General features: G+C 49.9%; 7 protein-coding genes across 16 annotated transcripts; 3 read left to right on the forward strand and 4 right to left on the reverse strand.

Annotated features, from left to right (window-relative positions):
• The first annotated feature begins 12645 nt into the window (after positions 1 to 12645).
• LOC148774320 (orphan sodium- and chloride-dependent neurotransmitter transporter NTT5-like) lies at positions 12646 to 21563 on the forward strand. Its single transcript, XM_088830057.1, is given in 11 exon segments — positions 12646 to 12900; positions 13056 to 13213; positions 13321 to 13447; positions 13596 to 13774; positions 15193 to 15303; positions 15503 to 15741; positions 19103 to 19289; positions 19696 to 20008; positions 20011 to 20200; positions 20685 to 20850; positions 21066 to 21563. Coding segments are annotated over 11 exon segments (2391 nt in total). The 5' UTR covers positions 12646 to 12677.
• Positions 21564 to 41217: 19654 nt separating this feature from the next.
• TRPM4 (transient receptor potential cation channel subfamily M member 4) lies at positions 41218 to 83041 on the reverse strand. Of its 4 annotated transcripts, XM_055411631.2 has the most exons (25): positions 81857 to 82822; positions 81479 to 81546; positions 76170 to 76344; positions 75781 to 75961; positions 75435 to 75598; positions 75086 to 75269; positions 68679 to 68740; positions 68353 to 68544; positions 67923 to 68022; positions 65163 to 65275; positions 64535 to 64867; positions 64233 to 64364; positions 58526 to 58655; positions 58204 to 58349; positions 56517 to 56629; positions 56080 to 56157; positions 51455 to 51886; positions 45709 to 45841; positions 45354 to 45528; positions 44958 to 45135; positions 42709 to 42902; positions 42291 to 42423; positions 42024 to 42096; positions 41826 to 41931; positions 41218 to 41588 (listed from the first exon to the last, which is right to left on the reverse strand). In XM_055411631.2, the coding sequence occupies exons 1-25, from the start codon at positions 81878 to 81880 to the stop codon at positions 41584 to 41586; spliced, it is 3624 nt and encodes a 1207-aa protein (XP_055267606.2). In that variant the 5' UTR covers positions 81881 to 82822; the 3' UTR covers positions 41218 to 41583. The 4 variants fall into 4 exon arrangements, 3 of the variants coding, with proteins under 3 accessions (XP_055267606.2, XP_055267608.2, XP_055267609.2); XM_055411633.2 differs by lacking the exons at positions 75781 to 75961; positions 76170 to 76344 and having other exon boundaries at positions 81857 to 81873; XM_055411634.2 differs by lacking the exons at positions 75781 to 75961; positions 81479 to 81546; positions 81857 to 82822 and having other exon boundaries at positions 76170 to 76304.
• A 48-nt stretch (positions 83042 to 83089) lies between these two features.
• Positions 83090 to 87118, forward strand: HRC (histidine rich calcium binding protein). Its single transcript, XM_055411635.2, has 6 exons — positions 83090 to 85180; positions 85256 to 85326; positions 85840 to 85908; positions 86135 to 86189; positions 86655 to 86691; positions 86875 to 87118. Exons 1-6 carry the CDS (start codon positions 83269 to 83271, stop codon positions 86909 to 86911), a joined length of 2181 nt encoding a protein of 726 aa, XP_055267610.2. The 5' UTR covers positions 83090 to 83268; the 3' UTR covers positions 86912 to 87118.
• On the reverse strand, positions 87114 to 109409 carry PPFIA3 (PPFI scaffold protein A3). 4 transcript variants are annotated; one of them, XM_088830241.1, is made up of 27 exons: positions 109222 to 109409; positions 104288 to 104542; positions 103930 to 104031; positions 103389 to 103553; positions 102958 to 103032; positions 102422 to 102496; positions 101889 to 102110; positions 100494 to 100640; positions 100272 to 100406; positions 99633 to 99716; positions 99377 to 99508; positions 98887 to 98949; positions 98673 to 98752; positions 98272 to 98416; positions 97356 to 97543; positions 96001 to 96223; positions 94527 to 94690; positions 94281 to 94408; positions 93313 to 93406; positions 92892 to 92973; positions 92075 to 92275; positions 91357 to 91419; positions 89929 to 90104; positions 89417 to 89514; positions 88887 to 89218; positions 88492 to 88663; positions 87114 to 88047 (listed from the first exon to the last, which is right to left on the reverse strand). In XM_088830241.1, exons 2-27 carry the CDS (start codon positions 104525 to 104527, stop codon positions 87989 to 87991), a joined length of 3645 nt encoding a protein of 1214 aa, XP_088686367.1. In that variant the 5' UTR covers positions 104528 to 104542; positions 109222 to 109409; the 3' UTR covers positions 87114 to 87988. The 4 variants fall into 4 exon arrangements, with proteins under 4 accessions (XP_088686367.1, XP_088686369.1, XP_088686368.1 ...); XM_088830243.1 differs by lacking the exon at positions 109222 to 109409 and having other exon boundaries at positions 87114 to 87843; positions 87976 to 88047; positions 104288 to 105252; XM_088830242.1 differs by lacking the exon at positions 109222 to 109409 and having other exon boundaries at positions 87114 to 87904; positions 87976 to 88047; positions 104288 to 105251.
• Positions 109410 to 109744: 335 nt separating this feature from the next.
• On the forward strand, positions 109745 to 110510 carry C22H19orf73 (chromosome 22 C19orf73 homolog). The gene is given in 3 exon segments (XM_088829962.1): positions 109745 to 109893; positions 109953 to 110013; positions 110015 to 110510. Coding segments are annotated over 3 exon segments (429 nt in total). The 3' UTR covers positions 110234 to 110510.
• On the reverse strand, positions 110465 to 114151 carry LIN7B (lin-7 cell polarity scaffold B). 3 transcript variants are annotated; one of them, XR_008683902.2, is made up of 6 exons: positions 114065 to 114151; positions 113528 to 113646; positions 113171 to 113242; positions 112223 to 112432; positions 110847 to 111076; positions 110465 to 110568 (listed from the first exon to the last, which is right to left on the reverse strand). XR_008683902.2 is itself a non-coding variant. In XM_055411636.2 (6 exons), exons 1-6 carry the CDS (start codon positions 114099 to 114101, stop codon positions 110547 to 110549), a joined length of 624 nt encoding a protein of 207 aa, XP_055267611.1. In that variant the 5' UTR covers positions 114102 to 114151; the 3' UTR covers positions 110465 to 110546. The 3 variants fall into 3 exon arrangements, 1 of the variants encoding a protein (XP_055267611.1); XR_008683901.2 differs by having other exon boundaries at positions 110843 to 111076; XM_055411636.2 differs by having other exon boundaries at positions 110913 to 111076.
• An 8139-nt stretch (positions 114152 to 122290) lies between these two features.
• On the reverse strand, positions 122291 to 136588 carry SNRNP70 (small nuclear ribonucleoprotein U1 subunit 70). 2 transcript variants are annotated; one of them, XM_055411639.2, is made up of 10 exons: positions 136364 to 136588; positions 135471 to 135627; positions 133902 to 133964; positions 133729 to 133783; positions 129585 to 129649; positions 129403 to 129465; positions 128662 to 128743; positions 125414 to 125515; positions 123177 to 123264; positions 122291 to 123070 (listed from the first exon to the last, which is right to left on the reverse strand). In XM_055411639.2, the coding sequence occupies exons 2-10, from the start codon at positions 135615 to 135617 to the stop codon at positions 122449 to 122451; spliced, it is 1287 nt and encodes a 428-aa protein (XP_055267614.2). In that variant the 5' UTR covers positions 135618 to 135627; positions 136364 to 136588; the 3' UTR covers positions 122291 to 122448. The 2 variants fall into 2 exon arrangements, with proteins under 2 accessions (XP_055267614.2, XP_055267613.2); XM_055411638.2 differs by having other exon boundaries at positions 122291 to 123097; positions 136364 to 136586.
• Between the last annotated feature and the right edge of the window lie 2568 nt (positions 136589 to 139156).

A 139156-nucleotide genomic window follows, 5' to 3' on the forward strand; every position in this document is an offset into this window, starting at 1 on the left:
CTTTTTTAAATGCATTATTTTCTTTAATGGTTAAAGCAGATGTACAATGACTCAAAGAGTTTGATCAAGCTTCGGGAGTTGCTGATGGACAGGAAAGCCTGGCATGCTGCAGTTCATGGGATGGCAAAGAGTGGGACACGACTGAGCGACTGAACTAAACTGAACTGAGCCATTTACGTTTGATAGGCCACAGACGGGCTGTTTTGGTTATCATAAAGCTTAAGTTACATCACATATAAGTTAGAATGACTTTCATATACCTCAATATGTGAAAATTTCTTCCATCAAAAGGAACGACAGGACTTCCCTGTTGGTGCAGTGGATAGGAATCCGCCTGCCAATTCACAGGACACAGGTTTGATTCCTGCTCCAGGAAGAAGCCACAACAAGAAGCCATTGCAATGGAACGAAGAGTAGCCCTGCTCTCGGGAACTGGAGAAGGCCCTCCTGCAGCAGCAAAGACCCAATGCAGCCAAAAATAAATAAATAAAATGTACAAAAAGGAATGATAGTCCACAGCTGGTTTCTTATCAACTGCAAGAGAATCCAGGGTACAGCAGAAGAGTATCTGCCAAGAGATGAAAGTAACTGTCAAAAACGTAAATCCAGCAAAAACAATTTCTCCAGAACAAAGTAAAATAGAGATTTTTCAGGGAAGCACAACAGTTTTCCACCCACAAATCTTTGGTAAAGAATATACTTCCAGGAGCACTTCCCTGGTGGTCCAGTGGTTAAGAATCCTCCTGCCAGTGCATAGGACACAGATTCGATCCCTGATCCAAGAAGATTCCATGTGCTGCAGGGCAACTAAGCCTGCGCATGTAACTACTGAAGCCCAAGTGCTGTAGAGTCCATGCTCCACAAGAGAAGCCACTGCAATGAGAAGCCTGTGCACTGCCACTGGAGAGTCGCCCTCGAACATGGTAATGAAGACCCAACGCAGCCAAGAAAATAGTAACTTCTTTAATTAAAAACTTTTTTTTAATTTTAAAAAAGAACATATCTCAAGAAGTAGTAAAATGATCCCAGAAGGCAGGTCTGAGACCTGAGACAGAAGAAATGCTGAGCCAAGAAAATGATGATAATGTGGGTAAATGTAAACACATATTAACTCTTATAAAGCAATAACAGCAACAGTTAATTTGTAAGGTTAAAAAACTGACAAATAGCTAAACTACTGGGCAGCTATATACAATACATAGCTAGAAATGGAGAATGATAAACTCAGCAGAATGATAGACACTGATCTTTAGACTTTGATAAAAATGCATGTTAAAATTTCAAGGGTAACTACTTAAAAAGGAACAAATTATAATTTCTGTATTCAGTTCAGTTCAGTTCATTTCGTTCACTCAGTCATGTCCGATTCTTTGCTACCCCATGAATCGTAGCACGCCAGGCCTCCCTGTCCATCACCAACTCCCGGAGTTCACTCAAACTCATGTCCATCGAGTCGGTGATGCCATCCAGCCATCTCATTCTCTGTCGTCCCCTTCTCCTCCTGCCCCCAATCCCTCCCAGCATCAGGGTCTTTTCCAATGAGTCAGCTCTTCCCATCAAGTGGCCAAAGTAGTGGAGCTTCAGTTTCAGCATGAGGCCTTCCAATGAGTACTCAGGGTTGATTTCCATTAGGACTGACTGGTTTGATCTCCTTGATGTCCAAGGGACTCTCAAGAATCTTCTCCAACACCACAGTTCAATTCTTCGGCGCTCAGCCTCCTTTATTGTCCAACTCTCACATCTATACATGACCACTGGAAAAACCATAGCTTTAACTAGACAGACCTTTGTCAGCAAAGTAATGTCTCTACTTTTTAATATGCTGTCTAGGTTGGTCATAGCTTTTCTTCCAAAAGCAAGTGTCTTTTAATTTCATGGCTGCAGTCACCATCTGCAGTGATTTTGGAGCCCAGAAAAGTAAAGTCTCTCACTGTTTCCATTGTTTCCCCATCTATTTGCCATGAAGTGAGGAGACATGATGCCATGATCTTCGTTGTAGTGGGAATTTCCAATAATGTACTTTCACAGCCTTGAGAAATTTCACAGAAATAGCACCTGGAAAAACAGCATATATTAAGAAACTATGTTAATGATTATCTTTCACATTGTTCTTAAGAATAATCACCTTGTTACAAACCCCAAGGCCAGACCCAAAACCGAGTATGACTGGGATCATGAAAGCAAGGACCTTGGAACACCGGGTCAGCTCCAGGCATTAATGCTGCCTACGCACTTGCTAGTTCCTGAGACTAGCCCAGAAGGTAATGGTCTGGGGTAAACACAAGGAAATCTGGACTGTGTCAGTGTAGTCCATGACATTTAGGAGTACGTGATTAACACAGCATGAGTCTTGAGAAAGATAAAATCTGAGAAAGTCTTGTTGTCTGCAATTAGGAATAAAAGCTGGACTCAGAGTGGACTCTGCACCTCAGTCCAACAGAGGTTGTAGGTCCCCTGACCCCTTGTACCAGATTTCGTGTTCTGTCTTCATTCTTGTTGCTCGCTCCTGGACCAATTAGGGCAACACTTAGATTTTTGAAAGTTGAATTTTAAGCCAGCTTTTTCACTCTCCTCTTTCACTTTCATCAAGAGGCTCTTTAGTTCTTCTTCACTTTCTGCCATAAGGGTGGTGTCATCCGCATATCTGAGGTTATTGATATTTCTCCCGGCAATCTTGATTCCAGCTTGTGCTTCATCCAGTCCGGCGTTTCTCATCATGTACTCTGCATATAAGTTAAATAAGCAGGGTGACAATATACAGCCCTGATGTACTCCTTTCCTGATTTGGAACCAGTCTGTTGTCCCATGTCCAGTTCTAACTGTTGGTTCTTGACCTGCATACAGATTTCTCAGGAGGCAGGTCAGGTGGTCTGGTATTCCCACCTCTTCAAGAATTTTCCACAGTTTGTTGTGATCCACACAGTCAAAGGCTTTGGCTTAGTCAATAAAGCAAAAGTAGATGTTTTTCTGGAACTCTCTTGCTTTTTTGATGATCCAACGGATGTTGGCAATTTGATCTCTGGTTCCTCTGCTTTTTCTAAATCCAGCTTGAACATCTGGAAGTTCACGGTTCAAGTACTGTTGAAGAAGAAGCCAGTTCAAGTACTGGCTTGGAGAATTTTGAGCATGTGAGATGATTGCAATTGTGCGGTCGTTTGAGCATTCTTTGGCATTGCCTTTCTTTGGGATTGGAATGAAAACTGACCTTTTCCAGTCCTGTAACCACTGCTGAGTTCTCCAAATTTGCTGGCATATTGAGTGCAGCACTTTCACAGCATCATCTTTTAGGATTGAAATAGCTCAGCTGAAATTCCATCACCTCCACTAGCTCTGTTCGTAGTGATGCCTCCTAAGTCCCACTTGACTTTGCATTTCAAGATATCTGGCTCTAGTCCAGTGATCACACCATCATGGTTATCTGGGTCATTAAGATCTTTTTTGTACAGTTCTTCTAGGTATTCTTGCCACTTCTTCTTAATCTCTTCTGCTTCTGTTAAGTCCATAGCATTACTGTCCTTTATTGAGCCCATCTTTGCATGAAATGTTCCCTTGGTATCTCTAGTTTTCTGGAAGAGATCTCTAGTCTTTCCCATTCTATTGTTTTCCTCTATTTCTTTTCATTGTTCACTTAGAAAGGCTTTCTTATCTCTCCTTCCTATTCTTTGGAACTCTGCGTTCAAATGGGCGTATCTTTCCTTTTTCCCTTGGCCTTTCGTTTCTCTTCTTTTCTCAGCTATTTGTAAGGCCTCCTCAGACAGCCATTCTGCCTTTTTGCATTTCTTTTTCTTGGGGATGGTCTTGGTCCCTGTCTCCTGTACAGTGTCACAAACCTCTGTCCATAGTTCATCAGGCACTCTGTCTATCGGATCTAATCCCTTGAATCTATTTGTTACTTCCACTGTATAATCATAAGGGATTTGATTTAGGTCATCCCTGAATGGTCTAGTGGTTTTCCCTACTTTCTTCAATTTAAGCCTGAATTTGGCAATAAGGAGTTCACAATCTGAGCCACAGTCAGCTCCAGGTCTTGTTTTTGCTGACTTTATAGAGCTTCTCCATCTTTGGCTGCAAAGGATATAATCAATCTGATTTCAGTATTGGCCATCTGGTGATGTCCATGTGTAGAGTCTTCTCTTGTGTTGTTGGAAGAGGGTGTTTGCTATGACCAGTGCGTTCTCTTGGCAAAACTCTGTTAGCCTTTGACCTGCTTCATTTTATACTCCAAGGCCAAATTTGCCTGTCACTCCAGGTATCTCTTGACTTTCTACTTTTGCATTCTAGTCCCCTATGATGGAAAAGACATCTTTTTTGGGTGTTAGTTCTAGAAGGTCTTGTAGGTCTTCATAGAACCATTCAACTTCAGCTTCTTCAGCATTACTGGTTGGGGCATAGACTTGGATTACTGTGATATTGAATGGTTTGCCTTGGAAATGAACAGAGATCATTCTGTCATTTTTGAGATTGCAACCAAGTACTGCATTTTGGACTCTTGTTGACTATGATCGTTACTCCATTTATTCTAAGGGATTCTTGCCCACAGTAGTAGATACGCCTATTCCAGTCCATTTTAGTTCACTGATTCCTAGATACACCCATTCTAGTCCATTTTAGTTCACTGATTCCTAAAATGTCAATGTTCACTCTTGCTATCTCCTGTCTGACCACTTCCAATTTACCTTGCAGAAACATTACTTTGCTAACAAAAGTCCGTCTTGTCAAGGCTATGGTTTTTCCAGTGGTCACGTATGGATGTGAGAGTTGGACTATGTAGAAAGATGAGTGCCAAAGAATTGATGCTTTTGCACTGTGGTGTTGAAGAAGACTCTTGAGAGTCCCTTGGACTGCAAGGAGATCAAACCAGTCCATCCTAAAGGAAATCAGTCCTGAATATCCATTGGAAGGACTGATGCTGAAGCTCTAATACTTTGGCCACCTGATTCGAAGAACTGACTCATTTGAAAAGACCCTGATGCTGAGAAAGATTGAAGGCAGGAGGAGAAGGGGATGACAGAGGATGAAATGGTTGGATGGCATCACCAACTCAATGGACATGAGTTTGAGTAAACTCCGGGAGTTGGTGATGGACACGGAAGCCTGGCGTGCTGCAGTTCATGGGGTCGCAAAGAGTCAGACACGACTGAGCGACTGAACTGAACTGAATTTACCTTGATTCGTGGACCTAACATTCCAGGTTCTTACGCAATATTGTTCTTCACAGCATTGAACTTTACTTCCATCACCAGTCACATCCACAACTGGGTATTGTTTTAGCTTTGGCTCCATCTCTTCATTCTTTCTGGAGTTATTTCTCCATTCTTCTCCAGTAGCATATTGGGCACCTACCGACCCGGGGAGTTCATCTTTCAGTGTCATATCTTTTTGCCTTTTCATACTGTTCATGGGGTTCTCAAGGCAAGAATACTGAAGTGGTTTGCCATTCCCTTCTCCAGTGGACCACATTTTGTCAGAACTCTCCATCATGACCTGTCCACCTTGGGTGGCCCTACATGGCATAGTTCATGGTTTCATTGAGTTAGACAAGGCTGTGGTCCCTGTGATCAGTTTGATTAGTTTTCTGTGACTGTGGTTTTCATTCTGTCTGCCCTCTGATAAGGATAAGAAGCTTACGGAAGCTTCCTGATAGGAGAGGCTGACTGATGGGGAAACTGGGTCTTGTTCTGATGGGTGGGGCCATACTCAGTAAATCTTTAATCCAATTTTCTGTGGAGGGGCAGGGCTGTATTCCCCTTGCTGTTGTTTGACCTGAGACCAATCTATGGTGGAGGTAATGAAGATAATGGCGATTCCGAGGTAATACACAAATGCTTGCACCTTGATAATTGCACCTTGTGATTTCATGGCTTCAGTCACTGTCCACAGTGATTTTGAAACCCACGAAAATAAAATCTATCACTGCCTCCACTTTTTCCTGTTCTATTTGCCAGGAAGTGATGTGACTAGATGCCATAATCTTAGTTTTTTAGATGTTGAATTTTAAACCAGCTTTTTTGCTCTCCTCTTTCACCCTCATCAAGAGGTTCTTTAGTTCCTCTTCACTTTCTACCATTACAGTGGTATCATCTGCATATCTAAGGTTGTTGATATTTCTCCCGGCAATCTTCATTCCAGGTTGTGGTTCATCCAACGCAGCATTTCGAAGGATTTACTCTGCATATAAATTAAATAAACAGGATGACAATATACAGCCTTGACGTACTCCTTTCCCAATTTTGAACCAGTTTGTTTTTCCGTGTAAGGTTTTAACTGTTGCTTCTTGACCAGCATACAGGTTTCTCAGGAGACAGGTAAAGTGGTCTGGTAGTCCCATCTCTTTAAGAATTTTCCAGTTTTTTTGTGATTCACATAAATCAAAGGCTTTTGTGTAGTCAATGAAGCAGAAGTAGATGTTTTTCTTGAGTTCCCTTGCTTTCTCTATGATCCAACGAATGTTGGCAATTCGATCTCTGGTTCCTCTGCCTTTTTCTTCGTGGATCATACTTTGAGTTATATGATTTAATTGACATTAGAAGCAGCTGCTTTTTAACGGTTAAACAAAACTCAGCGCTGAACCCATCTGGTCCTAGTGCCTGTATCAATGGTAGATCTTTACTCATCTTCTAAATAATTGCTAACTGATTCCTCCCACCCCCAAATTCTTGGATCACTTTTAACAACTTAAACTTGCTAAATAATGTCAGTTGTCCTCTAGGGTTTTAAATTTGTTGACCTAGAATTTCATATAGGATTCCCTTAAAACTCTTAATTTTGGTGACTATGTTGCTTTTCTCATTTTTAATGTTGTCTACTTTTATTTTTACTTTTTAAAAATCAGTCTCACAAAATCAGGCTCGAAACTCAGAAGCAGCATTTGGATTATTTAGATTTTTTAAACTTTTTTCACTTTCTGTTTTATTAATGTCAACTTTTGTTTTATTATACTGTTTCTAGCTTGTTTGGGTGCTGTTCTGATTTCTTAGGGGGAATATTAAGTTCCCTTTATGCTTCATCTTTAGCAATGAATTCACCTATTAAAACCCAGAGATGCAATACCACCAAACTACTATCTGCCTAGCAACAGGTGATCTCAGTCCAGCCACAGCATGGGATCCTCCTCAAAGAATAAACTTGGAGAGAAGGCAGGGATGATGGGGTGAAAGGAGTGGGAAGCACTGAACTATGCGTCACCTAAGCGCGCAGATCCTCGGGTTTCAAAGCACTGGGAACCGTGGGGAATGCGGCTCCCTTCAGAGAGAGAAGTCCAAGACGCCCGCAGCGGTCTACGGACTGTGGGTCCGAAGCCTAGAAGAGTGAGTCCACAGGGGCTGGGTTGGGGGTCTGAAGCGGGCAGGAACCGCAGATGCGAGCACATCTTCAAGGTAGATTGCGAGATGGTAAAATCTCCTCCGGCCCCAGTGGCAGTGGTTCGCACCGACCTTCATACCCCCGTCGCGTGCCCAGGCCGCCCCCACCCCCAAGCGCCCGCAGAAGCGACCGGTCTGGTCCAGGCGCGCGTGTCAGCGGCGGGTAAAGTCGGGGTGGTCCCAGTCCCTGCCCTCGCTGGGAGCCAGGCGTCTGTTCCCCCTTCCCGCACCGCTCCGCCTCTGGACGCAGGCCTCGGAACTTCCCCGCCCTTCTCCCTTTCTCCCCAGGAATATAGGGGTCCAGGATGCCCTGAACCTGGGAGGGCAGGGTCGGCCCCCACGCGGGGCAGCAAAACGCCAGCGGTTAGAGCAGGAGTCCGGCGGCCCATCCGGCCCCCTCGCTGCTCCCCGGCCCGCCTGCCCTCTCCTCCCACTTTCTGTCTTCAGCCAGGCCTCGGATGGGCCCGCCCTGGAGGCGACGACTCCCTCCAGCAGGTGATGGGGGTGAGGCCCTAGGGTTGGGATGTGATAGGCGCGGCCTTCACTGACTCTAGACTCCTGGTACTCTCCCGTCTGAATCAAAGAGCAAGCTGCAGGTGAGAAGCCTTGAAAGGGTGACAAGGGGGTGGCTGCTGTTGGACGCTGGGTGGGCGCTGGGAGTCGGAGCGGGAAGCAGTGGCCTGTTCAGGAAGGGCCCCGGGTGCTAAACTAAACCGGCTGTGAAGCATACTCAGGAAGATTTAAGCAGACCATAGATTTGCTCAGGTTTATATGAGTCCAGAATATTACGTAGTCATTAAAAATCATATTTTAAAAGAATGCCTTATTACCTAGGAAAATACTCATTATATACTCATGATATAATGGAAATGTATATTATATATATCCAATAAATCTCCAATCTGTAAGAAATAACCTACATGTTCATAGAGTATATATTAATGTATATTTATATACTCTGTGTTACATTTGGGGCTTCCCAGGTGGCTCAGTGGTAAAGAATCTGCCTGCAATGCAGGAGACCCTTGGGGTGGGTTCGATCCCTGGGTGGGGAAGATCCCCTGGAGAAGGGAATGGCTACCCACTCCAGTATTCTTGCTTGAAGAATTCCATGAACAGGGGAGCCTGGTGGGCTACAGTCCACAGGGTCCCAAAGAGTCGAACACAGACTGATTGACCAACACTTTCCCTTTCATCTTACATTTAACAGCATTACCCAATATATATGTTCTATAATCGTATCTCATTTGTAAGAAATAGACATATATGTATTAATAATTGTAGTTTTAAATTTTAATAATTTTAGTTTTTAAAATATTTATTTATTTATTTGGCTGCACTGGGTCTTATTTAAGGCACACGGGATCTTCAGTCTTCGTTTTAACCATGTCTGTTTATGAACAGATATACTAAATTCTAATAAAGTCACCTTTACCTATTGTTTTCCTTATGGTTAGCCCTTTCTAAGTTCTGTTTAAGGAATCTTTCTTAACCTCCACATCATGAAGATATTCTCCCATATTAATTTCTTTAGAAACTTCCTGGATTAATTTTTTTATGTTGTGAGATAATAGTCAAATTTTGTTTTTTCAATATGAATATACATTTTTCCCATCATAATTACTTAATTCTGTCATTTCCATGATCTTCTTAGTTGACATAGAATACCTCTCCAGTTACTCAAAACTTTTACTTCTCTCAGTAATCATTTGTAGGTTTTGGTATAAAGGTCTTATCTTTCGTTAGATTAGTTCCTAAACTCTTGAAATATCTTCATGTTATTATAAACATGACCTTTAATTTTTTCATTACCTATCTATTTCTTGTGGTATTAGAAATGCTATTAATAGTATTTCATTAACTCTGTATTCAGCAACCTTGTTATTACTCACTTATTAATCCAATTATGTATTTATGGATTCCTTTTTATTTTTCACATAAATAATGACACTTTTCCTTCTCTTTCAAAACTTTATACTCTAAGAAAATCTTATTCTACTTTCTAGGACCTCATATCAATTATCTATTGCCGTCAAAATGCTCTTTAATACATCACTTCAGAATTCAGTGACTTAAAGCAACAGGAATTTATTACTGTGTCTCAGGAGTCATTAGGCTGGGGTCAGCAAATATCTGTGGGGCTACTGACTGATCTAAGCTAGCTTGAGCTGGGACCTCTGGAATGATTCAGCTCTGGTTAATATGTCTCTGTTTCAGCAGATTAGTCTAGATGCGTCCTCATGGTGGTAGCAAAAGTGTAAGAGAGCAAGCAGTAACAACAAAGGTTTTTGCAGTCTAGTCTCTGAATTGGCACACCAGCCTAGATTCAAGCAATAGGAAAGTAGATTACAGCCTTTCTTAGTGAGAGGATCTTCAGAACATTGTGAAGGGAGTAGATAAAGGAAAAATTGAAGATTTGGGGCCATGGATGCTATTAACCTACCCAAATTTTAAGTTCAGTTTGACTAGAAGGGATGGTAGTGGGCACCTTGTCTTATTACTGATCTCCAAGGGAAGGCTTTCAAAATTTTATCACTAAGTTTGTTATTTGCTGTAAGCTTTTCTGTAAATAATCTCTATGAAATTAAGAATGTTCAATTTTAGTTGTGGTGCATGGGCTTAGTTGCCCCAAGACATGTGGGATCTTAGTTCCCTGACCAAGGGTAGAACCCACCTCCCCTGTGTTGGAAGGAGGATTCAAGGATCTTCATTTTTAGTCCTACTTTCCTAAGAGTTCTTTTTTAATGAATGGTTTTTGCATTTTATCAAAAATTTACACAAATATTGAGATGATCTTATGACTTGTATCCTTTACTGTGTTATCTTGATTTTTTTTAACTTTTAAACTTCCCTGCATTACTGGAATAAACTCAACTCAATTGTAATGTAATGTTGTTTTTATGTGTTGATGCATTTGATTTGCTAGTATTTTGTTTGGAACATTCATTTGCATTAATATTCATGAAAGACATTGGAATGTGATTTTCATTTTTTTTTTTTTTCATAATTCTCTGCCAGGTTTTGGTATTAAGTTTAGGCTGGTCTCGCTACTTTTTCTATTCTGGAAGATTTTTATTCAAGATTAGTAGTATTTATTTCTTTAATGTTTAGTACAATTCATCAGTAAAATCACCAGGTCAGAAGTTTGCTATGGAGGAATATTGCTAATTAAGAAGCAATTTATTTAAAAGTTATAGGACATGTATCTTTTCAAGTTATGATTTTCTCAGGATATATGCCCAGGAATGGGATTGCTGGATCATATGGTAGCTCTATTTTTAGTTTTTTAAGGAACCTCTGTACTGTTCTCCATAGTGGCTGTACCAGTTTACATTCCCACCAACAGTGTAGGAGGGTTCCCTTTTCTCCTCACCCTCTCCAGCATTTAGCAATTTATTGTTTGTAGAATTTTTTGATGATGGCTATTCTGACCAGTGTGAGGTGATACCTCATTGTAGTTTTGATTTACATTTCTCTGAGTGCTTAGTCACTCAGTCCGACTCATTGTGACCCCATGGACTATAGCCTGCCAAGCTCCTCTGTCTGTGGGGATTCTCCAGGCAAGAATACTGGAGTGGGTTGCCATGCTGTCCTTCAGCAGATCTTCCCAACCCAGGGATTGAACCCAGGTCTCCTGCATTGCAGGCAGATTGTTTACTGTCTGAACCACCAGGGAAGCCCGATAATTAGTGATGTTGAGCATCTTTTCATGTGCTTTTTGGCCATCTGTGTGTCTTCTTTGGAGAAACGTCCGTTTAGATCTTCCACCCGCTTTTCTTTGGCCGTGCCATGACCAGTTCCCCAACCAGAGATAGAACCTCCACCCTCTGCAGTGGAAGTGCAGAGTCTTAATCACTGAACCACCAAGGAAATCCCTTTCCTCATTTTTGATTGGGCTGTTTGTGAAGCACTTTTTTGTTTGTTTTTAATTAAGCTGCATGGGCTGTTTATAGATCTTGGAGATTAATTCCTTGTGGTTCTCTTCATTTCAAATATTTTCTCCCATGTTGTGGCTTGTCTTTTCATTTCGCTTGTGGTTTCTTTTGCTGTGCAGAAACTTTTAAGTTTATTTTTATTTTTGTTTTCAGTACTCTAGGAAGTGGATCAAGAAAGATCTTGCTGCGACTTATGTCAGAGAGTGTCCTGATGTTTTCCTCTGGGAGTTTTGTAATACCTGGTCTTCTTTATTTATTTTTGTGTTTGGTGTTAGAGACAGATTTAGGTTTAAATCTACCATCTGATTAGGTGTTTTGTACTTGTCTTATCTATTCTATATTTCTTTTTCTCTTCTTTCTTGCTATTTGTACATTGATTGTTTTCATTAGTCCATTTTTTTTAATCTGATTGCTTAGGAATTATACATTTAAACTATTATTTTAATGATTCCCCCACATGTTAAAGATACATATATTTTATCAAATTATATTTATTTGTATTTTGATTTTAATTACTCTCAATTCTTTTCTGCATGTCTGTCCTTTCTTCTGAGGTAAATTTTCTTCTTCCAGAAGAAACATCTGTATTATTTTTAGTAGTGCCAGGCTTCTGGCAACAAAACTCCATGGTTTTGTCAGTCTGAAAATGTATTTACTTCATCTTCATTCTTGAAGAATGTGTTTTCTAGAAATGGAATTCCAAATTCAAAGTTATTGTCTTTCAGTACTTTAAAGATTTAATTCCACTTCCCACTTGCTATAACAGTTATTAAATATCTTGAAATAGATCTTTTGCTTATAAGATGAGAAAAAAAACTGAGTGTCAGAGAAATGAAATTATTTTCTCAAAGTCAGTTACTCATGAGAAGGGCCAAGATAGAAACTCTGGCCTTCATTGGTCTAAAACCTTCTTTAAAAAATTAGTTTATTTATATTTGACTGTGCTGGGTCTTCTTGGCTGCTAGGGCTTTTCGCTAGTTTCAGAGAGCAGGGGCTACTCTTCATGGCAGTGCTTGAGCTTCTCATTGCAGCGGCTTCTCTTGTTGTGGAGCAAGGGCTCCAGGGCACATGGGGTTCAGTAGTCGCAGCGAGTGGACTCAGTAGTTGTGGCTCCCAGACTGTAGAGCACAGGCTCAATGGTTGTGGCTCATGGGCTTAGTTGCTCGGAGGCATGTGGGATCTTCCCTGACCAGGGATTGAACCTGTGTCTCCTGCATTGGCAGGCAGATTCTTTACCACTGAGCCATCAGGAAAGCCCTCTAAAACTTTTTCTGTCATGGGGTTTTACAGTCTGGTATCTTGAGACATGTTCCTTAAAGTCTGTTCTGCTTGGTGACCCCAAGATTCCCTCAGGAGTTAGTGGGCCTGTGAGAAGAAAGTCATGGAGTCCCTTGAAGAAATATCAGAGGAAGAGTCCCCCAAAGAACGCCACACTTCCTCAACACCGTCCTGGAAGCTCACAGCCAAGGAGATTCTGGCTACCAAGACCCAAAACTACTTTGCCCAGACTAAGAGAGCTGAGAACACTTTGATCCAGGTTGCCTTCTCCATTGGTCTAAGCAGCATATGGCGGTTCCCTTACCTGTGTCATCTGAATGGAGGAGGTAAGGCCAGGGACCTGGGTCCTGAGTTTAAAGACAGAGTTTCAAGGCGGGGCACCTAGGCTCTGAGGATGTGGGGGCAGAGCTAACTGGAGATTAAGAGGAGGAGGGCCAGGACTCCTGGCTGTCTGAGCACAGCTCCTGTCTCTCTTCTTCAGGCAGCTTTATCCTGATGTACTTCTTCTTGCTCCTCTTTTTCGGGGTTCCCCTCATGTACATGGAGATGATCATGGGGAAATGTCTGCGCGTGGACAACATCCGGGTCTGGAAGCAACTTGTCCCTTGGCTGGGCGGCATAGGCTACGCCAACGTACTGGTGAATGAGGGCCCAGCCAGGGGCATCCCAGCCCACCCCCTGTGGCCTCCAGGCCCCCTGTCTCCACCCATCCCGCCCCACCTCAGGCCCGCCGTATCCACCCCTAGGTGTGCATCTTGGTGAGCTTGTACAACAGCATTATCATCACCTGGAGCCTCTCCTACCTAAGCAACTCCTTTCGTTACCCCCTGCCGTGGGACGAGTGCCCACTGGTGAGGAACATCAGTGTCACCGGTGAGGAGAGGGAGGGGGAAGGCCCGCAGAGGCAAGGGAGGCAGGGGCACCAAGCAGCAAGAGCCAGGGAGTGAGAGCCGGCAGGGAGGCAGTGGCACGCGGGGGCGCCCCCGGGTGAGGCAGTGCCTAAGGGACTGGGCTCCCCCAGACCTTTCTTGCCTGCAGACTGTAACCCACCAGCACTTCTGGTACCACACCACCTTGAATGCCTCAAACCACATTGAAGAAGACGTCGAGACCCTCGTCCTGAATCTCACCCTGGGCATCTTCACAGTCTGGTTCCTCCTCTTCTTAATCATGATGGTCGGGCTAAAGATTTCAATGCAGGTTAGCCACTCTGATTGCCGATCTCACCACCCCTTCACCTTTGCCAGGTCCAAAGATCCTCAGGCTCCCTGTCCCCACACCATCCAACACCTTCCTGCTGACTTCTATTTTCCAATCCTCATGACCCACCCCTGACCCCGCACCCGCCCAGAGGGGAAGCTCAGAGGTGACCATGCAGCCACTCCATCAGGGGTCCTAAGGAAGACGCTGTACTTGCCCTCAGCAGTTGTCACTGCTCCTCTCAAAGAGAACCGCTCATCTCTCATCCGTGGCACAGAAGAGCACCTCAGGCTGACCCAGCTCCCTCTTCACCATCTCTCATCTGCATGTCACTGGATGTGGGGACCTGCAGACAGCCTTGTAGATCAGACCACGGCCTCACACCCTGAGCCTGGCATACCCCACCTTCCTGCGTCTTGACAGTGCCCGTTAACCCCTAAAGGAGCTGACTGGCACTGACGTCAAAGTTTCTCATTTAGATTACTTTATTCCAACCCTTATTTCCAACCCACCCCCTTGGCACCTGGATATTCTCCTTCTGTGGAATAGTAATGTCAGATTATCTTGGTTAACATTACCTGTACCTTCTGACCCCTGTATCTATGCAAACAACCAACTTTCATGCCAGGCATCCCTGGAAGCCCAGCTCACCATGTCTTTGCAGCCTTCAAAATAAGCCAGTCACACCAAAGTGGGTTTTATTAAAGGCTTAGTATAGCACACGGTGGCAGGGAGGTGAGTTTCCCTCATCAATCTCTGAGAAAAAAAAATTTTTTTTATTTAATTCCTATTAAGCATATCATTTTCTCACAGAGTCTCTTCTCCATTTCTTCTTTTCCCCTTCACCTGTGAAGGTGTTACATCCAGTCTTCAGCCTCACTGGCTCCTCTCCCCTTTGCAGTTCTTGTCCCTAAGCTCAAAAATGGGCCAGCAAAACCAAAGCCCATGAATTGATAGTATCCAACTGCACCACAGGGCTTCCCCGGTGTGGTAAAGAATCTACTTGCAATGCATCCCTGGGTCAGGAAGATCCCCAGGAGAATGAAATGGCAACCCACTCCAGTATTCTTGCCTGGGAAGTCCCATGGACAGAGGAGCCTGGAGGGTTACAGTCCATGGGGTCACAAGAGAGTTGGACAAGACGTAGCAACTAAACAACAACTGCAGCACCATTTAAAAGCCATCTTTCCCTGGGGCCTCCATGTGATTGGTGGATTTTTTTCCCCTCAAACGACATTGGTGTCTCCTTAGAATAACCCCCCTGGAGCTCCCTCTTGTCACATCCCGGCCCCATGAGCGCTGCTCACCTCACTCTCTCCGCTCCTGCCGGCCCCTGCTAACGCTTGCCTCTCTGTCCTATGCTCCGCTCCTGCACACATCTCCTGACTTCGGCTCTCTGTCCTGACCTCTCTGACCAGACGCTGCTTTTCTCAGTATTCCTTCCCTACATCCTCCTCCTCTGCTTCCTCATCCGAGGTCTCTTCTTGGAAGGTGCAGCCACCAGCCTCAGACGTATGGTGACCACAGAGGTGAGGCTGGGCACTCCAAACCGTCACCCTCCCTCTCCTTCTCTGAGTTTCCTTCCCCTGCGTCTTCTCTCCTCCTGTCCCCTGCGTACCTCTCGTCCCCCCTGTTCCCACTCCAGCCTGCCCCCTCCGCCAGCCCACTGGTGGCTCTGCACTCTGAGCCCATTCCCAAACTCCTCTCGCCCACCGCCGCGATCGACAGCTCTCTGCCTGGGCCTCGCTGGACCTGTGGCGTCAAGCAGGAGGCCACGTGCTCTATTCCCTGAGCCTGGGCATGGGCACCATCATCTTATTCTCCTACAAGGCTGGAGGTGACAACTATGCCCAGGTGACCTCTTTGGTGACCCTGGTCAACCTGGTGACTTCATTGCTGACTACGTCCATCATCTTTATAGTGCTGGGGTTCTGGACCACCACCAGTGGACACGCCTGTGTCAAGCAGTGAGTAGTCGCAGCCTTCCGGATCCAAAAAGAGGTCCCCCTTCCTCTACTGTGGCAGTCCCCCAGCCTCATGGACCTTCAGACTCAAACCTCTCCAATAACAACAACAACAACAATAATAATATCACATTACTCTCAGAGAAAAACAGCTAGAAGGGAATAGACTAATATCCATCCAAAGACTGGGCTTGCCTGGTGGCTTGGACGGTAAAGAATCCGCCTGCCATGCAGGAGACCCAGGTTCAAGCCCTGGGTCAGGTAGATTCCACGACTGTCCAAAGGTTTCTATAAACTGCAAATGGTGTAGAGAAGTTTTCAGAATCAATTGTTTAACTCACAGAGAGAACCATTAGAGCATTCTGAGCCAGAGACAGTGGCTGTGGCCCAGGCTGTACACTGGAATCATTTGGGAAGCCTTAGAAAATGCTTATGTCTGTGTGCCCCGACCCCAGCCCCCCACCTCCCCCTCAACCCTGCAGAAATTCTCATTTACTTGGTCTGGAGTGCATTCAGGCACTGGGATTTTTTTAAACCCTCAAAGTGGAATTTTTCTTCCAGTTAAGATATTGAAGGATGCAAAAGTCCATATTTGTACAGTAACAGCATTTTTTAGTAGATAAAATAAAAATCATACTTTGCTATACAGTTATTGAAGTACAGTGGACCCAAGAATATTTAAAGAACTAAATCTATACCAAGGGACTACTAAAGGAAATTCTTCAGGCTTTAGGGAAATACCCGGTTTGTATTTAGATTTCATAAAAAGTACAGAAAAAATAATTTCACCTATCTAAGCTGTTCTGAACATACTTGCTAGTTTTTCAATAACTGAATAACCTAGCTTCTTTAAATTAATTAAAATTAAATAAAATTTAAAATTCAGTTTCTCAGTTGTATTAGTCATATTTCAAGTACTCAAGCCACATCTCATTAGTGGCTGCTGTAGACAGCACAGCTCTAGCGTAATCATCAAAAACAAAATAATAAGAGACATACGTCAAACCTACTAGATTCCAGATATCAGTGCCCTCCCCGGCTTCAGTTGTAACAACCAAAACTGTCTCCAGACGTTAAATGTTCCTGGGGGAAAAGATGGGCGTATCAGCCCCTGTTGAAAACCATTGTGTTAAGGATATCGAGAACAGAAAAACAGTTACCACCATCCTTTTTTTTTAAATCTATTTATTTCATTTCATTTATGGCTGCACTGGGTTGTCTTTGCTGCACACAAGCCTTCTTTAGTTGTAGTGAGCAGGAGCTACTCTCCAGCTGCGGTGGGCTTCTCATTGCAGTGGCTTCCCCTGTTGCGGAGCGCAGGCTCTAGGGCGCCTGGGCTCGGTAGTGGAGACTCGCAGACTCTACAGTCCAGGCTCAGTAGTCGTGGCGGCATGGGCTCAGCTGTTCTGTGGCCTGTAGAATCCTCCCAGGCCAGGGATCCAACCCACGCCCCCTGATTGACAGGCGGAAACTCAACCACTGCCAGGGAAGTCCATGTCATTCTTAATGGTTAATTATTGAACATTTTCCTCTAATATTAAAAACAAGACAAGGGTATCTCTTTTCATCACATCTCTTCAATATTCTAGTGAAGTTCCTAGCAGTGAAAGGAGGCGAACAAGGCACATAAAAAGAACAGAGCATAGAGAGAACTAAAACTGTCTTTATTCACAAATGGCATAAGTGTACTTAGAAAACCTTTAATCTCAAAAAAAAAATACTAAAATAAGTAAGAGCATTTAGGAAAGTCACAAAAATAAAAGTCACCATACACAAACAAAATTTTCTCCACGCTAACGGCAAACAGCAGTTAAATTAAAATTTAAAGAAGCAAAACCATTTACATTAGCATCAAAACCCACCAAATACTAAGGCTAAACTTAACAGAAGATGTGCAAGATCTCCATACTGAAAATTACAAGGCATTGCTGAGAGAAAGACCTAAATAAGTGAAGAGCTATGTTCATGGATTTGAAGAATCATTCATGTTAGGATATAAGTTCTCCCCAAAGTGAAATGGCAGTTTACATCCTAGCAAACTTTACCATAGAACTGACAAGATCACTCTAAAATGTATATGGAAATGCAAAGGATGTATATTAGTCAAAACGATCTTGAAAAAAAAAACAAGTTGGAGACATACTACTTGGAATGTAAATAAGTATTATGCAGTACAATCCAGCAGTCAGGAGCAATAAACTTGGTGTACATTCCGCAACGTATAGCTATCAGCAAAAGAAAGAAAAAAGAAAAAAGTAGGACACAGAATGCTGTTTATAGCACAACAACACATCAGTGATGACACACAAAACAATGTATTTTTTCCACTAAGTAATATCCATATTTGAACACATGAAAGTGAGTCGCTATAGAAGCAGAGGAAAGAGTGAAATTCAAAAATGAAGGAGGTCCAGTGGTGGTCCACTCTGGTGGTCCAGTGGTTGAGAGTTTGCCTTCCAATGCAGGGGACTCGGGTTTGATCCCGGGTTGGGGAACTAAGATCCCATATGCTGTGGGGCAGCTAAGCCTGTGTGCCTCAATGGAAGGGCCCATGTACGGCAACTAAGACCTGACACAGCCAATAAAATAAAGAGTTTTTTTAAAAAATGAAGGAGGAGAAAGATCTAACACACCACTCCGCTGTGCTGGTTGAGGAAAGCGTATTATGAACGGGCCTGATGAACCCAGCACTCCAAACTTAAGGTCCCAAAAGAGAAAATCCTGAGTGTATTCATTTTCTGGGGCTGCCATAACAAAGTTCCACAAACTGGGTGGCTCAAACAACAGAAATATACTGTCTCACAGCTTTGGAGGCCAGAAGTCCTCGCTCCACCCGCTGGCAGGGCTGTGTTCTCCCTCGGGCTGTAAGGAGCCCCGTGCCTCTTCTGGCGATTTGCTGGCCGTCTTTGGTGTTCTTGTCTTGTAGATCTCACTGGCATTCTCACATGGTGTTCTTCTCCACGTCCGTGTGTGTGTGTGTGTCCAAATTTCCTCTTGTTATAGAAAGACACCAGTCACAATGGATTAGGGCCCCTCACCACGACAATACAACCTCATCTTTAATTACTTCCACACCAGTCTTATTTCTAAATAAGGTCCCTTTCTGAGGTAGCGGAGGATTAGGACTTGCACCGGGTGAATCTGGGAGGCGGGGAAACACAATTCATAACACTGAGGAATTAGCTACCACAAATGTAGCATCTCCTGCCGCTTAGGTGGGACCCCCAGGCCAGCTGGCCCCAAGTCCATGTGGTCAGCGGCCGGTCCCTGCCCTTGTTACTCAGTGGCGCTCATCTTGGGCAGCTCACTTTCCCCTTCAGCCCTTGACATCCCTGGCCTGCAGTCAGCTCTCTCCCCGCTTCAGGAGCGTCTCAAAGCTGATGCAACTGATAGACGAGGGGGTGCTGCCTCAGAACGCCAAGCCCCCAAAAGACATCCTGCTGCTGCCCACCCTGGACTACATAAAATGGATCAACAGTCTCCCGGGCCATCTCCGGCAACAGGTCATCCACCTATCCCCATCCTGCAGCATCAAGGTGCAGAAGGAAATGGTGCGTGTTTGGGAACAGGAGGGGAGTTGGGAGTCCTTAACGGCCCCAGAGGACCTAGGGATCTGCATTTCCTAGGGTCCTTGGCCGGGGTGGGGGGCCACCTAATCATCTTCTGAGGCAAAGTAACCGTTATAATCACTTTCCCACCACCATTTCATATGTGCCAAGGCCTCTGGGGAAACTGTCCCTCACATTGACCTCAGGATCCCCATATATTAGAGGTGGAAACCGAGGCCTCAAGAGGTTAAGCTCACATGGCTCCTGAAACCAAGAAGGGCACTCGGACCATCCATCACCACTCTGGCCTCTTTCTTCCACCCAAGGCAGACATTGTTAATCGATCACTGCACCATTTCCCTCCCCGCATCCAGACCCACCACTGCCTCAGAGCCCTTCTCCCCCACAGTTCATGGAGGGCCCCGGCCTGGCACTTGCAGCCTTCTCCCAAGTCGTCTCGTTGTTCCCTGGCTCCTCTTGCTGGGCCATCCTCTTCTTCATGGCCCTGCTCATCATAGGCTTGAGCAACTTGATGAGGCTCTTGGAAGGCATTATCTTTCCCCTCCAGAACTCCATCTCCATCTTCAGGAATTATCCCAGGATATTCTCAGGTACTGTGGATTCTCACCCCAGTGACAGCCTTGCCTTTGGTCCCTCCTTATCCAGCCACCCCCAGTCTCCAGGGCTTACTTTGACCCCTGAACCCAGCCCTACACATAGACCTCAAGTGTGGCCAAACCTGCCCCTGCCTTAGCGATCGTCTGCTTGGGAGGTTTTCTGGGCAGCCTCGTCTTCACCAGTCGTGCTGGCAGCTACATAATGTACTTGTTTGATGACCTACTGGTCCCACTGACCCTCGTCATCACCGTGGTCTTCCAGAACATGGCCCTGGCCTGGATCTACGGAGCTGGGAGGTGAACGCCCAAGCCCCCAGGGTCTGCCCAGCCAGGGAACCCCACCCCACCCTGGGTCTCTGAGGAGAGCTGGGGCCTGGTCTGGTCCCTCAGTCTTTCCCACAGCAGGGAGGTGTGGCTGAGGGTGCAGGGGTACAGGAGGGAGTGATCTGAGGGAATCTGAGGCTGGGGGGCCCTAATGGAACAAGCAGTCAGGATCCAGGGGACTCAGGGACCCTGCCATTGGCCACATGGGCTATTCTGAAGACAAAAGGCTGGGAGCGATGCATTATCCCAGGATTGGGGGTGGGGAGTGTTTCCCATGGGGAGACTAGATGTAAGAGCCAACCCCAAGGAGGGCCTGGCAGGACTTGGCAGCTCTTAAATGTTGAGAACTTGTGAGAGAACCAGACGCCTGGAAAGCCCACCCTCCTAAGGGCCCCAGGCCCCGGGGGCCAGAGGAGGGCTCCCTTCCAAACGTCCCTTACCATCGCCCCCACCCCAGGTTCAGGGAAGAGATGTTCAGTGAGATGGGCCGCCCTCTGTGGCCCTTCTCCTCATTCCTGTGGTGCTACGTGACCTTGCCAGGGCTGCTGGCCCTCCTCACCATCTGCCTCATGCAGCTCTACAAGGGGACACACCTCTACTACACTGCCTGGAATACCAGTGGGGTGAGACCGCCCCGCCCGGGCCTCCCACTCCCACCTTGGGGACCCCTTGTCAGAGGACACCCTGCAGGACCCCAAGTCTGGGTTCCTATGGTCCCCAGGGACCCTTTGACCAGCCTGCCAGCCCCTGGGAAATCTGACCCCCAGCATCACGTGGACTGAGACCTCACCGCCGCTGCCTCTCCCTCCCACCCTGGTCTCTCTCTCTCTGCCCCCAGAGCCAGGAAGTAAAACATCTCTACCCGCAGAACAGCCTGGGCTGGGTCATCTTCCTCAGCATCCTCACCTTCCTGCCGATTCCAGTCCACCCACTCCACCAGTGGTGGTCCCTCCAGGACTACGTTGCCCCGGATCCCTTTGAAAAGCTAATGTCTAAAAAGACACCCATGAGCTCCTCCGTGTCCTCACAGAGGCCGAAGCACCACTCTGTGAAGTCCCAGGAGAAAACCAGCAACACCTCAACTGGAAGGTTAAGTGTGTCCTTACTCAGGACGCTGAAACCTGAGCCAGGGCACCTCAGCCAGGACTCGGGCAAGTATGAGAGCTCTTCCTGGTTCAGCCTGCCTCTACTGACCTCCCTGTCATCTTCCTTGACCATGAGGAGTGCCAGCTTCCGTGTCTCAAGGCAGGTGAGCCCAATCTCGACAACCACAGACATCAGCGACAAGGGAAGGGAGACCGAGGAAGAAAGCCCCCCAAAGAAATCTGTTCAGTAACTCGCAACACCACCCACCTTTTCCGAGGCAGAAAATCTGTCCGATGACTGGCGGCATTTGTGAACATTTTGCTACAGAAATAGTTGGTTTTGCCGAAAAGGAGGGGAAGGGGCACATGGATAACTTGCCTAGCAATCGGTGACAACACTCATCTGGCCTTGGAAGGAAATGGACAACCCAGAAGCTCTTTCTTCCCTTCCACCACTTCTGCTAAGTGGAACACTCTGCTTTGGGCTTGGGGAACTCAGAAGAAGTCACCTCCATTGCTGCACCAAGCAGGCATGATGGCATGGGCATCACAGCACTTCCCAGGACCCAACTCCCAGTTACCATGGAGACAGACAACGTGCTCTCCAACCCCCCTGCCTCTGCCACCAGACTGGACTGGTGGGGTGGCTGACCTCTCGGGGGCTGCTCTCTCAGGATGAGGCTGAGACAACAATGTTGTGAGTTAATAAATGGGTCCACTTGGACCCCCCCACCCCCATGCACAGGCCTCAGGCATAGTGTTCTTTGGGTAAACAGCCCAGATGTCAGCCTCCGCCTACAAATACACCCTCCAAACTGCCAACCTCTGGCAAACTGAGCATCCAGTCTGGTGACCCCAGTTTCCCCCTGCCTTTGAGACCCTTCTGTGTCCTGGAGTTGAGCCAAATTGTGTGGGGAACTTTGCAGCAATCAGTGTCACTCAATCCAGAACGTATGTTAATCCCTAAAGCTAACTTGGTAATTGGCGCCCATACTGAATCTATCCCATAATTCTCCTCTCACTACTCCCACCAAGAGGGAAGTATGCCTAGAACATTCCAATCCTTGCTAGCTGGCTGTTATACTTCATTCTTACTTGGGATAGAGGCCTTCACCTGTAGGAGGTGGGTCACCTGGTTTCCGTGAGATCAGAACAGGGAAGCATAGAGAATTTGGGCCTTATTAGGGTTTTCTGTGGGAGCTAGATAACACTGCCCTGTCTCCTGAATGGGCTTTTCTGGTGGCTCAGACGGTAAAGAATCTACCTTCAATGCGGGAGACCTGGGCTCAATCCCTGGGTTGGGAAGATCCCCTGGAGAAGGACATGGCAACCCACTCCAGTATTCTTGCCTGTAGAATCTGCATGGACATTGGAGCCTGTCGGGCTACAGTCCATGGGGTCGCAAAGAGTGGGACATGACTGAGAATCTAAGCACAGCACAACCTCTCTGAATGTCACATGGAGTTAAGGCAGCTGGTGGGGAGGGGTGGAGGACCTAGGCCCTTTCTGGAAGCCACACCCCTTAGTGACTTCCTGGGCAAAAACCCTTCTCTCCCACTGCCTACCCCCCAAAGGTCATGACCTTGAGAATCAATGCCAGCTCCCATCATCCCCAACTCTGGCTCCCAATCACTTCTCAAATCTTCATGTGCACCTTTTATTTACCTCAAACATGTCTAAACATCTATGACACTCCTTTATCAGGGCCCACTTTCTGAGAAACATCCCCAACCTAGGTAGAAAATGTACCTATGAACTCCCATTATTCTATATACCTGATGTCAGTTAAGTTTCATTTGTTTTGCTCACTGGTTTAAAAAAAGTAGATGTAAGTAGAAATTCTAAATTTTTCTTCCTGCATTCCCAATGTAATGGCTTCTCCAACCCTGTTTGAAGAGCCCTGAAAGAGGCAGAGGCCCCCAGGCCCTTCCTGCCCCGAGACTCCCCTCATGACCGCCTGCGTCCTCCCTTACCCAGCTCCGGGAGCTGGAGGTGAGTGGTGTGGGTCTGGTCCCCCTTCCACCCTCACCGTCCCCTCTGTGTCTCTCCTCCCCTGTCAGAGTCAGGAAGGGCCACCATGAATCAGTATTGCCAAGCATCCGGGCGGGGGGGAGGGTAAAAGAAAGGCCAGTGTAGACGATGAGTCCTACCTGCAGAGCGGTAGTCAGAAGGTGGTTTTACGTGGGGCTGGGGGTGACTGAGAAGTCCTGGCATGGAGGACACCTTCCCAGATGCTATGAGAAGCCCCCTGCCCCTGTTAATACTTGAACAAAGCATTAACAGACAGGCTTGTGGCCAGTCTCCCTCTCCCACCTCTCCTTTCAGGAAGTGGATATTGCAGGAGGCCTGGAGAAAAGAAAGGACAGCCCTGTGGTCAAATCACCCAGTCAGCAACCCAGGTGGAGAGAGAAGCGAGGAGGTCTGGCTCCCAGTCTGGGATCCTTTCATGTTTCATTTCCCCACCAGGTGGTTAAGTGCTTCTTGACCCTTGCGTCCAGGGTACCGGCATGCGACCTACATTCCCTGGTCTGAGGGGCTCCCACAAGCTTGGGAGGGAGTTGAGGGCATGCGAGGTGGCCTCTGTGGGGGGAGATGGGTGATCCTGGGGAATGTGGGGTGGGGGCCTCAGGCCCCTCTGCAGTGGGCTGTGGAGGAAGAGGTGTCTTGGCTAGGATGGTCCTGCGGTGTATATGTGGAGGGATGAGTTTTGTTAACTGTGAACTGAATGACCATGACACTGGCTTGGGGAGGCCACGTGAGGAACTTCAGCAAGTAGTTTCTGCTAAGTCAGTTCTGCAAGCTTTTCCCACAAAGGGCCAGATGATATTTTTGGTTTTTTGGGACATGGTCTCTATGGCATACAATACTGTCCCTCAGGATTGCTTGCAGGACTCCCCTCCCCCACTCCCCAGATACCAAAATCTTCAGATGCTCAAGCCCCTTATATAAAATGATGTAGTATTTGCATATAACCTACACACATCCTCCCATATGTTTTAAATCATCTCTAGATTGCTTAATACCTAATATAACATAAATGCTGTGTAAATAATACCCAGTGTGGGAAGTTTTGCATTCTAAAAATTTTTTTACATATTTTCGATCATGTGTGGTTGAACTCATGGATGGTGGAACCTGTGGATGCAAAGGGGGCTGACTGTATTCTCTTTATTTGATTTTTACAACTCTTAAAAAATGTAAAAACCACTCTTAGCTCACAAGCTGGATTTATCCCACACACAACGTGTGTCGTGTACCAACCCCTGATCTAGGGCCATATGATGCCTACAAAAGAATGCTGGTGACTAAACCAGGAATCTCTTTGAACTCTCTAGTTGGCCCACTTTGTGCCAGGCAGCCACCTGGAGGGTATGACCACCAGGCTGTCCAGCAGAAAGAAAGGTGACCCAAGAATGGTTAGGGAGAATCCTAAATTCTCAAAATGGTCTATATAACTCCCCTACCCCTTAGATCTCAGGAGATTAATTAGCAGGAGGCAGCCAAGAAGAGATGCCCAACCTGCCCGACTAAGCCGTGCGGGCCAGGAGGAGAGGAAGAAGGTAAAGTCAGGAATCTTTATGAGTTGATTATTTAGGAGACGGGTCCAACAACCATTAACACCAGGTGCATGTGGACAGGAGGGAGAATAGGAAGTCCCACCTTATCCTTGACTGCTGCTGCTGCTGCTGCTGCTAAGTCGCTTCAGTCGTGTCCAGCTCTGTGCGACCCCATAGACAGCAGCCCACCAGGCTCCTCCGTCCCTGGGATTCTCCAGGCAAGAACACTGGAGTGGGTTGCCATTTCCTTCTCCAATGCATGAAAGTGAAAAGTGAAAGTGAAGTCGCTCAGTCGTGTCCGACTCTTAGCGACCCCTTGACTGCAGTGTCTTCCAAATTTGGCTCTGGGGTTGGATGACTGCAGTGAACCCTCCTCCACTTCTTATAAACTTAAAAAAATTTTGGCTACCTCGGGTCTTCATTGCTGCAGGCGGGCTTGCTCTGGTTGTGGTGAGCAGGGCCTATGCTTCCTTGAGGTGCGCAGGCTTCTCATCATGATGGCTTCTCTTGTCATGGAGCACAGGCTCTAGGGTGTGGGCTCAGTACTTGCGGAGCATGGGCTTCGTTGCCTGTGGCATGTAGGAGCTTTCCAGACCCAGGATGGAACCGATGTCCCCTGCATTGGCAGGCAGATTCTTAACCACCGGACCACCAACCACTGGCTTTTAACTCAGCCCAACAAGCAGTGATCCAGGCCTAGTCACTTTCAAGAACCTGTGTAAATCGAAGGCCTCACTAAACCAGCAGCTTTGCTTCAGGCAGTTTGTGTGTTTGGGTGGGGTGGGGGTGGGTTAAGTTTTCTCCAAAGAGGAAGCCCCTACTTTTCAATTGCAGAACTGAGATGACCCAAGGATCAGCCTAGCTGTGTCCTTGAACATGCCATTTACATTTAACCATTTAATACCTTAATAATTGACCTACCCCAAAATGGCGGAATCAAGTCAGACAGTCATAAGGTCTCCATGGGTCAGGCAGTCCCTTTCAACGGAGCTTCAGTTCTGTTCAGTCACGCAGACATGTCCGACTCTTTGCAACCCCATGGACTGCAGCATGCCAGGCTTCCCTGTCCATCATCACCTCCCGCAGCTTGCTCAAACTCATGTCCATCAAGGTGGTGATGCCATCCAACCACCTCATCCTCTGTCATCCCCTTTTCCTCCCACCTTCAATCTTTCCCAGCATCAAGGTCTTTTCCAATGAGTCTGTTCTTCACATCAGGTGGTCAAAGTATTGGAATTTCAGCTTCAGCATCAGTCCTTCTAATGAATATTCAGGACTGATTTCATTTAGGATTGACTGGTTGGATTGCCTTGCAGTCCAAGGGACTCTCAAGAGTCTTTTCTCCAACACCACAGTTCAAAAGCATCAATTCTTCGGCGCTCAGCTTTCTTCACAGTCCAACTCTCACATCTATACATGACCATTGGAAAAACCATAGCCTTGACTAGACAGACCTTTATTGGCAAAGTAATGTCTCTGCTTTTTAATATGCTGTCTAGGTTGGTCATGGCTTTTCTTCCAAGGAGCAAGCATCTTTTAATTTCATGGCTGCAGTCACCATCTGCAGTGATTTTGGAACCCAAAAAAATAAAGTCCCTCACTGTTTCCATTGTTTCCCCATCTATTTGCCATGAAGTGATGGGACAGGATGCCATGATCTTAGTTTTCTGAATGTTGAGCTTCAAGCCAACTTTTTCACTCTCCTCTTTCACTTTCATCAAGAGGCTCTTTAGTTCTTCTTCTCTTTCTGCCATAAGGGTGATGTCATTTGCATATCTGAGGTTACTGATATTTCTCCCGGCAATCTTGATTCAAACTTGTGCTTCATCCAGCCTGGCATTTCTCATGATGTACTCTGCATATAAGTTAAATAAGCAGGGTGACAATATAAAGCCTTGACATACTCCTTTCCCGATTTGAAACCAGTCTGTTGTTCCATGTCCAGTTCTAACTGTTGCTTCTTGACCTGCATACAGGTTTCTCAGGAGGCAGGTCAGGTGGTCTGGTATTCCCATCTCTTTAAGAATTTTCCAGTTTGTTGTGGTCCACATAGTCAAAGGCTTTGGCTTAGTCAATAAAGCAGAAGTAGATGTTTTTCTGGAACTCTGTTGTTTTTCTATGATCCAGCAGATGTTGGCGATTTGATTTCTGGTTCTTATGCCTTTTCTAAATCTAGCTTGAACATCTGGAAGTTCACGGTTCAAGTACTGTTGAAGCCTGGCTTGCAGAATTTTGAACATCACTTTGCTATCGTGTGCTGCTGCTGCTGCTAAGTCGCTTCAGTCATGTCCGACTCTGTGCGACCCCATAGATGGCCTCCCACCAGGCTCCCCCATCCCTGGGATTCTCAAGGCAAGAACACTGGAGTGGATTTCCATTTCCTTCTCCAATGCATGAAAGTGAAAAGTGAAAGTGAAGTCGCTCAATGGTGTCCGACTCCTAGCGACCCCATGGACTGTAGCCCACCAGGCTCCTCCGTCCATGGGATTTCCAGGCAAGAGTACTGGAGTGGGATGCCATTGCCTTCTCCGTGCTAGCGTGTGAGATGAGTGCAATTGTGCAGTAGTTTGAACATTCTTTGGCAAAACAGCAATTACTAGCGGCTTCCCTGCTGGTTCAGACGGTAAAGCGTCTGTCTGCAATGAGGGAGACCCGGGTTCGATCCCTGGGTCAGGAATATACCCTGGAGAAGGAAATGGCAACCCACTCCAGTACTCTTGCCTGGAAAATTCCATGGATGGAGGAGCCTGGTGGGCTACAGTCCGTGGGGTCACAAAGAGTAGGACACGACTGAGCATTTTTCTTCACTTGGACTTTTCTTGAAAGGGGTGTATGTAGCAGGTGCGTCCGGCAGGTGGCGCTCTGGTATTGGGAAATGACTTCTGAGTGCCTCCGTAGCCATTTAGCAGTTAAAACTGATTTCCCTGTCTTCTGGGCTTCCGCGTGGTTTCTGTCTCCTGCCATAAACAGGACGACACACGCTACAGTCCCTGGATGGGAGAATACCCTGACACTTATGGGGCGAGCACGGGATGAGCACGTAAAACATCAGTTGCCCAATCGGATCGGACTTTTCGAGACCCCATGGACCGAAGCCCGCCAGGCTCCTCCGTCCATGGAATTTTCCAGGCAAGAATACTGGAGTGGGTTGCCATTTCCCACTCCAGGGGATCTTCTCAACCCAGGGATCGAACCTGCGTCTCTTGTGTCTCCTGCATTGCCAGGCGGGTTCTTTACCGCTAAGCCTCCTGGGACTCCAAAACATCAGTACCAATTATATATTCAATAAAGGAAGACATAGCAGCACTCTGTATTGGCCCAAATGCCCCTACCCTGCAAGGTCACTTCGGCTTCCCTTCCCTCACAGTGACCCTCATCAGCCGAATTCAAGTGCTCTTTCCTCCTTGAGGAACATGTGTGAGTCAGGGACTACAGCATCAACTTCAGTGAAATTTCCACCTGGAGGATGTACTGTCTGCAAACTCCACAAAGACTGATTCTTGTTGAGCATCCTTTGAAGTCAGGGAGTGCAAGACCAACAGTTTGTCTTTTCTAAGTTCTGACATGCCTTTTTAAGCCTAGATAGCTTAAGATGCAATGGCAAGCCACTCCAGTACTCTTGCCTAGAAAATCCCATGGATGGAGGAGCCTGGTGGGCTGCAGTCCGTGGGGTCACTACGGGTCGGACATGACTGAGCGACTTCACTTTCACACATTGGAGAAGGAAATGGCAGCCCGCTCCTGTGTTCTTGCCTGGAGAATCCCAGGGACGGGGGAGCCTGGTGGGCTTCTGTCTATGGGGTCACACAGAGTCGGACACGACTGAAGTGACTTAGCAGCAGCAGCAGCAGCTTAAGATGATGACTCAGACAGCAGGGTCTGTTTTTGTCTTCCTTCAAGACCCATCCATCCTTATTTAACTGTGATTGGGTGGTGGGGAGTGCTATAGAAGCAGTGGAAGTCATTACTAAAAAGCCGTTTCTTCCAAAGATATACAAATGGCTAAAAAGCACATAAAAAGTTCAGTGTCATTAGTCAATATGGAAATACGAATCAGACTCACCGTGAAATGTCATGCAGGATGTATGAAGTCGCTTCAGTGCAACCCCACGGACTGTAGCCTGATAGCCCCGTTAAGTGTCAAGGGATTCTCCCATCCAGGACTGTAGCATGCCCTTTTCATGGCAGGCTACAGAAACCATGCAGAAGCCCTGAGTAGGAAAGGGAAATCACAGTTTCAACAGGCTGGCTTAATGGCTATGGAGATACTTCTATGAGATTCTCCAGGCAAGAATACTTGAGTGGGTTGCCATGCCCTCCTCCAGGGGATCTTCCCAATCCAGGGATCAAACCAGCGTCTCTTATGTCTAACGTGCTTTGGCAGGGGGGTTCTTTACCACTAGCACCACCTGGGAAGCCCACCCACCAGGAGACCAAACCCGAAAAAAAAAGAAAAGAACAAGTGTTGGTGTGGATTTGAAGAATTTGGAACCTCATACACTGCTGGTGGGAATGTGAAATGGAGCAGTCACTGTGAAAATCAATTTGGCAGGTCTTCAAAAACTTTAATGTAGAATTGCCAGAAATTCCACTCCTAGTTATATGCCCCCCCAAAAAAGCTGAAAACAAGTGATCAAACAAAAAGTTGTACCTGAACATTCATAGCAGCATTAGTCACAATATCTAGAAAATACAAACAACCCAAATGTTCATCAGTGGATTGATGGATGGATTTTTTGAACTTATATATCCATACCATGGATATTATTCAGCTATGGAAAGGATGAAGTTATACTACAGCATCGATGAACCAGTGTGGTTAGTGAAAGAAGTCAGGCACACAAGACCACATATTCCGTTTATATGAAATATACAGAATAGGCAAATCCATAGAGATAAGAGCAGATTGCTGGTTGCCAAGGGGCTGGAGACAGAGGAGAATAAGTGAGTTCTTACTGAATGCAAGGTTGCTGCACAGGGTTATGAAAACACGGAACTCAACAGTGGTAACGATTGTACAACGTTGTGAATGGTCTAAGTGCCACTGATTTATACACTTAAAAAGGGTTAAAATGGTAAATCTTACATTATATGTATTTTACCACACACAAAAAAATGCAAATTGGAAAGAATAAAATAAAATTGCCTCTACTTACAGGCAACATGATATAGAAAATCCTAAACACTCTGAAAGAATAATACTAGAACTAGTAAAGTGAGTTCAGCAAGGTCATAGCATACAAGGTCAATATGCAAAAAATAGCAGTATTTCTGTATACTAGCAATAAGCAATTAGAAATTCTAAAAAATATCATATACAGCATCATTTTGTGTAGGAATACATCTAACAAAATATGTGCAAGATTTGTATGCTGAAAACCACAGACATTCATGACAGAATCAAAGATCTAACCAAGTTAAGATCTATGCAATATTCATTGATTAGAAAATACAATACAATTAAGATGTCAATCACTTTGAACTGACCTGTTGATTCAACACAAATCCAAAAAAATCCTAACAGGTTGTTTAGAGAAATTGACAACCAGATTCCAAAGTTTATATTTTAAAAAAAGTCAAATGAATTAGGATAACTAAAACAATTTTGGAAAGGCAAAGCAAAGCTGGAGGACTTACACTACCCTATTTCAAGATTTATTGTAGTATAAAGCTATGGTAATTGAAACAGTATGGTATTGGTGAGAAGACTGACATGGATGTACTGAACAGAATAGAGAGCTCAGAAATAGACCCACACACGGACTTCTGTGGTGGTCTAGTGGTTAAGACTCCACACTTCCACTGTAGGGGGCATGGGTTAAAAGATTGGTGAGGGGACTAGGATTCCGCAGGCCTTGTAGCCAAAAAAAGAAAAAAAGAAATAGACCTATATACATCATCTACTATCAACTGATCTTCAACAAAGGTGCCAGGATAATAGGGAAAAGAGTCTTTTTAACCAATGATGCTGAACAATTAAGTTACCCATGTGCAAAAATACACAACCTTGAACATATGTACGTATAAAACCTATGTATTTAACCTATGCATAAAAATGAACTCAAAAGAGATTGCAGGTGGTCCAATGGTTCAGTTCAGTTCAGTTCAGTCGCTCAGTCGTGTCTGACTCTCTGCGACCCCATGAATCACAGCACGCCAGGCCTTCCTGTCCATCACCAACTCCCAGAGCTCACTCAAACTCATGTCCACAGAGTCAATGATGCCATCCAGCCATCTCATTCTCGGTCATCCCCTTCTTCTCCCGCCCCCAACCTTTCCCAGCATCAGAGTGTCTTCCAGTGAGTCAACTCGTCGCATGAGGTGGCCAAAGTATTGCAGTTTCAGCTTTAGCATCAGTCCTTCCAATGAACACCCAGGACTGATTTCCTCTAGAATGGATTGGTTGGATCTCCTTGCAGTCCAAGGGACTCTCAAGAGTCTTCTCCAACACCACAGTTCAAAAGCATCAATTCTTCGGTGATCAGCTTTCTTCACAGTCCAACTCTCACATCCATACATGACCACGGGAAAAACGATAGCCTTGACTAGACGGACCTTTGTTGGCAAAGTAATGTCTCTGCTTTTTAATATATTATCAAGGTTGGTCATAACTTTCCTTCCAAAGAGTAAGCGTCTTTTAATTTCATGGCTGCAATCAGCATCCGCAGTGATTTTGGAGCCCCAAAAAATAAAATCTGACACTGTTTCCACTGTTTTTCCATCTATTTCCCATGAAGGGATGGGACCAGATGCCATGATCTTTGTTTTCTGAATGTTGAGCTTCAAGCCAACCTTTTCACTCTCCTCTTTCACTTTCATCAAGAGGCTTTTGAGTTCCTCCTCACTTTCTGCCATAAGGGTAGTGTCATCTGCATATCTGAGATTATTGATATTTCTCCCAGCAATCTTGATTCCAGCTTGTGCTTCTTCCAGCCCAGCGTTCCTCATGATGTACTCTGCATATAAGTTAAATAAGCAAGGTGACAATATACAGCCTTGACGTACTCCTTTTCCTATTTGGAACCAGTCTGTTGTTCCATGTACAGTTCTGACTGTTGCTTCCTGACCTGCATACAGGTTTCTCAAGAGGCAGGTCAGGTGGTCTGGGATTCCCATCTCTTTCAGAATGTTCCACAGTTTATTGTGATCCACACAGTCAAAGGCTTTGGCATAGTCAATGAAGCAGAAATAGATGTTCTTCTGGAACTCTCTTGCTTTCTCCATGATCCAGCGGATGTTGGCAATTTAATCTCTGGTGCCTCTGCCTTTTCTAAAACCTGCTTGAACATCTGGGAGTTCACAGTTCACATATTGCTGAAGCCTGGCTTGGAGAATTTTGAGCATGACTTTACTAGCATGTGAGATGAGTGCAATTGTGCGGTAGTTTGAGCATTCTTTGGCATTGCCTTTCTTTGGGATTGGAATGAAGACTGACCTTTTCCAGTCCTGTGGCCATTGCTGAGTTTTCCAAATTTGCTGGCATATTGAGTGCAGCACTTTCACAGCATCATCTTTCAAGATTTGAAATAGCTCCACTGGAATTCCATCACCTCCACTAGCTTTGTTCGTCGTGATGCTCTCTAAGGCCCACTTGACTTCACATTGCAAGATGTCTGGCTCTAGGTCAGTGATCACGTTATCGTGACTATCTTGGTCGTGAAGATCTTTTTTGTACAGTTCTTCTGTGTATTCTTGCCACCTCTTCTTAATATCTTCTGCTTCTGTTAGGTCCATACCATTTCTGTCCTTTATCGAGCCCATCTTTGCATGAAATGTTCCCTTGGAATCTCTAATTTTCTTGAAAAGATCTCTTGTTTTTCCCATTCTGTTGTTTTCCTCTATTTCTTTGCATTGATCACTGAGGAAGGCTTTCTTATCTCTCCTTGCTATTCTTTGGAACTCTGCATTCAGATGCTTATATCTTTCCTTTTCTCCTTTGCTTTTCGCGTCTCTTCTTTTCACAGCTATTTGTAAGGCCTCCTCAGACAGCCATTTTGCTTTTTTGCATTTCTTTTCCATGGGGAAGGTCTTGGTCCCTGTCTCCTTTACAATGTCATGAACCTCCGTCCAGAGTTCATCAGGCACTCTATCAATCAGATCTAGTCCCTTAAATCTATTCCTCACTTCCACTGTATAATCATAAGGGATTTGATTTAGGTCATATCTGAATGGTCTAGTGGTTTTCCCTACTTTCTTCAATTTAAGTCTGAATTTGGCAATAAGGAGTTCATGATCTGAGCCAATGGTTAGTACTCCGCTTTCACTGCCAAGGGCACAGGTCTGGGAACTAAGATCCCACAAGCTATACTGCACGGCCACAAAATGAAACCAAAATAGATTGCAGACCTAAATGTAAAGCCCAAAACTATAAAATTCAAAGAGAAAATCTTTGTGACTTGGGTTAGTCAAAGATCTCTCAGGACAAAAAGGCATCAACTGTAAAAGAAAATGCTGATAAAATTTCATTGTTAATTTAACAATTCCGCTCTCCAAAAAACACGAAGAAAATGAAAAAGTAAGCTCCCTACTGAGGGAAAACATTTGCAAAGTACATATCTGATATAGGTGTATCCATAATACATTAAATTTTACAGTTTATTGATAAGAAAACAACCTATTTTTTAAATGGGTGAAAGATTTGACGTGACCCTTCATCAAAAAAGCTATACAGATGACAACAAGCACATGTGAAGATGCTCAACATCATTAATCATTTGGGAAAGGTGAATTAAAGCCACAATGAGACACCATTACAAACCTACTAGAAAGGCTAATCAAAAAATACTGATAACAGCAAGTGCTAGTGAGAATGCAGAGAAACAAATTCTCTCATACATTGTTGGTGGCAATGCAAAAGGTACAACCACTTAGGAAAAGAGTTGAGCCACTGCAGATAAAGTTATACAGGGGGAGTTCCCTGGCAAGCCAGTGGTTAGGACTCGGAGGTTTCACTGCTGGGGCCCAGGTTCAATCCCTGGTCAGGAAACTAAGATTCCACTTATTACACGATCCAGACCCCCCTATCTTAGGTATTCACCCAAAAGAGACAAAAACATCTCTGATATTCAGTTTTTCTCTAGTTCAGTCTAGGTTTGCGTATCAGCCCCTTGGTTTGTCTTAAGTCTTTGCTCCACAGCAGCTACCAAATCCATTCCAGTTTTTGGCTGCAGCTCTGCACAGCCTTCACAGCCATCTTATCTAGCCCAACTTGTCCCTTAACATAGCAGGTCCTCAGCCTTCAGCCACCAAGCACATGCATTCAAGAGTCCTCACGGCACCCTGCCCCTGCCTTTTCTCTGATGACCAGCAGTCTCTTATCTGGAGTTTTCTTTTCTGTACAAAATAAACCTCTTGTTCAAATGACCTGCTTGTTTAGGGTTTCAGTGGGTTGCATATTCTACAGATGGCCACTCTCCCTTCCCCATATCTGAGACTGGAGCAGATATAAATTTTTTGGTTTGTTTTTATTATGTATTTATTTATTTGGTTTCCCGGGTGGTGCTAGTTGTAAAGAATCCACCTGCCAATTCAGGAGATGTGAGAAATCGAACCCAGGGTTCGATCCCTGGGTCAGGAAGCTCCCCTGGAATAGGAAATTCTGGTTTTCTTGCCTGGGACAAGACAAGAGGAGCCTGACAAAACAGCCAAGACAAAACAGATAGAGGAGCCTGGCGGGTCCTTGGGCAGGTCATTTGCAGTCCATGGTGTTCCAAAGAGTCAAACACGACTGAGCATGTATTTATTTATTTAGGCCGAGCCTGGTCTGTTGCAGCAGGCAGAATCTTCTATCTTTGTTGTGACATGCGGGATCTTTAGTTGAGGCACGTGGGACCTACTTCTTCAACCAGGGGTTGAACCCAAGCCCCCTGCACTGGGAGCTCGGAGTTTTAACCATTGGACCACCAGGGAAGTCCCCGGAGCAGATATCTCAGGGATATGGTTCTCTTGCATCACAGGCTGGTGAATGCCACAGCTGTCCCATGCATTTAGCAGCCCCTCGAGGACCTTAGACTAGCAGATCATGGCTATGCTGCTCAATCTTGGTTAATGGACATCCAGTCACTTACTGGCCTTGCTGGTGATCTACCGTCACTCCTAAGAGGGGATATCTTCCACCTTTGTAATGGTCAAGGTAAACTCTGTGTGACTTCCAAAAACAGCACCAAGACAAGTGCTTTATGGTCACCAGTGGTCATGCAAAGGGGTCAGGATACCCACCACACTAAGGCTGTGCAATGGAGAAGTAAAATGGGTGCTTTGTGGGAAAATAGACAAGTAGAAAAGATTCAAATATAAATTTATAGTATTTTATAATTCCTCAAGAATACCTAGCCTCCTATTCAATTCCAGGACATTTGGTTTCCAAAATTGATTTATGTGTGGAAATGACGTGGAGGTTATATCTCTCCATCTGATGACTCATGCTCAGATTTCTACCTGAAAGACCTGGAGTTTTCCTGTCATACAAATATTTCAACAGAAATAAATAGGGGTCTTCCAATATATGCAAAAGTAGGAAGTTAAGAGCTACCAGGAGTAACTGGCAAATCTGGCCTTGGAATACAAAAAGCAGATCAAAGGCTAACAGTTTTGCCAAGAGAATGCACTGGTCATAGCAAACACCGTCTTCCAACAACACAAGAGAAGACTCTACACATGGACATCACCAGATGGTCAATACCAAAATCAGACTGATTATATTCTTTGCAGCCAAAGATGGAGAAACTCTATACAGTCAACAAAAACAAGACCGGGAGCTGACTGGTTCAGATCATGAACCCTTTATTGCCAAATTCAGACTTAAATTGAAGAAAGTAGGGAAAACTACTAGACCATTCAGGTATGACCTAAATCAAATCCCTTATGATTATATGGTGGAAGTGACAAACAGATTCAAGGGATCAGATCTGAGAGACAGAGTGCCTGAAGAGCTACGGATGAACATTCATGACATTGTACAGGAGACAAGGATCAAGACCATCCGTGAGGAAAAGAAATGCAAAAAGGCAAAATGGTTGTCTGAGGAGGCCTTTCAAATAGCTGAGAAGAGAAGAGAAGTGAAAGGCAAAGGAGAAAAGGTGTACCCATTTGAATGCAGAGTTCCAAAGAATAGCAAGGAGAGATAAGAAAGCCTTCTTCAGTGATCAATGCAAAGAAATAGAAGAAAACAATAGAATGGGAAAGACTAGAGATCTCTACAAGAAAATTAGAGATGCCAAGGGAACATTTCACGCAAAGATGGGCTCAATAAAGGACAGAAATGGTATGGACCTAACAGAAGCAGAAGAGATTAAGAAGAGGTGGCAAGAATACATAGAAAAAGATCTTACCACATAACCACAATGGTGTGATCACTGGACTAGAGCCAGACATCCTAGAATGCAAAGTCAAGCAGGCCTTAGGAAGCATCACCACAAACAAAGCTAATGGAGGTAATGGAATTTCAGCTGAGCTATTTCAAATGTTAAAAGATGATGCTGTGAAAGTGTTGCACTCAATATACCAGAAAATCTGGGAAACTCAGCAGTGGCCACAAGACTGGAAAGATCAGTTTTCATTCCAATCCCAAAAAAGGCAATGTCAAAGAATGTTCAAACTGCTGCACAATTGCACTCATCTCACACACTAGCAAAGTAATGTTCAAAATTCTCCAAGCCAGGCTTCAACAGTACGTAAACTGTGAACTTCCAGATGTTCAAGCTGGATTTAGAAAAAGCAGAGGAACCAGAAATCAAATTGCCAACATCTGCTGGATCATCGAAAAAGCAAGAGAGTTCCAGAAAAATATCTATTTCTGCTTTATTGCCTAAGCCAACACCTTTGACTCTATGGATCACAACAAACTGTGGAAAATTCTTGAAGAAATGGGAATACCAAACCACCTGACCTGCCTCCTGAGAAACCTGTATGCAGGTCAAGAAGCAACAGTTAGAACCAGACATGGAACAAGAGGCTAGTTCCAAATCGGGAAAGGAATACCTCAAGGCTGTATATTGTCACTCTGCTTATTTAACTTATATACAGAGCACATCATGAGAAATGCTGGACTGGATGAAGCACAAGCTGGAATCAAGATTGCTGGGAGAAATATCAATAACCTCAGATATGCAGATGACATCACATTTATGGTAGAAAGCAAAGAAGAACTAAAAAGCCTCTTGATGAAAGTGAGAGGAGAGTGAAAAAGCTGGCCTAAAACTCAACATTCAGAAAACTAAGATCATGGCATCTGGTCCCACTTCACAGCAAATAGATGGGGAAACAATGGAAACAGTGACAGAATTTATTTTTTTGGGCTCCAAAATCACTGCGGATGGTGACTACAGCCATGAAATTAAAAGACGCTTGCTCCTTGGAAGAAAAGCCATGACCAGCCGAGACAGCATATTAAAAAGCAGAGACATTACGTTGCCAACAAAAGTCTGTATAGTCAAAGCTATGGTTTTTCCAGTAGTCATGTATGGATGTGAGAGTTGGACCGTAAAGAAGACTGAACGCCGAAGAACTGATGCTTTTGGACTGTGGTGTTGGAGAAGACCCTTGAGAGTCCCTTAGACTGCAAGAAAATCAAAACAGTCAATCCTAAAGGAAATCAGTCCTGAATATTCATTGGAAGGACTGATGCTGAAGCTGAAACTCAATACTTTGGCCACCTGATGTGAAGAACCGACTCATCGGAAAAGACCTTGATGCTGGGAAAGATTGAAGGGGGGAGAAGGGGACGACAGAGGATGAGATGGTTGGATGGCATCACCACCCTGATGGACATGAGTTTGAGCAGAGAGTTGGTGATGGACATGGAAGCCTGGTGTGACCTGGCATGCTGCAGTCGACTGAGCAACTAAACTGAACTGGGTATATTAAACGTGTCTCAGAAAGCTGGGAAAGAAATAGAAGCACAGAGTTAGTACAGAAATAGTAAACTGCAGGAAGCAGGTATCACCCCCAGGACCGGAGACCCAAAGGGAAGAGAACAGAGTTAGCAGAACCTAAACTTTTAGAGAAGTGCTTCTGGGAGCTGAAACCCACTCTAGAAAAGGGGGCTGCCTGGATGGAGTGGGCGTGACTGAGGGCACACACGGGATTTGTCATGGGAGTGCTGGGGGGGAGATGAAAACTGCAATTGGAGAAAGCAACGCTATGAGGCCGTGCTCAGGAGCCAGAAGCAAATAGGAAGCAGCCCGTCCCTTCCTCCTCCTCCAGTTGCCGTTCTCCTGCTGCTGTTCATTCCCTCAGTCATGCTCGACCCTTTGCGACCCATGGACCGCAGCACGCCAGGCTTCCCTGTCCTTCACCATCTCCCAGAGCTCGCTCAAACTCATGTCCATTGGGTCAGTGATGCCATCCAACCATCTGGTTCCCTGTCGTCCCCTTCTCCTCCTGCTTTCATTCTTTCCCAGCATCAGGGTCTTTTCTAAAGAGTCAGCTCTTTGCATCAGATGGCCAAAGAGTTGGAGTTTCAGCTTCAGCTTCTACTGAATATTCAGGACTGATTTCCTTTAGGATTGACTGGTGTGATCTTGCAGTCTAAGGGACTCTCAAGGGTCTTCTCCAACACCACAGTCCAAAAGCATCAGTTCTTCAGCGTTCGTCTTCCTTATGGTCCAACTCTCACATCCATACATGAATACTGGAAAAACCATAGAACTTTGTTGGCAAAGTAATGTCTCTGCTTTATAATACGCTATCTAGGTCGGTCATGGCTTTTCTTCCAAGGAGCAAGCGTCTTTTAATTTCATGGCTGTAGTCACCATCCGCAGTGATTTGGGGGCCAAAAAAAATAAAGTCTCATTGTTTCCACTGTTTCCCCATCTATTTGCTGTGTGAAGTGATGGGACCGGATGCCATGATCTTAGTTTTCTGAATGTTGAGTTTTAAGCCAGCTTTTTCACTCTCCTTTTTCACCTTCATCAAGAGGCTCTTTAGTTCTTCTTCTCTTTCTGCCATAAGGGTGGTGTCATCTGCGTATCTGAGGTTATCGATATTTCTCCCGGCAATCTTGATTCCAGCTTGTGTTTCATCCAGTCCAGCATTTCTCATGATGTACTCTACATATAAGTTAAATAAGCAGAGTGACAATATACAGCCTTGAGGTATTCCTTTCCCGATTTGGAACCAGTCTGTTGTTCCATGTCCGTACTAACTGTTGCTTCTTGACCTGCATACAGGTTTCTCAGGAGGCAGGTCAGGTGGTCTGATATTCCCATCTCTTCAAGAATTTTCCACAATTTGTCGTGATCCACACAGTCAAAGGCTTTGGCTTAGTCAATAAAGCAAAAGTAGATGTTTTTCTGGAACTCTCTTGCTTTTTCGATGATCCAGCAGATGTTGGCAATTTGATTTCTGGTTCCTCTGCCTTTTCTAAATCCAGCTTGAACATCTGGAAGTTCACAGTTCACATATTGCCAAAGCCTGGCTTGGAGTATTTTGAGTGTTACTTTGCTAGCGTGTGATATGAGTGCAATCGTGTGGTAGGTTGAACATTCTTTGGCATTGCCTTTCTTTGATCTTTCCAGTCCTGTGGCCACTGCTAAGTTTTCCAAATTTGCTGGCATACTGAGTGCAGCACTTTCACAGCATCATCTTTTAGGATTGAAATAGCTCAGCTGAAATTCCATCACCTCCACTAGCTTTGTTCGCAGTGATGCTTCCTAAGGCCCACTTGACTTCATATTCCAGGATGTCTGGCTCTAGGTGAGTGATCACACCATCGTGATTATCTGGGTCGTGAAGATCTTTTTTGTACAGTTCTTCTGTGTATTCTTGCCACCTCGTCTTAATCTCTTCTGCTTCTGTTAGGTCCATACCGTTTCTGTCCTTTATTGAGCCCATCTTTGCATGAAATGTTCCTTTGGTATCTCTAATTTTCTTGAAGAGATCCCTAGCCTTTCCCATTCTACTGTTTTCCTCTATTTCTTTGCACTGTTCACTTAGGAAGGCTTTCTTATCTCTCCTTGCTATTCTTTGGAACTATGCATTCAAATGAGTGTATCTTTCCTTTTCTCCTTTGCCTTTCACTTCTCCCTCTAGCGTCCCCTTTGTGCTGTGTGCTGAGTTGCTTCAAATCGGCCTTTCTAAATACTCAGTTCTGTGATCCTGGGGCCCTGCAAGGAACTTCCCAGGTAGCTCAGCAGGTAAAGAACTGGCCTGCAATGCAAGAGACCCTGGTTCCATTCCTGGAGAAGGGATAGGCTACCTACTTCAGTATACTTCAGTATTCTTGGGCTTCCCTGGTGGCTTAGAAGGTAAAGAATCCCCCAGCAATGCAGGAAACTTGGGTCGCAAAGAATCCGACACCACTGAGCGCATAAGCACCTCACAGCACGTGCTCTTTACAACCCTATGGACTGTAACCCACCTTCTCCAGGCAATAATCCTGGAGTGGGCTGCCATTCCCTTCTCTAGGGGACCATTTTCTAGCTCTGTGACTTTGTGTGAGTCACTTAATTTTTATTGTGCCTCAGTTTTCTAATCTGCAAAATGGAGACATCAGCACTTACCTTATACGGTGTCCATGAGAATGCCTTGACTCAGCACCTGTGAATCACAATGCCAGGCACACAGCACTCTCACTGGCTGTTGCTGTTGCCACCATCGTCATTGCTGATGATATTACTACTTGGGTTACTGAGAATTGATTCGGTTATCTTCCAGAGATAGCTGGTTGCCACAAAACACTTGGCAATGTTTCAAAGCTACTCTGCACCCAAAGTGGCAGGCAGTTGGAATTCCTCCAATGTGGAAAAAGGATGTTTTGGTTTGCATTTTTGGATGTGTGTTGTTGGTGGCGTTCTTGCTATTTTACTAATAATTGCTGTCAGCTCAGCCTTGTCATTACCAGTTTAGTTTGTTACGGGTTGTTCAGTTAAATGGCATGTATAATGATGCATATTTGCCTCAATTCCATGCGTGCGTGGCCTGCAATTTTCCACTAATTAGACTTTTTAAAGACACATATGCAGTTATCCACTCAAATTTGCATCATCTGTTCCCCTATTGCCAAAGCAGATGTACACAGTGCCCACCCACCCCTCCTCCAGGAAAATAATTTGCTTTTTATCTCCAAGTTCTTTTTGCACTGGTAGGCAGGAATGGATGTTGGGGGGTACAGATGGATGGGGTTCTTGTCCCACTGAAGTGAGAGTCATCAAGCACTGCAGACAAGAGGTGCTGGGCCTGAATCAGACAGGAATAGTGGGGCTGAGAGGAAGAAACAGCCCCGGTGAGACCTGAAATGCAGTAGCAGCAAATGGACCAAGGACCCCAAACACACCCCCAGCTTCAGCTGCCAGCCCAGAAGGATCTAGCCACCCACCAATTCCCCAAGAATCCAGCATTCAGACCCTACTCCTCTCAAATGGCTTTATTTCCCCAGTGTGGGGAGCTGTGAGTGGACTCTGGTCCCTGTACCACAAGGACTCGGTAGCCTTTTCCAGTCCAGCAGGCTGTGATACAGCCCTCAGAGAGGGAACGCCTGGGCTCCACAGGTTCATCCTCCCAGAGTAGGGCTGGTTCTGGGAGGAGCCAGGCCTGCCATGGTTTGCATGGATGACACTCCCTGAGTGACCCTGGCAGCATCCAAGAAGGTAGTCCATGGGTATCCGGTTCACCTCAAAGACAAGGTCGCCAGGTGCAGGAGTCAAGGACCCGCTAGGCCTTACTCTGGGAGCAAAACTCCCTCTGGCAGCTACTCCTTGACGTCCACCAGCAGGGCTCAGTCTGGGGGAAGAGAGCAGAGAAAAGAAGCGATGGGCATAGAGAGGAGGGCAGAAAAAATAAGAGACTGGCAAAAAGAAAGATGCACAGAAAGCCCAAAGGAAACCAAGAATGAAGCAGGGGCAAAGGAAGGCCAGTGAGAGAAACACGGAGATATGGGAAGAGACCCAGAAAGCAAGGACACAGACGTAGGTGGTGACAGACGCCAGACATACACACAAGTAGACGGTAAACACTGACCTTTGGGCCCAGGGGGTATTGGGGGCGGCGGTGACCCTGGGGGAAGCAATGAAGAACGGCTCAGGGCCTCAGCTACCCAGCTCAGGACACGGGTACAGTGCTGGACCTGCGGAGGAGCGGAAGACATCAGGGCACGTGACTGGAATCTGCTGTCCCTCACCCTAGCCATCCTCCTCCAGCCTGGCCCGGAGCCCTCACCTCCTGTTCCAGCCCTTTCAGACGCTGCTCGTACTCGCGGATCTGTCTCAGCTGCTTCAGTGCTGTGTCCACCCTGGGGATCCAGGGTTTTAGGTGGGTGCCCGCAGCCTACCAGCCCCACCCACCTTGAGAGACCCGCCCCCTCGGAGCTCCAGCGTTCCAGGACCCTGCCCCCGCAGGCTCCGCCCCTAGCCTGCGGCAAGAAGTGAGTCACGAGATCAATCCCGGAGGACAGAAGCCCCGCCCAGAGGCAGGCCCCGCCCTCACTTCTGCGACGTGCGCTTCAGACGTTCAGAGTTGCTCTCCCGTTTGTCCCGAGCACGCGCCAGCAAGAAATTCTCCTTTTGCACTGACTCCCATGTCAACAGCCTCCGCTCCGCTTCCTTCGAGAGGTGGACCCCTGGACAGTGGGGCCAGAGAAGAGTCAAAGGGACTGCCCATCCTCGGGCCACGCCCGCTCCTAGACCCAGCTTCCCCACCCAAAACCTCGAGCTTCAGTGATCTCCCAGACCGCACCTCCTCACCGTTCTTGGCCTTCCACTAATACCGCACGCCCAGCCCCCTGACAGACTAGGCCCTGACCACTCGTGCTCCTAAGCGTCCTTCTCCTGCTTATACACGCTCTTCTTTCTCTCCAGGTTCCTCCCCCTGAGTTTCTCTCTTTTGGGCCAAGCCGGGCTCTCACGAAAATGCTCGATGACCGGGGATGGTGGCAAGCGCGCCCGGCGCCTGCGAAATCGATGGATGAGGGAGCGCACGTGCGATATGAAAATGAGAGGCGGGGCCAGTGCGGGCCGAGAGTGAAATTCCCGGATGAGGCTGTAGCGCTGCGCCTTCCAGTAGAGGTCGCTGTTGCCCTGCACTTTGCCGAAGGTATGGCTGTAGGGACCAGAGATCAAGAGTCACTAGAGGTAGAGGCGCCTCTTGGAAAAGCGGATCAAGACTACATGTCAGGCAATATCTGTTTGAAACCCAAGGCAGAAGGCAGATGTCAGGATCAATAAAGTCAGAGGCATTTGGTAGCTGGGTTAGGAGGCTCCAGAGTCGGATGTCAGAGATCAAGTTGGGAAAGCTAACACGAATTAGGTAGAGATTGGCGTCAGGTTCACAAGTCAGCCTGGACACAAGTAACTAAAATAAAAAATGAAAATGGGGACATTACTATCAACCTTATAGAATCCTACTGAAAACCATTATGTGTGTGCTAAGTCGCTTCAGCCTTGTCCAGCTCTTTGCGACCCTATGTGTAGCCTACCAGGCTCCTCTGTCCATGGGATTCTCCAGGCAAGGATACTGGAGTGGGTTGCCATTTCCTTCTCCAGGGGATCTTCCCCAACTAGGGATGGGACCAGTGTCTCTTAGGTCTCCTGCATTGGCAAGTGGGTTCTTGACCACTAGCACCACCTGGGAAACCAAAAACCATTATAAGAGAATGCTATTAATAATTGTATGCCAACAAATTAGACAACCTAGATGAAATGGAAGAATTACTGGAAACACACAAATTACCTAAACTGACTCAAGAAGAAATAGACAATCTCAAAAGACCTATAACAAGTAAAGAGACTGAATCACTAATCAGAAATGTCCCAACAAAATAAGCCCAGGACCAGATGGCTTGACTGGGGAATTTTACCAAACATTTAAAAGAGAATTAACACCAATCTTTCTCAAACTCTTCCAAAACACTGAAGAGGAAAGAACACTTTCCAACTCATTCTATGAGGCCAGCATTACCATGATGATATCAAGGTAAAAGTGAAAATGAAGTCGCTCAGTCATGTCCGACTGTTTGTGACCCCATGGACTATAGTCTCCCAGGCTCCTCTGTCCATGGGATTTTCCAGGCAAGAGTACTGGAGTGGGGTGCCATTGACTTCTCCGTCATGCCCACTAGGATGTCTATAACCTCTTAATAAGGAAAGCACCTATTAGTAAGGATGTGGAAAAGCTAAACATAGAATTAACACATGACCCAGCATCCTATTCTAGAAATATAACCAAAAGAAATAAAAACAGAGATGCAAACAGATATGTGAACACCAATGTTATTGCAGCATTATCCCCAATAGCCAAAAGATGGAACAACCCAAATCTCATTAGATGAATGGATCAACTAAATGCCATTTATCAGTACATCACTATTGTTCAGCCATAAAAAAGAATAGAGTAGTGGTACATGAAAACATTATGCCAGACATGAAAGAACAAATACTGTATGACTCTACTTACCTCCAAGAGGCAGTCATAGAGACAAAATAAAGTAGAGGTTACCAGGGACTGGGGGGGAGGGGAAAATGAGAAGTTATCCCTTGCTTAACGGTTACATACTCTGTTTGGAGTGATGAAAATGTTCAGGAAATAGACAGTGGTGGTGGCTGTATAACATTATAAATGTAATTAATGTCACTGCACTGTACACTTTAAAATGGAGAAGGGGGCAATTTTTATGTTATATATATATAGCCACAATTAAAAATTTTTTAATCTTCAGCCTGGACTCAAGAGAGCGGATCAGATTCCAAAGTCCAGTACAAGAGCACACTCTGGCTGGATTTGGGAACAAGCCAGCATTAGATTTTAATCAGAGTTCAGAGACTAAAACTAGAATTACTTAGACTGGGATCAAAAATCATGCTGGGGTCAAGGGTTAAGCTGGGATCAAGAGTCACTCTAGGGTCAGGGGTCCTGCTGGGTGAGGCCAGATCATCAGAGAGCAGGAGTGAAGTCGCTCAGTTGTGTCCAACTGTTTGGGACCCCATGGACTGTAGCCTGCCAGGTTCCTCCGTCCATGGGATTTTCCAGGCAAGAATACTGGAGTAGATTGCCATTTTCTTCTCCTGGGAATCTTCCCAACCCAGAGATCAAACACGGGTCTCCCGCATTGCAGGCAGACTCTTTCCCGTCTGAGCCACCAGGGCGGTGGGGACTCACCTGAACATTGCAATGAGCAGATTGAGCAGCAGGATGTTGGCCACCAGCAGGAAGACAACAAGGAGGAGCACGACCAGCCAGTTGGCATAAAGCGAGACGCATTTGCCCGAGAGGTTCCCCTCGGGGTGCCCCCACGAGCCCTGCGCCAGTGAACAGTTGCCGCGCTCCATGAGGGCCACTGTGAAGGGAGACAGTCAGAGATGGAGCCAGAGGGACAGGGACCTAAGGAAGACAGAAATCCAGAGGGCGGAGGAGAGCAAAGACCCGGGGAGAGGGAGACAGAATCCCAGAAAGGGAGGGGGACAGAGACGCAAAGAAAAAGAGGGACGGGTCAGAGACCCAGAGATAGGGGAGGAGGGGGCTCACTTGGATGTCAGGACCTCTCACCCTCCTTACCGTCCATCTCCCCCTGAGGGATCTGCCCAAAGATCTGCAGGTAGGGCCGGTAGAAGACGCGGCGCAGGATATTCGGGAGGCTACGGTCCTGCGGCCTAAGGAGCCCCTCAGTGGCCACCCCATAGGCAACCAGCCACACGCCGAGGAAGAAGAGGAAGAAGAACACATCCTTCACCTGCAGAAGAGGAAGATGACACCAAGCCTGGCCCCGCCCTTCCCTACTCTAGCCCCGCCCCAGTGCCCGAAGCCCCGCCTCCTCACCAGACGCTCAGTTACAGTGAATCCGTGGCAGCTTCTTGGCTCCGCCCCTTTCACCCTCAGGCCCCGCCCACACCAGCGCGACCCCACCCCTCACCATCTTGCTCACGATGACGATCTTGGGCCCCAGCTGTTTGTTGACTGTGAAGATGTGCAGCAGCCTCAGCGTGAAGATCATGAAGTCAAGGCAGAGGACAGTGCGGCCCAGGTCATACAGGCCCGGGGTCAGCCTGGGGTATGGGGAGACGCGGCAGACGTCACTCAAGGGTTACAGGGTGCAAAGAAAGCTCGGAGTGGTCCCAACACCAGACTGAAGGCGAGGATGTGGCCTCTCCAGGGCCAGAACTGGGACACTCCCCACTCCAGTTCACCTGGGGTTTACTCAAAATTTGGCACCATAACATTGCCAAGCTGGGCCTCGCAGGGCTCCGGTACCCATTAAATAATGGCTGTATGAAAAACGGCCTTAGCAAAAAGGGAGGGAGGTCCCTATAACATCAGGTTGGGAAAACTGCAGGTATATTTGCCCAACCTATAAATGGCAAAATATGGAGCCTTCCAGCAAACCAATAAGCAGAAGACAATGAACCTAACAGGAAAACGGATAAAGGATAAGGACACACAATTCACATTAGAAGGTCAAACAGTGAATAATGTCAGTAATCCCTAAGGGGAAAATGAAAATTATATCCCTATTTCGCATCATCGTGTACTTAACTTTGAACGGATTAAAAACCTAAAGTTAAAGGTAAGACATCAAATCTTAATAAGAAAATATAGAAGAATTTCTTCATGAACTTGAAATAAGATAACTGTCATATAAGAAAAAGAGTCCTATATACAAGACACAAAATCATGACAAAAGAAAATGCTGAAAAGTTAACTACTTTGAAATATAAAACGTATGCGTATTAAGAGATAACATAAATATGATGGACAGAGAAAGGCAAAATTTTCTGCCAAAAATTGTATAGCCTAAATTTGATCCTGAGGGAGTACTAGACAAACTCCAATGGAGGCGAATTCTACAAAATAACTAGTCTGGACTGATCGTAGAAGTTAAAGATGGACTGAAAACCTGTCCCAGATTAGAGACAATTAAGGAGACATGACAACTAAAGGCAATATGGAATCCTGGATTGGCTCCTGATCCAGAAAAAGGACATCTATGGGCAATTGATGAAATTTAAATAAAATCTCCTGGTTTTGATAATGTAAGATGCTAACATTTGGGGGATGTGGATGAATGGTGTATGGGAATTCTTTGTGCTGTTTCTGCAACAATTTTTTATAAGTCTTAAGGGTTTTTAAAAATGAAAAGTTAAAGAATAAAAAATGTTTAAAGAACATATGAAAGTGAAAAGACAAGTTGCAGACTGTGAGATGATATTTAGAACAAAACCACCAAGGATTGGGATCCAGAGTATAAGAAGAGCACTGACCAAAAAATATATACATGCATGAGATCAGTGAACACAATAAATTAAAAACTGGGACAGAGAATATGAAGACAGGTGATAAAGTACATGTGCCATGAGATATGAAAGGTGCCCAACGTACCCAACTAGGAGTCTTGGATGCATCAATTAAAACAAGGAGGGGTCATTTTTACCCGTCAGATTGGGAAAACATGTAAAGGTTAAATAGAGAGCTACACTTAGACTGAAAATATCAGGTATCACCGAGCATGTCCTCAAGGGGGCAGTGTCTTACCCAGATGGTGGGTGTGTAGCTGGAAGAAGCTATTTTTAACAAGGAAGGCAATAAACCTCAAAAATACATATACCCTTTGACTCACAAAGTGTACGTCCAGGATGTAAACTTTCATAGCTTTGGAATAATAAAAAATTAGAAACAACTGAAATGTCCATCCAGAAGGGACTGGCAAAATAAAACGGTTCATCCATTCAATTCTGGAGAACGCTGGAAATTTGTCCTGTGTAAACTGAGATTTCTGGACTTTTTTCCCCCATGCAATAATTCCTCCCCCATCTAGAAAATGATGAGCTTGACAAAAATATCTAAAATATCAGTGGTATTCCTAAAGAACGTTAGCACATGGCCTTAGTCCTTTCCTCTCAGAAGATACTTGATACAAAATACAAGGAATAAACAGAAGCACAATGTTCTATTAAACTTTCTTATCTTGCTGTTTGAAAATATTATTCATGTCAAGTGACTTTGTACCGTTTTTAACACAGCACAGAGGAACCATGCCTCTCAGTGTGTCAAACAGAATATTGAAAAGAATAGAGGGTCATTGCTGTCAACTATCCAGATTATGAAAGGGGGTGTGAGGATCCTTCATCCCCAATAAATAGTCACTAGGTTGTGACCACAAAGTTCTTTGCTGTCTTCAAAAGCAGCGGTGTTCTGACAGCTAATACTTTATTTTAAAAAAAGATATCATCAGAGTACTGGACTCCGAGCAGCTAATATCTGATTAAAACTTCATGTTATCTCAAGTAGAAAATGAAAGACGCTTTAGAGAGAAGTATTTGGTCTGATTCTCTCTCTTGAAGTTCAGAATTTTTGTCCCACTGCCTCATGAAAAGAATTCATTCATTCATTCGTTAAATCTGGCAAGGAGAAGTCTTTCCTGGCTGCTTTAGCTGGCAATACCTGGCTAAAACCCCTTCTTCAGGAATTGGATGCAGCATTTTTAAAGAATAAGGAATATTTGGAAATAGTCCATTCTAAAGGAGATCAGTCCTGGGTGTTCACTGGAAGGACTGATGCTAAAGCTGAAACTCCAATACTTTGGCCACCTCATGCGACGAGTTGACTCACTGGAAAAGACTCTAATGCTGGGAGGGATTGGGAACAGGAGGAGAAGGGGACAACGGAGGATGAGATGGCTGGATGGTATCACCGACTCGATGGAGGTGAGTTTGAGTGAACTCCGGGAGTTGGTTATGGACAGGGAGGCCCGGCATGCTGTGATTCATGGGGTCGCAAAGAGTCGGACACGACTGAGCGACTGAACTGAACTGAACATGGAAAGAATGTCAGGGACATATTACGGAGAAAGAAGAGGTTGCCAAAGAATACATAACATATAGTATCTTTGACAGAAAACAACAAAATTCTTAAGGCAATTATCCTTCAATAAAAGGATAAATTTTAAAAAACACATAGTATCTTCTTGTATAATATCTGTGTATAGAGGTATGTAAATGCATAGGGAAAGAACAGGCAGGATGTTCACCAAACTGTCGATGGAGGAGATTACAGAGAAAAGGAGGAAACTTGGGGGGAAAAAAAGGAGGACTCTTGCAATGGCTGAGGAAGATAATTGGTTTCTGTTTTATTCTCTTCTACACTGGGACATAATCTCATTCAGTAAGCATGTATTTCTGCATTTCTTTGGGAATAGACTATATTCAGAGATGTTTTAAGTTGCTGAGAAATGAGACAGACGTGGCTTGAGGAGTTTATAATCTTGCACTGAGAAGAGAGACTCAAAAGCCGTGATCTAAGCACTATGGCAGGGAGCTCTCGGGATGTTAGGGGAACACAAAGGAGAGACCCAGAGTCTGAGAAGGAAAAAGGAAGGAAAACTTTCAGAGACACAGACAGTAAAGCTGAGGCAGAAAGGAAGTACAGAAGGCTGGCCTGGTCAAGGAGAGGAGGGAAAAGCGTTTCAGGGTTGGGGAACAGTGTGTCCCAAGACCCAAAGACAACATAATGTATTCCCAAGAGTATTTTGATTTTCCCTTTGCCCTCTCTCTGGGCACCATACAACATGATCTAGAAACTATAGAAGAAATGAACTAACATTATATGAACATATATCCCAACCTGGGCAACAGAAAATACTTCATGGTAATTTCCCACAATTTGTTTTATTAATTAGCTAAGAAATAAGCAGAAAGTCAAGATTTTTATGGAGTAAGTGAAAGTCGCTCGGTCATGTCCAACTCTTTGCGACCCCATGGACTGTATAGTCCATGGAATTCTCCAGGCCAGAAAACTGGAGTGGGTAGCCTTTCAGCCCTTCTCCAGGGGATCTTCCCAACCCAGGAATCGAACTGGGGTCTCCTGCATTGCAGGTGGATTCTTTACCAACTGAGCTATCAGGGAAACCCTGATTTATTAGGAAGTAAAAAGTTGATAAAACACCCAGGCTTCCCTGATGAAATTTAAAACTATGAAATTTGATCCAGGAAAATCAGACATGACAGAATTAAAGTCACAAAGTAAAATTCACAAACACAGTTTGAGCAGATTTTAGCAAAATCTGAAATGGATTAAAAACATGAACACTGAAACAAATACTTGTAAAACTTAACTCGAACAGTAATCAAACTGAAGTAATTTCAGAAACTGAAAAAGAAAATAATTGAAGCTACTTTCTCTGTCCTGCAATATAAAATTGATCAAGGCAGTTTAAAGTAACTAGAAAATACTTCTTTGGTAGGAACCTGTCAGTCGAATTCTGATTACCATTTCATAATCACACAGATTCAAAATACCAGTGATCAAGGTCAAAGCCACTGGCCTTGTGGAGAAGGAACTGCAAGTAGTTCTCAGAGAGGCTGGAGCGTAGATGAAGAAGAGATGAATCAGAGAGACGCCCCTGCAGAGAAGGGCAGACCAGACCAGGTCCAGGGACCGTGGCGTGGCGCCGGGGAGCCCCGAGAAGCAAGGGAGCAGAGGCCAGCCCTGGGTATAGAAGGCCCCTTGCACACCCTGTAGAGGATGGACTAGGGAGGGAAGAGAATGGGGTCCAGGAAGCTGGGCGAGGGTCCAGGAAGCTGGGCGAGGGTCCAGGTAGGACAGGCAGCCATGCAGGTGAGTTGGAGATGGGACAGAGGAAGTCAGGGCACAGAAGGATGGGGCCTGGGACCAAGGACTGTAGAGAAGAACAGGGAGAAAGTGAGGGTGGCACTCGGTGTGTGGCCTGGTGTCTGGGGGCCAGGACCGGGGTGCAGCTGCAGGGCCAGGCTGAGGACTAGAGAAACATCTTGTGAAGTCCAGATCTCTTAATAGAACAAAGAGCAGTGGGATTCTCATTTTACCCCATCAGCCCCAAAGCCAGATATCCACGTGTGAGCAAATGACTTATAGAACATCTTCACCCAGTAGTTTCAATCAAGGTGGGATCTGAGCTTTTTTTTTTAAAGAAAAAAAAGTTGGGCACCTTTCTTATATAATGGCACATGTACTTTATCACCTGTCTTTTCATATTCTCGTCCCAGTTTTTAATTTATTGTGTTCACTGATCTCGTGCATGTGTATCTTTTTTGGTCGGTGCTCTTCTTATACTCTGGATCCCAATCCTTGGTGGTTTTGTTCTAAATATCATTTCACAGTCTGCAACTTGCCTTTTCACTTTCATATGTTCTTTAAACATTTTATTTTAAGAAAAAAAAAGTGGAATTGTTTTAAAATTGTGACCACCGTGCTGTACGTCTGCAACTGACATCTCACGTGGCTCAGTGGTAAAGAATCCGCCTGCCAGTGCAGGAGACGCGGGTTTGATCCCTGAGTCAGGAAGATCCCCTCGAGAAGGAAATGGCAGCTCATTCCAGGGTTCCTGCCTGGGAAATCCCACAGACAGAGGAGCCTGGGGGACAACAATCCATGAGTCGCAAAGAGTCAACATGACTTGGCAACTAAACAACAATATTGTATGCCTACAACTGATATAATATTGTACCCCACTTATACATCAATGAAAAAAAAAGAGCAGAATTGGATTTAGCTGCTGCCTGCCACAGAGAAGCCAAGAGTGGAGGCCCCTAACCCCACCCCTCACCTCCCATCCCCACCCTCCACCCCCAGGAAGGAAGGGTCAGAGGCCGACGTGGGCAGGGCATGCAGCGCCGCAGGGCACTCACCTGCAGCCCACGCCCAGGAGGAAGCAGGCGAGGGCCACCAGGTCGCACTGGTTCCAGGCGTCGGAGAGGTAGAGGTGCAGGCGGCGGCGCAGGGGGGCCTGGTGGGGGTCCGTCCCGGGTGCCCCTGTGGCCAGGCTGCCCAGGCCACTGCCCAGGCCCTGGCGGAACTCCTCGCAGAGCAGGGTGAAGGCCCAGAAGTAGAGCAGCAGCTCCAAGACGCTGGGCCTCTCGGGCTCGAAGTCGATGAGCAGCACGTGCGCGAAGAGCAGCAGGAAGAGGAGGTAGCTGACCACGTTGCCCATGAAGGCCGTCACTGGCGCCCCCCAGAACTGCGGCCAGCGGCGCAGGCGCGGCGGGCACCCCCCACAGCAGCCCCTGTGTCTGGGCGGCCTCAGTGCCCCCAAGGGCATCTTCTCAGGGGGGTCTGTGGGCCTGTGCGGGAGACGGGGAGAAGGGAGGAGGGCTCAGCCTGATCTCTGCACCTGACCTTCACCACCGTCAGGACGCTGAGCTCTCCTACCCTCCTCATCCTGCTTTCTAGTCAGTTCCCACCTTCACGCCTTCTGATGCCGCCTGACCTGAAACAAAGCCTGACGCCCTCCATCTCCTTGAGTTTTGACCCCTGATCTAACCTCTGACCTCTGAAATCTACCTTCAACACTGCTGAGCTTCCACCCCTGACTTTCCCCACCCTTCTGACCTCTGGCTTCTGGACTGACCTCTGACTCTTGTCTGGTTTTTGGCTCCAAGTCCCTCTTCTTTCACCAAAGGTTGTGACCTCTGACTCTCGGTCTGATCTTGGACAATCTATCTGACCTCTGGCCCTCAAATATAACCTCTGACCTCCTCACTTCATGACCTCAGTTCCCCAGGTTTGACAGCTCTGCTGACTACAGTGGCACTTGCCATCTACCTCTACAGGGCTTCCGGGTGGCCCTAGTGATAAGAGATGCGGGTTGGATCCCTGGCCAGGAAGATCCCCTGGAGAAGGAAATGGCAACCCACTCCAGTATTCTTGGCAGGAAAACTCCACGGACAGAGTAGCCTGGTGGCCTACAGTTTCCATGGGGTCGCAGAGTCGGACACTGGAGTGACTGAGCACACATCTGCCTCTACAAGGGTTAAATCTGGTGCTGCTGCAGCTGCTGACCTTCAACACCCCTTGAAGGGAATTCAGGGTGGAGAGCAGGAATGAGGCCCTCCGTGCTCTGGGGAAAACTGGCAGAACAGGTTTTCAGATAGACATTTTCAGGTGCTGATCTTATGAACCCACTTCTTGCATCTCCTCATATCTAGAAAAGCACCAAATTCCTTCATGGAACCCCATCCCTGAATGTTAACTTCTGACCCACAACCAATAGCAGATTATCCAGCCGAGTTTTCTCAGTTAAGTCTTCCTTCCCGATATCGGATCTCTCACTGTAGAGCCTTACCTGAATTCTAACCTTATTGGTCCATTCATATCTCTGACCCTTTTCACCTGAGTTTTGATACTCTTCCCAGTTACATCCTAATTCTTCATTCTGATCTCAAATCAGAAACAGCAAAATGAATACTACTACTACTAAGAAATTCAGAAAGCTGAGAGGAAAAATAAACTGGCTTGGAAAGGCATCCTCTCTTTAAAAACAAAAGCAGAAAGGAAACCCCAAAGTGGAAACAACCCAAATGTCCATTAACTGATGAACAGATAAAAGATAGTGGCTTCCAACAACGGAATATTATTCAGCGGTTAGAAAGGAATGAAGCACTGATACTGTGGCTAAATCTTGAGAACATGGTGTTAATGAAGCCAGTCCTAAGACGCCACACAGTGTATGACTCCATTCACATGAGATGCCCAGAACAGGCAAATCCATAGAGACAGAAAGTAAATTAGCGGTTGTCTGAGGCTGGGGAAGGGAGGAGTGGGGAGTGAGACTGTTAACAGATACAAGATTTCTTGCCGCAGTGACGAAAATATTTTAAAACTAATTTTATGATGATTTCACAACTCTGTGAATATACTGAAAACGACTGAGAACTGCACACCATAAATGGGTGAATTGAGTGGGTGGGAACTGTATCGCATAAAGCTGCTCTAAAACAAGTAAGCAGAAGGAATAATAACAGTTAAAGAAAGCGAGGTGCAGAAAGAAGAACTAGTGACTTCCCCGCTGGTCCAGTGCTTAAGACTCTGTCTGCCAACGCAGGGAACGCAGGCGCCTAGAGCCCGGGCTCCACAACAAAAAGGCCACTGGAATGAGAGCAGCCCCCACTCACGGCAAATGAAGAGCGCCCTCACACAGCAAAGAAGACCCAGTGCAGCCAAAAATAAATAAAGAGTTTTAAAAAATAAAGATAAAAAGAGAAAGGAGAATTAGCTCCCCAATAACAGGAAAAAATAGACCCGGTAACAAAAATATCTGGTGGGTCAGAATGCTCCCCAAAGTCTGCCATCTTAAATCCAAATAAGACACACACGGATCCCTGGATGCTTCAGGGAGGGAGCGCCAGGAATCTGTCCCTTAAGAAAGTTCTCCAGGAAGGTGGCTCTCCACAGTGGCTAAGAGCACAGATTCAGGAACAAGAAGATCTGAGTTCAACTCCCACCTCCACCACTGACTAGTCAATCACATGATCTGAGGTGGGTGACTTAATGCCTCAGTTATTTCATCTGTAAAATGGGGATAACAATAGACACAAGAGCATACAGTTGTTGAGAGAATTAAATGAAGTGATTTCAAAATGATTTAGTACACTGGCTGCCCACTGTAAGTGTGCTATAACATCATCTATTTTTTATATTTATTTTTATTTACTTATTTGGCTGTGCCTCGTCTTAGTTGCAGGATGCGGGGTCTTCGATTTTCACTGTGCTCTTTAGCTGTGGCATACAAAGTCCTATGTATGGCTTGTGGGATCCAGTTCCCTGACCAGGGATGGAACCCAGGCCTCCTGCATTGGAAGCACAGAGTCCCAGCCGCTGGACCACCTGGGAAGTCCCCATCATCTCTTTTTATCGTGATCATATGGTACAAATGTTGGGAACTCACCAGGCAAGGACACCATTATGGATCCTGATGCTGGGACCTTCTATCTAATTTATTTCAGAGGTCTGATTTTTTTTTTAGTTTCCGCTTCTACCTTGACAAATATTTTGTATTCTTTGTGCATTACTCAGAAAAAAAAATGTATACATAACATATTTAAATTTGACTTGTTTCACAGTAGGTGGTGTGTTTTACAGGCTTCTGGCAGTCTACGTTTCTAACAGTTTCCAGAAACATTTTTTTCTTCTAGAATATTGGAGCTGAGGTTCCTCCCGTTTCCTACTCAAGTGGTTAAAGTGGAGATGTGTGTGTGCGTGTGTGTATGTCAGTTGCTCAGTCATGTCTGACTCTTTGTGACCCCGTGGACTGGAGCCCACCAAGCTCCTCTGTCCATGGGATTTCCCAGGCAAGAATACTGGAGTCGGTTGCCATTTCCTCCTCCAGGGGATCTTCTCAACTGCGAATGAGTACACTGTATTACTGTGGACCAAATATTTTGGTTCCCTCCCAGTGGGAGAATTAGGAGCTAAGGAATTACCATATGACTAGTTTTTGCCAGTGAAATGTGGGCAAAGTGACATGTCACTTCCAAGTGGAGGCTTTAAGGTCCAGTACCTCCTGGTTGCCACTGGGGCTTCCCAGGTGGCTTAGATAGTAAAGAATCTGCCTGCAATGCTGGAGACCCAGGTTTGATCTCTGGGTCAGGAAGATCCCCTGGAGAAGGAAATGGCTACCCACTTCAGTATTCTTGCCTGGAGAATTACATGGACAGAGGAGCCTGCAGGGAGTCAGACATGACTAAGAGACTGACACACCTGGTTCTTGTCTCTTTTCCCGCTACCATGAGACCAGCAACATCTCAGCTAGAAGGTGCTTGCTTATCCCAAAGTGGAGACCATCTAAAGCAGAGCCACAAACAACCCCAAAACGGAGCACGAATGACAACAAAATCCTCCCTGTTGCCAGCCACTGAGAGTTTGGGATGCTTTGTCACTGCAGCATTGCCCAACCTAATACCATGTATGGTATTATGACTAATACCATACAACCTTCTTTTGATAGAAAAGAAAGTTGAGGCTCATGGGTGGAGCCACCTACAAAGTCAAAGTCAGGATTTGAACCCAGGTCTGCTCGACTCAGGACCAAGTCCTTCACGCCTCTGTTCTGCAGAATTACCAGAAGATTGATAAGTATTCTATTCTGTTTGCTTAGGGCTCTGGTTTTGAAAACACCTTCATGGGTACCGCAGCATGGAGATTAAGAGCAAAGTTCTTGGAGACGAAAAACAAAAGAGGCAAAAGATTCCTAAGTGAACCAAATCCACCTAGTTCTGCTTGCTCTGTCAAGACAGAAATATACATGTAGCATGAAGCAAATTGACTGCCAGCGAGGAACCCCTTGGCAGCAGAACCAAACCTAGAACCAAGCCTTGAGCTTGGCAGCTGGGAAACCTCCTCAATGTTTTCAGTGGCTTCAAGAAACCCCCATCTCCTGAAGCCCCACTTCTCCCCTCTGGCCTTGCTCCCAGTGCCCGGTGCGCCTGGGGCTGCCCTGGGTGCCCCCACCCCCGCGAGGCGCTGGCGCTTCACTCACTCGACAGGCCCTTCCCCATTGATGTCGCCATCCACGTCAAGCATCAGGTCCTTCTGCGTGGGCTCCTCCTCTGACTTCCTGGCACGGAGGGACACCCAGAGTGAGGAATAGGGGAGAGCACGGGTAGGGGAGGCGTTCTCCAGAGAGACCCAAACTCAGTCACCCAGAGGCATGGCAGGAAGGAGAGGAATTACCCCCATAGGGACCCGCCCCCAGAGCCCTGGCCAGAAAGCAGAGGAATTGTATAAGGTCCCCCAAAAGCTCCCCTCCCGCAACGTGCCCCCAGTCTGGGGGAGGGAAAGAATGAACATGGTTAGGGAAAGCACTGGACAGACCACGTAGAAAGGCGGCCAGAATTGAGCAGGAAGGAGAGGCCGATCACCACCCACCCACCCACCCCAATCCCGCCACCTGCCAGTCTAACCCCAGGGACTGACCTGAAGGTGATGAGGTCGGTATAGATGAGTGGGGGGCAAAAGAAGGCAAGAACCAGGGCCCAGATGGGCGTGGTGCTGTCCATCTCCCCCCACCACTTCTGTGTCAGCAGAGACTGTGGGGGTGAGGAGGATTAGGAGCCTGAATCTCCCCTGCAATCCCCTCCCGAAGACCCCAGGCAAGGATTGGACCCTGCTCCAGAGCCCAGGGCAAATGCTTACTGCGGTGGTGGGGCTGGGGGTTGTGGGGGAGGGAAAGGGGTCAAAGGCAAGGGCCACCTGTCCCAGATTTTAGTAGAGTTAAACAACCAACATTTGTTAACACGATACACCAGATACTGGGCTAAGCATGTTGCACAGATCGGCTCACTTAACCTTCACCAGTCCCCCAGGAGGACAGGTACTATTATTTTCTCCTTTTCCATAGATGGGGCACAGGGAGGTTATGGAAGGGGTGAAAACTGGAATCCAGGAGTTTAACCATCATTCAGAGTAAAGGACTCTGGGAAAGTACTTGAAGTGCCAACAAGTCATTCCGACAATGAAAGTGGGATTCCCTGCTGGGTGGGCAAACCTTGTACTCGGGGTGGGACTCACTGAGCCCCTGTCAGATTTAGACTAAGGAAACCAAGAGAAGTTTCAAAATGTCAGGATTAAGGACTTCCCTGATGGGTAGTCCAGTGGTTAAGATTCCACATTTCCACTTCAGGGGGCGTGGGTTCAATCCCTGGTCAGGGAAGTTCCACATGCCACCGTGTGCCCCCCGAAAAAGAAAGAAAATAGAAACTGACAACCAGAATGAAAAAACGCAGGGCTTACTACAAATAATGAGGTACGAAACTTACTCCCAAATATCAGAAATAAGTTGTTGTTTTTTTTTTAATGTCAGGATTAGCAGAATGGGAGACAGAGGGGACACACAGGGCTTCCCAAAGGAAGAGTGCCGTTCCGTTCCATTCAGTCGTAGGATTTCCTAAACCAGAGTTTGTCTATATTTAAAACACTAGGTAATTGTCCAGTGACGCCGTTCTAATTGTTGAAACCTGGAAATGGGGACCTCTCAGAGAAGTGGGAAGGACTTCTTCTGTGAGAGGTGGGACTTCCTACTAAAGTCACCAGTATTCCTGTATCTGGAATAGAATTTTTTTTTTTTGCCACATTGCACAGGCATGCAGGATCTTAGTTCCCTGATCAGGGCTCAAATTTGTGCCCCGTGCAGTGGAAGCACAGAATCCTAATCACTGGACTGCCAGGGAATTCCCTGGAATAGAACGTTTTAAAAAATATTTGTTTATTTTATTTATTTGGCTGTGTCAAGTCTTAGCTGTGGCACGTGGGATGTTTTAGTTGCGACATGTGGGATCTGACTCCCTGACCAGGGATCAAACCCAGGCCCCCTGCATTAGGAACGCAGAATCCTAGGCATTGAAGCACCAGGAATTCCTGGAACAGAACTTTCTAGAAGGGTGTGCTTTGCTGTGGGAAGGTTGGCTTTCCTGTGGCAGGGCCTGGGGCTTCTTTGGGGAAGAGCAAACTTTCTGGGAGAGGGCTGAGATTTTCTGGAGGAGGGGTGGTCTCCAGGAAGGGGGTCAAGACCACGGACTGCCCATGGTCAAGACCATGGCAGGGGCTCATCCTCCAGACTTCCCAGAGTCCAGCTGAGGACTGTGTGGGTGTCTCAGATGCTCACCTGTACCCCATCCTGGGCAAAGAAGGCACGGGCATCTGCCTGTGTGGCGAGCTGCAGGCAAGTGGCATCACCCCAGAGTGGGCAGCGCCGAAGGAGAAGGCGGGCAGACCGTTCCTCGCTGCTGCGGTAGCATTCTCCAAAGAGGTCTGGGTGTGGGACATTCGTGTGAGAGGGAGGAAGAGTCGTGGGAAGACAGTGGGAGGGAAGAGATGAGGGGATTGCAGGGGAAGGGGCAGAGTCACTAGAGAAGGAAAGGGGAGACTTACAACCCCCCTTCCTGGCTGCTCCCTGTAGTGCCCCCAGGCACCCATACCCCACGCACCAACACCCAGCCCCTCGAACTTGGCCGCCAGATCCTTCCTCCGCGCTGCCTCCTCAGCCTCAGTCTCCAGGCGCCCCAACACTCGCAGCAACAAAGAGGCCCCAAGAGCTGAGGCCACGGAATTGGAACCCTGGAGAAACAGAGACAGGGGGTCACGGGTAGGGACAGAGTTTGAAGTGAGATTCACGGAGGCGGTGAAGAAGATTGGAGGAAAGCTTGTGATCAAGGGAAGGGACAGAGGCCAGAGGTCATCAGAAATTAACCAAGGGAATCAGAAGCCAAGGATGTCTGCCAATGGATCTGGAAGAAACTGGACGTCAAGGAAAATGTCAGAAGTCAGATGGTTCAGAGACTGCCCGGGCTGGGCCGGAATTAAAATGACATCAGAGGTTATGGACAGACCAGGAAGCAGTCAGAGGTGTCACCTAAAATGGCAGAGGAAGGGAGAAGGAAGATAGCATCTCATGTCTGGGCCAGACCTGCTGAGACAGAGCTACATGCTCAGTCCGACTCTTTGCGACCACGCAGACTGCAGCCCACCAGGCTCCTCTCTCCAGAAGATTCTCCAGGCAAGAATACTGGAGTAGGTTGCCATTCCCTTCTCCAGGGGATCTTCCCGACCCAGGAATTGAACCTGAGTCTCCTGCATTGCAGGCAGATTCTTTATCACTGAGCCACCTAGTAAGTTGACAGAGATGGCAGCGGCTGCTGCTGCTGCTAAGTCATGTCAGTCATGTCTGACTCTGTGCGATCCCATAGACGGCAGCCCACCAGGCTCCTCCATCCCTGGGATTCTCCAGGCAAGAACACTGGAATGGGTTGCCATTTCCTTCTCCAATGCATGCATGCATGCTAAGTCGCCTCAGTCGGAGGGAACCTCAAAACTTGGTCCCTCCACAAGGGCAACAAATAAGCTGGCTAAAAAAGAAAAAACTGTCAGGATCAACTTTTTCAGAATTCTGGAATCTAACATAAAATTTACAGCAAACAGGAGAATGCTTAATGAAGAAAGATTTCAGTAAAAGAGCACTGTGACATTTTAACTAATCCACTTATCACTGCCGATTCCCCAGCACAGTGGTTGCCTTGAAAAAAATAGCCCATACTCCTGCTGCAGGTTGTTGGTATCAGAGGGAACAACTCAGATCTTAACTTTTTTTTTTTTTATGTCTATGGGATCTTCCCAGATCAGGGATGGAACCCATGACTCTTGCACTGGCAGGTGGATTCCTTACCACTGAGCCACCAGAGAAGCCCCGGATCCTACTCTTCAATAACTGTGGTTGTTTGTATCAACCTAGCTGGTGGCTCTCTGAAGGGATGGCTCAAGGGCTGGCTGTTGTTTCACTGTTCTTACAGCTTCCCCCAGAGCAGAAGTGGCTTCCCAGGTGGTGTTTGAAAACATTAAAGACAAACGTATTAGCCTCAGCTCCTTGACGCAAATAATAACAGTCAAGGCAAGCGAGAGATACTCTGAACAACCCAGGAGGGCAGAGGGAAGCAGCTGGGAAAGGGGATGCTTGGGGGAGTGAGGGGTTTAGAAAGCTCCTACATGGGGCTTCCCTGGTGGCTCATTGGTAAAGAATCCACCTGCTAATGCAGGAGAAACAGGTTTGATCCCTGGTCCGGGAAGATCCCACATGCCGCAGGGCAACTAAGCCCATGCGTCACAACTACTGAGCATCTGCTCTAGAGCCACAATGACCGAAGCCTGCACCCCTGGACTGTGTTCCACAGCAAAAGAAGCCCACGCACCACAGCTAGAGGGTAGCCCCCACTCGCTGCAGCTGGAGAAAAGGCTGTGCAGCAATGAACTGTGACATGTGTGTGTGCTCAATCATGTCTCTTTGCAACCCCATCAACTGTAGGGTGCCAGGCTCCTCTGTCCATGGAATTTTCCAGGCAAGAATACTGAAGTGGGTTGCCATTTCCAACTCCAGGGGATCTTCCCAAACCAGGGATCAAACCCACATCTCCCAGGTCTCCCGCATTTCCCAAGTTTCCTGTGTCTCCTTCATTGACAGGCAGATTCTTTACCACTGAGCCACCAGGAATACAGTTAATAAAGACTCAGTGCAGCCAAAAATAAATCAAAAAACATTTTAAAGCTTCTATATATTCCGGGAAATCTAGAAACCTGCAAACATGGCTGAGACTGGATGGGTGCTCAGAAAAGACTAAGGAAACCCCTGAGCTTTCACCTCTGGCTGACCTTTCAGTTCAGTTCAGTTCAGTCGTCAGTCGTGACCGACTCTCCGCGACCCCATGAACCACAGCACGCCAGGCCTCCCTGTCCATCACCAACTCCCGGAGTTCACTCAAACTCATGTCCATCGAGTTGGTGATGCCATCCAGCCATCTCATTCTCTGTCGTCCCCTTCTCCTCCCGCCCCCAATCCCTCCCAGCATCAGAGTCTTTTCCAGAGAGTCAACTAGTCGCATGAGGTGGCCAAAGTATTGGAGTTTCAGTTTTAGCATCAGTCCTTCCAATGAACACCCAGGATTGATCTCCTCTAGAATGGACTGGTTGGATCTCCTTGCAGTCCAAGGGACTCTCAAAAGTCTTCTCTAGCACCACAGTTCAAAAGCATCAATTCTTCAGCGATCAGCTTTCTTCACAGTCCAACACTCACATCCACACTTTAGGCTCAGCCAAAGCAGGAAGCTGAAGCTAGAGCAGCATTGTAAACAGCCTACCCAAGTGTTGAAAGACAGCTCCACAAACAGCCAGTTTCCACAGTGGGAGAGTCATTCCCCCACCTGCGTGCATTCAAGGAAATCTCTTTCAAGCCACTATCTGACCACTAAGCTAACAGACCCGGATTTCAGTGGCCATATATAATAAAGAATACGGACTTTACAAAAATAGAAAAGTCACTAGACAAGCAACAACCCCTAAGCAGCAGCAACAACCCCTGAAGGGAGGAGCTGAGCTGATTTCCAGAGTTGCCATATTATAATAGTTAAAATGTCCTATTTTCAACAACAAAAAATTATGAGGGTTGCAGAGAACCAAGAAAGTATGACCCATTCACAGGACAAAAGAAATAGGAAGCTGAGTCACTGGAATTACTAGAAAAAGACTTTAAATCAACTTTCTTAAATATGCTCACAAAGCTAAAGGAAATTATGAACAAAGAGCTAAAGGAACCCAGGAGAACAATGTCTCAGCAAATAGAGAATAGAAATAAAGATATAGGGACTTCCCTGGTGGTCCAGTGGCTAAGACTCCGAACTCCCAATGCAGGGAGCCCAAGTTCAGTCCCTGGTTAGGGAACTAGATCCCACATGCCACAGATGAAAATCGTGCCTGCTGCAACTAAGACAGCCAAATAAATAGATTTTTTAAAAAAGAAATAAAGATATAGAGATTACAAAAAGGAACCAAATAGAAATTCTGGAGCTGAAAAGTGCAATAACTGAAATGAAAAACTCTTTTAAATGGCTTAAAAACAGCGTTGAGGAGGCAGAAGAAAGAGTTTGTAAACTTGAAGATAGGTCCACTGTGATTATCCAGTTTGAGGGGTAGAAAGAAAAAGAATGAAGAAAAATAAACAGACCCTAAGAGATCTGTGGGGCACTGTTAATCAGACCAACATAGGCAAAATAGGAACCCCAAAAGGAGAGGACAGACAGAAAGAGACAGAAAGGATATCTGAAGCTATAACAGACTGAAACTTCCCACATCTGATGAAATACATGAATCTATACGTCCAAGAAGATGAAGAAATCCAAGTAGGATAAGTTCAAAGTGATTCACACTAAGAAACATTATAACCAAATTGCTGAAAGCCAAACACAAAGAGAGAATTTTAAAATCAGCAAGACAGAAGTGACTCATGTAAGATCAAATAATTATATATGATAGTTACAAAACCATAAAACTCTTAGAAACATAGGGATAAAACTTTATGACCTTGTATTTGGCAGTGGTTACTTAGATATGCCACCTAAAGCACAAGAAATAAAGAAATAAAAAGGACAAATAGGACTTCATCAAAATGTAAAACTTTTGAGCATCAAAGGACACTATCAATAGAAGAAAAAGACTGCCCACAGAAAGGGAGAATGTATTTGCAAATCATATATCTAATAAGGAATTAATACCCAGAACGTATAAAGAATTCTTTAAACTCATCAACAAAAAAGACCGACAACCCAGTTTAAAAATGGGCAAAGACTTGAATAGACATTTCTCCAAAAATATATAGATCGCCGAGAATGACATGAAAAGATGCTCAACATCATCAATTGTAAGAAAATGCAAATCAAAACCACAGTGAGGTACCATTTCACACCCATTAGAATGACAATTATAAAAAAGAAAGAGACAGAGAGAAGAAGGAAGGAAGGGAAAAAAGGGGAAGAGAAAAGAAAGTAACCAGTGATGGTGAAGATGTGGAGAAATTAGAACAACTGTGCATTGCTGGTAGAAATTTAAAGCATAACGCCATTGTGGAAAACAGTATGGCAGTTCCTCGTAAATGAAACCAAGATGGTCCAGCAGTTCCACTCTTAGATATGGACTCAAAATAATTGAAAGCAAAGACGCAAATAGATGTTCATACACTAATCATAGCAGTATTTTCCACGATAGTCAAAAGGTCAGGACAATCCACATGTCCAGCAACAGATAAACAGATAAAGAAAATATAGCACACCCATATAATGGAATAGTATTCAACCTTTAAAAGGAAGGATATTCTAATACATGATATAACACTGATGAACCTTTATCTCATTAAAAAAAAATCTATATTTAGCTGATGACCAGATAATAATCCAAAGCTGAAGAACTCCTGTGGAGGTACTTCTTTGACACAAAAATAAGGCCTATCTCTGATCCTACTTGAAATCCACGACTTTCTTTTTAAACTTCTCAAATGTGTCTCAACACCTCAGCTTCAATCCAGGCCCCCATCTTGGCTGCCTGAAGGATCCCAGCTTTACTTTCCCGCGCAGTGTCCTTGCCTCTAGTTTCTGCATTGTAACTACAACAATGCATCTAACCTGCAAGAACAATTAAGATGAAATGACGCCCCATCTTCAGATAACATCTAACTTCCTCACAGAGCCAACTATTTGAAAGGATGAGACTGAGGCATATGTACTGTTCTTGTTGTTTAGTTGCTAAGACATGTCCAACGTTTTGCGACCCTCTGGACTGTAGCCGGCCAGGCTTCTCCATCCGTGGGATTTCCCAGACAAGAATACTGGAGTGGGTTGCCATTTTCTTCTCTTGGGTATCTTCCCTACCCAGGTATCCAACCCGCAATCTACTGCATTTCAGGCAGATTCTTTACTGTTAAGCCACCTGGGAGAAGCCCCGATGCATATACATGAACGGGGTAAATGCCCAGCATATATGGTGAATGGAAAAATCGAGTTACAAGAAATGCATGATGGGAGAGGCAGGAGAAAGCAGCAGCACTCAGAGTCACAGATCAAGAACGGAGGGGGACTTCCCCAGCAGTGCGGGGGTGGGAGGGGATAAGGGTTCGATCCCCGGTCCGGGAACTAGGATCTCACGTTCCGCAGAGTACGGGCAAAATTAAAAATAAATCAGTAAAACTTGTTTAAAGAAAAAAAAGGAATGGAGAGAGGAGTGGGGTGTCCCAGAACCTTCCTGCTCAGGCACTGGAGTCCGGTAGCAATAAAGGACAGGAATGTAGGAGAGAGTAGAATCAGAGGTCAAGCCAGCACTCACCATCTCCCAGAAGTACAAGGCCATCTGAGCCCTGTTGAGCAGCAGCGCCCAGAGGAGCAGGTCGCTCCAGGGGGCCTGCCCGGGGCCAGCTTCCATCAGTTCCGAGGCAGCCTTGTCTGACAGCAGGAACGACTGCAGACGGGAAAGGCGCGGTGAGGGCGGGCTCCGCCCCAGACCCTTCCTGACCCCGCCCCGCCATCAGCCCCGCACTCCGTTCAGCCGCACACCCCGCTCCCCGGTCACTGGCAGGGCCCCGCGCCCAGGCCCTGCCGCGCTCCCCTACTCCCACCCTCCTTTCGTACATTCTGTCTGCTGCCGTCTCTCCGCTGGGTGCCCCCGGCGGGGAACGTCGGCGCGCACGTCTTCCCCAGCAGCATGCGCAGCACCTGCCCCACCTTAGGAAACTGTGGCTCCGCAGGGGCTTTAAGGGCAGGGGCTTTGGTGCTTGCACCGTGTGACACTTGGTCCAGAAGGTTGCGGATGAGTGAGTTGGGGGGCGCTGCGTTGTAGAGCTGGGCCAGGCGCAGCGGGGTCAGGAAGTGGCCCAGGCTGAGGCCATGGGAGATAAGCAAGCGCACGAACTCCGGTCGGTCGTTCAGGAGGGCGTCCATGAGGGAGGCCTCCAGGTGGAAGGACTGGTGGGGGTGGAATGAACGGGGCAAGGGCTGAGCACAGAGCCGGGCAGAAGGCCAGGTGAGGTCAGAGGTTAAGGACAGGAGATGGGAGTACAGAACCATGAGTGATGGACGGATGGATGGATGGGGAGAGAGGAAACAAGATGGGGACAGACGGACAACCAGAGACGGGTGGACAGTTAAGAGAAGGCTGGACAGGCCATAATGGAAGACAGGGCCAGTTGTCAAAGGAGTTGGAGCGGGGAGAATGCTTCCCTTTTGTCAGGATCCCCACCTCCGGGCCCCAACCCCTCACCCGCCATTGGATGTCCCCCCGGAAGAGTTCACTCTGGGCAATGTCCACACGGTTCCAAGCCACAGCCAAACGCAACTCGTCCAGGTACGCTGAGGCTTCAGAGCTCCCGCAGGCTGAAAGGGTGACAGGGAGGGGGGTATGAAGTCAGGGGGGTGACTGGGAACAGGGTGAGCATCTGTACTGCTTTTTTTTGAGATGCTTGACATTTAACCTCGGTATAAAGTGAGGGTTGTTGGGCAGAGTCTGGAGCCTTTAAGAAGCCAGGCTATTACAAGCATAAAGTCATTCAGCTCAGGGACAGAACACAGACCAGTGGTTTAGAGTCCCCAAGAAAAGGAATCATTTATATTCACTTTACATGTATTGAGGTAGGCTATGGGCCAGGTGGGCTTCTCTGGTGGCTCTGACTAAGGAATCTGCCTGCGATGCAGGAGACCCAGGTTAGATCCCAGGGTCAGGAAGATCCCCTGGAGAAGGAAACGGCTACCCACTCCAGTATAAGGGGAATTCTATGGATGGAGAATCCTGGTGGGCTATAGTCCAGGGGTCACAAAGAGTTGGACGTGACTGAGCGACTCAACAGCAACAACAATGGCTCAGGCAGTGAGAGATGGAGAGAGAAGGAACAGGTTCTGCCCTGAAGGAACCTCATTCAGGGAAATACGTCCCAGAATCACATAGACCCCCTCAGAGTGATCGGTCCCCTTGGAGGTGGGTGTAGACTGTGATCAAGGCCAGAGGAGGCTACAGTCACAGAGGTATGGAGAGACCCAAGGGAGCCTCCTAGAGGTGGACCATGAGGAAGGGCTTTTGAAAGACTAGTAGGATGTGTAAGTATGCCTCTAAAATGAGAAAAGTATCTCTGAGGCAGTAGGGGCAGCCCAAACCAAAGGCTGGGTGCAAGAAAGCACAGGATATGACAGCAAACGTGAGTCACTCTGGCTTCCTGAAACTTGGGAGTATTTGTGAGAAGAAAGAGGAGACCATAGCAGGAAAAACATTCCAAACATTAGCAGGGCTCCAGGAGTCCCTGAGGCCATTCAAAAGAACAAGGAAGAACAAGTGGCCTTTAAAACTTTGATCCAAAAGTGTGTAGTCAATCTCGTGTGACCTTGGGCAAGTCACTGTCCCCCCCTCTAAGCATCAGTTTCTTCATCTGCAAACTGGGGAGACGATCCTTCTAGGCAGGGGTGAAGGATCGGGACAATGACATGTGCTACCCGCTCAGCACAGGGCCTGGGTGTTCCTAGACTCGAAGAAGCATTCGTCCCCTTCCCCCATTCCTTCTTCACCTGCCGAAACCCCATCCCTTCAACTCTGCCAACACTGAGCCTGTCCAGCCATCTCCAGTTTCCCCACAGAGTGTGATCACCTGCCCTGCTGCGAGCCACGGACTCATACCACCACCCCCTCAAACCACATCTTAAAGAGCGGCTGTGTTTTCTCCCAGGAGGCTGGTGAGTTAACTTCTGTGAAGTGAATCACATTTGCTCACTGACTGCCATCCTCTATTAAAGGATGTGTCCCCACAAGAAATGGATTCATATTAAGGAGCGCTCCCATTTATCAGACTTCCCCTGGGGCAGGCACTGCTGAGGCTCAAAACACTCCTGCCAGGTATTATCTCAATTTTTTCAGAGACAGAAATTAAAGCTCAGAGAAGGAAAGTCTCGTTCTCAAAGTCACACAGCAGAGAGGGGGGCCACGCTGGTATTCAGATTTTAGTTTTATCTGATTTCAAAGTCAAAAATAACTACCTCACCACAGAACATGGTAGATGCAATTGGGATGGGGACCTGGGGCTCAGAATGCATTAAAAATTGACACTATGCCTCTTGGGAGTTTTTTTTTTATCTAGGTGAGTGCTTTCCATGTAAAACTCTTCTGACACCAAAAATGACCGTCCTCACACACATCCCCACAGAGCCTTGGGGATCCACCTTAGCACTTATTTATCCCACCACCCCGTCTTACTAACTCCTGGTTCTACTGGCTCTTCAAGGCCCAACTCAAATACCACCTCCCAATTGAATTTTTCTCACCTTTCTGACAGCAGTTCCTCTCCCATGTTTTTGTCTTGAATTTTACTTAAGATGTGTCCAAACAGCCCTGGTAGGAACTGCTTTTATCTCTGAAGCCTAAGCTAGTCTTGGCTGAATGAATACTGAGCTCCAACATCAGCCTCGACCACGTGGCCATTGTGCTGCCTATCTCGGTTTTCATCATTCATTCCCCTAGTGAAATACCAGAAGTCCCTCACTGTGAGATGGCACTCTGGTTCATCTCGGATGCCACCACGCCTCAGGGCTTAAAGCATCTCGGAGGCATGTAGGAAATGTAGAAAGGGTAAGTGGGTGGACAGGTGGATAAGATGGATGGATGGAAGAATGACGAGTGGATGGAACTGTGAACAGATGAGTGAGTAGACTGGTAGAAGGATGGGTGAATGGCTGAACAGATGGTGGGATGGAAGGATGAAGGGAAGGATGGGTGGACAGATCAGCGTACACATGGCTGGCTAGACGGATGAAAGGATGGGTGGATGGAGGCAACAGAAAGAAAGCAATGTTGGACCATAATGAAAGTACCTTGGGAAAACTGTCCAGTAGCACCATGCAAAGCCCCAAAAGGCACTGACAAAAGGAAAGAGATAAAAAGAGGCACAGCTTAGATTAGAGAGGATGGGTAAAGTGCCGAAGACAGGAGAGGTGTCCAAAGTTGAGCTGACAGAAGCAGAGGTTGGCGGATTCCAAGTCTTACCCTTGACAAGAGCCCTTAAAACGATGGTCTCAAATTCCTCAGGGCCATCATCAGTTGAATAGACTGTCAGCAGCTCCTTCCGAGTCATGATCCTCTCCACCTGCAGAATAGCAAATTCTGCCACCCCACCCAATCCCCTGTCCTGTCCACAGAGATAAAGGAGAACATTCCCCTGCAGGACCCTTAGTCTAGGTGCCCAGCACCCTTTACTCCCAGAACCTAGAGTTGTCCAGGCCCCCAGGCCTCTTATCCCTGAGACCCAGGAATCCAGGTTTCCAGGCTTTCCTCATATCTGAGGCTGGGCCCCCATTCCCCTTCCCTTGGATCCAGGACTCCAAATCTTCAACATCCTCACATCTCAAGAGCCAGGAATCCAGGTCCCCAGCTCTCTCCCATCTCAGGTTCCAGAGTTGGGCCCTCAGTGTCCTACCTGGGCCTGCAGGACTTCAGGGTCCCCTTTGGGGAAGAAACGCTTAATCAGATCTCGGGGTTCACGTTGCCTGCCCCCTCCACTCCCTGGAGCCAGAGTGTCCTCCAGGATCTCTGCCAGGCAGTCTGCAGCTCCCCCAGATCCGGCCACCAGGAGGCAGGGGAGCTGAGCCTGGGTAGCGTTCTCTATCCGCTACAGAATAAAAGGGGGAGGCAGGTTAGGGAAGGAAAGCATTCACCCTTCCTGGAGCCTAGATTCCCAGCCCTCTTCTCCTCCAGGACTTGGGACCCAGGAGTCCAGCCCCCAGGCACCCTGGGCTCCTATACCTTCAACATCTTCTCATCACCATCAATCAGGAGGAGGAGGACAGGGATGTCAATGCCAGTCCCTGCAGGGAGAACAGAGCAGAAGGCTTGGTCAGCTCCCATCAGCCTCTGCTGGGGATGGCAGAGAATCACATTTCCCAGGAGTCCCTGGGGCAAACGCTGGCTTCTGCCTAAAATCCTCAGTCCTGAGGCTCATGGGAACTGTCATGCCTTTGAGGGTGTTGGGAGGGGCCGGATCTCGAAGACAATAATGTTCAACTTCTCAAGGGAGGACAGGGCTGGGAACCTGGACTCCTGGGTTCCCAAATGAGGCAATGAGTCAATCCTGTGACTGATTACCTGACCTGGAGCCAGGAGAGGATGAAAGTTCAAACAGAAAATGAAGGAAATAAGGAATAGGAAGGACTATCCAAATACAATAAAGATATTTATCAAAGCCCAACAGCAAACTCATAACAGTTTCCTATTAACTCTATTCCCATTAAAATAAGAAATGAGACAACATTACTACTAGTCACACTTCTCTGGGTGTCTTGAGCTAATGCAATAATGCAAGAAAATGAAATAACTGGAGTGAAAACTTGTTTTTTTTTTAAGCTGGAAGAGACAAAGGTATTTATTTGAAGAATAGATGATTTACATTCTCAGAAAATTGGAGAGACTCCACTCGAAATAACTAAATACTAATAAGAGAATTTGGTTAAGTGGATTAATACAAGAAAAATATACAAAAGTCAAAAAATTTTTTCCAGCTAGTAAGAATATGTATCTTATCCACATTTCCACAAAAATGATAAAATACCCACGGATTAATTTGTATAGAAAGTTATGATATTTTTATAAGATTGATAAAACCTTATTTAAGGACAAGGTATGAATAAATGGAGAAGGAAATGGCAACCCACTCCAGTGTTCTTGCCTGGAGAATCCCAGGGACGGCGTAGCCTGGTGGGCTGCCGTCTATGGGGTCGCACAGAGTCGGACACGACTGAAGCGACTTAGCAGCAGCAGCAGCAGCATGAATAAATGGAGAAGTAAATACCATGTTAATCTGTCACAATGTAACACATAAATTCAATGCAGTCTGGGGAAAGAGGGAAGTCAAAGGAGGTTGGCGGTGTTTTTCCTTTTTTTTTTTTAATGGAACAAAATAATTTTAAAATTCATATGAAAGAATAAGTATTGAAGAGTTAAGAAATTGTTGAAAAAGGACAGTGAGGAGGAACTTTCTCTGATATATACATAAACATCTTTAAACTGCTTTAAACTGCATCTGAAACATCTTTAAACTGCTGTAAACAAAATATATCTTTGGCACAGGAATAAATACATAGAGCAGTAGAAGAGGAAAAGCTTTAGAAATAGTTCAGTGTATAAAGGAACTGAATATATAACTGAAATGGCATTTTGATTTAGCTGGGAAAAGATAGTTTATTTATTAAATGGTCATGAAGAAAATACAGCTTCCCATTTGGAAGAAAGAAATGTAGACTCTACCTCAAAATATGTAAAAATCATTTCCAGCTGAATTAAGGTTTAAATGTAAAAGTATAAGATACTAAAAAAGAAGACTTAGAATATTTGTGTAGCATTGGAGTGGAATGGACTTTTCTAAGAAGACCAAGGGAAACCAAGGGGTTATCAAAGGAACAACAAGTATATCTAAACACGTTAAAATGATCAAATTTTTATGGAAGTAGACACCAGAATTAAAGTATGTTTTAAAAATTTTACATTACATTTAACAGTTAAAGCCTTCCTATCAATAGGATACAAAGAATTCTTATAAAAAGATTTAAAAAAGAATCCAATTCAAAAGGGCAAAGAATATGAATAGACATTTCATATTCAATTCATATTGAATAGAAATCTTATCAGCCAACAAAATGTGTTTTTATCTTTTAATAATGGTTCAGTTCAGTCGCTCAGTCGTGTCCAACTCTTTGCGACCCCATGAATCACAGCCCGCCAGGCCTCCCTGTCCATCACCAACTCCCGGAGCTCACTCAAACTCATGTCCATTGAGTCGGTGATGCCATCCAGCCATCTCATTCTCTGTCGTCCCCGTCTCCTCCCACCCCCAATCACTCCCAGCATCAGAGTCTTTTCCAGTGAGTCAACTCTTCGCATGAGGTGGCCAAAGTATTGGAGTTTCAGCTTTAACATCAGTCCTTCCAATGAACACCCAGGACTGATCTCCTCTAGAATGGACTGGTTGGATCTCCTTTCAGTCCAAAGGACTCTCAAGAGTCTTCTCCAGCACCACAGTTAGATAAATTAAAACATCAAACTAAAAGTGCGAAATCAGGACTTCCCTGGTGGTCCAGTGATTAAGAATCTGCTTGCCAATGCAGGGGACATGGGTTCAATCCCTGGTCTAGGAAGATTCCACACGCTGTGGGCAACTAAGTCCATGTGCCACAACTACTGGGCCTGAGTTCCAGAGCCCAAGCTTCTCAACAAGAGAAGCCACTGCAACGAGAAGCCTGTGCATCGCAACTGGAGAGGAGACTCCACTCGCAGCAACCAGAGAAAGTCCAAGTGCAGCAATGAAGACCCAGCACAGCCAAAATTAAATTTAAAAAAATTTAAAAATGATACATCACTTTCTACCCATCAAGTTGGCAAAAAAAAGAAAAATTAAAGCAGGAATATCCAGAGTTGGTTAAGACTGATTGGAAAAAGAAACTCAGAAATTCTTGATGACAGAGTGAATGAAAACGGCTACATATTTTGAGGAAGTTGCCTAGTACTGTTAGTACATGCACAGAAATCTCACTTTCAAGATCTACTGTAGAATTTTAAACACTTGGATGTTGGGAGTTTCCTGGCGGTCCAGTGATTAGTCCTGAGTTGCTTCCCTGGTCGGAGAACTAAGGTCCCACAAGTGGTAGGGCACAGCCAGGAAAATAAAATTTTAATTAAAAAAATTAAAACACTGGGATGTAATTATGGACATTTATACAAAGATATTTTTTCAGCATTGTTTGTAGTGCCAAACACTGATAGCAGTTTAAGTATCCACCAATTGAGAAAATTTTAAATAACAGATGGAACAAACATTATAAAGGAATATCATGCAACCATTAGAAGGAGATGCAAGATAAAGAAGTTTGGACCTCAAAGGATGGTTATAAGAAAGTGATACGTGTATGTACAGTATAAAAGAAAGACAGACCATAGAGGTGGAAATATAATCGCAGAGGATTTTATAAACATAGAGAAAGGTTGAAAAGGACAAACCCCAAACCATATAACACTGATTACCCCAACAGAGGGGGCTGGAGCTGGGAAGGGAAGTATCTAACTTCTTTTTTCTTCTTCTTCTTCTTTGACCTGTGGGTTATTTACAAACTACAACTCATGCAGTGATAAGAATTTCCTTATATACCTTCGCATGGTTTGATTAGCTCCAATAAACACATGTTCAAGTTGCCACATATTAAACACGTATTAATTTTTTAATTTAATTAAAATATTAAATTAATATTAAAATATTATGTTGAGTGAAAGGAGGTGATTTCAAAAGGTCATATATTATATTCCATTTATTTATCTTCTGGAAGAGAAAGGCCTAGTGTGATAGTAAACAGATTAGTGACTGCCAAGGGCTGGGCACCAAACGAATGCCTTCATGGGAACAGAACTGGTCTGTGTCCCGACTGTGGAAATGGCCACATGAATCTCTGTACATATGCCTAAATGCACAGAATTATATACCCCAAAAGTCAGTTTACACCCCAAAAAGATAATTTTAAAAACAAGATTAAGGGAAACCTCCTACATTGTTGGTGTGAACGTAAATTGGTGCAGCCACTATGGAGAACAGTAAGGAGGTCCCTTAAAAAACTAAAAACAGAGCTACCATATTATCCAACGATCCCACTCCTGGGCATCTATTTGGAGAAAACCATGATGCGAAAAGATACATGTTCCCCAATGTTCACTGAGCACTGGTTACAATAGCCAAGACATGGAAACATCCTAAATGTTTATCGATGGAGAACTGATAAAGAAGATGTGATGTGTGTATGTTTATATATATGTATATGGGCTTCCCTGGTGGCTCAGTGGCAAAGACTGCACCTGCAACACAGGAGACCAGGGTTCCATCCCTGGGTTGGGACAATCCCCTGGAGGAGGGCATGGCCACCCACTCCAGTATTCTTGCCTGGAGAATCCCTTGGACAGAGGAGCCTGGCAGGCTACCTTCCATGGGCTTGCAAAGAATCGGACACAACTGAGCGACTAAGCACAGCACATATGTATAAATATGTATGTATATGTATATAAGATGTGATGTGTGTATATATATAATTATAATTATATATATAATATATATAATGGAACATTACTCAGCCATGAAAAAGAATGGAATAATGTCATTTGCAGCAACATGGATGGACCTAGAGATTGTCATCCTGAGTGAAGTCAGACAGAAAAAGACAAATATCATATGATAATTGCTTATATGTGGAATTTTAAACAATGGTACAACTGAAACTATTTACAAAACAGAGTCACAGATGTGGGGAACAAACTTATGGCTACCAAGGGGGAAAGCAGGGCAGGAGGCATAAGTTGGGAGACTGGAATTGACATATCACACTAGGTACAAAAAGTGAAAGTGTTAGTTGCTCAGCATGTCCGACTCTTTGAGACCCCACAGACTGTAGCCTGCCAGGCTTCTCTGTCCATGGCATTCTCCAGGCAAGAATACTGGAACAGGTAGCCATTCCCTTCTCCAGGCGGCTCTTCCCAACCCAGGGATCGAACCCAGGTCTCCTGCATTGCAGGCAGATTCTTTGCCATCTGAGGCACCAGCAAAGCCCATTATGTATCAAGCCCACTACATATAAAATAGATAACTAATAAAAACCCTACTCAACACTCCATAACGACCTATATGGGAATAGAATCTAAAAAAATCATGGATATCTGAGTCACCTTGCTGTACAGCAGAAAGTAACACAACATCGTAAATCAACTATATTACAATAAAAATTAATTATATATATAAAAAAATCCCTGTGTGTGAGTCGGACTCTGGAACCACTGGGCCCGACAGACTAGTGTGTATGCCCTGGATACTTTGACTTTGATCAAGGAGTAGTGGCTGGAAGGAACTTTGAGTTGTCTCTTCTGGAAGGGTGTGTTCTATGAGTGGGAAGAAAAATAAAATGGTTTGTTAACCAAAAATAAAATAAAATGATAAAAATAAGATTAAAATTGCCCCAAAACTAATTAAATTTCAAGAATTAGGTGGACACCTTTTAAAATATAAGAAACGCTTATAAAGAAGCAGCTTTCTGTTCAGGTGATTTTCTACACTGGACACCCGTTTCTGTTTTAGTGATTATGCTTTTGTCTGTATTATTTCATTGCTTCTACTTCCTCTAGATTTTTTTTGCTCTTCTGTTTCTAGGATTTTTTTCAATTGGAGACAAATCATTGATTTTCAACCTTCCTTTTCTTTTCTTTATTATGTATGCGTTTAAGTCTACAGATTTCCCTCTAGGTATTGCATTGTGCTGTGCAGCGCTTAGTCGCTCAGGCGTGTCTGACTCTTTGTGACCCCATGGACTGTAGCCCGCCAGGCTCCTCTGTCCATGGGATTCTCCAGGCAAGAATACTGGAGTGGGTTGCCATGCCCTCCTCCAGGGGATCTTCCCCACCCAGGGATCGAACCCAGGTCTCCCACACTGCAGGAGGACTCTACGGTCTGAGCCCCCAGGGAAGCCCAAGAATACTGGTGTGGGTACCCTATCCCTTCTCCAGGAGATCTTCCCCACCCAGGAATCGAATCTGGGTCTCCTGCATTGCAGGTGGATTCTTTACCAGCTGAGCTACCAGGGAAGCCCAAGCATTAGCTGCACCCCACAAAACATGTTGGTATGTCATGACATAACTATCACTCAGTTCAAAATATTACCTCGCTTCTTCTTTTTCCTTCTATGATCCATGGGTTAATCACAAACTACAATTCATGCAATGATATGGGTGAATCTCGCAGAAGTAACGTTGACTATGAGAAGTGAGAATTTAAGATGTGAGGATGGTATGATTCTAGTCATATGAAACAGGTTCAGAACTACCCGACGCTGTGACAAACAGGGTGAGGTGGCCTTTGGGTGTGGTTAGAAGGCTTCTGAGGGCTGGTATTATTCTGTTTCTTAATCTGGATCCTGGTTGCCTAAGTGGGTTCAATTTGTTAAAAACTCCAAGCTGTCCACCTTGGTGTATTTCAGATTTCAACATAAAGGATTTTTTTAAACACAGCAAGTGATGGGAGAAGGCCCTTGACCATAGGAAACTCCCCTTGGCTGCAGTCCACAGATTCCAACCAGAGGGGACCACTGGGATCCTGGGCCTTGGGCAGTGAATCCCCAGTGGAGGAAGCCACTCACCTCCCACGCCCGTCTTCTGTTGGGCCAGGTAGGACTCGAAGCCCAAGCGGAAGCGGTTCTCGCCACCCAGGCGGCCGTGGGTGCCGTCGTCCACCAGGAAGAAGGCCGAGTAGTTGTAGTCGAGAGGGAACTGGACCCCATCCTCCGGGTCTCCACGCCACCGGTACCTTGCGGGGAATGAGCCCTGGGGGGGGCAAGTGGCCAGACCAGGGGGTCTTTCCATCAGGGCCCAGGGGACAGACACTAGGCACTCATCCCTCCCCTAACCCTAAGCCCCAGCCCCCTCCCAACTCGGACCGGGGCTCCAGGCCCCCAGCCCCTCCCCCTGCTTCCAAGACCCCGATCCCACCTTGGGGTTGGTGAGAGTGTCTCTGTTCCGCACCACGCCCCAGGGGGCCACGCCCATGGCCACCACCTTGCTGCCCCCAGTGCTGGCCGTCTGGTGGTCCCGCACGGCCGCACCAACGTGCCGGCCGATGCCTTTGTGCAGCCCTCCAGTGACAATCCAGGCCCCTACACAGGGACACAGAGAGTAGTGGTGAGGTCCGGAGACAACGCAGGCTGTGAGCAGAGACACAGAAAGAGACCAGAGAGTGAGACAAAAGCCACACAGAGACGGCAGGGGAGACGACAGGTGCTCCATGGAAGGGGGGGAGGTGGGCAGCAGGAGGCAGAGCCCACCCCGCCGCAGTCACCTGTGCTCTGGGCAGCCCGCACCAGCCCGCGTCGCAGCAGATCCTGCAGCCAGGTCTGCAGGGTGGGGCCCCCTGAGCCCCCCAGCACTGACACCACCAGGTTCGGGGCCCGGAAGCCCCACACTTTGGTGACCAGAGTATAAACCGTAGCTGGATCCGTGCGGTCCGAGAGCCGGAGGAACTGTGGACACACAAGAGGAGGGGACACAGGGAGAGGGGACAGACAGAGAGGGACAGAGATGGGAGACAGAGACCCAGAGAGAGGGACAGAGACCCAGGAGAGGTGAAGACAAGGATGGGCAAACGGGGAGACACAGCGTTCAGCTGGGACGCTGAGGCACGCAGTCCCACTGGCCAACCCCGGCCTTGCCCAGACATGCTGGCCTCACATTGCTGATCTTGCGGCCGGCACCCAGGAAGTCCAGGTCCCCGAAGGCATCTGTGGGCTTCTCCGTGGTGTGCAAGTCACTGTCCCATACGGTCACCACAGCTGCCCCAAATGCATCCTCCACAGCCACGGATGGGTGGGCACCCCGGGGATGCCCACACTGGCACAAGGTCCCCCTGGGTGGGGGAGGGGGGAAGAAGAGGATGAACCCCAGGAGTGTCTGCATCGACCCCCAAGGATCCTGCAGAAATGTCCCTATCTCTGTGTGTCCCCCCAGAGGCACTCACAGTCCATGCTGACCCTGGCACTGCCCCTCCTCGGTTCTGACCAGTGTGAGGGAGGGATTGGGGCAAAACAACCACAGTCACCTCGCCCACCAGCAGGAAGCCACGGTGGCTCAAGCAAGCCTGGGCAGGGAGGCCTATGCACAGGGCCCCACCCTCACTGTTGCCTTCACAGCCTGAAGTGAGAAAGTTCAAGGGCGGGGGGTCATCAGGGTGTCCTTGCTGCCCCCAGTCCAGACAGATGATATTCGCATGACAAAGGAAATCACGAGACTGATTCAGACAGCATGCATGTTCTAGAGGCCAAGGCAGCTGTGTGACTTTGAGCAAGTAGCTTCACTTCTCTGAGCCTCAATTCCCTCCTCAAATGAAAAGACAATAACGGCACAGTCTACTTCAGAGAACTGTGAGGAGCCAAAGAAATAACATTTCCTCAGATGGGGGCTGCATACCAGATCCAGTCTCCGTGAACTCCACACAGAGCTTTAAATAACCTCGAATAGCACAGTGAGAAAGTCGTTCCTTTTTGAGCTCTCCTGATTACTTTCAAGGAGGGAGGCTAAGCTGAGTGCTAGAATATTTGTCATGCCTAACTCTTTACTATTTTTTTTTTTAATAGAGATAAGTTGGCCTCCGGCTCAGAAAAAGGCTGGCAACAGCATCCATTTAGAAGGTAAACACTTTGGCTTAGTTTTTATTGTAATTGTCTTTTATGGTTTGTTTCTTTCTCTTTGTGGCAAATGGAACGGATTTGCCATTTATGGTGATCATATATGAGACATTTTCCCCCTAAATAAATACACAATTATCGCTAATGACTTAATGGGATTGGCACCTGAGTTTTCAAAGAGCAAGCACGGAGGGTTGAGAGATGAGGGATTGGTTTGGAAAGGTATCTAAATTTCTTTGGTCCCTGATGCCAGAAGGGATTCAGCTATCAGGGGAGACCAGCATCAATGTCAATAGTGAGAGTCGCTCAGTCGTGTCCGACTCTTTGCGACCCCATGGACTGTAGCCTGCCAGGCTTCTCTGTCTACGCAATTCTCCAGGCAAGAATACTGGAGGCTAAACAGAGTAAGCTGCAACTTAAACAGACTAATTTTCTAGAAGGAATAGCCCAAGTGGTCCGTGGATTTAGCAAAAGTTGTAAAGACAATAGGGGCTTCCCAGGTGGCGCTAGTAGGAAAGAACTTGCAAGGCAGGAGACAAAAGTTAAGAGACTAGGGTTCAATCCCTGGGTTGGGAAGATCCCCTGAAGGAGAGCATGGCAACCTGCTCCAGTATACTTGCCTGGAGAACCCCATGGACAGAGGAACCTAGCGGGCTACAGTCCACAGGGCTGCAGAGAGTCAGACACGATTGAAGCGACTTAGCACACACACGCAAAGACAACAAAAAGAATCAAGCAACCACACTGAATATGCCAGCTCCTGGCAGAGTGAGGATGTAGGACACCCTCCTCCTTTCTGAGTCAACCTTCAGGGTCCTGGCGTGCCTCAGTTTACCCACCTGATCCTTTCACCCATCTCAACCCCGTCCCTGGGCGCCCCCCTCCCTCGTTCCTGTCCATCTACTTCCCATGAGCCCTTCCTGGCAAAATTTCTTCAAGGAATATTCCAGAACCTGAACTCTCCAGTACAATAGCCTCTAGCCACACAGCACTCCTTGCAGTCAAATAAAATTAAATACAATTAAAAATTCAGTTCCACAGTTGCTCTGGCCACATTTAAAGTGATCAGGAGCCACACGTGTGTGGCCAGTGGGTGCCATATTGGATGTGACTATAGAACATTTTCATCATTCCAGAAAACTCTGGTGGACAGCACTGGCAGACACCCCGTCTGCCTGTCTCATCTCCTACCCACCCCTTTCTCTGCGTGGCCACCGAAACCAAAATTGTCCCCGATAAAATCAGCGGTTACCTGAACATCCCCAAACACAATGGTTTCTATTCAGGTCTCATCTGACTCTGATGAAACAGCACCAGTCATGGCTAAAAGGCTCCGATTCTAGAAAACCTTTTCCTTGGCAGAGCACACCTGTTCCCCTGGCTGCGCCATCCGGCCTCATCTGCAGCTTTCTCTCCCTCTGGGCCTCCCTTGAGTCCAGGTGTTCCCCAGAGCCAGGGCCACATGCCTTCCCGACATGGGTCTCAAGCTCAGTGTCCCCAAGGGCCAGGCAGGGAAGAGCCAGAAGCATCGGGGGAAGATTATAAGTGGGTGTGCTGGACACTGTCCTGACTTGAGGTAGCATGTCTGTCTTGAAGCATTCAGAGACAAGTTTTTAAGGAGCCCTCTTCCATGGCAATGGGTGGGAGGTGAAGGGGTGGAGAGATGGGCCATAGAATTACCCATTCGCAACATCCTCCGATTTTACACTTTCTTCCCACCCCATCCTACTTCCCCATTTTCCATTACCATCTACAGCTAGGACTTCTCAAATCCTTCTCAAATCTAGGATGGAGGTCGTAGATCTTTCCTGAGTCCCTGACCCAGGTCTGCCATGCCCTTGGTTCCCCCAGGTTCCTTCCACTCGTGAAGCCCCACTCTGAGCTTGGTGCCTTTCCCAAACCTACTCATGCTCCTGGGTTCCCATCTCTGGGGCTCCCAAGCCGCAGACCAGATGTCTGGGCCCATCGTCCCCTCGCCCCTCACTCCACAAATCCGTCGGCCCCCAGGCTCTTGCCCGGTGCATCTTTGCCCTGACCCCTCCTCTCTGCCCAAAGCCCCGGCCGGCCTCAGGCCTCTTCTCCTCCCACTTGACCCTTGCCCAACATGGGTCTCAAGCTCAGTGTCCCCGAGGGCCAGGCAGAGAAGAGCCAGAAGCATCGGGGGAAGATTATAAGTGGGTGTGCTGGACACTGTCCTGACTTGAGGTAGCATGTCTGTCTTGAAGCATTCAGAGACAAGTTTTTAAGGAGCCCTCTTCCATAGCAGTGGGTGGGAGGTGGAGGGGTGGAGAGATGGGCCATAGAATTACCCATTCAACATCCTCCGATTTTATGCTTTCTTCCCACCCCATCCTACTGCCACAGTTTCCATTACCATCTACAGCTGCTGCTGCTGCTGCTGCTAAGTCACTTCAGTCGTGTCCGACTCTGTGTGACCCCATAGACGGCAGCCCACCAGGCTCCCCTATCCCTGGGATTCTCCAGGCAAGAACACTGGAGTGGGTTGCCATTTCCTTCTCCAATGTGTGAAAGTGAAAAGTGAAAGTGAAGTCGCTCAGTCGTGTCTGACTCGTAGCAACCCCAGGGACTGCAGCCTACCAGGCTCCTCCATCCATGGGATTTTCTAGGCAAGAGTACTGGAGTGGCTTGCCATTGCCTTCTCCGACCATCTACAGCTAGGACTTCTCAAATCCTTCTCAAATCTAGGATGGAAGTCGTAGACCTTTCCTGAGTCCCTGACCCAGGTCTGCCATGCCCTTGGTTCTCATGCTCCTGAGTTCCCATCTCTGGGGCTCCCAAGCCGCAGACCAGATGTCTGGGCCCATCCTCCCCTTGCCCCTCATTCCACAAATCCGTCAGCCCCCAGGCTCCTGCCCCCTGAATCTTTGCCCTAACCCCTCCCTCTCTGTGTCCCCACAGCCCCAGCCCGCCTCAGGCCTCTTCTCCTCCCACTTGACCCTTGCCCAGCCTTTTCCCCAGCTTCCCGAACTCCCATTCATCTTCACGTGGCCCCCAGGGAGTTCCACACCCAGAGCTGACCCTGCCCCTCCCAGGGCTCCCTGAAACACCCAGACCCGGTCCCCAACCCCTCAGGGTGGCATCTGAGGCCTTGTAACTTCTGGTCCCACCCTCTTCCTTGGTTTCCTCTCTTCGATGGCCCTGGCACCCTGAACTCTGCCCTCTCTTCAATCCACAATGTCAACAGGGGGCGATTTATACTTGCTGTTCCCACTCCTGGAATCCAGCCCACCTTCAGCTGTCAAACTCCAACTGTGCCACCTTCAAATGTTCCCTCACTGGCCCCTCTTCCTATCCCCTCCCAGCCTTAACCAGATGCTCCCCCGGGGGCCAGTGGTGTGTCCTCTGCAGCTCTCATTTCCTTGCCTTAGAATCATCTTCCTCCCACCAGACCAGAGTTTTCTAAACTTCCTTGACCACCCTTCCCATCAGTACAAGTTTCTGAGCACTCACCCCCAAATAGTATTTATATTTACACATCATTCAAGCCATCCTGCACTAATATAATGTATTCATAATAGAACACACCCTAAATTAGGAACACTGGCATTTCCCATACCCCAAGGGTGGTCTTAAGGACACCAGAAAGCCAGAGCCCCCTCGAGAGACCATCACTGAAGGCCAGGAGCTCCTAAGAGCGGCCACTCTTCACCCCTGGTTCCCCAGCGCAAGCACAGGGTCTACGCACGCTAGTTAGTAACTGCGACCTTCCAGTGGGAATCAGACATATTTGCCAGGGCGTACTAAGCGCTGGGTGCTGTTTCAGAAATACCGCAAGCATTAACTTGTTTAATTCTCACAATAGCTTGAGGAACTACAGCCTGTTTTTATGCCCAGATGATAGATGAGTACAATGCACAGAAAAGTAAAATGATTTGCCGGAAGCCACCTAGCGCCTCAGTTGAAATTTGCTTCTCAGTTCAAATGGGAGCCGTGGCAAGGGCCTGTACTCTTGAAAACAGTGCTCCCCTTGGAAGTGCTGAGTGGGAGTTTCCTGGAGGAATGAAGGAAGGGATGCATGAATGAGGGACTGCCAAGAAAGAAAGACAAGAGAGAGCGACACCAGTAGGCAGGCACCCAGAAGGGAGACCGGGAAGGAAAGAAACAAGCCTGCCCTGGGGCTTTAACACTGATCCTGAGCACGAGGCCGGGAAGTTGCAAGTGTTTGCAGACTGACCCAAGGCCTCCCCGAGATACGGGGCCACCGGGGAACGCCCTTGGGAGTGTCCGCAGTGACAGCACCCCGGACTGAAAGGACCCGAAGGGCGGGGTCTGCGGTGTGCGGGGGTCAGCGGGCCCGGGACGCTCAAGGGTCTGTCCCCGGGGCGAGCTCCTCACCCCGGATCAGTGGGGTCAGCGACGAAAGTCGTGCACGTCTTCTTCTTGAAGATCTTGGGAATCCAGCTCTGGGGGACAGCAACAAGGGATGAGGGGATCCAACTCAGTCCTGCGGACACGGAGTGACCCGCCCGCGCCCTAGCGGGAGATCCGGGAGTCCGCGACTCCAGCGTCATCGTCTCCCGGACTCCGGAGACTGGACCCCCATCCCCAGCCTCCTTCCTTCTATCCGTCCCCAGGGAGCCAGGAGCCCCGGCCTCCAGCAACCCCCCTCCTTTGTCTGACCCGAGAATTCAGGTCTCAAGCGCCGTCCTCCCTGCGAGCAAGGAGGCCCGGCCCAGGCTCCCTGTTCCCGCAGACCCGGGTCCGGCGCTGTACCTGCTCCTTCTCCGCACCCACCATGCTGCCGCGGCCACAGCGACCTAGCTGACTGCCCGCACTCCCTCCAGCAACCCGGGGCTCCAGACGCGCCCGGGACGGACCGGATCCGCCGCCTCCCCGCCCAGCCCGGGGCGGGATCAGGTCTGCGGGGCGGGGAGCATAGGGGATGCGTAGAGCGGGAGGCGGGGCCGAGGTTGGAACAGGACTGGGGAAAGGGGTCAGGGACCAGAGAGAGGGACGGGGACCCAGAGAGGAAAAGCCAGCGATGAGGGAGCGGGTCCACTGACAACACTGACAAAGTTGGCGGGGGACACAAAGACTTAGGTGGGGACAGAGAACTGGATGGGTGGAGGGCTACACTGACCCAAAGAGACAGTGAGAAAGGCTTGGATGCTGTGCACACAGACACACTCAAGAGTGAGCAGAAGGGGCCAGACTCCTCAGGACGGGGGACGGGGATCCTGAGAGAGCAGGTGAAGACATGGCGGTGGAGAGAGGGAGACCCGTGAAGGAGGATGGGGCCCCAAAGAGCCAGAGGCAGCGCTAGGATGAGCAGTGGGAGGTGTGGGCAGGCGGACGGGCAGGGTCGCGTGTCCGCTGTCAGCTCTCTGACAGGGACAGCTGTGGCCGCCTGGGTAACCTGAGCCCCCGCGCCCCTGCGCCACATTTATAGCCCTGGCCTGGCCCCATCCCCTGCCCCCAGATCTGAGTCCCAGGGACAGGAGGTCACGGGTATGTGTGCTGCAGCAGAACGCCTCTCACCCCTTGCCAGGGCCTCCATACTGGCATCCACCATCTCAGCAGAGCAGCCCATTCTGGCCAGAAACTCCCGGGAATCTAACCCCCCAGTCCTTCCTTGGCAGGGGTCTCTCCCTTCACATACATCCCTCCTGCCCCCCTCCCCCGGGGTCCAGGCTCCCCTACACTGGCCGACTAAAACTCTAGCCATTGCCTTGGCAGCTGCCAAACATGAACGCGTTGACAGCCCAAAGTCAGAGACCCTTGACTCCTCTCTCCTGGCCAAAGAGAGACCCCTTTATCCACCCCCTTCCCAGCTGAGAGGAGGAGGCGCAGCAGGGGAGGGGCAGAAGGGGACTGACCCAGAATAACTCAGGGCCCAGAGTAAATTTAGCCACAGAAAGGGGAGGGGAGAGACCCTATTGGCTGGGAAGTGGGAGGGAGGACCGGTGAGGGGGGTCAGAGGACTCTAAAGACAGCCTCAGAGGGGTGTCCAGAGGCTGACTGTGAGGGCCAGAGGGCAGAGACGGGTAGGAACACAGCAAAGGAACGACACTCGGAGCCAGAAAGGGAAGGAGCCCCAAAGGGACAAGGAGCCCAACATCCATCCTCGCAGCCACAGCCACAGTGGTGGCCAGCCCTGTAAGCAGCTCCGCTGCCCGTCTGTCCCCATGGGCCTCTGCGGGCCATGGCTGCACACTTCTGTCCTCTGGGCCGCAGTGGCCAGCCTGCTCCTCCCCCCTGCCATGACCCAGCACCTGAGAGGGGCTGGGCCCGGCCCCAGCAACTGGGACGACCATGCAGGAGCTTCGGGGCCCTCAGAGGATGTGTTGGGCAAGTCTGACCACCCCACGCACAGCCACGGAGGCCATGGAGATGAGAACGGGGATGTTTCCACTGACAGTGGGCACCATTTCTGGGGCCATGGAGACCACGGAGAAGAGGACGAAGATGTCTCCAGAGAATCCCAAGGCCATAGGTACCAAGGCCGTGAGGTGGGAGATGAGAACGTCTCTGACGAGGAGGAGGACCCCGAGCATGCTCAGCAGGCCCGTGGACACAGACGCCACGGAAACGAAGACGCGGATGATTCAGCTGAGCGCGGGGACCACTTCCCCAGCCACAGGAGCCAGAGCCGTCAAGACGACGAAGAGGAGGAGGAAGTTGTGTCCAGTGAGCAGCACCGTCATCACATCGTCAGGCAGGTCCATCGAGGCCACAGGGAAGAGGAAGATGAAGACGAGGAAGAGGAGAATGTCTCCACTGAGTATGGCCACCAGGTCCAGAGACACCGGGACCACGGCAAGGAGAAGGATGAAGACGTCTCTGAGGAACATGATCACGACCATGGCCCCAGTCACAGACACGGGAGCCACGAAGAAGGTGACAATGATGAAGAAAATGAAGATGATATTGTCTCCACTGAGCACAGACATCAAGCCCACAGGGGCCGACATCATGGGGAGGAGGATGAAGATGACTCAGAGGAACGTCACCACCATGGCCCCAGCCACAGATACAGGGGCCACGAAGAAGATGACGATAACGGTGATGATGTTGTCTCCACCAAGCACAGACATCAAGCCCACAGGGGCCGAGATCATGGGGAGGAGGAGGAGGCTGTCTCAGAGGAACATCACCACCATGGCCCCAGCCACAGATACGGGGGCCACGAAGAAGAAGATGATGATGATGAAGATGACGATGATGTTGTCTCCACTGAGCACAGGCATCAAGCCCACAGGCACCGAGGTCATGGGGAGGAGGATGACGATGACTCAGAAGAACATCCCCACCATCATGGTGGTGACAAGGAAGACGAGGATGAGGATGTGTCCACCGAACACTGGTACCAGGTTCCCAGACACACCCACCATGGCCTCGGAGATGAGGAGGAGGAGGAGGAGATCACAGTCAAGTTCAGCCACCATGTTGCAAGCCCCCAACCCCACGGCCACAAGAGCACTAAGGAGGAGGACATCCCAGAAGATTATAAAAAAGCAGACCCTGGCCATGACCACCATGGAGTCCCCAAGGAGGAAGATGAGGGCATCTCTGCCAGGCTTGGCCACCAGGCTCCCAGCCACAAGCAGCAAGACCACAGAGATGAGGGGACTGGCCACAGAGGGTCCATCAAGGACGAGATTAGCCACCGGTCCCCAGAACACATGGGGGTGAAGGATAGAAGCCACTTAAGGGAGAGTGATTCTGAGGAGGACGAGGAAGGGAAGGAAGAGGATCACAGCTCCCACGAAGAAGCTGATGAAGGTTCAGAGGAGGGAGGAGAAGGCACCCGCGGTGGCAGCCTGGATGACCAGGAGGATGAGGAAGACGAGGAGGAAGGGCATGGCCTCAGCCTGAGCCAGGAGGAGGAGGAAGAGGAGGAGGAGGAAGAAAAGGAGGGAAAGAGAGAAGAGAGAGCTGAGGTTTGGGTCCCACTGAACCAAGACCACCAGGAGGAAGACGATGAGGAGGCAGAGCTTGAAGAAGATGAACTCCCCTTCACTATCATCCCCAACCCGCTGACCCGGAAGGAGGTGTCTGGAGGTGCCTCCAGTGAGGAGGAGAGTGGTGAGGACACAGGTAAGTGATCTGATTGGTTGCGGGTGGGGAGGAGCAGAGACAGCCTGGGTCATTGCTGCCCTCTTTTCCCCGCAGGTCAGCAGGATGCCCAGGAGTATGCGAACTACCAGCCAGGGTCCCTGTGTGGCTACTGCTCCTTCTGCAATGTATGTCCGCAACCCAGATCCACCCACCAAGCTGTTTCTAGACTTTGTTCCAGGGCTCTGGTGTGCCTTGGGAGGGTCCTGAGCAAAGGAGAATCAGGGACAGTTCTGAGTGAACAAAGGCACTTCTGGGGCCACCTGGGGGCAGACTGGAGGCCAGGAGCCTGGGACAATGGTCCAAGAGTGGGAGGGTGAGTTCTGAGCTACACTTGCAGACCCGAGGACAGGGAGGAGGGTGCAAGGCAGAGCTGGGGGGGGGGGGTGGATGTGGGACAGGACTGGAGACGGAGAGCAGGGAGGGGGTGAAGAGAGCGTCCAGCCCACAGTAACAAGGTGATGTCCCAGCACCTTGCAATAGGGAAATGAGAGGGTGGCAAGCAGGTTGGGGGAAGATAACTGAGCTCAGTGTTGGAGGTGAGGAGGCTGAGAAGTTGGGGAAACGTCCAGGCGGCAGGGTGGAGGACCGGCGGATGGCTCCCAAACATTTCCGTCTAACCTGGCTCCTCTGGTCCCCAGCGATGCACTGAATGTGAGAACTGCCACTGTGACGAGGAGAACATGGGCGAGCATTGCGACCAATGCCAGGTGAGACTTCTCCCAGACTCAAGGGTCCCCCAGGTTCAGGGTGGCCCGGGACCAGCTGAGCACCCCCAGCCCCAAATCCTGGCCTCTGCCCTCGGACTGGCCTAAGCTCTTACTCTTGATGTGCCCTTGACTCCAAACCCGACCCTACCTCTGACCGTAACCTCGGTCCAGCTCGTCCCCTCCGCCCCTGACGGCCTCCTGCCTCTCTCTCCCTGTCCTCGCCCAGCACTGTCAGTTCTGCTACCTCTGCCCGCTGGTCTGCGAAACTCTCTGCTCTCCGGGTGAGCGTGCGGGGCCCAAGAGGAAACCGGGTGCAGGGGCGGGGCCCGGCGGGGGCGGAGCCAACCTGCGGAGGGGCCCGGAAGGCCGCGGGGCGTGGCCACGTGGGGAGGCGTGGCCGAGGCTGGGCACCTTTGACCGGAAAGGGAGGAGCCCTGAGGGGTGGGGCCCGCACAGAGGGAAGGTTGGGGATAGGTGCCCAAACTTAAGGGGTTAGGATCGCATAGAGGATTGAGGGGCGAGCCTGGAACCGAGAGGGTGGGGCCGAAGGAACGGGGCTCCTGAAGAATGAGAACACCCAGAGACGAGGGAAGGAGTGGGCCCTTCAAAGGTGTCCCGGAAGAAGGAATTCATTTGGGAGAAGGAACCCAGATAGGGGGGCGGAGCTAGTCCTGATCTTGGACTGAGTGAAAAGTGACCCCCAAATTCACCCGTGGTGTACCCCTCAAGCCTCTTCTCTCCCACAGGAAGCTACGTCGACTATTTCTCCTCGTCCCTGTACCAGTAAGTATGTGGAAGGGAAAGTTTGAGGGCTCCTTTAGAAAGGTGCTGTCCCGCTATGAATTACTGGACAACCCTGGGATTCTATTTCCCCCCTTGGTGAAATGGGCAGGTTAAACACCTCTAAGCGCCCTGGGGTGAGCTAGGAACACTTCGACTGTCCAATCTCTGCGTCCTTCTCTCCAGAGCCCTGGCAGACATGCTGGAAACTCCGGAACCCTGACCCAGCCTCGCGGCTGCGGCACAGACATATCTCCCTGGCCCTCCAACCCCTTTCCACGAGCCATATTTATTTCTCTGAATAAACGTGCTTCCCGAGACCTCACTGTCAGGCGTGAGGTCGTGGGTTTGAGGGAGAAGGGGCCTGAACTCCTCGAGGTGTTTGGTTTGCTAGGTCCTGATAAATAAATCAGTCAACACGGGAGCTTTTTGAAACAGTTCTCTTTACCCGTGATCACTGAGTGACGCCTGGGGCAGGGAGGCCGACCAAGAGTCGGGGGCGAGGGCTCCCCCACCGTCCTTCCTCCCCCCACGCCACGTCGCCCAGTGGCATCGTGGAAAGAGGATTCTCCCATGCAAACCCCGGAGCCGGAGAGGAACGGGGAGCGCAGTTCTGCACCCCGTACCCCCGGGGCACGGACACGGCCACAGCACGGGGGGCGGAGGGGCCTCGGGGACACGAGACACGGGGGAGAGAGAGGGAACCCCGCCCGCAGCTGACCCCAGGCACCAGCGACGGGACGCGGCGGGGCGGGGCTGAGTGGCACGAGGGGCGAGGCTTTTAGCAGCGAGTCCCCCCTCCCCTCCTTTCGGACGAAGAAGGAAGACTTGGGCCCCGCAACTGAGAAGAAAGAAGAGGGGTCAGCCTCTCCCCGCATGCGGCCCGGGAGGGAAGCCCCGCCCCCTTCCCGCGGGGAAAGGGCACCCATCTCCCATCGGAAACTGGTCAATAAATTACAAAGTAGAGGAAAGGGAGGCGGAAGTTTGGGGCGGGATTTCTTCCTGCCCTCTTCTTCCCCCCTCTCAGTCCAGTGCATGTGGTTTGGTCCAGGCCCAGTCCATTTGTAAGGCGGGGACCAGCATCCCCCGTTCGTCTGTACAGATGGTCCAGTCCGCGACGCAGCTCCCCAATACACTCTTCCCGGCGAGACCATACTGTGGGCAGGAGGGGGAACAGCCCAGCCTCTGAAAGGTTCTTCCGTCCGAGTGAGGTCACCTGCATTGACGCCAGGCGTGAAGATTCGCTGTGCCGCCCCGATCCCCAAGATCGCCCGGTACGGTCCTCACCTGGAAGCTTACACTAGCAGGAATAGGTCCGGACAGAAACGCCGTCTGCCCGGGAACTCCCAGAAGTCTGGCCTGGAGGGATAATGAGCATTGGTTCAGCAAAGCGCAAGCGCGCGGGCACACACACACACAAACACACACACAGACACCCGCCCAGTTCCTCCTCCACCCAAGCGTCCTCCCTTGGATTCCCCCTCCCGAGAAGCCAACGACCGCCTGACTCCCTCCAAGCCAGTTTCCGTTCCTTTCTCAAAGCCTCAGATTCCTTCAAAATGCCCCAGGTGACAGTGGACGAGTTCATTTCCCACACTGGAAAACGGGGTATGATGGGATTAATCCATTCCACACCCTGAGGAGGGAGTTGGCTTGTTGGAGCGGTCCATTTGTCGTGGGTGAGGAAAAAGGAACTAGACCATTTCAGAACCCGGGGAGGCTGCTGGAATGTGGAGATGGTCTCTCCCCCGACACCTAAGAAGGGGAGGGGAGCAGAGGCTGTCCCATTTGGGATCCGCCCACCTTCCGGCTGCAGCTTGCGGAGAGGGAGCCCCGGCGAGCCCAGAGCCCCTGCTGCGGCCGAACGAAAGTTGGGGGGCAACATCTCAGCTGAGTCGGGGGTTACGCCTCGGAGGTCCTTCTCTCGGAACATCTTCCGCCAGGATGGGGAGCGGCTGAAGGACTTGGCACTGTCCTAGGTATAGGGGTGCAGCCAACTGGTGAGGGACTAGGGCCGCGTTCCGACTCCGCTCCTCCTTATGACCCCCACCCCTCTCCCGCTCCATTCGCTCCCTTAGCCCCGCCCCTTCCCTGACACCACCTCCAACCGCGACTCCTTGGCCAAGTCAAGCCCCACCCCTTCAGCTGCAAGCCTAGAGGGGTTGCTGGGCGTGTGGAGTCCCCTATGCTGCGCCCACCTCATCCAGCCGCCTGTCTGTGCCCAGAGAAATGAGGTTGCTGAATTCCTTCTCCAAGAGCTGCCGGGCCTGCAGGGGAGAGGTGGCAGAGAGGCTGCAGCGTACAGTCTGCAAGATAGGAATGCCCAGTGTGCCCCGGGCCCGGCGGCAGCTCACCTGTGCATTCTGCGTGGGGATCTGCAGAAGCAAGGCCAGGTCGGAGTAGTCGAAGGTCTCGTCCAGGGCGAGCAGTGCCCCGTGAACCCCGCTCTCCGTGAGGTTCGTGGCGAATTCCTTCAGGCCCAGTCCGGACACCCAACCCATGACCCGCTCATTGGACCACACCATCACGTCTGGGGATGGAAGGGACCCTCAGTTGCACCCTTCCTGGGGCCTGGCCCTTCATTTATCCCATATCTCCAATCCCATTTCCTCTTCCGGTCTCCACCCCGTCTCCCCTGGCCTCCCTCCCTTTCCCTATCTATGCCTCCTCCAACCCTGTCCCAACCCCTCCGCATGGCTCCCAGCTGGACTCACACTTTTCTGCTCACCTCGGATCTGGGTCTGGCTCTCTTCCCGCCTCCGCTCCAAGTCCTTCCTGTCATAGTTGAGCCGTTTCAGGCACATGATCCCATAATGCAGGCTCACCCTGAGTGGCAGAGATAGCGGAGTCACAGAAGAGCCCCACAACCCCAGTGACTGTTTTCCCTGTTGCTTGTGGTTTTCTGGGAGAGGCTGGGGAATTGCTCCACTGGATCTGTTCTATTGATTGCTGACCTTCCCAGGAGCCGGGATATTTTTTAAAAAGCAGTTCCTGTTAGCCAACCTGTAAGGGGTATAGGGTCAGCTAGCCAAGCTGTCTCAGGACTTGGACTATTCCTATTGGACCATCTTAATGGGTGGAAGGGGCACAGGAGTCTGGCTTCCCTAACAATCCAGGCTAAAGGACCAAAGATAGTCCAAGATGAATTAATTTCCACATCACTGGTCCTATTTGCCAAAGACTCTCTAGCAGTGGGGGCCTCCCCCACTTGGACTGTCGCCACTGGCCAGGCAACCTCACCTGTGAAAGCTATCCACCATCTTGAGCTGGCCCCGGAGTTCCTTCTTGTTAAGATGATCTAACATTCGGGCATCCACCAGCGACTCCATGAAGTAGCTGCGGTACTGGGGCAGCCCCAGGCTGGGCAGCCAGTCGTTCCCCACCCATTCGTGGTTCATGTCTCCATATGCCAGGATCTGGGACCATGGGCAGGTGGGGGATCAGTCAGGCCTTCTGACCCCTTCCCATGTGTGTATGAAAGGGTACAGTCCAACCCCCTCTCTCCCAAATCCAAGGTGGTTCTTTCTCTATCCCATAGCAGGACAATGGCCAGTCTCTGCTCAGGACAACGGGCAATCCAAAAGTGTTTCCTTCTCCTTCATAATGACAACACAGGCCCTTGTCTATTCAAAGCATCATGATCACTTGCAAACTTGCTGAAATTGCGGAATCTCAGACCCTAGGCTACTGAATCGAAATCCCCATTCTCCCAAGAGCGTCAGGTGATCTGAACAGTACATTTAAGAAGTACTAGAGTCGTCCCAGCTCAGAACAATTGATCAGTCCAATATCACTACTCCAAGTCCGCACAACAGATTCTTCCAGCGTAGCTCCCTCTCCAACAAAGGATAAAGGATTCATCTACCACTCTTGCGCTGTCCCAGAAATACTAGCCCGATGCTACATCTGGCCCAGGACAATATTCTGGATCCATCCCCAAGTCCTTCACTCCTCCCAGCATGAGGAAACAATCCATACCCTTGGGCTGCTGGAAACAAAGACCCAACATAGCTCCTCTACCTCAGGTGAGTTCATACCTCTCGCCCTCTTGAGAATAAAATGTTTTACCTCCTTCTCCCCAACTTCTCAGCCTGATGTACCCTGCCCACTCCCCCACCCCGCCCCAAATGCTCTCCCTTTTGCCCCAGTACAGTGAAACAGCCCCACTTCCCTCCGCCGTAGGGCAAAGAGCCGCTCAGCGTTTCCCTCTAGTTACAGCAATGAAACAGCCCCTGGAGCCCGCGCAACCAACTATAATGGGATGACCCGTGCACCGCTGACCATGGAACAGTCGGGCTTCTACACCGACCCCACCAAGCCACAGTGACAGCCCAGAGCAGAGCTCCGCGCAGCGCCCCCCCGCGGTGAGGATGGAATGCTCCGGCGAGGGGCGGGGCGGGGCGGGGCTCGGAGAAGGAGGGGCGTCCATGCAGCGTGCACAGCCTGTTCATGCGCCCACGACCCGCCCCGCGCCCCCTACCTGCTCCCAGCTGATCTCCTTGGTCTCCTGACCAGTTAGTGGGAAGAGGGGAGAGAAGGGGTGGGTTAAGGGGCAGGCGGAGGAGGGCGGGAGGGACGAACGGACGGACAGACAGACTCACCCGCCACCCGGCCCCTGCCCAGGGAAAGTTAGTGCCACCCCCAAGGCCACCGGCAGGGGGCACTCACAGGCTTGGTCGTCGCGGTAAGGGACTCCATCTCCTCGTGTGTCATCCACACGTTTCCTGTGGACTGAGGGGCGAGAGGCGTTATGGAGGTTGGGAGAGAGCTTCTGGACAGGGGTGGGGAAGAGAGTCGTGCTCCTGGAGGAGCCGAATTAGGCATGGGAACACATAGTTTTCTGTATGGAACAAAATGATAAAATGTTAGAAGGCAGTAAATGCCATGGGATAAAAAAACAAAAAACATAGGTGTTCGTGTATGGTGGAGCCGGTGACTAGTTCAGCTGTTGAGCTGGGGAGGCCTCTTGGAGGTCGTGACATTTGAGTTGAGGCCTCAGGGATGAGTAGGAGCCAGCCTTGGAGGTAAAAAAAAAAGAGGGAGGGGTACTCCAAGAAAAGGGAGCAGCAAGTGTCAAGAAGCAGTAGAAAAGGAGCTGGGGAAGGGGCCCCTCATCATGGGACTGTCGAGAACCAAATGAATTTGGGTTTTTCTCCGGGATAGGGTCCTTCTGCTGCAGTGTGTAAGACAGGCTGAGGGTCGGAAGTAGAGGGGAGGCAGGGAGACCTGAAGGGTGGCCACCCTCAGAGATAATCCAGGTGAGAGGCTGTGCGGAGCAGGGTGTATCTGATAAGACAGAGCTAGAATGAGCGGACTCAGGATGGGCTACTCTGAGGACAGTAGACGGGGCCTCCAGCAGGGGCTGGGATTGGCCCTGGACACTCACGGTGCGAGAGGAGGCAGGAGCAGAGGGTGAGGTGAGTGAGACCATCTCCTGGATGGCAAGGCGCAGCTTGAGCCGGTGCAGTGGGTTGCTGATGCCGATCTCACGCTGGATCTCCGTGTCTGACAAGTTGGCCATGATGGCACCACTCTTGACATTGGCCCGGCAGGCGGCCACATACCACGCAGGCATGCCTACCCACAGCTGGACCAGAGGGAGAGAGTGAGGAAGGGGTGGAAGTGAGGCAGACAGACGTCACAGGAGAAATGGGAGAAGGGCAGAAAGAAAGGGGAGAGGGGGACAGAGAGGTGGGGAAAGGCAAGTGGGGGAGAGACAGGACGACGCGAGAAGATTAGCAGTGAGGCAAAGAGATCAGGAGTCAGGGAGACACAGAGAGACGAAGGACAGTGAGAGAAGGCTGAGCCCAGAGTCAGGGGGGAGAGAAGAGGGGCAGCGATGAGAGGCGCACGGAAAGAAGCGAAACACATCGAGAGAGACAGGGAAGAAATACGGGGAATGACAAAAAGTCAGAGGTGAGGAGAGAGGCAGGAGAATGGAGAAGGAGGGTCCCAGAGACGGAGGCGTGGGAAGACGCAAAGACAGACACCACAGGACCGCGACGGGCGCGGGGAGGGGCGCGGGGAGAAGGGAAAAGCAGCAGGAAGGTCCCAAGAAACCTGACCCCTCCCGGGGCCTCACGCCCCCAACCCGCTTCCGACACCTCTGGGCAAGGAGGATGGCACAGGGTCAGCCAGCCCTGACCGTGGGGTTCTCAGAGGGATTGGGGATGAAGAGTCAGGACATTTCTGGACCCCAGTACCTCTAGCCAGGAGACCACAGTGGGCCCATCCCAGGCAGCAAAAGGCAGGCCCTGACGGCAGGCCTCTTCCAGAAGTTCATGCCTGAAGAGAGAGGGCCATGGCAGGAGGTCTCAGGGGCAGAGACACCTAGCCCTCTCGGATGGCTCCCTTCACCAACTGCTCCCCCACACACACAAAAACAACTTTTATGCATGTAGAAAACATGGCAGAAGGTTAAAAAAACAAATACACGTGATTCTTTGTAATCGCCCTCCCCCAGCACACATGCACACACACACCAAACAAATGAAGAGAGGAGAGGAAAAGAAAAACAACCCGCTAGGAGTTCCCAGATTTCCAAGCAAGTTCAGGATCGTGGACACCCCTCCCAGAACTTTCTTACTTGTGACCAGCCCTCCCCCGCACGCACGTCACACTCACTTCCTCTTGTTCCTTCGGTCCTTCTCTCCTGGGCCCGTCAGCTTGGCTAGCCCCAGAGGGTCGGTGGCCAGTGTCTCGTCTGAGGGTGTTCCAGCTGGAGGCAGGGAGGGGCCAAAATTTGGAGAGTCTCAGAGGGGAGGCAGAATCTTTGATGCTGGGGGGTTGAGAAGGATGCCAGGAAAGCAGAGGCCCAGAGGGATTAGTAAATGAGGCCACACAGAGGGAGTGCTAAAACCACACAGGAACCAATGTCACCTCCTAGGCAAAGAACTGGAGAAATCCCCCAAATAGAGCTGATTCACTGGACTGGCCTTGGTAAGGTGGCAGTGGTATGATGCTAAATTCTTAACAACTGGTTCCCTGGGGAAGAAGAGGTATTTCCTGATTGGTAGTATTTGCCAGTTTCCATGGGCTTCCCTGGTGGCTCAGAGGTTAAAGCGTATGCCTCCAATGCGGGAGACCCGGGTTCGATCCCTGGGTCGGGAAGATCCCCTGGAGAAGGAAACGGTAACCCACTCCAGTATTCTTGCCTGGAGAATCCCATGGACAGAGAAGCCTGGTAGGCTACAGTCCACGGGGTCGCATAGAGTCGGACACGACTGAGCGACGGAACGGAACGGATGGTGTAAATAATCCCATGAATTTCAGGCTACCAAATGTGATGTCAAAGCAACTCATAAAATTCCTGAAAATTTGACTGACTTGGATTTCACAAGTCAGACAAGAAAGCTCCTCTCTATTTAAAAAAAAAAAAATCACTTAAATGAAATAAATTCATTTGTCCAACAGTCACTCAGGCAGGCCTCAGAGTGCACTTCTTGCCCCTTCTCCTCCCTTCGACTTCTGCCAAGGTTCCAGTGCTTAAAATGTATTACCAAATGATTGCGGACAGGATTGTATGTCAAGTGAATATGTAAAGAAGGAGGGAGGAAGGAATAAAGAAAGGGAGAGGAAATCAGGGGACTCACCCAGAGAAGAGCTGTCCCGCCCTGGTGGTCCCATTCTCCCCTTCTCCTTCTTGCCAAAGAGACGGCCTATGGATGACTTGATGCTCTTCTTCTTGGGAGCTTTGTGCAGGGAATCTGGGGTGCCCTCACTGGGTGAGCAGGACAGAGAGAAGGTAGATCTCATCTGGTAGGTTCCAAGTCTTTGTCCATTCCCATCTCCTCCTCCCGAGCAGGTCCCTCCCTGTCTCGTCCCTTATTCTCACTGACCTTCCCCGTGATGGCCCTCCATCCTCCAGGGATCCCGCCTGCAGTGCCAAGGCTTGCGTCATTCTCTCAAGGCGGGCAGAGCGGGGAGTGGGAGGTGGGGTGTCTCCTGGGATTGCCGGCCCCTCCCCTCGGGGAGCCACAGCTTCCTCCTTAGGGACATGATTCTGTAGACAAGAGTTGCTACACTGAGTGGGAGAGATCATGTTGGGGGCTCCTCATTAGTTGGGAGGTATACCAGGTGTCTAGGATACCCTGATTTGGACTATCACTTCTAAAGATAGGCTAGATTAAGTGAGAGGGAATTGCAGAAATATAAAGGCAATAACTCCAGTCCCTCTGGAGCTTGATGAGCCCATATTTCTACTATCTTAGCTTCTGGTGTCAGGAGTGGGATCTGCTCAGTTTAAAGGAAATCTAATGAGTTACAAGTTCTGAAAATAGGAAAGCTGAGTTTAAGGCAATAAAACAGGGTTATAGCTCTTGTGCCTGCCTCTAAGGTCAATTCTGAGGCTATCATGACAGTTCTCAAATGTACATTTAGTCACAGAATATATATATATTCTGTACCCAGTGGTTAAGTGGTTAAGACTTGGTGCTCTCACTGCTGGAGCCCAGGGTCTGATCCCTGGTTGGAGAACGAAAATCCAGCAAGCTGCATGACACGGCCAAAAAATTAAAAACAAAAATCCTATGCAGAAGCTTAATGCATAAAGCAGGTAAAAGTAGATCAGATCTGACTAAAGTACAAGTTGCTGCTGCTGCTGCTAAGTCACTTCAGTCGTGTCCGACTCTGCATGACCCCATAGACAGAAGCCCACCAGGCTCCCCCGTCCCTGGGATTCTCCAGGCAAGAACACTGGAGTGGGTTGCCATTTCCTTCTCCAGTGTGTGAAAGTGAAAAGTGAAGTCGCTCAGTCGTGTCCGACCCTTAGCGACCCCATGGACTGCAGCCTACCAGGCTCCTCCACCCATGGGATTTTCTAGGCAAGAGTACAGGAGTGGCTTGCCATTGCCTTCTCCAAGTACAAGTTAGGGTGCAGGAATCTAGTGACTCAGGTTCCCCTCTGCCCCCCTTTTTTAAATTTTAAAAATCATTTATTTTTAGCTGCCCTGGGTCTTCACTGCTGTGCATATGCTTCCTCTAGTTGCACTGCACAAGCTTCTCATTGCAATGGTTCCTCTTGTGGCGCATGGGCTCTAGAGCTCAGGCTCCATAGCTGTGGTACACGGGCTTAGCCTCCCCCCAGCATGTGAAATCTTCCTGGAGAAGGGATCGAATCCGTGTCGCCTGCACTGGCAGGCAAATTCCCAACCACTGGACCACCAGGGAAGTCCTCCTTTGCCCTTTGAGTCGAGCTTTCAGGGGAAGCTAAGGTTGCTATCACTGGTGTGATGACTATTCTTGCTGTTTGTTAGGGATCCCTGTTTATGACCTCCCACCACCAGCAAGCTGAGGAGACTGAAGAATACTCACAGCTTTGTCGGTGCCCTCACGGGCAGGGCTAGGGGGTGCCAGACGGGGTGTTGAGTGGCCAGAGCTGGGAGGGGAGGGGCTGGCTAGGGTAGAGGTGGTGAGGGAGGGGGGCAGTGAGCAGCTGCTGCGGTAGCGGCCCAGTGAGTCCAGGCCAGAGCCTGACACCCGGCTCTCCAGCTCTTCTGCCCTTTGTTCTGTTGTCTCCTTCTCCTCTTGGATTAACCTGAGGAGGGAAATGGAGAGATGATGAGATGAGAGGATTGAGGCAGGCAATAGGAGAGGGAGCCTGGGGGGACTTCCCTGGTGGTCCAGAAGTTAAGACTCCATGCTTCCAATGCAGAGGATGCAGGTTTAATCCCTGGCTGGGGAACTAAGATCCCACATGCTGCACTGCACATCCAAAAGGTGGAGTCTGGGGATCCCAATGGACCAGGAAGGCTTGGTGGAGCAAAAATAATTCTGGGGAAGGCACAATGAGGTCGTGGTGGATCCCTGATGGCCTCACAGGTTCAAAGGGAGTCAAGGGATCATCTTAGGCTTGGGAGGTCGTGGAAAGATTAGGGATGACAGGATGACCAGAGTGTGCCTCAGGGTGACCCTGATGATGGCTAAGTGGCTCTGGAAAATCATAAATGGATGACCATGAGCAAGAGGTCAAGTCCTAAGGAGGATAGAAAAAGCAAGCTCATAATAAGAGAAGGGTGAGATCAGGGACTCTGAAGTCAATCTGGGATCTGGGAGGGTCATAGAGACATTTGGTGAGAGTCAGTATCCCCAGTCAGAACGAGTTGGAAGATGGTGGTCAGGTTGATATGTTTGCTGGGGCCCATGCAAAGTTGTTATCAGAGAAGTGCTAAGTAGGGAAATTTCTGGGGAATCCAAGTAGACTTCATGTGATGGGGGAGTCTTAATAAACTGAGGATTTTTGTTATATCAGGTAGAAATTCTTGTTATCTAGAGTCGAGTTTCTTAAGGTGTTCTGGATTGGGGACCTCATGTCAAGATTCTCAGGGTACCAGGAGTCTCTGGGTAATGGCTGTTTGAAGTCATGAAAGCTGTGATGTAATGGAGGACTCTTGATGGATTGGATTGTGATTTTTGGTATCTGAGGATGCAGTCTTGGGTATTTGGGGAAATTGTGAGTACTGTTTGGGGGGGGTGTGTATAATGTGTAAATAGCACATTGGAGACTTCTGAGTATTTCCTCAGGGATTCCTGAATAGTGTTGGGCTGGGAGAACTCCTTGAGGATGGTTAGGAAAGGAGTTGGGCTTAGGTATTCAGATCAGTCTCCAGAGCCAGAGGGGCTGTGGGCTTAGCTCAGGCAGGACGAGAGAGAACTGGGCCAGTGCTCACTTGATCTCTTTGTTGATGGCCTCCAGTTGCTCCTGAAGCATGATGGCCAGTGTCTGAACATCTGCCTGCCCGCTGGGGGACAGCAGCTCCGCTCCAAACATCCCCTCGGCCTCCTCTTCATCCGAGCCATCCAGCTCGCCAGGGAATGGAGGTGGCATGGAACCCGCGGGGGCAGACCTCTCCCACTCCTGTCTGTGTGGAGACAGAAGGATGACAGGTAGACAGGGGCCAAAGGCAGACACTGGGTCTTCCCTCACTGCTCCTGACCGTTCCCACCCTCCATGACCTGCCCACATCCGCTGACACTAACTGCCCTGGACAGGTAGACAGGGGCCAAAGGCAGACACTGGGTCTTCCCTCACTGCTCCTGACCGTTCCCACCCTCCATGACCTGCCCACATCCGCTGACACTAACTGCCCTCACCCTGTGATTCAGTCCTCACTCCTCTGCATTGGAAGCATGGAGTCTTAACTTCTGGACCACCAGGGAAGTCCCCCCAGGCTCCCTCTCCTATTGCGTCCCCAGACCACCTTTCTCTCTTGGTGGGTCCCTTTTTGTGACCACCCTTGACACCCCCCCCCACAACCTCCCGTGAGTCCACTGTTTCTTTTGACCCAGCCCACTTCCTTTCTTCACTTAGCCCCATCCATTCTAGGATTTTGCACCTTGCACATCATCTCCCCCAAAACCCTCTTCCCAGTCCATCATTCCTCTAAAGTTCTCACCAGGCAGCAGGGCATCCACGTGAGGAGACATCACGGCAAGTGGGGACGATGAAAGAAGAGAAGACAGCGTGAGTCCAGGAAACCTTACTTCTCAACTAGTCCCCGCCCAGAGCCCTGCATACTGGGCACCACCTCCTACTGCTGCCCTCCCAGGCCCTGCTCAGTCCAGGTCCCAGAAGTGGCTGCTGACCTTAGAGGGCTCATCCTTGACCCCTGACCAGCGGCCCCTCTTGCTTGCCCGGCCACTGCCAGCCCCATAGGGGTCCAGGTGGGCACCGGAAGGTAAGGTGGGTGCCTGAGAGTAACGGAGCTCCAGGGCACTGCCAGGGAGAGATCTGTGGGCATGGAGAGGGTGGAGACCACGGGGTCAGGAAAAGGAAACAGAGGTCAGTGGTCATGTGGAGGGGAAGAAAGATCTTATGTTAAAAGTCAGGAAAAAAAGGATCTGGGGCCAGAGATCATGAAGTCAGGGGTCAAAAATAAGAGGGGCTGGTGGAAGTCTGGGGGGGGGAGGGGGATGGGGAGACTTGGGAAGCGGAAGGGATGTGCTTGGCCAAGGGGGCCCCATGGGCACAGGAGTGTTACTGTCACCTGGAGTAGGACGACGATGGCCTCCCCCGAAGCTGATCAATCTCCATCTGCATCCGCTCCATCTCAGCCAGGAGCTGCTCCTAGGGGAGGAGGTTGCAGTGGCCAGGTCAGAATCTGCCCCCTTCTGAGATCGGTCCGTCCCAGCCAGGCTGATTCCAGCTCCAGCAACGCCTGCTCCATTTCTCTGGCCCTCACTCCCCAGGCTCCTCCCTACCTTGTTGAGCAGCAGCTCATCCTGAAGCTTCTTCATGTTGGCAATCTCCTCGCTTAGTGAGTTCTATAGGGGGACAGGGGTGCAGTGAGGGGCCAGAACCTGGAAGCAGCCTCCAGTGCACAGAGGCAGGCCTGAGGGGACCCCAAGTGGAATGGGTGGGCTGGAATGGTGAGCTGGAGGGGGAGAGGGTTGTGGAGTGAAGATGCTGCTGAGGAGGGGGAGTCCCTGGGAGCCCAGAATTCAGCATCCTGAGTAATTTCAGCAGATTCAGAGTTTGAGGGCCCATAGGGTTATAGGCTTGGGGAAATGCCAAGAATTCAGGGTACAGCTGCCCCAGAATTAAGCTCTAGATTGTTGGGGTGAAATAGTGCTGGTCCCAGCAATAGAGCAGTCTGTCAGATTCAAATTCCAGATGCCTAGATTTGAGGAGATCTCAGGTAATGGTTTGGGGAAAGGTTCCTCTTTATGGGAGTCCTAGATTGGGGCGCACCTTCTCCTCCAGGGCCCCCATGCGCTCCTTGAGGTGAAGCTGCAGTCGTTCGTTGGACTCGCTCAGCAGCTTGTCCACTGTCTCGGACAGCCGCTTATTGTGGTCATCGTTCATCTTCTCCCGCTGCCGGGCCTACCCAGAGGAGAGCAGGGCACAGGTGCTGGGACCCTGAGCGCCGCCCCTGCTCCCAGCTCCCATCCCCTTCAGCCCACCCTCTCATCTGAGGCTCATCCCCCAAGCCTCAAAGCCCCCTCACCCGCTGCAGCTCCTGGTTCTTCTCCTCCAACTGGGCCTCCAGCTGCCGAAGCCGCTCCTCAAAATTCCCATGACGTTCCTCAGCCTAGAAGTTGGAACCCATGACATCTGACTGTCCCACTAGGACCAGGTCAGGCCCCAGGCCCCACCTCCTCCAAGGCTCGCTCCCAGGCCCCGCCCCTGGAGCTCCAGGCTCCTCCCCCAAACCTTGCACTTGAGTCTCAAGCCCTGCCCTCTTCTATAAGCTCTGTCCCCTTCTCAGTTCAGGTCCTACCCATCCTTTTAGTCCAAACTAGAAAACACCCCTGAGTCGGGAAGATCCCCCGGAGGAGGAAATGGCAATCCACTCCAGTATTCTTGCCTTGAGAATCCCATAGACAGAGGAACCTGGCAGGTGCTACAGTCCACAGGGTCGCAGTTGGACACGACTGAAGCGACTTAGCAGAGAACACCACCTCCCACCAAAACTCTAGGCCCTTCCCCCATTCTAAGCCACGTCCCTTTCTAGATCCCAGACCCTGCCCTTTTCATCTGAATTCAGGCTGTAGCTCTTCAACCCCTCCAGACTCTAGGCCCCACCTCCCCTAAACCCCACCCCTTCGCCCCAGAGACTCAAGGCCCCGCCTCAGGCCTTCCTCACTTTATTGAGAGCCGCCACGCGCTGGGCCAGCTGGGCCTCAATTTCTGGCAAGGTCTCTGCCTTCTGCAGCGTCTGCTGCAGCTTCTGCTTGGCATCGTCCAGCCACTCGGCCAGCTGACGGCTCTTCTCTTCACTCTGGGGGACACAGACAAGGGGAAGGGAGGAGCTTGGTCATATGGGCCACAGCCTCGCCCCTATCGCTCCTGCCGGCCGTGCCCCCACCTGTCGGTACAGTGACTCCTTGCTGGCCAACTCGTTTTCCAACTTGTCGTTGGCGTCGTGCAGAGAGGTGGCCTCGCGCTGGGCACTCAAGTAGCGCTTCTCTAGCGTTGTGATACGTTCTTCCATATCCTCCCGCTGTGCCAACGCCTGCAGAGGTGACAAAGGACTGCGTGTACTACAGCTCCCAGAAGGTCCTGTGGGTAGCCTAGGCTTAGAATCTCAATTCAGGCACCCCAGGGTACACTGGGAAATGAAGTCCCTTGCCATCTGGGCGTCAGAAAGATGGAACCACACCTGCCAAGAGCTCCTGAGAAAAGCCAACATTACATTGCCTGCCCTCTGCCACCTGACAGATAAAATGGCGGTACAGCACTTCCCATAAGCTTTTGGGACAGTATTGGCTTATCATACGGATGATCTAAGGCCCAGGGGATGGAAAGTCTCCACTATTCTTGGCCCACTCAAAAACCCAAGCCTTACATTTTTCAGCAACTTCTGGCACAACTCAGATTTAGAATCACAGAGCAAATGCCCTAGGGTCTCACAGAAAACAAAGGTCCCTTCCATCTGGGAGGCAACATCTCTCAAGACCTCCCAGGGTCAGTCAGTCAGTCAGTTCAGTCGCTCAGTCGTGTCCGACTCTCCGCGACCCCATGAATCACAGCACGCCAGGCCTCCCTGTCCATCACCAACTCCCGGAGTACACTCAAACTCATGTCCACAGAGTCGGTGATGCCATCCAGCCATCTCATTCTCCGTCGTCCCCTTCTCCTCCCGCCCCCAACCTTTCCCAGCATCAGAGTCTTTTCCAGTGAGTCAACTCGTCGCATGAGGTGGCCAAAGTATTAGCACAGGTTTATAAAACCAGACAAAGTGTTCCAGGATCGCATGGGGGATGGACTCCTGCCTGGAAGCTGGTGTGGTGGGACCACACTTCCTGATAAGCCCTCGGGCCATCCACACTTCAAGTCCGAGGTGAAAGCCCCAGGGGATGGTGAGAACTCTCTTCTCTCTCATTCAGTGCTCTAAAGAATCCAGGCCCTACAGTTCTCAGCAGCCGGTGGAGCGTGGGAGTTAAGATGAAGGAGCCTCAGCCAGGACGGGGTGAAATACAGCCAATGGAGTTCAACTAAGAGGTGGGAAAGAATTTCCCAATGGTAACATAAAAACTACGACCAGCTACTGGGTGACTACCGTGTATGTGCCATGTACCAACTCTCTTGCAAGGGCCACAAATCCCATTTTACAGCTGAGGAAGCAGGCTCAGAGAGGAGAAGAATCCGCACACCTTGTGGACTGAATCCAGGTTCATGAGTTCTGTGACTATGGGCAGAGGGGAACAGGGAGGGTTGGGGGGAGGGACAGAGGGCAGCCCAGCAGGGGCTCCGGCCTCACCTCCTTGAGGTCGCGCTGGAGCTTGGCGTTAGCTTCCTCGGCCTTACCCAGCTCGCGGTGGGCGGTGCCCAGCTCCTCCTCCAGCTGGCTCATCTGGCGGCACAACACCGCCAAGCGCTCCCGCAGCTGGCACACCTCCGCCCGCTGCCGCTCCAGGGCCTCCTCCAGCTCTGCCGTGCGCCGGTTCGAATCCCCACCAGGACCCAGGCCATTGGCAAGAGTCTGGAATGGGGATAGTGAGGAAGGAAAGCACAGAACTCAAATTGGGTAACAGAGATAGAATGCAAAGAGAAAGCTGATGGGGGCGAGGGGGAATCAAAGATCAGTTAAGGGCCATGGAGATCACAAATTTAGCTAGCTGACCTGAATCAGAGGTCAAAGGTCAGCATGAGTCTGAGGGATTCAGATGGCCTAGGGTCTGTGAGAATCATACCAAACAGTAAAGGGACCATCACAAAGTCACGGGGCAGAGTAGGATCACAGGGATGGGGGCCAGTGAAGAGCAAGGAGAGGGAAAGACCTCCACCTCTTACCTGCCCATCCCCATCCTTGCCAGGCTCCTCTAGCCCCGACCGGCGCCTAGACAGCTGCTCTCGAAGGTTCAGAGTCTGTCAACAGAAAAGGGAGATCAGGGTGAATGGGGTGCTAGAGTCCCCATTTTACTTCCCACTGGCTCTGGTCCTGCCGGGGCCACCCTTATTCCATAGTCTACCCTTAGGCCCTGTGCCCTCATATCGCTCCTTAGCCACCCATCAGAGAGGAAGCCACCCTTAATCTTAACCTTAGCCTCCTTGTGCCCAGATTTACCCCACCCAACCGTTTCCTCCAAAGTCAGTTCTTTCCCTTAGCCGCCCCCAGCCCTGGTTCTCGACCTAGTCTCGCTGTCACAGAGCAGTACTGTACTGCCCTTAGTCCTGCCCAATGAATTTCACCTTAGGAACCTGGCTCTCCACAGTCCAGTCCTATTGGTCCTGTGCCCTAGTCCTGTCCCCAGTAAATTCTAGGACCCGCCCAATCAGCTCCATCCCATTGTTCATTAGTCCCGCCTCCCTCTTGGCCACACCCCCACCTCCTGATTGCTCAGCTCCAGTTCTTCCTCTAGCACTGCCACCCGCTCCAGCGCCATTCGCAGCCGCTCTCGGACCTGAGGATGGGGGCAAGACCGAGTGAGATGGAGATCAGACCCGATCGAGGACAGCTGATGCAGAACACCTTGGGATGGACCTGATAGGATGACATTATCATTCCTCTATTTATAATAGGTGTGCAGCCCCAACCAGCTAGCAAGGCAGCTTCACCCACTGGTATACCCTATCCTAGTACTTTTTTCTATTATCAGGTCTCCGTCTGCAATAGTCTGTTTCAATCAGTTTCAAGACAGTCAACATTCTTCCCACTTGGGCTATTTCCAACCAATCACAGCCAGAATTTCTGCCATTCAAGACAGCCCAGCCGACCACAGGTTTCTGTTCTATATGCAGTCTCTTCTGATTCTCATACCTTCTCATCCAGGGCCTTGTGATGCTCGAAGAGGGATTTTAGAGCCTTGAGTACCTCCACCTCGGAAGAGACCCCGCCTGGAGACTGGGCCTGGCGCTTTACCACGGTCATGCGCAGTGACCTCTCGTGCCTGGACACCAGGCATTCCAGGTGTTCTAGGAGGAGCTACAGGGATAGAGCACCGGCCAAGGAAAAGTGTCAAGGGAAGAGAGGCAGAGTGCAGGAAGAGGATTCAGACAGGCGGGGCAGACACAGGGAAGAAGTGGAGCCAGGTAAAGAGGTGTGAAGAGAGACAGGTCCGGAGAAGACAGGGATAATGGGTCGGGGGTGGGGCGGTCAGGAAGATGTGGTACAGAAAATGAGAACGGTTGTGGAGATAGGGGAGGGGCCATGAAGGAAGCAGGGGACCAGAGGAGACCCGCCCAAGTTGTGGAAGCAGGAAGAAGAAAGGAAGGCAAGAGAGGGTATAAAAAGATGGGTCAGGCTGCAACACCCAAGGCTCCGCCCACCCCGCTGAAGTCCCGCCCCCAAGACGCCTCACCCGAGTATTGTTCCGCTCCGCCTTCAGCTCCGCAATTTCTTCCTCCCGCTCCAGTAGCTGCTCCCGACACAAGTTCAGCTCCTTCGTCAGAGCCGCAAACTCCTGTCCAGTGGTGAGCAGAATTGTACAATCAGATCAATCCTTTTCCCACCTCCCTCATCCCAAAGGACTCGGAGGTTAGTAAGTCCCGCCCCTCTCGGCCAAGTCCCGCCCCTTCAAGCGACCTAGGCCCCGCCCATCACAGCCAAGCCCCTCCTCCTTCCAAGAGTCAGGTCCCGCCCCTTCCGGCCGCCCTCCCCCTTGCCTTCGCGATTCGAGGCCTCGCCTCCCTTAGGCCCCGCCCTGGCCCCGCCCAGACCTGGGGCAGCGCGATGCTGAGCTGGCGCTGCAAAGAGTCCTTCTCGTGGCCCAGCTCGCGCAGCCGCAACTGCGCCGTAGCAAGCCCGTCCTGCGCTTCGCGCAGCGTCTCCAGTAGGCGCTCGCGCTCGGTGAGCATCGTGACCATGAGGCGCTCCAGCTCGCCGCCAGCCTCGTCCGGGCCCAGCGCCGAGCCCCGCCGGCCATCCTCGCTGATGGTGGGCATCACCTCGCACATCATGGCGGCGGTGCTGGCCTGCGTGTACCGGGAGAGGGCAGGAAACCGAGAGCGGCTTCGTCAAAGCGCAGGCAACGAAACTGAGGCACAGTCACTGGGATACTACATAGTGAGAACTGAGGCTAGACAACCCAAGCAACTGTGCAGCAGAAACGGAAGCCCATCCATTCCGATCATGGTGCAAGATAAACGGAAACTCAATGCTCTCAGGAAACCAGACCTGGGTGAGAGCACATGGAGAAACTGAGGTCAGACTTCATCTGACAACGGGCAGCAAATCTAGACTCAGCCTATTAAGAGAAACCAAGACCGAGTGACCCACTCCCTGAGAGAAAGTGGAAAGCTTGGAAGCCCCTCCCCTCCCATCGAAGGGCTTCCCAGGTGGCTCGGTGGTAAAGAATCCGCCTGCCAATGCAGGAGACACAGGTTCGATCCCTGGGTGGAGAAGATCCCCTGAAGAAGGGAATGGCAACCCACTCCAGTACTCTTTCCTGGGAAATCCATTGGGTCCCAAAGAGTCGGACAAGCCTGGGTGCACGCGCACTCCCCTTCAGTCCAAATCCCGCTCCTGCAAGGGGCTCAGGCCCCTCCCATCACTGGCACATGTGGCCCTGCTGAGAATTCCCTTCACCCTCACTGTATGAATGAGAAAACTCCGGCCCAGGAGAGGGAGACTATGTCTTCAGGAGGTCACAAAACAGGGGTCACAGAATGAGGTCACTGGTAGGTAGTCACCTGTATGATGTCACAGGGGTGGTCCTCAACTGCTCTTCAGCCCAATTCCTGCCTCCTTCAACTGCCCAGATATCTAGATATCTAGTTACAGGACAATCTAAAGACTCACTCCAGGCAGAGGGAAAAAAAAAGATGGCATGGACCATGCTAGCCATTTCACACTATACAGGAATCCTAGATCCATCTACTTCTTCCCTCAGGTCTCAGGAATCTAGGTTCCCCTGTCTCTTCTGTCCCCCAGAGAGAGGAGTCTGAGCCTCCATCCTTCTCCTCCCCAGACCCATAAGTCAGAGACCAGATCCCTCTCCTTCCAGGGCACAAGAGTTTGGGCTCTCAATCTCCAACCATATACCCAGAAATCTCAGCCTTCAGGTTTCTCTTCCCTCGGAATCCAGGCCCCCAGGACCCAGGAGTCTGGGTGCATGAGCCGTGGGCAGGGATGAAGGGAGCTCTCTGAGACACTCCCCCTGCTCACATCAGGTCAGACGGGTCTGGCTGGCCCAGCCGAAAGCAGGAGGGACTTTCACTCTGTTTTCTCCTTTCTTTCTCTCCCTTCAGGCAGAGGAATAACCGGTTCTCAGAGTGGATAATTCCCAGCCCCACCCAATATTTGAACTATATCTACAGCCTGGGACTGGAACCTTGGACTCCAGGGAGGAGAGGTAGGGACTGAGCCCCAGGACCTGGGAGAGGAGGCAACTAGATGCCTGTACCCTTGGGTCTTTGAAGAGGTATATCTGGGAATCTGGACATCTGAGTCCCAACACGGAGAGGTCAGATTCAAGAAAATGTTTATAAGAGAGCAAACCAGTCTTAAGTTAAAAATCAGCATGGTATCTAAAACTCAGAACCTACTCATGAGATACAGCTCGGGATGTTTTCAGGAGGCTGCTCTAGAACTTCAGATTCCCTGAGAAGGAAACAAAACTCAACAAGGCTAATTGTGGACTCTAGAAAGACACAGTTCAGCATGCAGAAAGGATATATGCTTCCACATTTACAATGTGCTTGGGGTAAGGGCCTCATGGGGCCAAATAGAGGGGCATATTCTGGAACCCAGCTCTAGAACCTTGAACCAGCCAAGAGCAATCCAATAACTTAAAAGAGTGTCTGGTTCACCCCAGAACCCCAAACATAGAGGAGAGGGTGATGATATCTAAGGACAGATCTAATGCAATGCTTAACAAACCTAAGTAAGAAGACATAAATAAGAACTCAGACCCTACCAGGGATGAAAGTATAACACAGAATATAGCAGAGGTCACATTCTTGGTTTCTTCATGTGTCTAGATAATGTTAGAACTCAGAGAGCAGAATAGTTCCTCTAGAATTCAGAACATGCCCTGGAGCAAAGAAAAAAAACCTAGAAAATAGCAAGGAGTTTGCCTGGAACTTAGAATTGCCTGGGGGAGAATGCTGAAGGAGGCATTCTGGCAATTGAGAATTTACTGGCATAAGGACTGAGCTGGCAAAGGAGGTGGGGGTGGTGTGTTCTAGAAATGAGGACATTTCTAGGCTGAAGACTCTAGAACAAGAGAGGGCCTAGAGCATGTTTAGAATGCTGAAGTGGCAGATGGAAGAAGCCCACAATCCACCAGGGGACAAGTTCTGAGCCAAGGTCACACTAGGGGAAAAGATAGAGAAGGCGGGGATGGATGGGCTTAGAATACAGAACCTGAAGGAAGGTGCACTGTATCCTGGGGACTTATGACTGTAGAACTGGATGGTATATAAAATAGGGAGGAGCAGGGACTTCCCTGGTGGTCCAGTGGTCAAGACTCTGCCCTTTCACTGCAGGGGGTGTAGGTTCGATCCCTGGTTGGGGAACTAAGATCTCGCATACACAGCCCAAAAATAAAATGAAATATGGAAGCATATTCTAGAACTGATAATGCAGTTTTGGAGAAAAGCTAGAGCCCATAAATGGAACACACACACACATTCTAGCGCTGAGAATGCCCCTGGGAAAAAAACAGAATCTAGAACAATGCCAAGATGTGGCTAGAACCTAGAACACACCCAAAATGAAATTTTAAAAGAAGATAAGCAAAGACTGCCTTCTTAAAAATTGGAATATGTCAGGAATTACCAGTGGTTAGGACTAGGCACTTTCACTGCTGGGGCCTGGGTTGGATCCCTGGTCAGGGAACTAAGATCTGTGGAGGAGGAAGTGGTGGGGGGAGGAAGGAACATGTCTAAGGGGAGGAAAATGGGCTTGGGAGCACTAGCTAGAAATTTGAATTTACCTGGGGAACATTGTGACTCGAATTTAGCATCTAACCTAGAATTTAGAACATACCTTGGGTGAAAAAGGAACAGAGATGTTCACTGGGAGTATTCTAGGATTTAGAAAGAATTCCATGAAGCACTGCCAGGGTGCCTGTTTAGTTGGAAATATGGAAGACAATTCTAGATCACGAAATGAACCTAGGTCACAGAGCACATCTGGAGGAAGGAATGTATGCTCGACTTACCAATCTGAGAATGAAGGACGGGGCATCACAATATGAAAAAATCACGATGGGGTGCTGGAAGCATCTCAAGAACCTAGGTCTCAGGGGAAAATATTGGAAACCCCAGGAATCCCAAAATCTGAGATGATATGGGGATGAGGCAGGGGTTTTTCAAGGCCACCAGAGTTGATGGGCAATAGTGAGGCTGTGGGGACTTGGCTGAGCAGCTAGATCCTCAGAGGTCAGAGTTGGGGAACTGGACTCCTGAATCTTTGTGGAGGCAAAAGACAGGAGATGGAAGTTTGGAGCCTAAGTCCTTGTTGGAAGGGAGGGCAGGGGTAGATGGCTTTGATGAGCAGTACAGAAGGTGGGGTCTGAAAGCCTGGGTCGCTGAGGGGAGACAGGATCAGAGACAAGGCATTTAGGTCTTCAAGGGTGAGGACTGGCAGAAGCCAGAGAATTGCATTAAGAATTGTGTTAAGAATTGCATTCTGAGCCCCTGAAAGGGAGGAATCATGGCGCCTGAAACCCTAAGGGGGCAGATGCTGGGGTGCCAGGAGGCTGGTTATATTTATTGGAGGGGAACAGGGCTTTGAACTGGGTCTCTAAAGGGGGCAAGGACTGGGAAACTGGATTCCTTCCTGGAGGGGTGAAGACTAGCAGCTGGGGCCTCTAGCCAGAGGAAGTGAGGACTGACAAGGCTTCCAGAGCCGGGTAGGATCTGGATCCCCGGATGCCAAGATCCCTAAGGTGGACCAGGCAAGAACATTCAGAAGCCCCGACTCCTCAAGTAGCAGCTGGGGTCACCACAACTGGGGTGCTGAGGATGGGGCCGAGAGCCTGGCCAGAGGAATCCTGAGGCCCGGGCGCCCAGGTCGGGGAGGGCCTGGGTATTCCCGGGTCAAAGGCGCGGCGAGGGGGATCCCCGCGCCGCCGGCACCCCCTCCCCGGCGGCGGCAGCAGCAGGAGATAGGGGAGGCAAGGCTGCCGAGAATGGTGACCATGGACAGCTCCAGAGCGGGCCTGTGTCCAGGGCGGCCGCTGAGCGGGCCTGGACTGAGGGACTCGGCGGCTGTACAAGCCGGCGGACCGGAGATGGGTTGACTGGGTCCCCGAATGGGGGACTATGCGGACGCGACCGGGGGGGGGGCCGGCGGCTCTATCTGGGGGAGTCTGACACAGCCTTGGTCGGTGTCGATCTCCCAGGACTGGGCCGAGGAGGAGGATCTTGGTCCAGAGGGGGTTCCCGGAGCTGACCTGGGAAATTAAGGCTCCTGGGCCCTGGAGGAGGCGCAAGGCGGCAGTACGCCTGGGATCCTAGGGTTCGGTTGGGGACTCTGAGAGCCGGGAGGGACACGCCTGAGTCTCTGGGGTCGGGCTGTGAAATCTGGGCTGTGAGGTCCTCGGGGAAGGAGAAGAGAATCCAGGTTCTCGGGGAGGCGGGGGAAGCTCGACGAGGGGTCCCCCGGGTGGGCGCTGCCAGGCGGGCCGGGCTGGGCTCTTACCTACCTGGTCCGCGGCGGCTGCGGGCGGAGCTGGGCTGCAGGAGGGACGTGGGGGTGGGGTGGGGGGACCGGGCGGGGCCCCTGGCGGCGGCCGGGGCCCGGATCTGTAGCTCTGGAGCCCTGTCTCCGCCGCTCGCGCGGGCTCCGCGTCTCTTGCTCCGGCTTGGGCGCTGGGGACCCCCTCCCCTTCACCGTCTAACAGCCCTTTACCCCCTAAAATAGCCCCCTGCCCCTGTCACCGTTCAGCCTCCCCCCGCGAGGCCGCAGCCGCCAGATCTAGGGGTGCTCACCAGCGCCCCCCAAATCCCACCTTCCCCCGCCAAAAAATTCCTCCTCCCTCCTCCCCCCCTCAACCAGCGCTGGGGCGGTCGTGGCCCCTTTAACAGGAGACTGACAGACGGCGCCGAGTGGCCAATGGGAGGGGGTGTCGGCGCCGGCCGGCGGTTAAGCCCCGCCCCCGCGCTGCCTGGGAGGGGTCGCGCGGGCGGAGAGCGGGAGGCGGGGCTAAGGCGGGTCGGCCAATAGGCATGCGGCGCGAGGCGGCTGGGGCGGGAGGCGGAGCCCGGCATGGGGATGATGTCACCTGGAGCGAGTGGCGCGCGGCGTGGAACGCCAGTCGCGACCCCGGATTCCGGCGGTGGCGCGCGCCTGCCCTCGCGCCGCACGGGACAGGAGGGTTGGGCGGGCGGCGACGTGGGAGTAAAAGATCTTTTAAGATGAGGGCGGCTCCCGGAGACACTCGCTTGGGTTATAAGGTGGGATGAATGCCTGGTCGGCGAGTGCACCTTACTCTGCACCCCCTGAGCCCGCCTCGGGAGCTGCACGTGGCACCCCCACCTCCCGCGCAGACTATTGCGCGGCCGGCAGGGCTCCCCCGGCGGACTAGGCTAATGGTTCGCTCCGCCCCGCCCACACAGAGGCCGCCCACTGACTCTGGCGCGTTTCAGGACTCCTCTGTCAGACCAGTTACAGAGAAAGGGGGTTTGCCTTCCGCCCTCAGAATCTCGGAAGGGTAGCGGGGAGTTGTCTTCAGTTCTCATCCCGCGCTCAGACTCAGACCGGGTCCCAGCCTCCATCCTGGACTTATCGCCAGAAAGCCGGCCAGCCTCTGTCTTCGGACCTGGCAAAAAGTCTCAAGCTCTGCTCTCAGACCCTGAAAAGTGTCTGGTCTCGACCTCAGCTTCTCTCCCTCTCCCACATCTCCAGACACTCCAACCCCTGGATGCAGGACAGACACAGACACTCAATGAGGGTCAAAGATCTTTAAATAAGGAGTTGGTGACAATAAATACTGTACAGGGGAGGGGGTGAGGGTCCAGATCTGTGGTGTCAGCCTCGAGACTCCAAGGACCTAAAAGGAGGGTGAAGAGAGGGGAGCCAAGCTCAGCGGAGGGGACAGGGGTAGGTATGTGAGAGAGCCAGGATTGGGGTTCCAGAGCCAAGAGCCCAGGGAAGTGGGTTGAGGGATTCCGGAGAGAGCAGGTTCCCCATCTTGGGGTGGGGGTGAGCTAAGTAGGGGCCCCCAAGGTAGTCAGAATGGCTGGGGGTGAGAGTAGGGGTCAAGGGTCAGAATCCCAGGGAAAGGAGCCAGGGCTGGGGGTGGCAATCAGTGTCTCAGAAATTACCGGCCTGGTCTGGGAGTCTGGGGATGAGGGAGGCAGAGGAGCCCCAGGGGTGTGGTGGCAAAGGGCTCACGAGTAGCTCTGATGTTGCTGGCGCCGCCGGGCGGAGCGCATCTTCTCAAAGCGGGCTTCCATCTCCTCCAGCACTCGAGGTGTGTAGCGTACCACCAGCTTCACCGAGCCCTGGGCAGCCTTCAGAAGCTCCACTGCCTTCTCATGCTGCTCACCCTCAACGCTCTGCAGGGGCCGTTCAGACAGTTCATCTTTATCCCCTTCCTCCCTGGTGAAGCCTGATGACCCCCAGTACATCCCTCCTGCCCTGTTTTTTGTCCCCACCACCTGGCCCCAGCTCAGACCTCACCCTCGGTGTTCCAGCCTCCAGTCTCTTATTCCCCCCAGTCTCTTATTCCCCCCAGTCTCTTATTCCCCCCAGTCTCTTATTCCCCCGAGTCCCAAGGGGGTCTTTCTATACCTCCAGGCTGAGCCTATCCTTCCCCTGCTCACAGTCCTCCCAGGCTGACCCCAACACCTAGCTAGCTCTGCCTCCTTCTATTCTAACCACAGTGGTTTTAATTATCTGCATGCCCTAGTCCATCAGAACTAAGCCCTTTCTCTTCAGCTCATAGGAGTGCAGAGTCACAGTCCCTGCCTACAGTACCTTCAACCTAACACTCTTCTCCACCAACTCCTACTCATCCTTCAAAACCCAACTCAAGGGGACTTCCCTGGTGGTCTAAGACTCTGTGCTCCCAATGGAGGGAGCCCAGGTCACTCTCTGATCAGAGAACTAGATCCCACATGCTGCAACCAAGACCTCGAGCAGCCAAAAAAAACAACAACAACAACAAACTCAAATGTTCCTTAATCTCCAAAAACTTCCCTCATCTGCACTGGTCTGGTGTCACATCTGGGCTCTCACAGTGCTCTGTGCTTCCTCATTATCTCCCTGGTTTAGGATTATTTCAGCCAGGGTCTATCTCCCTCACCAGAGAGGGTGTTCTTGGAGGTAGCAGCAGAAGCCAGTTACCCTCAGCATGTGTGCATGCTAAGCTGCTTCAGTCATGTCCAACTCTTTGTACCCCTATGGACTGTAGCCCGCCAGGCTCCTCTGTCCATGAGATTCTTCAGGCAAGAATACTGGAGTGCATTTCCATTTCCTTCTCCAGGGGATCTTCCTGACCCAAGGATCAAACCCGGGTCTCCTGCATTGGCAGGCGGATTCTTTACCACTGAGCCACCTGGGAAGCCCCCTAGTTACTCTCAGGGTCTGCAGCAAAGCCCAGAACAGGGTGAGACACACAGGCAGGGTTCAGTGTGAAAAACAGGGACTCTGCTACCTTGGGCAGACTATGACCCCCAGCCCTGCCTCAGCCCCCAACTCACCACACCATTCACTGACAGCAGCTGGTCCCCACGCTTCAGGCCTCCGTGGCGGTCAGCCACACCCCCAGGGATGACACGGGAGATGTAGATAGGCGAATTCTGCTCCTTGCCCCCCATGATGTTGAAGCCCAGGCCCTCATCCGTCTTGGGCAGTTCCACTACCCTGGGATGTGCATGGCCCTCACTGGCTGTGAAGGCGGCCACCGTGGCCTGGGAAAGAGAAAGCCTTGGGAAGTGAGGACCCCCCACAATGGGCATACCCATTCAGGTGGAGACTAGGCCCCCGCCTGGGAGAGGGATTTCGGCCAGGGAGCTTTCCTCAAGAATGGGGCACCTGCCACACAAGTCAACACAAGATCACTCTAGTGACAGCACGTCCGTTTTAGTCACTTTGGACACTTCAGACTGTCAAAGAGAAAGTCTCCATTTGGTGTGTGTGTGTCTTGAATCTCATTTTTTTTGCCAATCTCACTTTTTTACAGAGAGAAACAAAGGCCTGGACAATCTCAAGCCTCAAGCAAGCAAACAGCATCTAACCGTGGTTTAGTAAGATTTCAGTGTTTAACCCAACTTCATTGTTTTCATCGTGTAAAGGTTTAAAGTTATCTTCTGGTCAGGCATTTCATACTAGTTTCTAATTGTACTTGCTAATTGCCTGGAGAATTCCATGGACAGGGAGCCTGGTGAGCTACAGTCCATTGGGTCACAAAGAGTCAAACACAACTCACTGACTAAAACTTTCACTTTTCACTTTCAAAGATATCTTTCTATGACATTGAAGCTACAAATGCGAGATTATTCAAAATACATTATAAATACTACTAAAGGTGGTAGATAGATATGGCAAAAGTTATGAAGGAGGTAACACGAATGACTAGCTTTAGGATGACACTGAGCGGGACCATGCAATTCAGCGGATACCATGAGCCATGGAGTTGGGGAGCCTACCTTGGCCGTGGCGTGGGCCCGGATCTCAGCACTGCCTGTGATGTCCAGCGTGTCGTAGAGCTGCTCATAGACCTGGTGAGGACGCAGCCCTGCCTCAGGGAGCCGCCAGCCCAGCTCCTCAACACAGGCGTCCAGGCCCGCAGACCCTCCCACCCAAGGATCCATCCCGCCCCCGCAACCCCGAAGCCGCGGAAACTACAACTCCCGAAGAACCCCTGAGCTGAAGCGCGGGCACCACCCCCCAACCCCCAGGAGCGCCGCCCGGTCGCTGCTGGGAGGCGTAGTCCCTCGGCTCGGGGCGAACAGGAGGAGGACCACGGCCGCCCGCCCCGTGCCCCGGCGCCGCGGTGCTCTCACCTCCCGGATGGCAGAGCAGAAGCGGCTCTGCAGGACTCGCTGGAGGGCCTGCAGCTTCTGCGGGGGCAGCTCCCCGCTGCGCTGGAGCCGCTCGAGGAGCTCCACCGCCCGGGTCACTTCTGCGGGGCGGGGGCGGGGCGCACAGACACACACAGTCAGAGACGCGAAGACGCAGAGAACACGGAGAGATTGCGGCCAGAGACCAAGTCAGGGCAGACCCGCGGAAGAACAGCCGCGTCCCGGCCGGACAGCCGCAGAGTCGCCGCGGGTGGCAGAGGAGAGACTGCGGCCAGCCGGGCGCCCTGCGTGCCCGGGATCCCCACAGGCACCCACGCAGAGGTGTGCGTGCAGCGGGCGCCCCCTCCCCGGCCCGTGAGCCCACGGACCCTCCCACCCCCTCCGACGGCCGGACTCCCGGCGGCCCGCCCCGCCCACCCCCGCCGGGCCCGCCCACCCGCCCGGGTCTTGCCCGGGGAGGGGCGGGAGACCGGGATGCAGGCCCGGGCCCGGGCGGGCAGGGCCGCGGGGCGCGCTTACCCCGCTCCAGCCCCAGCGGCTCCACCAGCGCAGCCATGTCCGCGCCGCCGCTGCGAGGCACCCGCCCGCCGGTCGCCGGCGAGGAGGGCGGGGCTGCGCGAGGCCACGCCCCGGCGACGAGCGCCCCCTGCGGAAGCGGGGCCCGCCGCGCGCGCCCGCCCTGCCGCCTCGGGTCGTGTCTCGCTGCCGGCCCTCAGACCCCGCCCGGCTGTTGGGTTAGTGACCCCTCCTATTGCAGCTTCTGTCTGTCTGCACCACCTTCCATCTCATCTGTCTGTCCTGCCCGCCTCACCTGTCTGTCTCCTTTCTACCCGTTTTTTCCACATTCATTGTGGAAAGATTGAAGGCAGGAGGAGAAGGGGACGACAGAGGATGAGATGGTTGGATGGCATCACCGACTCAATGGACGTGAGTTTGAGTAAACTCAGGGAGTTGGTGATGGACAGGGAGGCCTGGCGTGCTGCGGCCCACGGGGTCGCACAGAGCCGGACACGACTGAGCGTGAACTGAACTGAACTATGTCACACATTGGGCCCAAGATCATGAATACGATGGTGAGCAGGGCAACTAAGCCCACTGCCCTCCTAGAGCTTATTCTATGATGCGGGTGGTGGTGGAGGCGGGTAGACAGATATGAGAGTAGGGAGGTGACGATCTAGGAGGGTCACTGGTGGAAAGTCCTTGGAGGTAAGATCTTCAAGAGTTGTGGCATGGGTCACTTTCCGGGCAGAAAGAGCCGCCATGGCAGGATAGCAGAGTAAGGACTGAAGTGGTTTATGAGGAAGGCGGAAAGGTTGACAGGATATAACTGATGCACCGCCTTGTGTGTTGGCTTATTCATGTTGATGATTTTGGACTTCATGGTAACTCCTAAGAGTAAAATGCGATAGTCACATGTGTATGTTAAGATCACCGTGGACACTGTGGAGACTGGATTGGATGGGAGCAAAACTGGGATCAGGGGGACAGATCAGGTGGTCATCTCTGTAATCCTGTGATGAGCAGAGGCATGGCGGGTATGTGGACAGATTTGGAGCTGTTTGGTTGTGTCTTAATTGTATATGAGGCCTAAGAGGGGGAGGAGAAGGGGATATTAAGGTGCATGTGGGGCCTTTTGCTAAGATGTTCTATGCTGGTAACGAAACAGTGGATATTTTGACTTTGAGGAGCCTGTGCAGTAAACCAGGCCTGCAAGCAGTTCTGAGAATTTAGGCCAAGGTGGTAAATGACACCAGAAGAGTGGACAAGAATGCTAGAGAGAAGAGAATATAGAATGAAGAGGACTGAGGGCTGAGTCCTCAAAACTCCTATTGTATCAAAGTCGGGAAGGAAAGAACAGCCGGAAAGGCAGGAGGAAAACTCAGCTGGGAGAAACCATGAGAAGAGTGTTTCTGAAAAAGGAAGTGAGCAGTGGTGTCAGACGCTCTGGAGAGTCACAGACATGTAGATGCAGACGAGGCTGGAGAAGCCTGGCTGTTGTTCAACCCTCAACGGATGCAGCAAGTACATCCTCAGTTAACCTCACCATGAGTGGGATGGAATCCAGAAAGGGGTTTTTGCAAAGCGAGAGGACTAGAGCAGGTTTGTTTACCCTCTTGCCGTCATAGTGTATTTCTTTTTTCATTTTAACAACAACAAAAAGAACATAGTTACGGACTTTAAAACAAAATGAAATAATACAGAAGGATAAGTATTTTTTGTCCCTTTTACTTTTTTTCCAAACGTTTTATTTTGTATTGAGGTATAGCTGATTAATAATGTCGTGGTAGCTTCAGGTGAACAGCAAAGGGACTCAGCCATAAATATACGTGTATCCATTCTCCCCTGAACACCCCCATCCAAGCTGGCGCATAACTTTGAGCCAAGTTCCATGTGCTGTACGGTAGGTCTTTGTTGGTTATCTGTTTTAAACACAGCAGTACATGACCTAGAAGGATGAATATTGAAAAGCACCAGCCCCACGGGACTTTCCTGGTGGTCCAGTGGTTAAGACTCTGCACTTCTAAAGCAAGGGGTGTGGGTCTGATCCTTGGTCAGGGAACGAAGATCCCACGTGCCGTGTGTGGAGGCCTGGAAAATTAAAAAATAAAAACAAAATAACCCACACGCACACACAAACCGGAGAGCACCAGCCTCTGTCCCCGTCCTAATTCTCCTCACTGCGAGAGGCAAGGTGTCGGTGTTTCACCTGCTAGTTGCTTCTGTAGCTAAGTAACTTATCATGTCTCAATTTTTCAATTTGAGATGTTCGCAATATATTACATATTGATTTTCTGCTCTTACAACCTTTCCCCTCTCTTCCCATGGTAGTTTTATGGTACCAGTTTTTAGGTCAGTCAATAAAAGTCTCACATTATGTCTAAGTATTCAATACTTACTGTTTGCTATATGAGCTCGAGTATTGTCCTGTGATTACATTTCCTTTCTTGAACAGCTTCCATTTTTTCCCCTGTAATGTCTATCTACTTTTGTTTCTTTCATCGCATTCTTAATTTCTTTCAAACTCTGCATCACAACACATACTTTATTGACTCTTTTTATCCTGAAGCTTCTTGTAAACTTCAATCCTCTGACTCCAATCTGGACCAAGAAACTGCCATCCTGGGATGTCCCTCCACTGCTCTGCTGAACCGGATCATCTCTTTTTAAATCTCTCATTTTGGTAAAGTATATCCCCCGTTATTAATAACTTCCTAAAAAGATTGTTGGGGGGAAAAAGATTGCGAGATTTGTCCTTCAAAAAAGCTCCTCTTTTTTCCCCTTGCACATCTAGTATCTAATTAACTACCAAATGTGTCTACTAATAAATTGCAGATGGTTTCCAGTTCTGAAATTTCCAATAGACTTTTTATTAAGATTCCTGTTAAACTTTACAATTTTAAAGATCTCTTCAAATTCTCCATTTCTCCTTATTTTGGGAACATAATTATTTCAGCCTCTGATAATTCCAACATGTTTTTATTGTCTTTTTCTCCTTGAATAGATGCTAAGTATTGGCACCAAGAGTTAGCCTCTGGTTGCTCAGACGGTAAACAATCTGTCTGGAGTTGGGAAACCCTGGTTCGATCCCTGGGTTGGGGGATTCCCTGGAGATGGGAATAGCGACCCACTCCAGTATTCTTGCCTGGAGAATCCCATGGACAGAGAAGCCTGGTGACTTACAGTCCCTGAGGTTGCAAAGAGTAGGACATGACTGAGCGACTAAGACACACACACATTTGTACTAAAGACCACGTAGGCTCTCCCTTCCTCCAAAGAAAGTTAAGTTTTCTTCTGGCAGGGGAAAGGTCTGGTTTTAGGTTTTCTTAGGCCTGGTCTGTTTCACGTGTGACCTGACTCCAATATTGTGTTACTCTGGGAGTCTCAAGCACAGCCATTTCTCCACTGCAGGCCTGGAACCCCAACCTGTCTCCCCTGGGGTTACATGGCTGCTCAGCAACTTAGCCTCCTTTAGTGCTTTCTGATGAGCCCCCTGGGGGTCTTGAAAGGACAATGAGCTGCTTAGGAGTTGGCAGATGCCTGCGGGGAAGACTGCAAGTCCATTCTGGGACTCGGTGCCCCATCTGGGAGTTTCTCCCTCAAGTCCCACTGTCTGGTCCAAACTCTGTCAGCTCAGCCCAGTCGAGGACTGCCACTTTCTGAGTCTTTTCCACCACTTTCTTGAGTCTGTCCTGCCACAATAATGGCAAATATCCTCAAGGGAAAAGTGAAAGAACGTGTTAGTCTCTCAGTCATGTCCGACTCTTTGTGACCCTATAGACTGTAGCCCACCAGGCTCCTCTTTTCATGGGGATTCTCCAGGTAAGAAATACTGGAGTGTGTTACCATGCCCTCCTCCAGCAGATCCTCCCAACCCAGGGATTGAACTCAGGTCTCCTGCATTGCAGGCAGGTTCTTTACTGTCTGAGCCACCAAGAGTAAATATGAAGTTCACCTCTGTATGCTTTCCTTTCTTGGTATCAGACCCCCTCAAGTGGGGCCTTACAACTGTTTGCCCCCCAAAGCCTTTCACAAGTTAACTTTTATATGTTTTGTCCAGTCTTTTTTTTTTGTTAAGATGTATTTATTTATGGCTGTGCTGGGTCTTTGTTGCCGTGGACGGGCCTTCTCCAGTTGCAGCAAGCGGACTTCTCATTGCAGTGGCATCTCTCGTTGCAGAGCACACACGTCAGGGAGCACAGGCTCAGTAGCTGCAGTTCCCGGGCTCCTCAGTACTTGTGGCGCATGGGCTTAGTTGCTCCGAGCTACGTGGGATCTTCCTGGACCAGGGATCAAATCTGTGTCTGCTGCATTGGCAGGTGGATTCTTTACCACTGAGCCACCAGGGAAGCCCTTGTCCAGTCTTCATGTACCTGGTCTATTGGCAGGCTGTGGTCCACAGAGTCACAGAGTCGGATGTGACTGAAGTGACTTAGCACTCACACTATGCCAGGGAAGTCCAAAATGGGCTGTTTTTCATAGCCAACTCCAGAAGTATGGTTTCAACATCTGGAGTATCTATGAAAATACAGTAATTAGAGGAATTAAGTTTTTTTTGTTATTATTCCCTAAATTGTTTTCTCCAGGACCAGTTTCTCTATTTATCTTGTGGTCTCTTTTGGCAGATTTTTTTTCAAATGTCTGGGATATTTGGTTATATGCTTGTAAAAACTGAGGCAGTTAAAAAAAACAACACTAGAACCTGCTGTGTGCAGTTGGATTTCACTGCCAGTTTGCCTCTAATTATCAGGCCAACTTTGCCTTCAGGCTGAGAAACTTATATTTGCAAATGCCCAGCTCCTAGGCATTCTGATTGTGGAGACAGTGCAGTTGTTCTGCATACAAATCCTATTCAAGTCTCCTGCCCTTGTTATACCTGGAGTCGCAGTCCTGAGCCTCTGTAAGCGTTCTGCAAGGTCTGTGGATGGCTCCCTTCTCAAGTGGCCATCAGACTGACGTGGTCTCGCCATTGTCCTATTTCGTCTTTAATCCAGAAATGTGCTGACATCTCGACTGCTGACGGAACCTTGCTTTATTACTCCTCTGCTGTCATCAGGAAGTAAAAACACAGTCAGTGAACCTGCCGTCATGAGCTGGAGGCCATTTTCTGTCCTGGCCCTGTGAGAACCCTCCGCTCTACCTGATTTTTATTTTATTTGTTCATTTATGCTCTGCTGGGTCTCAGTTGTGACACACAGGATCTTCCATCTTCCTTGTGGCATGTGAAGTTTTAGTTGCTATATGTGGGATCTAGTTCCCTGAACAGGGATCCATCAAATCCAGGCCCCGTGCATTGGGAGCTGAGAGTCTTAGCTGCAGGACCACCAGGGAAGTCCCTCTACCCAATCTTTTTACATCTTTAAAATTTAAGTGTTTTTTTTTTAATTGAAGTACAGATCTACAATGTTTCAGATGTACAGCAGTGATTCAGTTATATATGTATTCTTTTTCAGATTCTTTTCCATTATAGGTCATTACAAGATCTACTGAGTATAGTTCCCTGTTATATAGTAGGTGCTTGTTGTTTTACGTATAGTTGTATGTATCTATTAATCCCCAGCTCCTAATTTATCCCTCTCCTCCCTTTCCCTTTGCTGCTGCTAAGTCACTTCAGTCATGTCCGACTCTGTGCAACTCCATAGATGGCAGCACACCAGGCTCCCCCGTCCCTGGGATTCTCCAGCATGAAAGTGAAAAGTGAAAGTGAAATCGCTCAGTCCTGTCCGACTCTTAGCCACCCTATGGACTGCAGCCCACCAGGCTCCTCTGCCCATGAGATTCTCCAGGCAAGAGTACTTGGGTGGGGTGCCATCGCCTTCTCCGCCCTTTCCCTTTGGGTAACCATAAATTTGTCTTCTGTGTCTGAGTCTGTTTCTGTTTTGTAAATAAGTTCATTTGTATCAGGGCTTCCCAGGTGGCGCTAGTGGTAAAGAACGTGCCTGCCAATCCAGGAGGCATAAGAGATACAGGTTCGATCCCTGGGTTGAGAAGATACCCTGGAAGAGGGCATGGCAACTCACTCCAGTATTCTTGCCCAGAGAATCCCTATGGACAGAGGAGCCTGGTGGGCTCCAGTCCATAGGGTCACAGAGCTACTTTAGCGGCTTCAGTTACCTGAAGCGACTTAGCACGCACACAGCATGCATCATTTGCATCGTTTTTTTAAGATTTCACATATGAACGGTATCATATTTGTCTTTCTTCTTTTGACTTCACTTAGTATGATAATCTCTAGGTCCATCCATGTTGATGCAAATGGCATTTCATTATTTTGATGGTTGAGTAACATTCCATGGTATATATAGTCCACATCTTCCTTATCCATTCCTGTCGATGGACATTTAGGTTGCTTCCATGTCTTGGCCATTATGCTATCTTTTTTGTTTTTTGGCCACTCCATGTGGCATTCCGGATTCCCTGGTAGCTGAGCTGGTAAAGAATCCACCTACAATTCAGGAGACCCCGATTTGATCCCTGGGTTGGGAAGATCCCCTGGAGAAGAGAATGGCTACCCGCTCCAATATTCTGTCCAGGAAAGTTCCATGGACTATATCAACCATGGGGTCACAAAGAATTGGACACAGCTGAGCGACTTTCACTTCACTCACGTGGCACACAGGTCTCCTTGAACCTGTGTCTCCTGCAGCGCAAGTATGGAGTCCTAACCACAGGACTGCCAGGGAACTCCCCTTGCTATTGTAAGTAGTCCTGCGTACATTGGGATGCATATCTTTTCAGGTTTTCTCTGGACATATATGCCCAGGAGTGGGATGGTGAGTTATTTTTAAAGGAAAAAGTATTCTTAAAGGAACTGCCATACTGTTCTCCATAGTGGTTATACCACTTTACATTCCTACCAGTGGTGTGGGAGGGTTCCCTTTATCCACACCCTCTCCAGCACTCATTTGTAGACTTTGGGTGATGGCCATTCTGTCTGCTGTGATCTTGTGGTTTTGATTTGCATTTCCCTAATAATTTGCAAGGGCTTCCCTGGTGGCTCAGAGGTTAAAGCATCTGCCTCCAATGCGGGAGACCCGGGTTCGAGGGTCGGGAAGATCCCCTGGAGAAGGAAATGGTAACCCACTCTAGTATTCTTGCCTGGAGAATCCCATGGACGGAGAAGCCTGGTAGGCTACAGTCCACGGGGTCGCAAAGAGTCGGACACGACTAAGCGACTGGATGGAACGGAACGGAATAATTAGCAATGTTGAACATCTTTTCACATGCCTGTTGGCTGTCTGTATGTTGTCTTTGGAGAAACGCCTGTTTAGGTCTTCTGTCCATTTTTGGCTGGGTTGTTTGTATTTTATATATTGAGCAATATGAGCTGTTTGTATATTCTGGAAATTAATCCCTTGTCAGTTTTATCATTTGAAAATATTCTCTCCCATTCTGTAGGTTGCCTTTTCATTTTATTGATTCCTTTGCTGTTCAAATGCTTTTAGCTAGGTCCCATTTATTTTTGCTTCTATTTCCATTACTCTAGGAGTTGGTTCCAAAAAAGTATTGCTGTGATTTATCAGAGTGTGTTCTGTTTTCGTCGTTTTATTTATAATACCTGGTCTTACATTTAAGCCAACAATCCATTCTTTTAAGAACTTTATTTTTGCTGCACTGGGTCTTTTGTGCTGCATGTGGGCTTTCTTTGGTTGTGGCACGCAGGGTTCCTCTCTAGTTGCAGTGTGCAGCCTTCTCATCGCAGTGGGTTCTTACTGTGGCACCTGGGCTTAGCAGCTCCTGGGCATGTGGGATATTCCCAAACCAGAGATCAAACCCATGTCCCCTGCATTGGCAGGCAGTCTTAACCACTGGACTACCAGGGAAGCCCCAACCCATCTTATCTTTGTATGTGGCATTAAGAGAATGTTTTTTTCTTTCACATGTAGCTAGCTGTCCAGTAGTGCCAATATCACTTATAGACAAGACTGTCTTCTCTTTACCTTTTTATCCTGCTCTCATGCTTCCTTTGTGAAAACACGGCCCAGAGCCCCATCCCCACACCAAGATAGGGATATGAACAGCTCCACAAGAAATGGGTGGGAGTGCTGAAAAAAAGCAAAGGCATGGAGGACCCTTAAGAAGGGCTTCCTTACCCTATTTTAAACAGTTCAGCTGTCCCGGACTAGCCCTAGCCTTAGTTCATACAGCTTCAATCCTGGAACACCAACCAGAGTGGGGCCATCTAAAGTCAGAAGGTGACACCCTCCTGGGGAAGACAGCAAGAGCAGTGAAGAAACCAAGCGCCTATTAACAACAAGAAATTTTATTTTTAAATCCAAGAGACCAAAACAAATAAGGAGACTCCTACCCTTGGCTGGCAGATTTAGGTGGTGACCAGGAAAGTGGGGGACAGGATGACAGCAGAGAGAGTAGGAACACGTCCAAGCAGCCGGTGAGCAGCTTCTTCACTCCGGCGCGGCCTCCATCAAATACCCGTTCTCTGGAGCGAGGTACCCGTCGCCTCCCTCGGACTCCATGTACATGTCTCGGCCGTCGCTGCCCAGCCCCTCAAGCCCGTTGTCCTGGCCGCCGCCACCCCCTCCTCGGGCCTCATCCCTGCCCCGATCACCGCCCCGCTCCCCACGCTTGTGCTCCCGGTCCCGGTCGCGATCGCGGTCCCGGCGCCGCTCCCGCTCGCTGCGGTGGCTTCGACGTCGGTCCCGGTCACGATCCCGGCCCTTCTCCTCTGGGCCGTCCGGGCCATCGGGACCCAGCTCCCCGGGGGGCCCGTCATCCGGGGGCGCGTCGCCGGCCTCGGAGGGCTCGGCTATGTCGCCGCCGCCGCCGCCCCGCAGCTCCTCCTTGCGCTCGCGCTCCCGCCGCGCCCGCTCCCGGCTCCGGCTGCTGCGCCGCTTGCGGTCCCGGTCCTTGTCCTTGCTCCGCTCCCTGGAGCGCCGCCGCTCCTCCTTGTCGCGACTCCGCGAGCGCCGCCGCCGGTCGCGAGAGCGGGAGCGTCGTCGTTCCCGCTCCTTGTCTCGCTCGCGGCTCCGCTCCCGGCGCTCCCGCTCGCGGTCCCGGTCCCGGTCCCTGTGGGGCAGCGGGGAGGGGCCGGGCCTGGATGAGGTGGGCAGAGGTTTGCGGCAGGGCTCCCCCACTCACCGCCCCGCTCCCAGGACACCGGGCCCGGCCTCACCTCTCATCGTAGCGGGAGGTGTCGTCCCGGCCCGAGTGCCGGATGTTGACGTCCGCCCCGCCTCTCCGGGTGCCGCCCAGGCCACCTCCTGGGGACGGGCAGACACAGGCAGGTCAGGGCGGGCGGGGACCCCGAGCCTCGGCGTCTCTGAGGCCCTGGCGCTCCGACGGCGACGGCGGGCAGTGTGGAGATCAGAAGGGCACAGCGCTAGCTGGACGCGCCCTCATCGGGCTCTGAGCTCACCTCCCCCGCTGGGGAGGCCCCAGCCCCACAGACCCTCTCCCCCGTCATCCCCGGCCCAAGGCACAGCCCTGATCCTTCTAACTGAAGCCGTGACCCGCCTCAAAGCCCGCAGTGGCTCTCCACCGCCCAAGCCAAGGTCGGAGGTGCCAAGGTCGGAGGTTGGCCTCCTCCCTGTCTTTCAGCGCAAGGGCCTCTGGTTCTGAAGGTTCCAGGCATTTTCCAGCCTCCTCATGGTCTCCATGTCCTTCCTGCCCAGTTTTGGGGATCATTCACACGTTCCCCTGGAGTCTCATCTCCCTTTCTACTTAACTCCCACTTACCCTCCGCACCCTAACCCACACCTCACTTCCTCACTCAGCCTGCCCTGACCTACCGGATGAGGCCCTTCTCCGCTCACAGACCACACAGTCCTCAGAACTTCAGGTGGAATTTCCTATTTCATGTGTGTGTGCCTCAGGTGGAGTTTCCGATTTTGTGCATGTGTGTGTACGCGCATGTGCGAGAGAGAGCTGATTAATAGCTGCCTCTCCCTCCAGCCTGTACTGCGCCTTCGATCAGGACGCTGGACCAGCAGCCAGGATATAAAGCTGGACAGCGGCAAATGGCGCTTTTGTTTGGGTTACATGTATTTTTTTTGCATGTACACTGAGTCAAAATGCACTGGGTATCACCATCAGAAAGTTGGAATGTCAATCAAACTAGAAGATTCCGAGATTTCAGAATTCTACAATGGGCAACAGCAGACTCTGAAGGACTCACTCCAACCCAAAGAAACCAGAGAGTGAGATGAGAAGCTATCTACTGAGTTGACACTCAGCAGATACGTGTGTGATTTATTCAGTAAAGGCAAGTCAAGCATGAGAACAGCGGGCGGGGGGGGGGGCAGAAATAAGATCAGAGGGTACTGGACCCACCTAGGGTGTCTGCCTAGAGAAGACTATTTTCTCTGACAATTGGGTCACTTCCCCCTCCCTGGAGTTGGTCCTCAACAGCCAAGTCTGGATGGCACGACCTCAGCCCCAGGTCCAGGCCCAACACTGAACCACTTAGATCCACCCACCCAGAAGCGCAGACTCATCCAAGACTGCATTGTGGAATGCCACACTGGCTCAGTGGGGAGACACCCAGAAGAGACCAGTTCACACAGACAGCAAGCAAACAAGGCAGAAAGTGCAGAGATGCCAGAGGTGGCTCTGGATGCTTCAGGCTCAGCCACCAGGTCCTCAAGGTCCACAGACATCCCATGTCTCTGCGCTCCGAGCCACTGGGGTTTCTACACCAGCAAGGCCTGGAGACACTGGGGTTCTATACCAACAAGGCCCTGAGACACTGGGGTTCTATACTAACAGACCCCTTTATGCTGTTTTCTGGTACTTGCTACCAACCTGACCTTGACTCAGACGGTAACTGACAATAAGAGATGACAGTGAGAGGGACTGAAGGTAGGAAGCTTTGAGGGCAGCAGCTAACCTCGCTCTTGACGAGAAGCCTGCTACACAGCTGGTGATAAAACCAGAGTTTACTCAGCAATCGATGAATGAATGGGACGAATGAGCAGGAGCAAAGTCTAAGTGGACGACAGAATGACTTTCAAGCCCCACTGTACACCACTCGCCAAGCTGTGCATCTGAGACGCTGAACTCAGCGAACTCCTGAGATTATTCCTAGAAACTCCTGAGATTATTCCCACTTTCTAGGATGAGGAAAATGAGACAGAAAAGGGGAGAAATCCACCTGCCAGGTAGTGTGCAAATCAGAATTTGATCCCAAACTGGCTTCTCCAGGTCAGTACTCTTGCTCCTAACTGGTAACCCAGAATAAAAAACAAAAACAGACCAAGAGAATGCTGGAGCCCGAGAGGCGGAGCTGGAGGGAGGGAGGAGGAATGTGAGCAGCTGCATGGGGAAGAAGAGAAGGCAGAAAGCACAGAGGCAGGACAGAAGGGAGAGGACGCCAGCAGGGCCCCGAGCCCAGCCGGAGCAAGATGCGCTCACCTAGCCGCCGGGGCCTCCAGCCCTTCACGGTGCGGCCCCTCTCCACGTCCACGAGCACTCTCCTGCCGTCAATCTTCTTGCCGTCTGCATGCTTGTAAGCGGCTGCAACAGATGCGGGGAAGGGGAGGGGGAGGAGTCCCCAGAGGGTCCTCTAGTCAGGTGACGCCCCGCTCTGTGGCATCCCCACCCTCCACGTCCCCGTCAGCACACTTTGGCGCACACACACGCACACACACAGGCCCACCAGCCAGCCAGGCAACCCTCTCCCAACCTGGGAGGGGCCTGCTCCATCTCACCACCTGCTTCCTCATCACCCCCCAAACACCCTTGGGGGGGTCGGCCCACTCCCAACCACTATGCTAACCCTAACCACCGCCCTGGGCTCCGAGGCCAGGCCTACTCCCCTTCGACAGAGCAGCCCCCTCCCACCAAGACGGCCAAAGTCGCTGCAAAGAAACTGGAGGTTAACTTAAGGCTGGACTCTGCGGTGGGGGAGGGTTCCTCCACAACCCCAGGCATGCACCCTAAATTATCATGCTGGGAGCAGAGGCCCGGCTGGGCTGCTCCGCACCCCAGTTCACACCAGTTTCCTTTTACTGTGGTTTTTGTTGGGGGAGTGTGAGCACAGGGGGAACAGACATCAGAACAGAAAATGAACCAGAAGGGGGCAGGAGACATCTTCAGGAGATGGCAGGGAGAAGGTGGTGATGGGCCCCTACAGCAGGTGGGGCAGAGGGAGGTGGAGGGAGGCATGGGAGTCGTGTGGTGCTACTGAAAACCCCTGCCTTACCTGCCGAGACTGTACCCACCCAGCCCCCAGTCCAGCTCTCCCTCCACACCCCAGTGCAACACGCACCGGGAGAGGCTGAGCCCGCCTGAGCCTCAGGAGGGGTGCGGAGTAGAGGAGTAGAGGGGGAGGGGCACGTCCCGCGGGCGGGCAGGACACAGCGGAGGACAGGCTCAAGCCCGGGCTGTCTCACGCGGGGCTCTTGGGAAGCCAAAAACGTCCCTGTTTCCCAACCCCCAGCCCTGGCCGAGGGGGTCATCCTCAACCAGCCACAACACCCGGCCCCGCCCCAGCCCGCTCCCCCCCCAATACAACCAGAGGAAGAGAAAAAGGTGCCATTTACCGATGCCGGCCTTGCGGGTGTCCAAACCGAGCGGGATGGGGGGGGCTCGGCAACTCCTGGGGGCCTGGCGAGGAGGCGGGCTTCCCGGGGGGGGGGACACGGGGCCGCTTACCTGGAGCCCCCAAGCTCACCTGAGCACGCCCACAGACCCCACACCCTCCACCATGGGGTCAGCTAGAGCTACGGGAAGGGGGCCGGGGTAGCCCCCGGAGGGGAGAGGAGCCACATCTCCTGCACTGCCTGGAGGCAGGCTGAGAAGTGGTGGACCCCAAAGAAACCTCATGGAGGCCTTGGAAGAGGGGGAGACAAGGGTTAACATAGAGCTTGGGAACCTGAAAGGACCATCTTGTTTGAACTCTAAAAGGCGGCTAGGGAGGCCTTAGCAAACCTGTCCACCTTCAGCTTTTCCCCATAAAATCCACACTCAGCTAGGCACAGGCCCCACCCCCTCTCAACACATGGAATGACTTTTCCACCTTGAACTTCTCACTCCCTCCCACCACCTGCTTCAGCCCAAAGGCTGGCACACAAGGGGACAGCTTTGGGGGTCCAGGAGATGGGAGTACTGCTCATGACCCAAGGGGAAGGGGCCGCTGGGCCCCTGAACCCAGAGGAGGGTAGCGGGGGAGGGATTTCAGGACTGGGGGCACAGTCAAGCAAAGGACCCCTGCTCTGGTCATGTCCCAAACCCCAGAAGAGGCCCAACCCGGGAAGAACAGCAGAGAAAAATGTGGCATGTGTGTCTCTAGGCTTCGCTCTCTCTCCCTCTCTTAGGTCTCCAGCCAGTGGAAGGGTTTTCAGGAAAAGCTCCAACACCTTCAGCTGCTCACAGTCCGCTGCTCGACCCCTCCCACAGCACTCCCCAAGTCCATGCGCTCTGGAAAGAGCTGGGCTCCACAGCCCCCAGGGAGGCTCCACTGTGACAAGGCAGACAGGACATGGGCAGAGCATGCCAAGTCCAGCAACCACAAAGATTCTCCAGGGCCACCACAGTGATGGCCCCGCAGAAGGGGCAGGGGCTGGGAGAGGCGGGAGGGCTGAAGGGTTCCACCAGGAGCCCTGGCCCCACTGCATTCCCGCCACCAGGCCGGGGCCGTTGGGCCAAGGCTGTCGGGAAGCCAGGTATGCTGGGGGTTAGACCGAGCCCAACTGGAGAGGCCGGCTGCCTTTCCCATCGGGGGCATCTTTCCCTTCCTGGGATCAGCAAGATTATCGGAGAGCACCTGGATGGGGCCAGAAGGGATAGAGGGCACCCAAACAAGGAAAGGGTCCTGGGTGCGGGGAGGCGGAGGGGCGGCTAGGGGCGGGAGGAGGGAGGCCTCGCTGCTCCTGAGCTGCCTGGCTAAGCTGGGCTGGTGTGCGGTGCTGAGTGATCTTACCCATGATACAAACCCTTATACCAACCATACACTGAGGTGTTGTAAGGGGAGCGTAAGCATCAGCTGCAAGCCAGCTGCGTGGTGGCTGCAGTGACAATAAGAACAGTCAATTAATACGGCGGCCCCTGGACACGCCGCAGCCCTGCCCACCCCCGCCCACCCAGCCCTGCCCATGTGGACGCCGCCGCGGCCTCAACGGGGGCTTTGGAGATGTGGGGGCAGGCGCTGAACACGCAGACCAGCCCACTGCCCGCCAAGGAACAGGGTGGGGGGCCAGGGGTGGGGAGGTGGAGGGTCGGGTGGCCCAGCCCCAGCTCAGCTGGGGGGAGGAGAGGGCAGGTTCAAAGGCCAGTCCTCACCGCAACCTGGCCGCCCCCAAATCTGCTGGGGGAAATGGGGAGAGGCTCCCCGAAAATCCGACCCCTCCCCCCACCTCCAGCTAGCCCTAGCTCCCACCGGGTTCCCTCCTTGCCCCTGAGGTTCAACGTGTGACACTTACCTCCCCAGGTTCACACACACACACACACACACGTTGTGGGGGATTTTGGTTTTTGTTTTTTAAAAAACATGTATATAAAAAACAAAAAAAAAGATATATCAGAAACAGAGGGAGAAGGAGAAGAGACATGGCTAATGTCAGGTCTGGCAGGGAGGGGTTGGGGGACAGACGACGGGAAGGGGCTGGGGCAGCAGAGAAGAAGGAGGGTCAGAGGGCAGGGTGCAGGTGGGAGGCACTCACAGTGCATGTCCCGCTCGTGCTCGTACTCAATGAAGGCGTAGCCCCGGGGCTTTCCTGACCGCTTACTGTAGACCATGTGTATCTGGAGGGTGGGCAGCAGGAGGCAGAGGTCAGTTCTGACAAGGGGACGACTCACGCTATCGATCACACAGCCCATGTGCCAGGCTCTGGGCTGGATGATGCCAGCCACAGATGCTTCTGACCCTCTCCCGGCCCCTTCAGGCACCCAGAGTAGCTGATGTTCTGATGGCCTTGGGCTTGGCAACTGATGTGCACAGTGACCTCAAGCCGTGCTAGAGCCCAGAGCACCTGAGTAACTTCCCAATCAAATGAAGAAATGTCCGTTAGACGTGAAGCCGTGCTCCAGAACAAGGGTCAACATACAGTTTCTACAAAGGTCCAGAGAGCAGATATTTCCAGCGTGCAGGGCCACACAGTCTCTGTCACACCTGTTTAACTGCCTTGCAGCAACAGAAGCTGCAGACAATAAAGTGGGCCTGGCTGGATACCAACAAAACTTCATTCACAGACACTAAGTCTGCAGTTTGTTGACTTGTGCTCTAAATCAGCAGCAAGTAATCATGACCTCTTTGCTTTCCTTCTGCTATCCCGAGACTCCGGCAAGCATGTGCAGGCAGGATAGAAACCCAGGCCATGGATTCTGAAGCCCAAAATGACGTGGTGCCTCCTCCCTCCCTCTACACACCTTCAACTCAAGTACCCCTGCTCTAGTCCACTCACCCTTTTGATGGGTCCATACACCTCGAACTCTCTCCGGAGCTTAGATTCTGTCGTGTCATAGTTCTACAAGGAGACGGAAATGAAGTGAGAGGAGCCCTCAAACACCCCATGGACCAAGTCTACTGTCCACATCCACGCCCTCCGTAGCCTAGGGCTCCAGGGATTGGGAGCTGGGGACTCACCACTCTAGCCACAAAGAGAGTCTTGAAGGCATCACCCTGAGCATTGGGATCATTGTGAGGGTCCCCTGTGAAGGATAAAAAAAATTCTGTGAGTAGACACTGTCAACAGTATCACAGAGCAAGAAAGAGACTGATGGACAAAGGCCCAGAAATTCTGGTCACCTGGCCATCATGGGCAGGCCCCTCTCTGAGCCCTGACTGCCCTGAAGCACAGCGGACCTCATCTGAGTGGCTGATTTAGGCTGATTAAAGGAAGGGACGAGACTGACTTCAAGCTGACAGGATGGCAGCCAGCCTACTGCCCCCCCTTTTCAGGCCTACATATCCTGAGGTCCAAGTCCCTCCTAGGTGGGAGTGCTGCTGCTGCTGCTGCTAAGTCACTTCAGCCGTGTCCGACTCTGTGTGACCCCATAGACGGAAGCCCACCAGGCTCCCCCGTCCCTGGGATTCTCCAGGCAAGAACACTGGAGTGGGTTGCCATTTCCTTCTCCAATGTGTGAAAGTGGAAAGTGAAAAGTGAAAGTGAAGTCGCTCAGTCGTGTCCAGGCAATAGTACTGGAGTGGCTTGCCATTGCCTTCTCCGTAGGTGGGAGCAGCTAAGCCCAAAAGGGCATCTCTGGAGAAGCAGCCTGATCCTGCCAGGCACTGTTTCCTCTGCCACCTGCAGTGCCACAGTGCCACCCACTGGCAAGGCCTACAACCGCAGCCTGTATGAAAACCCTTAGATGGGAGTGGGAGCCTAGCAAAGGTCAACCCCTGCTTTCTTCCCTGTGCCCTGAGGCCTCAGGGAGGAACCCACAGCTGGCACTAAGGCCACAAGGGGCGGATGGGGTTAACTCCCAGCCTTACTACCGCCAGACCACTGAGGACCAACCAGCTCCATAGACAGAGCCAGACTCTTACAGAACTAATTCCACAGGTGATTCAGACGGGTCATATCCATCCCTGTGCCTGCCCCTCACTTCCTCACCCGAAGCCCATCCCTCTGGGTTGTAACTGTGCCCACAAGTCTCAATCTGCATCCATTCGCCCAACAAGTATCTGTTAAGCACTATCTGCCTGAAACTCTCGTAGGTGCTGGGGTAACAGTGAAAAAGAGGGAAAAAAGACCCCTGCCTTCCTGGAGCTCATCTATTACTGCAGGGAGGCTGCCAGTGAGCACCCTAAGACCAACAATCACCCAGTTCTGTCTAGTAATAACAGAGAGATGGGGAGAAGCATTTTACTGGGAAGGTCAGGAAAGGCCTCACTGAAATACCATTTGACATGAAGGTGTATTTAACAGAACACAAACCTCAGTATCACCAGGAGGTAGGTGGTGCCGCAGTGGCATTACGGGAGAACCAATCATTGCCTGCAGGAGCAGATGGAGCCCAAACAGCAGAGGGCAGAGCTTCTGCATGAGCAGCCAAAGGTGCCCAGCAGACACAGGGAAACCAACCTGGCACAAGAGACCCTATGGTTTTTGCTTAAAGAGGCCCAGGAGCGTGACCCAAGGTAAAAGCTAGTGTAGTGCCCATGAATCTCAGCTAAGACGGTGGCAACGAAGTGAGGTTGATCAGCGGTTCACTGGCAGCACGCACACGCCTCGCACCACTCCACCCTGCTGGCAGTTCTGCCCTCAGGGAACCCTGGGCAAAGAGGTTGTCTACGTAGTAGCCCAGAGCAGGGGCTCAAAGGACTAGACTGTGGGGTTGAGAAACGAGGAAGTATCTCAGATCTCTGACTCTTGCTAAGCGGACCCAGACTCCACAGACCTTCATTTTGTCTTAAAAACTGGAGTAACAAACCCTACTGCACTTGGAAGCTGTAAGTAAAAAACATGAAATACATCAAGTGTTCAGCAAGGTCCCCTTCAATGGTAGTTGTTAACTGTGACAAGAGACAGCCTGTTTCGGTACTGGGGGGTGGAGGCTCCTAGGGCAGAGAAAGCCTACTGTACTCGATCCACCCTTTCTGTTTCCTTGTCTATCATGGAGAAGTCCAACACTTAAGGAAAGAGAGAACAGAATAATGAACCCCTCCGGACCAACCTCGATGGTTACCACATGGCAACACCGGTCACATCTCTATCCCAAGCAGCATATTAAGGCAAACTCCACATATACAATACCACTGTAACTGCTAATAAAGACTTTAACAAACAGTAACCACGGTACTACTATCACACCTTAAAAGTTAACATCAGTCCTTTATCTTCACCAAATCACAGTGTTCAAATGTCCTCAACTGTTTCAAAACAAGATTTCTGCAGATGGCTCATTTAAATCAGGACCCAAACAAGCTCCACACTGACCATCTGGCTGAGGTGCCCTTTGACTCTTTAACCCCTTTGGTTCACTCCCTTCCCACCTGCTTCCCCAGCTTTCACATTTATTTAAGGAAACTGGGTCACAAGTTTGTCGTATACAATCTCCCATATCCTAAATTCAACTAACTGCATCCTCAGTATCATTTAACACGCCAGGATTCTTTTCTTTTCCTTTTTTCAAAACTCACGTGGGTCAGACTCCAAGGCCTGTGCCCCAGCAACAGAGCTGAGAGGTTCCCCAAGGCAACTGCTGTCAACAGCTGTGTGTGCCAGGTCCTACAGGAGCTGGGGCCACAATGGTGAGCAAATTCCACCAGAACCCTGCTTCCTGAACTGTGTTCGTCAGTGAGTTCCTCCCGCAGACTGAAATGACCAAGCTGCAGCAGGACTCAGGGCTTTCGGTGTGCAAGCGGACTCCACCCGAGCAAGGAAGCCATGAAAGGATTCCCTGAGGAGTGACGCTGCCAGACATAAAGGGCAGTTGCATATACACCAAGGTACCATGTGAGACTGGCGGAACGGCCTGGGCAGAGGCCCAGTGACAGGAGACCATCTGGGAAAGAAGAGGCAGGAGAAGACGCCAGTGCAGGCTGGAGCAAGAGGGGAGGGAGCACGGGCAGAATGCACCCTCAGCGGGCAGGGAAGGGACTTTGGTCTTTAGGTTGAAAGCAAAAGGAAGCTGTTCAGGAAATCCCTGGCGACCCAGTAGTTAGGACTCTGCACTTTCACTGCAGAGGGCCCGAATTCAATCCCTGGTTGGGGAACGAAGATTCTGAGGACAACATGGTACAGCCCAAAGGGAAAAAAAAAAAAAAAGCCGTTAGCAGAGAAAGGTATAATCAAGAGTTCTATTTCAAAAAGCCCCACAGAACTTGCGGGGGACAGAGATGTAAGTAAATTCATTAGACTATGTGTCCTGGCTAGAGGGGACTTCGGTGGTGGTGGACACAGAGAATGCTCAGATTTGTGACATTTAGAGAGTAACATGGGTGGGTAGGTCTTGGCGACAATCTGGGGAGACAGCAAGAAAAGGTGTTAAAAGCAAACTGAGTGGAAACAATTGGCCACGACTTGCAAAGCTGGATGACCATGTTTCAGTGCAGGAAACATCGAATGAAGACAGACTGGTAAGGAGAGGAAATCCTGATTGTGGTCCACAGTGCAAGATGCCTCGAGGCATCCAAGAAGACAGGAACGCAGTGAGAGCCAGAGCTCAGAGCTCTGAGCTGAGACACCCAGGTATTTCGTTGTCAGGTGTTTGTCTAATGAGCTCCAGGAGCAATGGACTCCTCCAGGGAATGTGATTCAGAGTGACGTGATTCACTGGAGCCTCACGAGCATAGGAGGAAAACCCATCTTTTGACTACACAGTCCTTGCTCTAATAAGAAAAGGCCCCGAGGTTGATATGGGACTCTTTTGTGAAGTCTGGTTAATGACTACAACGTCCCTCCCCCAAACTCCAACTCCTACTGGACCTGGAAGGGATGAAGCACTCCCAGCCCGAGGGCCAGGGATCTGAGGTGAAACCAGAACCGCCTCATGAGCCCGGACCTCAATGCCTTGGCCTGGGAGACCCAGCTGGGCAGTGGCCGCCTCTCCAAGTGCAGACCCCTGCAGGAGGCAGCCCAGAGTACCAGGCTCCCTTCCTGTCTGCTCTTATTCCATGCTCTCCTGCTTAAACGTCTAAACCAAATATAGGCCTTGGCAAATAGTGGGGGCTAAAAAAGTGAACTGACAACAACCCACATTCCGAAATAAAGAGTCCTGGGGTGGACCTGGGGAAAAGAAACACAAGCATGCTTGAATAAGAGATGAAAAGAGGAGAGACTTACACATTTTTAGCTCTGTCTCGACTTCCTGCTGTCGCCGCTCAATCTTTTCCCGTCTCTGTCAGGAAAAAGGTAGACAACTGAATACAGACAGAAGGGCCCTGATATCAGGGAACATCCTGAAGTAAGATGCAAAAAAAAAAAAAAGATGTGAGGCAGAAGGCAACATTACATACCTTCCTCTCCATGCGTTCCTCCCGGGTTTCTGCTCGAGTTGGAGGAGGGGCATCTCGAGGGTCCTGAGAATAAGAGTGATAGCAGTGGGAGGAAGGGGAAAACAGCCAGGAACAGCCAATCAAGAAATAACAAACATCTTGGCCACACTCTCCTGCACGTTTACACACACGCCCACACAAACATGGACATTTCCCAGGCCAGTGGAGGTGGTGGAACAGTGCAGATCAAAGCGGGGTCCGTAGACTAATGCAATCTGTGAACAGTTACTGGTCTGTGACAAAAGAGATAGAGAAACTGAGACGAAATATGCAGAAACATCTACAACAATCTAACAGAGTAGTTTTATGCTTGTTGAACTTAGAAGTGTGATTTTCTTTAACTCTATATTCTCTAAAAATACTAGGAGAGAGAAAATAATCCTCCTGCATTTATCAAGAGCATCGATCTGCAGTCCTCTATCATATCACACTGTGAGTATCACAATACTCGTCCTCTATGACAGACAGGAATCTGGACCAGGCCTGAAGCAAAAGGAGCTGAAAGTGCAGAGCTCAGGAGTAAACAACTGGACACTCTCTGAGGGCCAGGGCAGTTCTTAAAGGCCTCAGCAAGCTCTCATCAAATAGTAACTAGCATATGACCCTCATCTGCCACACACCTACAGTCATTAGTTTAATTGGCTAATAACATTTTCCAAGTACCGGTTCACTGAGGGTGGCAAGTCTCACTAAGGAACCAATCTTCTGTCATCTCACTATTAACTTCTGCTCTGCAACTTCCTCCTCCTCCCCTTTCCCACTCATGCCAGATCGTTATTCTTCTGACTTCTGGCTGTGTGTCAACATACTCAGGTGTTCTTTGATCACTTTAAGAGGTGGACCGCTGTTATCCCAATTTCACAAACGAAAAACTGAGGTTGAGCCTAAGTCATTTATTTACGTTTGTCCTAAAGATACAAAGCTGAAATTCTCAAGATCACCATCTTAACAGCACACCACCCGGTGTCAACCCTTTAATGACAAAAATGGTAAATAAAATAAGAAATATTGACCTTTCTTGACTGCTTAGTGCCAAGCCCCAAAACAAAACTTCCAATTAACTCTGTCAGTTATTACAAAGTAACATTCCCTTGCTATAGATGAAGCGACCACAGGACTAAGAGGATCTGCCACTTGTCCAAGGTTACACAGCTGATAAATGTGCCAAGGACTACTTAACTGGACAGTCTGAGTCCTCAACTGGTAGTTACTGTGACAAACTACTGAACTATAACAAAAACTCAACAAAGCATACATAACGAACCCCAATCAAGACAAGAAAACTGGGAATTCCCAGGGGCTAAGACTCCTCGCTCCCAATGCAGGGGACCTGGGTTCCAACTCTGGTCAGGGAACTAGATTCCACATGCCACAACTGACAGTTCCCATGCCGTGACTAAAACGAGGCGCAGCTAAATACAGAAATAATAACCACCCAGCCTAGAAAACTGGCCAGACACTGGACTCCCCAATCCAGCCCCACGACCCCCGCAAACCCAACCTAGGTCCAAGTCTGCTCTCTGAACTCACCTCAAACTCTCGGATGTAGGGTGCGATGCCACAGTAAGGTTGATTATGGTGTTTTTCATGTGGCAGTTTCTCCAGGGGTGGGAGGTATGGGATGGGGTCACGAGGAGCAAAGAGGGCCAGAAGATTGGGCGGCAGGAACTGGGTCATCTTGCCAAGTCTGAGAGCAGAAGCCTTATATTAGGGTGGGCTGGGGGAGATGAAGCCCCTATAACCCCTTGATTCCCAGGAAAAGAAGGAAATAGAGGCAAATCTCAGTATCAAAACAGGTTCTATACAGCGTGCCCCTAAGTCACAGGGAAAAGGAGTAAATCTGAGTGAAAGAGGGTTTTGGTGTGAGAGCTGTGTGAAGACGGGCCAAGCCGGTAAGGGAAACAAACGCTGAAAAGGGTTTCTGAGTAGTGAAGTCTCAGAGTCCTGGGCAAGGAACCGCGGGGTTGAGGGTCCCTGAGTGGTTGTGGGGACATCAAGGATCCCGAGAAAGGGAGTCCAGGGCAGTGGCGGGAGGTGGTCCCATACCGTGGATAACAGGTTACGGGACGAGGGTCGCAGGAAGTCTTCAATTAAGGAAGGGGGTCAAAAGTAGCAAGCCTCTCAAGCCAGGGGGTTGTGGGTAATAGATCTGCACCCTAGGCGAAATGAATTATGGGTAAGGGTCCGCGGAGGCGACAAGAAAAAAAGCAACATACCGCAAGGGCCTGTGGGTAAGTGCTGAGGGGGAGAGAGGCTATGGAAAGAGAACTTAAGTGACTAGAGAACTCTGGATAAGGGGTGCAAAAAGCTGCTGTGACGGTGGCGCGGGAAAGGGACCCGGCCGCGGGGAAAGGACCGGGGCCCACCGCAGGGACTTGTGGGTAGCGGCCCCGCACCCGGTAAGGCCACTCAGTCACACTCACCCGCCGCGCGGCGCCCTCCTCGGCCTAGCGACGGTCCGGGGGCTCGCGGCGGCTCCGGCGGCCCCTCAGCAGTGGATACTCCGGCTCTTGCTCCGACTCCGGCGGCGTCCGCGTCTCTCAGTCTCTGTCGCCCGCCTAGCGCGCGCACCAGGCCGCAGCTCACGAGCCCGCGCGGCCTCGGCTCGCGACAGGGGCAAGGGGTGGGAACAGCCTCAAATCCCTCCGCTGGTCGCAAGGCGCACGCGCTACGCCAGTCAATCACAATTCACTCACAGGGACCCTGGCGTCGCCGCAGGCACTGCGCAGGCGCGAAGCCACTACCCCCGCCTTCCGGCGTCTTAGACGCCTTTGCCGCGGCAGGCTGGAAGTCATAGTGCGCACGCGCGCTGAGCCCCAAGCGGTCCCCTTCCACCTCGCGCTCTGGACTCCAACCGCCTCTGACCGCGAGACGCTTCTCGATGCTCCACCCCTTTCCCTAACACACTTCCCGGATCTTGGGCGCATGCGTGTATGCTCAGTTACCAGTATTATACCCTTCCGCCGCCTAGCAAAGAGTCCCTATGTGGAGGATGTGATTACCTAAACTATTAAATCAATAACCTCTCCATCCAGCGCACCATATCTTGACACTGTTTGGATTCTGACGGTGTAGCGTGTGACTAAAGCGAAGTCTTCCTTTTTTGAGCTTGCATCGTGTGGAGGGAGACAATAAAGGCATTAAAAAATTAACTTCTGATAGTGGCCGTCACAATAAAGAAAGGGCAGAATAAGGTGTTCAGCTGTGAAAGAGGAGCTATTTTAGAAAGGACGACGGGGCTTCGTTGGTGGTGTAGTGGTTCACTTCAGTTCAGTCCAGTCGCTCAGTCGTGTCTGACTCTTTGCCACCCCATGAATCGCAGCACGCCGGGCCTCCCTGTCCATCACCAACTCCCGGAGTTCACTCAAACTCACCTCCATCGAGTCGGTGATGCCATCCAGCCATCTCATTCTCTGTCGTCCCCTTCTCCTCCCGCCCCCAATCCCTCCCAGCATCAGAGTCTTTTCCAGTGAGTCAACTCTTCGCATGAGGTGGCCAAAGTATTGGAGTTTCAGCTTTAGGATCAGTCCTTCCAATGAACACCCAGGATTGATCTGCTTTAGAATGGACTGGTTGGATCTCCCTGCAGTCCAAGGGGCTCTCAAGAGTCTTCTCCAGCACCACAGTTCAAAAGCATCAATTCTTCGGTGATCAGCTTTCTTCACAGTCCAACTCGCACATCCATACATGACTAAGATTCCGCATTTCCACTGCAGGGGGCGCAGGTTCAATCCTTGGTCAGGGAACTAAGATCGTGCATGCTGTGTGTTGCAGCCAAAAAGAAAAAGAAACTACGAAAAGGATGATAATGGAAGGCTCTTCTGAAGATGACATTTAAACAGAGGCGCAAGGGAAGGGAGATCGGGGCGGGATTAATATCAAGTGCAAAGGCCCTGAATTAGGAAGGATGGCGGGAGTTCCAGGTTGTTGGTGGAGAGAGTCGAGAACTGGTGGCCATGTTATTTAGGGCTCTGTAGACATTGGCACCCAACTCCAGTACTCTTGCCTGGAAAATACCATGGACGGAGGAGCCTGGTAGGCTGCAGTCCATGGGGTCGCTAAGAGTCTGACACGACTGAGCGACTTCACTTTCACTTTTCACTTGCATGCATTGGAGAAGGAAATGGCAACCCATTCCAGTGTTCTTGCCTGGAGAATCCCAGGGTCGGGGGAGCCTGGTGGGGTCGCACAGAGTCAGACACGACTGAAGCGACTTAGCAGCAGCAGCAGCAGCAGACCTGTAAAAAGTTAAGTATTTTTTAAGTTTTTTGGGTAGATTCAATCGCCTATTTAATAATAATTGCAGGAATTATTACAAATTTAAATGACTATTATCATGTTTTAAGTACTTTGACATCTTTAGTTTATCTATGTATGTAGAACCCCCTGAAGTATTTTTTTTGGAGCCTTCCCAAAATTCTAAAATTATTTCGAAATAAAAAAATTTAAAGAAAATAAAGCTAAATGTACTTTAATAATTTTTTCCCTGTATCATTGAAAAGTAATGATAAAGAGGCACTGCACCTCTGAAAGTTTCAGCATGCATCTTCTAAGATTAAGAGTATTCTTCTGCATAACCACAAAACTACTTTCATCTCTGAGAACATTTATACAGTCCCACAAAACTATTTTCACCTCTTAGTTTATCCAGTCTCTATTTCACATTTATTCAGAAATCAGATTTTCCCAATAGACCCACAAGCATTTGTTTTCATCTCAACCAGAAGTCCATCAAGTTTCATGCATTGCATTTGGTTATCCTGTTTCTTTATCCTTTTTTTCCCTTTATTCTCTTTTAATATAGAATACAGACACAGAGACTGTTTCCCAAATTATGTTGTTGGTTTTCCCCCTAAGTTCAGACCAGTTTCCAGTAGAAAGTCCCACAATTCTGGATTTCTGATTATTTCCTCATGGTGTTTACAGTGTCTTCCACTAACCCTGTTTGCCTGTAAAATGGAAATTGAGTCTGAAGTTTGAATAAACTGATGTTGAGCATTTTTGGTGAGAACTTTTCCCTGGTGATACTGAAGACTTTGACTGCATCACATCTGGAGATAGTCCCACTATTATGATGCTGAATTTGGTCACCTGATCAAGGAACTAACTGACAGATCTTGCTCTTGAAGTACATTTTCTCACTGGTAATCTGAGCAGTGAGATTTTGCCACTGTTCCCCAACCATCTCATCTCTCACCCCCTGGTTGTAGCAGCCA

The sequence above is a fragment of the Moschus berezovskii genome, chromosome 22 (assembly GCF_049115385.1).
Source record: "Moschus berezovskii isolate FMDL1 chromosome 22, NW_MosBer_1.0, whole genome shotgun sequence".
Classification (NCBI taxonomy): domain Eukaryota; kingdom Metazoa; phylum Chordata; class Mammalia; order Artiodactyla; family Moschidae; genus Moschus; species Moschus berezovskii.

Bases quoted from the DNA above. Each gene is read 5' to 3' on its own strand.
- SNRNP70 (XM_055411638.2), bottom strand. From the start codon at position 135,617: ATGACCCAGTTCCTGCCGCCCAATCTTCTGGCCCTCTTTGCTCCTCGT. The intron at 129,650-133,728 runs GTAAGTCTCTCC...TATCCTTCACAG, and splicing joins CGAGACAGAGCTAAAAATGT to GGGACCCTCACAATGATCCC. The intron at 125,516-128,661 runs GTGAGTGCCTCC...CATCTGTTGCAG, and splicing joins GCACGAGCGGGACATGCACT to CCGCTTACAAGCATGCAGAC.
- LIN7B (XM_055411636.2), bottom strand. From the start codon at position 114,101: ATGGCTGCGCTGGTGGAGCCGCTGGGGCTGGAGCGGG. The intron at 113,243-113,527 runs GTGAGAGCACCG...CGTCCTCACCAG, and splicing joins TCTGCTCTGCCATCCGGGAG to GTCTATGAGCAGCTCTACGA. The intron at 111,077-112,222 runs GTGAGTTGGGGG...CGGCCCCTGCAG, and splicing joins TGCTGTCAGTGAATGGTGTG to AGCGTTGAGGGTGAGCAGCA.
- HRC (XM_055411635.2), top strand. From the start codon at position 83,269: ATGGGCCTCTGCGGGCCATGGCTGCACACTTCTGTCCTCTGGGCCGCA. The intron at 85,181-85,255 runs GTAAGTGATCTG...TTTTCCCCGCAG, and splicing joins GGAGAGTGGTGAGGACACAG to GTCAGCAGGATGCCCAGGAG. The intron at 86,692-86,874 runs GTAAGTATGTGG...CCTTCTCTCCAG, and splicing joins TTCTCCTCGTCCCTGTACCA to AGCCCTGGCAGACATGCTGG.
- PPFIA3 (XM_088830241.1), bottom strand. From the start codon at position 104,527: ATGATGTGCGAGGTGATGCCCACCATCAGCGAGGATGGCCGGCGGGGC. The intron at 99,717-100,271 runs GTGAGGAAGGCC...TCCAACTTCTAG, and splicing joins GCGTGGCGGCTCTCAATAAA to GCTGAGGAACGTCATGGGAA. The intron at 89,219-89,416 runs GTGAGCAGAAAA...TTCCATCCCCAG, and splicing joins GAGCCAGACCCAGATCCGAG to ACGTGATGGTGTGGTCCAAT.
- TRPM4 (XM_055411631.2), bottom strand. From the start codon at position 81,880: ATGGTGGGTGCGGAGAAGGAGCAG. The intron at 45,136-45,353 runs GTAAGGAGGGTG...CTCCCTTCACAG, and splicing joins CCCTCAGGGGGAGATGGACG to TGGCCCTCATGGAGCGCGGC. The intron at 41,932-42,023 runs GTGAGGGCTCCG...GCTCCTCCGCAG, and splicing joins TGAAAGGGCTGGAACAGGAG to GTCCAGCACTGTACCCGTGT.